At 35.2% G+C, this 144,179-nt stretch overlaps 1 protein-coding gene across 1 annotated transcript; it reads right to left on the bottom strand.

The window, feature by feature from the left end:
- Positions 1-5,958: 5,958 nt before the first annotated feature.
- Positions 5,959-110,046, bottom strand: Cdh19 (cadherin 19). The gene is made up of 11 exons (XM_038349897.1): positions 109,855-110,046; positions 105,449-105,740; positions 79,551-79,670; positions 77,505-77,669; positions 76,114-76,298; positions 75,408-75,661; positions 63,615-63,736; positions 23,366-23,487; positions 14,923-15,040; positions 12,781-13,032; positions 5,959-6,449 (listed from the first exon to the last, which is right to left on the bottom strand). Exons 1-11 carry the CDS (start codon positions 110,044-110,046, stop codon positions 5,959-5,961), a joined length of 2,313 nt encoding a protein of 770 aa, XP_038205825.1.
- Between the last annotated feature and the right edge of the window lie 34,133 nt (positions 110,047-144,179).

Consider the following 144,179-nt stretch of genomic DNA (forward strand, 5'->3'; position numbering starts at 1 on the left):
AGAGCTAAACAGAGAATTCTCAACAGAAGAACCTCAAATGGCTGAAAGTTAATTAAGGAAATGTTCGACATTCTTAGCCATTAGCAGAATGCAAATCAAAACATCTTTGCGATACCATCTTACACCTGTCAAAATGTCTCAGATCAAAAACACCGAAAACAACTTATGCTTGAGAGGTTACAGATTAAGGGGAACACTCATTCAATCCTCATGGGAATGCAAACTTGTACAACTACTTTCGATATGAGTATGGTGGTTTCTCAGAAATTTGGAAATTATCCTACCTAAGATTGAGCAATACCACTCTTGGGCATCTATCCAAAAGTTGCTCAACCATACTACAAGGACATTTGTTCAACTATGTTCATGGCAGCAGTATTTTACATAGCCACAACCTGGAAACAACCTAGATGTCCCTCAACTAAAGAATGTATAAAGAAAATGTGGCACTTTTACACATTAGAATACTTCTCACCTTTAAAAAATAATGACATCTTGAAATTTGGATGCAAATGAATGGGGCTAGAAGAAACCATCCTGAGTGAGGAAACCCAGACCAAGAAAGATGAACATGGTATGTACTTACTCAGAAGTGGATACTACCTGTAAAGCAAAGGATATTGGGAATATAGTTCATGATCCTAGAGAAGCTAAGTAACAAGGTGAACCCTAAGAAAATCCTACATAGATACACCTGGGAAAGGGAAACAGACAAGATTTCTTGACAATATTGGGAGCCTGGGGATGGGAGGAGTAGTGAGGGCAGAAGGGGAAGATAGGGGAGAAGGGGAGAGGACAACTTGAGGAAAGGAGATAGATGAGATGGAGGAAAGACAAAGATGAGAACAGAGAAAGTGATATTTTGATCGAGGGAGTTGTTATGGGGCTAGCAAGAAACATGGCTCTAGAGAAATTCCCAGGAATCCAAAAGGATGACCAAGTAATAGATGAGAGCATGCCTAAACAGGCCTTGCCCTGTAGTCAGACTGGTGAATCATAAATGTTACCATAGAATCTTCATCCAGCAACTGATGGAATCAGATGCAGAGACGCACTTCAGAGCACTGGACTGAGTTCCCAAGTCCAGTTGAAGTGTGGGAGGAATGAGAATATTAGCAAAGAAGTCGAGACCATGATAGGTACTCCAACTGAAACACTTTTTATGATCTAATGGGAGCTCTCCAACTCTAGCCAGACAGGGACGAAAACAGCATAGATCCAAACTAGTCCCTCTAAATGTGGGTGATGGTTGTACGGCTGGGGCAGACTATGCAGTCTCTGGCAGTTGCACCAGGATTTAGTTCTACTGCTTGTATTGACCATGTTGGAACCTATTCACTTTGAATGCATATGTTGCTCAGCCTAACTATAGTAGGGAGGGCTTTGGACCTTCTCCAAAGCAATGTTCCTTACCCTCTCTGAGGAGTGGATGGTAGGTAAACGTATGTAATGGGATGTGGGGAGTGAGTGAAAAGTAGGATTGGCATGTATAATGAAAAAAATTAGTTTGTTTTCTTTTCAAAAATATAAAGAAAAAATTAAGAAATTTGCATGGAAATGGATGAAATTAGGGAAAAAACTCTCCTGAGTCCTCAGAAAGATGAGCTTGGTATGTAATCACTCATCAGTGGATACCAGCTCTAAAACAAAGAATAATGAGCCTATTGTGTATGACACCAGAGATGCTAACTAACAAGGAGAATGCTACAAAAATATAATAATACAGCTGCAAAGGGGAAATATCCAAGGTTTCTTGTAAAATTGAGATCATGGTGATGGGGGTGGAAGGGAAGTTGAAGGGATGGGTAGAAAGAGGGAATAAGGGGAAGGGAGGAAATATTTGAATGAATAACATAGTAAGAATGGGGGAAGGACAGTGGAAGTCAAGTAAAGAGACATCTTGATTGATGCATCCATTATGGGGCTAGCAAGAAACCTGACACTAGAGAAATTCCCAGGTATCTGTTAGTATGGCCTCAGCTAAGACCCTAAGCAATAGTTGAGAGGTTGTTCTAGCTGTCCTTGCCCAGTAGTCAGATTAGAGACTATCTTAAATGTTTCCATATAACCTTGATCCAGCAACTGATGTAAAAAGAAGCAGAGAATCACAGTGTATAACGAAGCTGAGCTCCCTAAGTTTAGCTGAAGAGTGGGAGAAGTGAGAATAGCAAAGAAATCAAGACCATGATGGTGATACCAATTGAAACAGCTTACTTAAGTTAATGGGATCTCGCCAACTCTGTCTGTAAGGGAAGAAACCAGAATAGGGTCAAACTAGACCCTCAGAATGTGGGTGACAATTTTATGGCCAGGGATATCTGTAGCACCAATGACAATGGGGCCAGGATTTATCCCCACTACTTGTACTAGGTTTTTTGGTACCAATTCTCTTTGGGGGGAATATCTTGCTCAGCCTACATATAATAAAGAGGGCCTTGGTCTATCCTCAAAGCAATATGCCTTACCTTCTCTGATGAATAGATGAGGGTAGATAGGGAATGTGGAAGGAATGGGAGGAGGGGAAGGATTGGGAAGTGGGATTTGTATGTCAAATGAAAAAAGAGAGTTTTTAATAAAAAAATAGAAAAAAATGTTGCTCATTTCTATGTGCTGGAATCCATTAATAAAAACTATAAAACAATAAAGTTCAAGACTTTTTTCCCATATAGGTCTTAGAGAAAAAAGATACAGTACATATGTTTAAATTATTATTAATTTTAAACAGCTAAGTGGTGTAAATATTTAAAAATGGGAAAGCAAGCATTATTAAGAGTGAATTAGTAGTCAGGTGTATCTACAAGAGTAAGTAATACCTGAGAAGGGACCCAATGTGAGGAGAGAGAGATAAGAGAAATGCTTTGGAGAAGAGAGTGATTGGTAACATGAAACTGAGAAATTAAAATAATACAGCGAGAAAGAAATGAGATTATGAATAATTAAGTATAGAGTAACAAATTATGGATGGGCCATGATATGGATGATTATTGTCATAGACATCAGGAAGCTATGGTATCATCATTTGCCAAGAGAAGAAGGGTTGCAATCACAGCAACATAAATTGTATTCTAGCATGTTGCTCTATTGTTGACTGAGCTCTTATATTTTGTTAATATCACAAACTATAATATTTTTCATCTTATTATTTATTCTCCATTATAGTTATGTAAAATAGGAAAATTATCCTTGCTCTATAGATTATATAATGAGGTTTCAAAAGATTAGATATATCATAAGTATCAGACATAATGTTCATACAATAAGTCAAATTAAAGTGAATTGATTCATACTTTTAATAAGTGGAACAAATTATATTCTGAAAAGATCAGTAGTGTTTACATTCTTTCAATTCTTTAAGTAACTTTAAATATTGCTTATTTTAAAAAGTGGGAATTTGAAAATTATATACAAGATTTTGAGAAAATTCAAGGAATTGTTAATGAAAAGCATCAACTACCAGGAGTAAATAAAGTAATAAAGTGTAGCTTCCTGAGGAAGTCATATCTGAGAAGATACCAAATGTGAGAAGAGAGGAATAAGAGAAATGTTTTGGAGAAAACAATGAAAGGTTACATGAAATAAAAGACTAAAACAATATAGAGAGAATGAAGTGATGTTTTTACATCTACATAATTATATGTTAATTTATACTTTATTAAACCATTAAAATTCACGTAATGCATTAATATGGGTGATAGCTAAAATTTTGCAGCATTCATGATTAAACAAAAGATAAGCAAGTACAAATACTGCACAGTATTTTGTGAGGAGTTTTTTCATTCTCTAGTATTAGGAAAGTTTCCTGGGATGGCTAAAGAAGGAATGTATTTTACATACAACTATGAGTATAATTATTATTTTTTGCAATATATCCTGCATGTGACAGCCCTATAGTTATAATGAGCACAATGTGTTTTAAAAAATCTGAAAAGAGCCGGGCGGTGGTGGCGCACGCCTTTAATCCCAGCACTCGGGAGGCAGAGGCAGGCGGATCTCTGTGAGTTCGAGACCAGCCTGGTCTACAAGAGCTAGTTCCAGGACAGGCTCCAAAGCCACAGAGAAACCCTGTCTCGAAAAACCAAAAAAAAAAAAAAAAAAAAAAAAAAAAAAAAAAATCTGAAAAGAGTATCTGGTCATGAACAATAAACAAATTGTTATAAATTTTATATCATGTATATAAGTTGTTCATACAGATGGACAAAGAGGATAATGTATTACATCCCTACTATGATCCCCAAACATAATATCTTTCCTTGACTATATTTTCTTTGTATTTAATCAGTGTTCATCATACTTTTCAGTTCTTCAGCAAAGGTTCCCTAACAATCATTTTAAATTTTATGAAATATCCATTACTGGATTGATTTTATTCATTACATTTGTATAATATATAATTGGGCAGTTGGACAATATGATAGGACTAATAAACTCCAAATACATACATATCTATATGAATAAAACGTTTTGGGTATTTTGGTAAGAGTTTTGTTTTGTACATTTTTTAAGAGAGTGTTTCTCTGTGTAACTCTGGATTAACTATTATATTATATTGTGACAGTTTCATGATCTTACAAGTTAATAAATATCTGTTCCATGAACAAAATGATTCTAAATTCAAATTTATATACTTTTTATGCTATTTGATATAGATGTTTAAGTTTCAGAACACAAAGAAAAATAGAACTATTCAGCTAACTTAATAATGTAACATTATTTAATATATATTAGTTCAAAGTCATACATTATTAATACAAAGCATTATAAAAACATTTTGAAGTGCATTGTACTCACTGCATTAATTTATATTTAAATACCAATTTTGACTGCATTGTGATTTTGACATTATAAGAAACATTCTTGAAAAGTACATTAAATTATTACATTATTACCTTACGGTTTTATTTACTCTAAAGTCACATGTCTGACAGCTTATCATTTACTCCTCCATAATGCTATAAAAAGAAGACTCCATTGCATCTGAGGGTGCTGAGTGATCACTCACATGCTAATCTCCTAACAGTATAAAAATACAAAGACAGACATCATGTTTTATTTATATGAATAGTGAAATTCAGTATAGGCGATTGTAACATTTGTGGTAAATAGAAATTCAAATTTGAATTCAGTACTGCTATTCTCTGGCTATCACAGTTTCTAAATAAAAAAAAAATATACTTGAACTTTTTTATACCTTCTATCAGTTACAAAAGCAATAATTTAATGACAAATAAATGGTGACTTGCATTTGTTTATTTTAGTTTTACAATGAAAGAATAAGTATTTGTAGTTGCTAGGAAATTAATCTATGAAAAATCCCTAAGAATATCTTTTGTTTACATTTGTTATGCAAATTCATAATAAATCAACTAATGTGAGTTACTTTATAACTCTCATTATTTCATGTATTTAATAGATAGTCAAACTCAGAATACTAAAGGGTACACTTGACAAAAGTTTCAAAAAAAATGATTCATAGGATGTCAATCAGAAAACTTCTAACATCTAAAAAAATATTTTTAATTCTTTATACAATCACTCAGGTTTCTCCAGATCATAAATTTGATCTTTGCACAACATCAGGAATTTTATACTTATAGAGGCATCACTGCTTCATCACAAAGGAATGGTTAGATTAAAAACTATGCAGATGTCTTTATTTGATATGTTTCTCATTTTGCCCTTCTGAATTGTTGAGAGTCTGTGTTGGATTCCATCAAAAAATTCTAGTGATTCCTAGTGATTCAGCAGGGGTGGCTTGCAGTCATATGTGAAATATGATTGGTTTTACCCCTCTCAAACTCTGTGTTTTACTGAAAATAAACACAAGTGTATACTTGAAAATATCAATTCTACAGACACGGCTCCTCCTGGACAGAAAGTTAGAGACTGCAATTTTAACAAAGGCTTGTAATTTCATGTAAATATATTTTAATTCTTCTTGCATGTTGGTATAAGGAAGCCTTAGTTGTTAAGCTGCATAGCAGAGCCAAACATGCATGCCAATCTTTTAAAATGAGGTCCCAAATCATTTAGGTAGTCAATATTATCTTCTTGATCAGTGACTGTAGATTCCAAGGAGCTCAAAGAGCCAGCTGATGATCCTGTGCCCTCAAAAGCAAAAGTTTGCAGTGAGTCAAAGGGGGGAGCACATGGATCTGTATTAGCTTCTTCCAACTTCTCTAGAATGAATTGTTGGAATATAGCACTTTCTGGGCCCACCAGCAGGGACTGTCTATACAGGCTCCTGATCTCCATGCTCTTTCTTTTCTGTGGCTTTCTTTCTCTCATGATTATGCTGCTTCTCAACTCTGAAATATCAAAGGCTTCTGAGTCTTCTTCCCCACCCCCTTCATCATCATAGCAAAATATATTCTCTCCAAATTCTTCACTTTTCTTTGGAAATAGGATTAGATTTCTTCGTTGTTTCATAGCCAGCATCAAAAAGATAAACCCTGGTGAAAATGAGACATATGAATATAAATTACTTCATATAGCATAGTGTAAATTTTGAAGTTCTTTGCCTTAACAGAAGTTCAAGAAGTCACTGCAAACTTGATGACTCTAAGGAAACTAGTAGGTCATGGAAAATGTTATCTGAAGTTATGATGGTTTAGAGGAATGAGTAAAGAAAATAAAGTGCACTGTTTTGTCTCTTACTTCATTTAAAATTCAAAATGTAATTTAATTATTCTAATATTATACAGAACAAAGTACAGTAATGAAATATTTTGCAATCTGAATGTGTTTAGTCACCAATGATACATGATAATTGATGTTAGAAAGTAATCATTTGATATTATTTGAGGCACACTCATGATACAGATATTTTAAGTAGGTGTTTATAGACTATTATATATATTTTACTCATAGTATGAGTAGACTACAAAATATATGTATATATGTATATACTTAAAAAATTTTATATACCAGACCTTGTTATAAAAACTTAACCTTTAGAGCCTGTATTGGGGCTGGGATGGGGTGATGAGTGCAACTGGGAGGGAGTTCCTTTGTTTCACTAAGATTACAGGCACCAAGCTAGGCCATTTGTCTGCAAGGTTCCTGGCTAGCAAGAGGCCCTGAATTTGTACCAGAAGATCCATCTGAGAGCATATGAAGGAAGATATGGACAGGCACCTATGCAAGAATTCCTCCAACAATCTGAAAAACAACATGGTAACACCAGAACCCAGTGAATATACAACAGGAAGACTTGAACACCCTAATCCAGAAGAAGTAGAAAAAATTGACATTATGAAAGTGATAGAGTCCTTTAAACAGGATGTGAAAAACTCCCTTAAAGATATGAATGAGAGGAATAACAAAAAATTTGATGAAATGAGTAAATCCATAAAAGATACCCTAGGAAACCAAGAAAAAAAACAATCAAACAGATAATGGAAACAGTTCAAGACTTGAAAACTGAAATGGAGGCAAGGAAGAAAACACAAACCAAGAGCCAGCAGGATATGGAAAATCTAGGTAAACAAAGAGAGATGAAAGAGACAAGCAAAACCAACAGAATACAAGAGATAGAAGAAAGAAACTCAGATGCTGAAGACACCATAGAGAAAAATAAACACACTGATCAAAGAAAACAGTAAATCCAACAAATTCTCTTCACAAAACATTCAGGAGATCTGGGACACAATAAAAAGACCAAACCTAAGAATAATAGGGGTAGAAGAAGGAGAAGAATTACAGCTCAATGGCCCAGAAAATATATTCAACAAAATTATAGAAGACAACTTTCCCAACCTAAACAAAGATATTCCTATGAAGGTTCAAGGAGCATACAGAACACTGAATAGACTGGATGAAAAAAAGAAAAAAAACCTTCCCCTCACCATATAATAATCAAAACACAAAACATACAGAATAAAGAAAGATTATTAAGAGCTGCAAAGGAAAAAGGTCAAGTAACTTATAAAGGTAAACCAATCAGACTTACCCTAGACTTTATGGAAACCATGAAAGCCAGAAGGTCTTGGATAGATGTGCTACAGACACTAAGAGAACATGGAGGCAAGCCCAGACTGCTATACCCAGTCAAGTTTTCATTCACCATAAATGAAGAAAACAAAATATTCCAGGATAAAAACAAATTTAAACAATACATAGCAACAAATCCAGACTTACAGAAAGTACTAGAAGGAAAATCACAAACCAAGGAATCCAACAATGCCCACAATAACTCAGACATCTAGTGACCCTTCACCAGCACAATTCAAAGAGGGGAAACATATAAACTCTACCACGAAAAAAGAAAAAAAAACAGAGTTAACAACCACTGGTCATTAATATCACTTAATATCAATGGACTCAATTCACCTACAAAAGGTATAGGCTAAGAGATTGGATACAAAAACAGGATTCAAGATTCTGCTGTTTACAAGAAACACACCTCAACCATAAAGACAGACATCTACTCAGAGTAAAGGGCTGGGAAAAGGTTTATTAAGCAAATGGACCTAAGAAACAAGCAGGTGTGGCTATACTAATTTCTAACAAACTTGACTTCAAACTAAAATCAATCTGAAGAGATGGAAATGGACACTTTATGTTCATAACAGGAACAATCCATCAGGAAGAAGTCTCAATCCTGAATATCGATGACCCTAATATAGAAGTACCCACTTATATGAAAGAAACATTACTAGAAATCAAGGCAGATATCAAACCCACACACTAATAGTAGGAGACTTCAACACTCCTCTCTCACCAATGGACAGGTCAATCAGACAGAAACTTAACAGAGAAATAAGAGAATTAATGGAGGTAATGAACCAAATGGACTTAACAGACATCTATAGAACATTCCACCCAAAAAAGGAAAGAATATACCTACCTTCTTCTCAGCATCTCATGGAACCTTCTTGAAAATTGACCACATACTTGGTAACAAGGCAAACTTTCACAGATACAAAAAATATTAGTAACCACCTGTGTTTTATCGTATTACCATGGAATAAATTTAGAAATTAACAATAATTCTACCCCAAGAACGCCCACAAATTCATGGAAGCTGAACAGTCAACTACTGAACGACAACTGGGTCAGGGAAGAAATAAAGAAAGAAATTAAAGACTTGCTTGAATTCAATGAAAATAAAGATACATCATACCCAAACCTATGGAACAATATGAAAGCAGTGCTAAGAGGAAAGTTCATAGCTCTAAATACCCACATAAAAAAAAAAAAAAAAAAAAAAAAAAAAAAAAAAAAAAAAAAAAACAGAGAAAGCTCACACTGAAGACTTAACAGCACACCTGAAAGCTCTAGAAAAAAAGAAGCCAACTCAGCCAGAAGGAGTAGAAGACTGGAAATAATCAAACTGAGGGCTAAAATCAACAAAATAGAAACACAGAAAACAATCCAAAAAAATCAATCAAACAAAGAGCTGGTTCTTTCAGAAAGTCAACAAGATTGACAAACCCCTAGCCAAACTAATCAAAAGGCAGAGAGAGAACATGCAAATTAACAAGATCAGAAATGAAAAGGGGGACATAACAACAGACACTGAGGAAATTCATAGAATCATTAGGTCTTACTACAAAAGCTAATATGCAACAAAGTTGGAAAATTTAAAAGAAATAGACTTGTTTTTAGATAAGTACCATTTACCAAAATTAAATCAACACCAGGTGAACAATTTAAATAGACCTATAAGTCATGAGGAAATAGAAGCTGTCATAAAAACCTCCAAACCAAATAAAAGCACAGGACTTGATGGTTTTAATGCAGAATTTTATCAGAACTTCCAAGAAGAGCTGATACCTATACTCCTTAATGTGTTTCACATAATAGAATCAGAAGCATTATTGCCAAACTCTTTTTATGAAGCTATAGTAACCCTGATTCCAAAACCACAAAAGACCCAACCAAGAAAAAGAATTAAAGATTAGTGTCACTCATGAACATTGATGCAAAAATTCTCAATAAAATTCTGGCAAACAGAATCCAAGAACACATTTAAAAAAGAATCCATTATGATCAAGTAGGCTTCATCACAGAAATGCAGGTCTGGTTCAACATGAAAATCTATCAATGTAATCCATCACATAAATAAAATGAATCCTTTTTTGGATATTTGTTTGACCAATACCAGGACAGACACTTCCCTAGCCCTTTAGATAGTACACATACCCTATCTGGAGAACCCAACTACTAGGAAGAAATGACATGTTTTATGAGTTGAGTTTCATTGAAATCAGTCTTCCTTGGGCACTGATGATTCAATTATACTAGGAAACATTTATTCCAAATTGTACTTTTTAAATTTGCTGACAATAAAACATTTGGCAACCATACTCGTTAAAAGTTTTGATGCAGAAAGTCAATCTGGTATGAGTTTTCATTCTCATGTGTTTTCATTTTATTTTTCTCACTGAAACAAGCAATGACACCCTGAAACACTATTCTTTAGAAATTGGTGAAATCCCTCTAAAACATGAATGATCCTATAAGGCTTTATATTATGTAAACGTTGAGATAGTAAGAATAAGTTTTGAGCCGGGCAGTGGTGGCGCACGCCTTTAATCCCAGCACTCGGGAGGCAGAGGCAGGCGGATCTCTGTGAGTTCGAGACCAGCCTGGTCTACAAGAGTTAGTTCCAGGACAGGCTCCAAAGCTACAGAGAAACCCTGTCTCGAAAAACCAAAAAAAAAAAAAAAAGAATAAGTTTTGAACCCTTGTTGCATTTGAATGTGTATTTAGAAGTACTTTAAGTGTTTAAAATACTCATGTGCTTATGATCATATTAAATTATAAATGACGATCATAATCATGCTTTAAAATGAATATGTGTATCACATTAATATTGAAATTTTATATAGTCATATAATTTCAATTCTGATACTACAATAAGTCAAATAAAAATGGCCTCCAATAAATAATTTTCTTAATTTAATTAAAAATTCAAAAAATTTTGCCAAAAATTTCTGTTCACCCACATGTCCCATGAACACAATATATATTATGTCTTTGGACATGAAGCTCTCTGTGGTTGAGGTGGAGTCCAGGTTTGGGTTAGTAATATTGCTGAATTAAAGCTGAATACATCAAAAAGAATCTTAGGATTTTTCTTTTTATAAACATCTCTGAAAATAATACGCAAAATTAAACCTGGATCAAGAAATTTATACATTTGCCATATTTTAGAAAGTTATAGTGTTAGACTGTGATAAAGAAACAAAGAGTGTTGCACATCTATAAAAGACTCATTGGAAAATCACAGCTTTCCCAATAGTGTTTCATTTTTAGTAAACATTGTGGTTGGTATTCTAATTTTTCATCAGAAATGGTTAACCTTTACATTCATCTAAGTTTTATCATCTTGGAGTATACTTCTAATTGAAGAAAGAACAGTGTATAGAGGTTAGAAAAATTAAGAAATATATGCACAATAGTTAAATAAAATGTAGGTTTAAACTCCACTTAAGACATTGTACAACTCATTGTTCATCTTTAAAATGAGTGCAATATGTCTGCTCACCAAAGCAACAACAATAAACCAATACATAAAATTAGAGTGATTTGACTGAGATTTCTTTCTATTCCATGCTTTACATATAGACTTTACATTCCACATTATACTTTTTATTACCACAAATGATCCCCTTAGTTTTTAATTGGAAAAATACAACTTCTTTAAATTTATGATCTAGAGCTTGCCTTTTTTTAATGGAGTAAATATGTTTTTTTTTAAGACAGAGGATTACAAAAAGCAAGGAATATCTCCAAAAAACCAAACAAAGAGGTATACCTGAAAATATAAAAATAAGACAGGCATAACTTTGAAATATTGTTACACATATAATCATTGTGTAGTTATTAAATCAAATTAATTAATATATAATCTTAGTTATTTTTAAACTGAATAGTAATATTTATTCATTCTAAAGTCTAAGATCTACACCACTTGGTTATCAAATAACAACTAGTTTCCCATAAAAGCACACATGCATGTAAAATTATACAGATTGAGTTTATGTTTCTGATGATATATATGTATATAAATATATAAGAAAATTAATGTAAAAGAGGTCATAATTTTAAACAAAAGAAAGAAAGTGTAAATGGGAAGACATGAAGGGTGGAACAATATTCAATAAAATGTTTTATTTGTATTATCTTATAAAATGAAAAAATAGATTTTATTTCCTTGTTTTCACAAGTCATTCTGCCATTTGTAGTAAAATGAAAGATCCTGAAAATCATTAGGTCAATTGACAAAAGGCAGCTACTCAAAGACAAGTGAAGGATGACCACAGTATGATGAAGAACCACAAAAGCCTTGTAAATCAGCAGAAGTAAGACCTTGTGACTTATTATACAACAGTGACCATTAGAAATAGTAATGTAATACATGCTTGAAAATGGGATCTTCAGAGTACTGTTCATAGTGTCCTGTTCAGATGCAGTAGATTTAATTACTGGTATTCTTAAGTCACAGAATTTGAAGAAATTCTTAATTGCTACATGGCCCTTGTGAAAATAAGTATTTTTTACAGTGAGTTTAAATTTCTTCATTTTTCTGATTGATAATGACTTTTGGTTTATTCACTTATATCAGATAGAGATAATCATCCATTTTAATAAGTTCTAGTGAAATATAAAATTGCACAATAAATAAAAAACCAAAAACATATTCTATTTAGTTTTAAGCTTAGATATGTTTAGAAAATATAAACATATGTAGAGAATATTTTATAACTATCTCTTTAACAAATTCTTCTGTGTTCCTTTTACAAATGAAAGTTTTTACCATTCAATATTACTTACCAAATATTACCACAATGCATACCAGGATAGCAATTATTACTTCAGTTTTGAATTTCATGATTAGCAGATGTCCCTTTTTAATGCACACCTCTGTGCTTGCACTTTCTCCACAGTCACAGACTTGTATAGTGAGGGTGTTTGTGCTTGTAAGAGATGGGATTCCATTATCAGAAATTAAGATGATCATGGAGAGGACAGGCTCTTCTTTAAGGTTAAAACTCATTCTATTAGTCAGAATTACAGCTGTGTTATCTAAAACAGAAATTCAAGTTCACAATTTTTTCAACAATATAAACCAAATATGAACAATGTAAGTACTAAGGGCAAAAACATTTCAATATGATAATATCTGTCTAAATAAAAATATTATATTAAAATATCCAGCCTCAAATCATTTTAACATGTTCTAAAAATTAATTAAGTAATAAGAAGAATTATTTGAAACATATTTAAAAGGTCTTGAGAAATGTAAATGATAATCAGTGCATAGAGAAAAAAATGTTTCTGTACACTGCTTTCACTGGAAGGGCTATTCAGCAATAGATTAAAGCTTTATTTTCACAGGGCCCAGCACAACTTCAAAACAAAATAATTACCAAATTATTAGATATGTCTAAGATATTCAGTAACCTAACTACTACAGCTTGTGCTTTTAAATAATATACATTCTAATTAGAAAAGGGCATAATTCTATTTTGGAGAGAAATATGATTAGAATATTCTTTTACTTTGACATTACCAAATTTTATTTCATATAAAATTCCACACATACCTTCATTACTTGTAACTAAATTAATTCATCAAAATATTAATACAGCAAAAAATCACAGAATTGTTTCACAAATATTTCAAAGTATAATTGAAAAAGAATCATGAGTACTTCTATTTATGTGACTTCTGTTCCTAAATCCCAAACTATTAGAATTATATTTTTACCATTTTCTTCTCTCAAAATTTTATGAGAAGAAAAGGTAGCCTCAATCAAGAAATGCCTCAATTAGCCTCAATTATGGGCATGTCTGTGAGATACTTTCTTGATTTCAAGCACATGTAGGAGGGCCCAGACTTTAATGCCACACTCAGAGAAATGCGCCTAGGCTTTTATAAAAAGGGAGAAAACAGAACAAAAACAAAACACAATAAAAAACAAACAAAAAATAAGAAAAGGAGCGTTCAACAAGCCAGAGAAAAACATGACAGTATGCCTGTGTGGTTTCTGCTTCACGTTCTTGCTTCTAGCAAATGAATTGTAAGGCAAATAAGCCATTTCCTTACTAAGTTGGTTTTAGTTAGTGTTTTACCACAGCAACAGAAACAAACCAGAGCACATTTCAAATGATATTTGTATCCACAAATTCAATCTGAGAGTAACAAGACGGCAACATTAATTTCATTCTAAGTCTCTTTTTAAATCATACATTTTCAGTAAAAGACAAATGTAAATATGTATGTATATGATGGGCAAAAATATTTTTCAGATTAGTGAAAAAGCTGTACAAAATAATTTTAGAAGTTATTATCTTTACAGAGGAGGAAAAGAAAGTCTGTCTTTTGAAACATATCCTAACTTCAGAATAATTATTCTTCAATTAAAAAGTCTTTGTGTTCTAAGATAATGAACAGATTTAAACATTAGGTTTGTGTAAGTCAATTCGTGTTGTCAGATACTCATAATTAAGTCAAGGCACACTCATTGTAACTTTAAATAGAGGTTATTAGCTCTTCATCATTACACTGATAATAGAAAGAGTCTAGGATGGTTAAAGAACTGTGATGTCACCACCGTAGGATATTTGGTAGCCTGCAAGTCTTTATAGTATCCAATAACCAAAAATAGCTTTCTATTTTAAATTTAATATCAAGATGCTATAAAATAAACTCATGGACTTACATATATATAATACACAAAAATTAAATCTATAACCCCTCAACTAATGTCTTCTTAATGTGCTTCTAATTTGAAGAAATATGAGGAGTAACAGAATCAGTGGCCTTTAAACTTGAATTTGCATTATTTTCCATTTTAGCCATTGCTCTTCTTCCATTTTTCATATTGCAAAAATGTTAAATAAACAGTTCCTCAAATCCATTGGTGTAAAAGATACTAGGTTGCACTAAACACACTTATAGATGAGCAGTTACCTTGATTGTCTCTTAGTAGAAAACTTGAATTATTTCTGTCTTCCACAGAGGGATTGAAGTAAAAATGGTGATGTTCAATGGACTCATCTCTGTCTATTGCGCTTATGGTCTGAATTATCTAGAAAATTATTAAGAAATTTAATTGTGGTTATTGGGAATAATAAATTTGTCAATGCTGTTATTATACATAATATTTCTTAAAATTACTTTAGCAACATCATTAAAATATAGCAAAATCTCTGTATTTCTTCAATACTTCATTCTTTATCCCTGTTCTTCATCTGATACGCAGTCATAATTATTTGTAGTTATGATGATATTGACTTTCCAGTTATACACATATTTAGAGCAATTATCTTTTTTGCTAAAGTAATTAATTTTTTCCCACTTAAGTGTTTATCAGAGGGGGTGTGTACTGGCCTGGGGAATTGGTGTGCAGAGAGGGAGAGAGAGGGAAAGAGAGAGAGAGGGAGACAGAGAGACAGAGAGAGAAAGAGCTAAAGTAATTAATTTTCAGAATGACACATTTAAAGCTTTCAGGCAATGTATGATTGCTTTGACTCACAAAGATGATAGACAAAACTTTACCATCAAATAATGTCACTTTATCTCAAATCATAAAATTGTAAAGAAATGCAGATATAATTAAATCAGTTCTCAATTAATTCTTTTATGTCAAGTTATAAGTGTGTTCATTTTAATGAGGGAAAAGATAAACTAGACATTATCACACAGTAAGATCATGATTATTTATCAAAATTAAATTAAATTGATTGTAGTAGTTAATATTTTCTATTTTCTAAAATTGCAATGTCTTTAATAGTGTTTCAATTAAATCTTCACTTGACTCTAAGATGAACTCTCCAAATTGATAAGTTATACTTCAGTGAACAGTTATTTTCCCATATGAATGCAGAACAGACATAAAACAGAAGCAATCTGTACATTATATGTCCATATTGACTTACGTTTCCATAAAAATATTTGCTTTTAACTAAATCCTAAATTTTTAAAAGAAAATACAGAAAAAAGTTTTATTCAACTTATGATTGTAGTAATAAGGGAGTATCACATGATTTCAAGACAGTATTTTTATTTTAAAATAGATTATGATTTTTTATGTTGATGAGTGAAGGCAGGATTTTAAGATTATAGTATTCTTGATCCATATTATGCCACTTGCAAGTTATCTAAAGTCAGATACTAGGCTATGTTTGAACATAAAGTTTTTAAGGCTTTGTAGGCTCACCTGAACAAGTTTTTTAAAAGCTTTTATACATCACTACAGTTATGCTATGGCCTCACCAAGAAAACTTTTTCTGGTGAGGTTAGTTGTAGTGAGAGACTGTTTGTTGGTTCCTGGCCACCCAGCTAGCTTAGCCCAGAAATAAGCATACGGAAACTGTATTCATTAAATCACTGTTTGGCCCATTAGCTCTAGCTTCTTATTGGCTCACTCTTACATATTCATTTATCCCATCTCCATTAATCTGTGCATCATCACGAGGTTGGAGCCTACCAGAAAATTTCAGCATATCTGTCTCCAGCAGCAGCTCCATGACTTTTTTCTGACTTCACCCTTCTTTCTCTCAGCATTCAACCTAGCTTTCCTTGCCTACATAAGTTCTACCTTGATATGGGTCCAAAGAAGTTTCTTTCTTCATTAATGGTAATCACAGCACACAGAGGGGACTCCCACATCAGATAGTATAAGGTAATGTTTCAGATTGTTACTAATCACACAGTTTTAGATTTATTTGTCTAACTAAAGCAATATTTGTAACAAATCATAACTGTCACATTTACCTTGGTGACACGTATTTGTTAATCATTCCATTTGAAGTTGTGTGATAAATGTAAACTTTATTGAAAAAAAATTTCCTTTAGTAAAGGAATGCTTCAGAAGATGAAATTCTTTGGTTTTGTTTGTGTTTTCTAAAATGCTTTAATTAAAATTAGCCAAAATACAGTGTTTATATTAGCAACAAATAGAATAGATCAGTTTCAAACAATATAGATGCACTTCTATTTGCTTCATAGCTGGATTTGAAGTAAAACAAACTAATTCCATTAATTTTCATAAAGGAACTTATAGACATAATCAATTCTTAATCTATCAGAGAGGTACTATTAAAATAATGCATTCAACCTTAAGTAATATACATTTTAAATAAAAACAAATCTTTAAGAAATGGACATTAATATGCTCATATTCATTTCCTTAAAATTTAGCAATAGAAATCATGTATTTCATTGTGCAAATAAATCTAAATCTGTTTGACTTAGAGTTGATTACTTATCTAAGCTATTATATTTTGCTAACTCAGGCCTACTGAGCTCTTCAAATTTAGTGATATCATTGATGAATTAAAAGATTTAAAATGTAAAGATAAACTAATAATGAACTTAGGAAAAAGTAATAGAAATTTTTCAAGATTATAGCCAATTTTGATAGTTCTGTTTTTGGTATTTGTTTGCTCTATGGTTATGATTTTGTCTAAGTTCCCCTTACATGGTACATTGGATTTTCTATCTATAATTATCTGTGAATTCCATGATGAAAATTCATTCTGTCAACTTACACAATTTGAAAATAAATAACTTTAATACAAACTCACCTATAATTTATTCACTGATATATATTGTTTTAGTAATTATCAAAGTAATTTTTAAAATAAATTGTTATTGATTTAATTTTATATTAAATACTTATATTAAGATTCAAGTGAATGTTATAATCAATCAAAACAAGAATGCACTATACATTGTATTTGAATGTCTCTTAGATTAGAGCTATTCTGCTTATTATAGAAATGGGTATTCATTATTAATTATATAATTATTTTTTACATGAGTTTATATGTATATTAATATAGATATGCTGTACATAAAATTTAATATATATGTTTGAATGGCACACTTAGATGCAATTCAAAAAAAATTTAATGTGGCCTAATTTGATATTAAAAATGATTCTATTTTTATTGACTTTGAATCTAAAATATTCAAAGAGTGATATCATGTTTATATCCTTGATCTAGAAATATATTTGAACACATATGTGATTTCATTATCAAAATTCTTCCATAATTTCTCATTTTTAATGAGTCTGCAAAGCTTTTTTGTAATTCAAAACCCTCTATGATGAATGCTATAACAAGAAAAACATATCCAAGTTTGGGTCTTTTTAAAATTTTATTCAAAACAATCACTATTCCAATTTTCTAAGACAAAATAACCCCAGTGTAGTTTTTAATTCAAATTTATATGTATTTATCTGTTTTATACTTACAATGCCAGTAAAAAGAAATCTGACCATAAAAATCATTTCACAATGTTTAGAGCATTCAGATGATCAATATGAAATGCAGAAGAACATGTGACAGATTCAGGACTCTGGTAATATTTATCATATGTGTAAAGTTTGTGACTGAGCAGATCTAGGAGGTGTTTTAATTACTCTCCTACTGCTGTGAACAAACACCATGATCAAGGCAATACTTTAGAGGAAAAAGTTTCTGTGGGGCTTGCTTACAACTCCAGAAGTTTAGAACAGTCCCATCATTTCAGGGAGAATGGAAGCAGGTAGGCAAGCATGGTGCTGGAGAAGGAACAGAGAACTATATTCCAATCCACAGGCAGACAGAAAGCAAGATTAAGTTTTACTTGTTCTTACCTCTAGTGAGACACATTCTTCGAGAAGGATACACCTACTCAAAGTACACAATACCTCCTAATATTTTGCAAAAATTTAGCATATGGGAACAAAGCATTCAAATGATATCATTGTTCTTCAAACCCTCATCATTTAAATTTCCTGAAATCAAAAATGTTTGAACACTATAATCACACAAATAAGGTAAAAATTCTGGTGATCATCCTGCAAATCACTTATTACCAGTGAGTTTTGAAACTAGTTTATCACAAAATGCTAAGTTCCTGTTGTTCAAGAGTTTATACTTTGTAAATTTGGCCAACACATATGCAACTTTTAGAAATTTTAAAAAAAGAATGAAAATAAAATATAAAAAGGAAAGAAAAAGATATGACTGTTTATGGGAATGGTGGAGGAGACTGTTTATTGTAGATAACAAGAAGAGCATAGCCAGAGGCATGGACACCTGGTAGAACACAGAGAGGACTTAAACAAACTGAGCAGTGATATGTGGAAAGTGGGAGGAAAGAAAAAAACAGGTGAAAGAGTCAAGAAGCCAATGGTACAAAAAAGTTATAATATATACATATTTTTATCATTCCCCCCTCCAAACTCTCCTATATAACAACAAATTTATGGCTTTCATTTTCAACCTTTGCTGTTACAGACATATATTTTGATGTGTACTAATTTGGGAATACTTAAGTACAATGTCTTTTGATAACAACTACAGAATTAGGTAGTAGAGTGGAGTGCTCTTCACTGAAGGCAACTATTTTCTCACTCCCAGCATTTCTTTATTAACTGTAGTCCTTTGTGCAGTGTTCAGTCCTGAGAGACACTCCCCTCTCTGTGTCAGCTATTTTCCTTATCAGCTATTTTCCTTATCAGCTCACATTTATGCATTCGAGTTAGTGAGATGTATGGGTGTAAAAAACATAAGTGCCCCCAACAAATTATCTCACCTTCTCAGTTTTCTTTACAATGATTCCTTTATTTGATCAATAATGATGGCTGCTTTAAATCAAAATAATCTTCACAATATTATTTTTGTGGAGTATGCATGTGTCATGACATACATTTTGAAGTGAATATGTTTACACATATTTTTGTACACACATATGCTCATGTATTTTGTTTGTGTTTGATATAACTCTATTATACACTCATAAAAACCAATCACTACCACAATATCTAGCCAGCTCCATATTCTTCATTTCCATCTTAGACAGTGTCCACTGTTAATAACATATACACTACAATTCTGTAACATATTTTATTCAATATAATTTTTGAAATTTGTAAAATTTGAAATTTGAACTCAAAAGAAACTTTTCTACTCTTCCCTGATATGGTATGTCCTTCTCTAAATGTATTCCTTTTATTGCTCGATGATAAAAGCTGTTTTGGTCAATAGCTTAGGTATAATTGTAGCTAACTCTTTTTGTTTTTTTTTGTTTGTTTGTTTGTTTGTTTTTTGAGACAGGGTTTGTTTCTCCGTAGCTTTGGAGGCTGTCCTGGAACTAGCTCTTGTAGACCAGGCTGGCCTCAAACTTAAAGAGATGTGCCTGCCTCTGCCTCCCAAGTATTGGATTAAAGGTGTGTACCACCACCACCCTGCTCTTAGCTAACTTTTACATCCTAAATTAACCCATTTATATTAATCTGTGTATCACCATGAGCCTATGGCCTACCTCTAAATTTTTGGTGTCCTTTTCCTTCAGCAGTCACATGGCATCTCCTAGATCTTATTTTTTTTTTAAATATCTTTATTATGAGTATGGCAATAGGATCTGGGGGCATCTTCCTGGAATGTCCAGATCCTATTGCCATACTCATGAATATCTTGCATATCACCATAGAACCTTCACCTGGCATTGGATGGAGAAAATGACAGAGCCTCACATAGGAGCACCGGACTGAGCTCTCAAGATCCTGATGAGGAGCAAAAGGAGGGAGATCATGAGCAACGAAGCCAGGACCGCGAGGAGTGCTTTTACCCATTGACACGGTGGGACAGATCTAACGGGAGACCACCAAGTCCAGTCGGAATGGGACTAATGGAACAGGGAACCAAACCGGACTCTCTGAATGTGGCTGACGGTGGAGGAGGACTGAGAAACCAAGGACAATGGCAATGAACATGAACTCTACAGCATGGACGGGCTCACTGTGAGCCTTGTCAGTTTGGTTGCTCACCTTCCTGGACATAGGGAGAGCTGGGAGGACCTTGGACTTAACATAGTGAAGGGAACCCTGATGGCTCTTTGTCTTTGGAGAGGGGTGGAGTGGAGGTATGGGTGAAGGGAAGGGAGGGAAGGGGGAGGAGGAGGGGAGGAGATGGAAATCTTTAATAAAAAAATGAGAAAAAAATATCTTTATTAGGATTTCCCAACTGGCTTTTTTCTGCCCTGCTGTAGGTCAATAAAACTTTATTCATCAACCAATAAATACAACACACATACAGAAGGACATTCCACATCACTCTCCAACCTATGCGCAGGAAATTTAAATTATATTTCATTTCTAGATAATCATATTTTCTATTTACCTAAGGTTTTCAAATATTTTAATCTCTCAGTCACTAGATGACATTGCCTATCATATTTCACAGGTGACTGATATATTCAAGCTTATCTTGTCAATAAGGGGCTTTTACTTTTAAGGCTATATTGATGTCCATGAATCTACATAACAAATTTTAAAATTTACAGATGAAGTGTTCATTTCTTCACCTTTCTTCTCCCAAGTATTATTTTAACAAGGCAAAATATCTTTTTCCTTTCAGATATAATGACTGATCCATTGGAATTTATTCATAAGTCACCTTTTTTAGTTTTATCATGATTCCAATCTTTTACAACATCTGTACTCTCATGTTTTATGAAAGATATGGTGGTTTCCACCACTACCTTCAATACCTTCACATTGTGAGAACTCATTGTCTCTTGCTTTGTACTATAACTGGAGGGCATGTCTTCCTATAGAAGAGCTCCACTGTATGTCAATGTGTAAGTCCAGAAAGCTATATAAAATCTTTCCATTTATTCTTGTTTAAACTCTCCACTAAATTAAGTCTTTATTCTGAGAGAGAGAAAAAGTAAATCCTAGTCTTAAACTCATCAACTACCATGATGTGGACTGTACTATTACCCTGAAATCCATGAACCATTATATTCAGTATTGGCCCTTCTCTATACATATGGGGCAGTCACCTGCACTAACAGCTTATTTGCTCTAGCCACTACCAGTGTCAGATGAAGGGCACATACCCTACCAATCACCTCGATAATGTAAAGTTTAATACATTCACTCCTTTCTCTTTCCATTTCAGGATTTCATTAAAACTGTCACATTCTAATGGGATTTTTCCTAAATATTCTATTCACATCCTCCCTAATGTCATTGTCCACATTCCTTTGGTCTCTTTGTTTCTTCTTTCCTAGACAAAAACTTAATATTTTTGAAAATAATGTATGATTTACTTAACAATTGTTTTTCTCTTATTGTACTGCTAGTTTTATATCAGAAAGGGTTCTTAATTAAACATTCATAAAATATAAATTACAAAAAGTATGATTTATAATTAAATGACATAATCGTAGAATTTAATAATCCTGTATTAAATTTTAAACAGAAATTCATAAATCAAATTTCTGTGCATCTATGCTTTGCTTTTCTTCTTTCATGTAAAGCATAGTAAGTTATTTTCTTGGCTACAGCTTTTTCTCCATGGTTCCCATTCTCCATCTCCACTGGTTTCTATCATTCTCTGATAGCTTCTAGGCCATAATTTCTAACAAACTCGTTGTCTTTTAATACTTGTTGATGTTCATGCATCGTGTGTGTTAAGAGTATAAACCATATTCTTTTCTCCAGTTCAAGTCATGTATCACGTGCTACAAAAATTGTACTTTTATTCTGGCCATCACCATTCCTGTTTGCACTCATTATTTTCCTGACTTTTTTCACTAGAATTTAATTAAAATATTTAAATATTAAAATTTGCCATGCCAATGCATCCCTCCTTTCTTCTTTATATTCATCACACATTTTCTAGTATGGTATCCTGAGAGATAGAACTCTAGAAGGAAAGCAAAATAATATCTTTGCCTCCTAGTCTTCTCACTAGTAAGTTTGGGTGAAAACTATCAACTATCAACTATCCTATGTTGATGCATGTATTAAGATATTTATATTTACTAATCATGCATGATAAGTATATATACTAATGCATAATATTTAAGCATATGTCATATGTAGCATATAACTATATAGGTACATATAGTATAGCATATAATACATATATATATATATATATATAATTAAACCCATGTTTATAAACCAGTTTTTCTGTAACAATTATATTTGACATATTTCACTTTATTTACAATACTGTTAGGTTCTTTAAATAAAATATTTTAAGAAAATAGAATGAAACATTTTTAACTTGAAAATAAAGGATGACTAAGGACACTGATCAAACAGTTATAACTGCCTGTCTTAAAATAAATTGTTTGGTTCATGAAAATAATCTAAGGTTTTATGAAGTAAACTATCATAGGAGAGGTATAAAATGTAGTATTATATTCTATAATATTTCCAAAGAGGAAAATAAAATTGTATATATTATATGTACACTTATAATAATGTGAATATAACACAAATTATTTACTTTATGTAATAAATAGTATGGTACCTTATACTATTAATTAATATATATTTAGAGAATATAAAATATGTTCTGTTGCTCATTATTTGCTGATTTATTGTGATTTCTTATCTTACCTCACCAAATTCAGCATTTTCACAAACATAAGTCTCATAGTATTGATTGAATTCAGGAGCATGATCATTAATATTAAAAACTTGTACATACACAGGAATTGAAGAAATCTGTTGGACATTGTCTGCAGATAAACATAGAGAATAAAATTAATTACATCTCTATTAAAAGTCATGCAATAAATTGAATTAGAGGCTTTCTAAGTATGGGAACTATGCAATTCATACACTTATCAGAAATCAGTGCTCAGTTCTAGCACCACTTATTGTTTTATTCTACAGGTACTGGTTTTTGCCCTTGATAAGGGAAAGTAAATAAAAAAAAGTTCTATGATCACTAAGGAGCTAGAAGATTTGTTTGTATTAGTCCAGTGAATTTTACTAAAAATAGAAATTTTTACTTTTATAAATTTCTCTTATAGTCATACCGGCACTAGGAACCCACTCAAATTTAAATTATTTCCTGAGGTCCTTAAATAACTGAAAAGGCTTTATAAGATCATAGTGAAACAACTCTCTGAAACACTAAAATTGGGCCATAACTGATAAAATGTAATTGACTACTTCATACTTAATGAACTCACAAAGACACAAATCATCAAAAATAAATCTTTAAAATTACAAAGGTAAGGAATATTAAAGGATGATCTTTAAGATGTCTCTGTATGTTAAAAAAGAAGAGTTATTTTGAGTGGATATTTTTTGGGGATGGATTTATTTTCCTTATAGCTCCATATTGCACTTTATCATCAAAGACAGTCAAGGCAGAATCTCAAACAAGTAAAGGACCTCGAGGAAAGACTTGATTATGAATTCATGGAAGAATGCTGCTTATTGTTTTTCTCTTTATTGGATGCTCAGCCTATTTTCTTATTACACTAAGACCAGTAACCCAGAGGTTTCACTACCCACTGTTATCTTGGTGTTCCCACTTTAATAATGTATTAATAAAATGTGCCACAGGCTTGCCTCCACAATAATCTGGTTGGGCATTTTCTCAGTTTAGGTTTCATGTTTCCTGGTGACTCTAGTGTGTGTCATGTTGATGCAACCAAAACCAAAACATACAACAGTCAGCTATCCTGATTAACCCACAAATCATGTTTGTCTCATTTCTTTGTCAACTATAATCCACATCTCCTCTTTGGAACCTAAATCACACTGTAGCAGGACACCAACATTGTGGATGTTAGATTTCAAACACATTTCCGTTGGAAGACAAGACAGTGATAAAAACTGCTAAGTCATGTCTCCATTACCATGATTAAATGATCCCCACATTTATTGGTCACTGTCATCATTTAGTAATGATATATATATATATATATATATATATATATATATTTGTGATACATATTCCCTCATATTAATTTAGGGAATAATATTTAAAGAATCATTAAATTCAATACTATTTACTGAATAATTTATGTTCATGCACACACATGTGAACACATACATGTACATTATAAATAATGCTTCAAGCCATTGTCCTTATTAAATACCATAAATTTGTTGTTCATTGGTAAAGTGAAAGCAAGGATTACAAACTGAAGGCTTGTCTTTCTGCTCAAATTATGTTATTAAATAAATATTATGTAATTCCCATGATCAGAATAAATATAATAATATCATCATTATATGGCAAGGTATACAATTATTCTTTACTACAATACTTAAAAGTATGTGTTTTGGAGTATTTTAATTGCATTCTGATACTTCTGAGACTAAAAATAAAGTTTACTTTGAATAACAGGGAAGAATTAACTACTAGATGAACAAAATTAGCCATAGAAATTTTGGTGGACTGAGGACATACAGAGAGTTTCTGAAAAGGGATTATAGACAAGGTGTTCCTAGAAACAATATTTATTCTAGAGATAATACAAACAGAAATCCACAGCCTTCTGGAATAAGCATAAGGTGTGACAAAGAGTGACATTGAACTAATTAATGAACATACAAAAGAGACAGACAAGGTAACAGTTTGACATAGGGAAATGTCTTAGTGAGCCTCTTGCATGCTTCATTTTCAAATTTGGTTCAATAAGTTCCTATCAGCACTGGGGAATCCCTCCTCAGAACAATTAAAAAACTTAATGCCTCTTGTTAAAAGCCATATTGGTCTAGATAATATAACAGTTTTATTAGATAAAACAAAACTTTAAAGAAAGAATGGAAAAAATTATTTTGGCAAAATGTTATAAATAATCAGAGACTAATACAAATAAATTACATTGAAATTGAAGTTTAGTAGAAACAGTTTCAATTGTAAAAATAATATCATCTGTATCTCGGCAAAAAATTGGCCTCTTCAGGAGGTAAATATTTTGTTTCTGGGGAGTGAAAGTTTGTCTCAGGTAAAATAAAGTACAAAAAGGATTGACTTTATAAGTCTAGAAGAATAGTTAGAGAAATTAAGGAAATAGGTTGCTTAAATAGCAATAAATTTATGAAGACATGATTTGTTACATAAATGGAAAGCCCAAATTAACATTCCTTAAATCTCAAAAACAAACCATAAACTAATACATACTTCTGAGAAAAATATTAAAAGGTATTATTAAGAAAAATTACCAACATTTCAGGTTGTATATTATCAGGGCACAGCAGCTGCTGATTTTTTAAAATGGCTAACAGAGAAGCCTATCTGGTTGAGAAACAGGCTTTGACCACAGAAAAATTATAGGAAACATAAAAATTGACACAGGAGCAGATTTGAGGAATATACTAGTTCCTTGACTGGTCTATTTGTCATTTCAATAAAATCTGGAAAATTGAGATTGTAAACAGAACTAAGAACCACATAAATAAGGAGATGCAGAAAATGGTCTCATTACAGCCTGGAATTTCCTTGCAATCTTTATTAGCTAAAGTGTAATCTATTGTGTTGACTTAAAACAATGCTTTTTTTAACTTTACAAGAACAGCTTAGAAAAAAATTGACTTCAGAGTGCCTACTTATAGTAATTCCCAGCATATTAAGAGGTATCATTTGAAAGTTCTTCTTTAAGGGATGTTAACCAGGCCTAAGTTTTGTCATTATTTTGTACTATCATTGAAAATAATTTGCAAACAGTGTCTTCAATGTATAACTATATGATTTCTTTCTAGAGATCAAACTCATATACCTTACACATATGGTAGAAGAGTCAAAGAATTTTTTGATTTATTGGGGATTACAAATTGCTTCTAGAAATAGAATTAAGAGATTATATGAATTACCTAGGATATAAGATAGTTTTAAAAGGATTCAACCACAGAGAGTGGAAAGCTTGAGAGATCTATTTTGAAGTATTAATGACTTTAAAATTTTCTGGGAAATATTAACTATTACCTAAAATTTGTTAACTACTCAAGAATTAAGTAATTTATTTCAAACATTAAAATGAGAGAAGGGTCTAAATATTCCAATAAAATATTAAGTTGAATCTCAGAAATAATTATCTTTAGTAGAAAAGAAGTTACAGAATACACATCTATATCCTTTTGATCTAGAGTTTGTTTGTATTCTGGTTATTTTACCTTCTATACATTCCCCCACAGTAATTCATATGCAGAGAGTTGATAATATCTTTGAACAGTTATTTTTGTCATAAAAACATAGGAAGAAGTTTAAATAAAAAGTTTAAATAAAGGCTGCTGAATTGATTCTGAAAGTAAAATAAAGACTTCATCAATTGGCAGAAATAGACTCAGCAGAAAAAGTAGTGCCATTTACAGATGTTGAAATTGCCTTCAAGACAGAAAACAAATATTGTCAAAGAGCTTGCAGTAATTTCTTATTAAATATTAGCAACAAGTATGCAGAATTAAAAGACTTATATTTATATAAAAATGATTGGATTCTTCCCCACATACCACGAGGAACAATAATTTCTGGAACTCCCACATTCCATATTGATGCAAAGAGTTCAGGAAAGATAGGTCATAAGTCAGGAAATTTAGGAAAAAAGTGGCTCAAATCCCAGATAATTATTTTCAGAAGAATTATATTTCATTCTCATGGAATTACCAGATTTTACCCAACCTCTTAATATAGCATCTCTCAATATACATAAAGAATATTTTACATATTGAAACCAATAGAGTTATTCTGAAGTTGATTCAGAATTAATTTTACAATTTATTCAGTTATAAGAGACAATCATAAATGAAAATTACCTCATTTATGTAACACTTATAAGATTCTATACAGGTTCAATAGGCTGTCTAGCATAGCATAATGACAAAGTTGATCAGATATTTATAGAAAATGTGCTTCTAGCCTCAGAATTTCTTAAGAGACATAATATTATTTTAACATTATGTAGAAAAGATTTTTAACACTTAATAATAAGCCAAGGAAATGTGCAAATTACAGTTTGTATTAACAAACCTGCAGGGAGGAACTTAAAATGTTCTAATAGAAATGACATTGGGTAAACAGATGTGTTTCATTTTACAGAGTTTGGAAAATTAAAATATATGCATCTTACTAATAACTATCTTGAATATTACCATAGAATCTTAGTATGGTGACAGATGGAGATAGAAACAGAGACCCCCTTTGGAGCACTGGACTTTAGCTCCCAAGGTCAAGGTCCAGTTGAAGAGCAGAAGTAGGGAGAATAAGAGCAAAGAGCAAGGAAGTCAGGACCACAAGAGGTTGGTCAACCCACTGAGAGAGTGTGCCTGATTTAATGGGAGCTCACCAAATCCAGCTGGACTGGGACTGAATGAGCATGGGATCATACTGGACCCTCTAAATGTGGCTGACAATTGGGGCAGACCGAGAAGCCAATGATAATGGCACTGGGATTTGTCTTTTCTGCATGTACTGGATTTTTGGGATTCTAGTCTATTTGGTTGCATGTCTTCCTAGGCCTGGATGTAGGGAGGAGGGCCTTGGACTTCCCACAGAACAGGGTACCCTGCCCTCTCTTAGGACTGGAAGGGGAGGAGGGGAAGGTGAGTAGGAAAGTGGGAGGGAAATGGGAGGATGGAAGGAAGTGGAAATTTTGAATGGTAGTATTTATAAAGTAATAAAAATATCTAATTCTACTGTTATACAATTATGAGAAGTTATGGCCAACATGGGGATACTTGTACAAACTAAAACTGACAATGTTCCAGCATATGGATCTAGTAAAATGAAACATTCTTTTTTCATATTTTACTATAAAACATGTTTCAGGTATACTACACAATCCTACTTAATAAGAATTTATATAAAGATCTAATCATACTTTAAAATATGCTTGATAAACAGAAAATTATAATAATTTTCTCGAGATAGATTGCACAATGTATTACTAACATTAATTATTATAATTATAATGAGAAAGAATGACAGCTGAGGAGAGACATGGGATAGTAGGGAAAAAATTGCCAAATTAAATCACCATGTATACTTTAAACTTGTATTGATTTATTTTTGATTTCAGAATGAAAAGCTTGATATGTGTTACATTGAGGAAGAGGTTTTGATTTGTTTCTATAGGAAAAGAAAAGTTATGAATACCAGATTAAAGATTAGAGTAAAATAAGAGAGACCTTCTGATTAGAAGAGGTAGTAGTTTATCAAACCGTCTGGCCATTTACTCTAAATGTATAAAACTAACAAATGCCTTTCATTTAGTCAGATATAATGTGCCCAAATTGGAAACTCCCCATAATTAGGATTGAGGTGTGGTTTGTTTCTGTCTTGCTAAGAGAATAAAAGAATCCAAATATGTAATCTGAGAATGACTGGACAAATGAGACATCTGAAGACAAAGGATGAATGATCCAGAGAATATGTTCCAAGAAAAAGAAGAAATTGTCCTAATGATATATCACATTTCCAAAAGGATAAAATTTTATACATCTTCCCAGATGTTTGTTTCTGTTGTTCTCTAAATATATAATTAATTATCTTTCTGTAATTTCAATCTAACTAAGAATTATAGCTTGCTTTGAAGTTCAATTGTGTCTCTCTCCTTTACTAAATGGAAACATGATTAATAATGGAAAGTCTAAAATCTCTATCTCATGTAAGAAGAGTCAACTGAAATTGGACAAGATCAAAAGCAAAAAAAAGATTTTATTCTATTTACCCCAATCTATTAATCTTGGATTTATTTTGACTCCTTAAAACCTGTCTTAAGATGTAAAAATTTCAAAATTTATAACTTGTATATTTAAATTCTCTTTTGCAATATTAATGTTAATACAGAGTACTAACTAACTCTAGAAATAGGCTTTATCTAACTTCAGGTATATAATTTTATGTTTGAGTCTGAATTAGATAGCTCAGAATTAAACTTGCATATCAAGGATGCATTCAATAAATTTTAGTGTTCTAACTAAACTCTGAGTTCTGCCACATATTACACTCAAAATGTCAATGTCATTAACCTGAAAATGTCATTCAAAGATCATGTTCAGACTGCAAACTGCTCAAGACAATGTGAAGACAATTATCTGAGATGGTTCAGCCTCTCAGACTACTCCAGCCAGTATTTCAGATAAGCCCTGCACTTTCCCATCACACAGAAACAGGAGATGACCTATGTCTCCAAGGAATTGACCACTAACTCAAATTTTTAGGGTCTCCTTAAGAAATCTTCATGCCCAGACAACAGGAAGTAATTTTTAAAAGATGACATTCACATTTTTAAGATGTGGAAAGGTTGTTTTTTTTAATATTCTACTGACCTGGAGATTATGGATAATTATCATGGTTTGGGAGTTGTTTAAAAGTTGTTATTGGTCTTATCAGGATGGAAACTTTCAGAGTAGCTTAGACTCAGGGATATCATTCTGAAAAGAAATAGGGGAATATAGTGATGAAAGGATAAATAGGTAGATTATTAATCTGTATTTAAACTAATAAAGCAATGGCTAGTCTTGAATATTTTATATTGGTATGGACTTATATATAAATTAAAATTTTTGGTTATTTTTGTTATACTGTATATTTGCTTCTACTCTCATTTTTGGTATTTTATATGCTGATACAAATTTTAGTTTATTTTTATACTATAAATAGGTTTACATATGCTTCTACTTTTGATTATGGTATTTTTTATAATAAAAATTTTTGCTTATTTTTGTTTTAATATACTGTATATATGTTTCTACTCTTGCTTAAAGTATTGTATATATGCAGCTCATTTTAAAATGTCATGTAAAATTCTAGTCCTTAAAGGTTCTTATCACACAGTTTAAGTTGATCAAAAAAATGTATGTTAGCAGTTAGTCATCTATAATAACCAAATCTGTGGGCATTTTACACTTGCTTTTAAATACAAATATAGTTATATTTCAATAGACATATGGTTTGGAGGACTGAGAACATTTAGAAATACTAGGGAAGGGCTTAAATTTTCTCAGTCATTTTGAATAGAAAAAGGAGAAATTAGAATCACTGGTTGCTTCTCTACTATTTCACTATAAACCAAGTTCTTATTATCTGATTCCTGAGTTTTTATTGATAAAGAATAAATAGTAAATATTTCAAATATCTAAATTTTGTATTAATTATTTTAATGGGCAGTGGCTTTCTTACAAATTAATGAATTGTGTTAATGTTGATTGTAGTTTACTAAACTTACTTTTACATAACCACACAGAAATAGTATTAATTAAATCATTAAAATTTAATTTTAAATTGATCCAATTCTTAAATTAAAAAAAGACATGAAAAACAATTTGACTAGTCTTTTCCCCTCATTATCAACAACTTTAGATGAAAAAAATATTAAAATTGCTAATTCAATAATCTAGTATATTTTTATAAAATATGCTTTTGTTAGTTTTATTTTCTCTCAATTTATAAAGATTACAGCATTTTGAGACTTCAAATACTGATTATATGGCCTGTTACATTGCTTAGTAGATATATAATCATTCCACTGTGTTTGAAGACCTGATATCTCTCTTTGGACCTCACTTAGTAGTAAGAAAAAATCAGCACCCTCAAATTACCTTTGACCTTCAAATACACTACACTATATGAGTATGTATGAACCCACACTTACTTATATATGTATCACAAATAAACAAATATAAATAAAATACACACTACTTTTTAAAGTTTCTTCCTAATCACTTATTTTTTTGCACATTTTTTGGAAGAGGGCAAATTATTTATTTTATTCTCCTCAGGTGTGACAAAAGCTTGAACTAATTTATTTCTAGACTTTTGACAAATTTCAGTCCTTACAACCTGAAAGTATTTTACAGAGAATTTTTTAAATTATTTTTAATTTTTCTCTTTAGCTTAATTATTTTTCACAATAGCTTTTCAGACTGTTGTAGGAAGTCTTACAGCCAGTGGTTACCCAAACACTGTGGCATAGCCTCTTATACTATATATGCCAATGTAGAGCATGCATCTGAGGTGCTTTCCAGCTATAGGATTTTGTTTTTGATCTCGGTTTTAGCAGATGATTCTGATTTGTGAGTCTATCCCTAAATAAATAACCATCTATTTCTCAATTCTGAGCTAGTGTGGGGTTTCTTTTAAGTGTCCTTCTTCATTTGGCACCATGTGGATTTGGACTCCATGCTTAAACGGGTGGGTAGACTAAAGGACTAATAGCCTAGCTGGTCCACGGTCCAGACTGTGTCCCAACCCTGCCCACTGGGCTTGCTCTTATCTAAGCTGTTTTTTGTAGAACCCCCATCAGAGAGGAGTTTACTGTGTGTGGCAACTTAGAAATTTTCCAAGCGTACAATGACTGCTGCATTCCCTGGCATAGTTCCTTGCAAAGTGGTGAGTTGTGCAGCTCCTAATTTCTGCTCCCTGCCCATGAGTTCTGGTTTTCTTGCTCTGTGTATGGAATTAACTTAATTGCTTTTAATTTGTCAAGCAAAGCTTATTTCTTAGTATTTAACCAGTACCAAGGTGGAAAACTAAAGTGGCTCAGAAACCAAAGCAGCACAGGACCAATCCCATTGCCATCAGTTGCATTGCTTCTAGTCACAACTCTGCAACCACGACATCTGTTGGAAATAAGGATTTCAGTTTACCAGATCACATAACAGGTAATTAATAAATCAATATGGAAGACTACATTAATATGGAAACTTTTAGTAACATTTTTTCTAATACTATGGAATGTATTGTGCGAGGCTTATTTATTGGGGATTGGGACTCAGCTTTCTTCTCCATATTCTACCATTAAGAAATAATATGGCACTTTAGGAATCATATACTCTTTACAGACTAATAATGAACAGCTAGTAGACAGAACTAATACCATCAAAATGATAACATTAATTTGACCGACAAAATTGAATTCATATGTAAGGGTACTAAGAAGTTATCTGAAAATATTCATACTGTTGATTTTGACAATCAAAAGTTGATAAAAAGTTATGATAAGTTAGAAGATAGAGTATCTCTCAGTATGACAATCTTTATGCTATTCAAGTAATGTCCAAGGAAATATGTTATCTTTAAAAGAGAAATTTCAGAACTTAGAATCACATGTGCAGAATGAGAAAAAAAGGCTAGCTGCCTCAATGAAATCTTTACAAATATATACAGGCCGGGAGATTCAGGCTTACAGAAGACAATAGTGAAAAGATTTGAAATAACTAAGGAAATTATTGGAGCTGATGAACAGGGAAAGAAGGCACAAATTCAGAATTCAACATCATCAGTAACTGCCAGAGATGTCTTACCCAAGGTTTTAGCTTTTTACCCTGTAATCTACTCTGAAAAAGCATCAAGTTTTACAGGCCCAAAAGGATCCAAAGAAGGTATATGGATACCTATAGGAAAGAATGCTCTAAAAGAAATTAAGCATGCTGTTGTAACTTATGGTTTGCATTCCATATCTGTTAGGGAGATGATAAAAACATGATCTAGCATTAATGCCTCACCACACGATTGGATTCAGTTAGTTTCAACAGTCCTGTATGAATGGCCTCAATTAATGTTTAGAATTTATTTCTGAGAAGAGGCAAAATCTTTGGAAGAACAGGAAAAAGCAAAAGGCCTTGAGACTTCCCAAGATCAAATTCTTGTTGAAGGTCCTTATTCTGACCCATAGGTTCAAGCTTTTTACTATGAACAAATCTTGTCCCTATGCCACAAAGTAGCCTTCAATGCTTGGGACAGGATTCAAGAATAGATAAAAGAATTGAATCATATACCAGCAATAAAGAGGGCCAGAGAGAACACTTTATTGACTTTTTACATAGATTAACTAAGGCTGTACAAATAGGAATAACAGACCCAAATGCTAGATGAGTACTTATTGAATATCTGGCTTTTGAAAATGCCAATTTAGAATATACAAAGATAGTTGGGCCTGTAAAGGTTAGATCAGCACCTATGGATGAATGGATCCTGCATACAATGAACACTGAGAAACTTGACTATAATACTGATTCTTGTAGAAGAAGCAATTTCCAAAGGAATGAGGAGACATCAAAATGCCAAATGTTTAAATTGTGGTAGAATAGGACATCTGAGAAGAGATTGTAGACAAGTAATTCCTAGGAATAATATCTCCTCTGGGAATGGCAAAAATAGGAGGACTCAGCCTTCAGGTATATGGAGAAGGTGTGTCAAAGGCCAACAGTGGACCAATGAATTCAGATCAATCAAAGACAGACAAGGCAACCCAATACCATTGGGAAACTCCTTGAGGGGCCTCTCGCAGGCCTCCAAGCCAAAAGTGGCCCAGTCATTCCCAGTAACTATGGAGGCTAGGTCTAACCATGAAAATTAAAAAAAAAATATCCAGAGCCTTCTGTAAAGACCTTATTGTTCTAGATGATGGCATAAACATGGAGGAGAAGTCAAAAATTTCAATAGGAAACAAGAAACATATATTCTGGCAGACTTTTATAAATGATTAAAGACCAACGCTAAGAGTGCATATAAATGGCTTTGTAATTGTAGGTTTGATGGACACAGGTGCAGATGTGAGTGTCATTACTCCAGAATCTTGGCATCCAAATTGGCCTCTTCAAGAGGCAGATGTTTAATTACTAGAAATGGAACCATATCTCAAGTTAAACAACTCATGAAATGGTTTGACTTTATTGGGACAGAAGTTTAAAGAAGAAATCTGAGGCCATATGTGGCTAATATTGCAGTAAATTTATGGGGTTCTGACCTGCTGCAGCAATAGAATACCCAGATTAACATTCCTGCAGTCACAGGAACTCATAATTCTGGGAAGGACATATAAGTTACTATTTATAAAGGTCACCAGACATTCAGGCTGTATACGAACATAAAGCAGCTAGTAAGCCTTTAGAGGCATCAACACCCCTACATTTAAAATGGTTAACTGAGAAGCTGTGGGTGTGATTCTCATGGGATGAGGACCACACCTCCCAGAAGGATCAGTTTCACCCTGCTGGACTGGAAGACTACATTTCCCAGGAACACCACAACAGACAACCACGCCTACGCAGATTCTTTTATATACCAGTGTTAAATCCATCTCCTTCCCTTTTTTCTCCTTCCCTTGACACATCCCTCCCACACTGTGGAGCACCCCTTCCCTTAATAAACAATCCTCCCACGCACGTGGTCGCATCCTGGGTCTCCCTTCCTCCGACTCCGCGATACACACCAAGCCAAAAGAACAGCATTGGTGCCGAAACCCGACGACTGCGTCCCCTGTATTTCGGGACTGGGGCTCCGGGCTTGGCACGAGACTGATTCCCCCGGACTGTGCTGGGACCGGCTGAGGACCTAGAGATCTAAGACCTGAGGACCGGAGACCCTATGGACTAAGCCACTTGCTCAACATCTCAACTTCTGCCTGTACGCGGCTCTGTGACCAACACCGGCTTCAACCGTGAGTTCATTCCCTTCCAGCTGGTCGAACGACCCTGGCCCACCCACTGGTCATCACTGAGCGCTTGACAGCCTGTTGGTTGTTTCTAGGGTCGGGGGGACTTCTCTGGTCCCCTTCTCCAGCCTTCAATCCAGCTTGCGTTCCCAGCTCTGACCGTGCCTGAGACGGCAAAAAAAGCCTCTCACTCCACCCGCACCTGGAGCCTGGGGCTCCCGGCTTTCTTTTCTTCTCTTTTCTCCCTCCCCTGCTTCTGACTCTCCATGTGATCACTATGGTGTGATTCCCCCGTCCAGGACGGAAGCTTGGCCTTGCTGCACCCCTCCTGTCTGAGGAACATTCCTCTTGTAGACTTGAGGCTTCAGCCAGCCAAGCATAACATTCCGCGCATGGCACCAGGACGCTGGGTCACGCGCCTGAATGTTCATTCCATCTTCACACACTTCACCTACCAGGTACAGTCCTTGTAAGGTTTGAAGTGTTACGTTTTTTTTTGTGGGCATGTTCACGGTCTAGCTATGGGAGTCAAGCCGTCCAAACAGATTCCCCCTTCATCCCCACTGGGGCAGCTCTTAGAAACACTCAAGCCCCACGCTCTAATGCCAAGCGTTCGCCAAACGAAGTTAATACGTCTATGCTCAAAGAAATGGCCCACATATTCCTTAGATGGAAATTGCAAATGGCCACCTAACGGCACCTGTGACCCCCATATTTTACGGGAGTTAGCCAATCACTGCTATCATACAGGCAGATGTAAGGAACTAATATACATCTGTGCTTTCTTTTACCTAGCTCTCAAGACAGATTCTTCTGCCCTTTCTTGTTGTTCGTCTGCCCACATGTTTCTAGCTATGCCACCTGCTGCTAATTCAAGACCAGCCACTCCCGCAATGGATCCAGCAGATGAACCCCCACGTTCCAGCCCCAGGAGAACAGCCTCCCTTTGCTCCACCCAAGCGGACGACACTCCACCTAAATCCCCCAAGGTCTCCTTCAGGTCCAAGGAACGACCTCCCGAGGCTAAAAAAATCTTCACCTAACCTTGCTTCCTCCAGGTCCAGATGTAACAAAACTCCACCTAATCATTCTTCTTCCCGCCCCTCTCCTCCCAGCAGGTCCTCATCCGGCTCCACCAGCTCCTCCTCATCCTCCTCCCCTCCCCCTTTGCTCAGACGGTCCCGGTCTTGGTCTCGGCGAAGATCACGTGGGACTTCAGGTGCTTCATCCTCCCCATCACCTGCGCAACGCCTTCCACCATCGCCCACCCACCCGACTCCACCTCCTCGGTCTTCTAGGGTATCGGTGCTGTCTGCATTCCTGTGCTCTAGCACCTTCATTCACCCCTCCCCTTACACGCACGTGGGCGGTCATCGGGCCAGATCCTGATCCGGATCAAATTAAGCCTGCGGCCATCCTGCCGCTGCGAGAGGTTGCTGGCGTAGACGGTCTAGTAAAGGTTCATGTTCCGTTCTCATTGTCTGAGCTCTCTCACGTGGCTAACTTACTTGGGTCTTACACATGTAACCCTACCACTTTTATTAAGGAATTTCAGTATATAACACAGTCTTATAATATGACATTCCACGACGTGTACACCATATTAGCCAATAATCTCCTGCCCGAGGAACGCAAACGGGATTGGGAACAGGCAAGACAATACGCAGACGAGGTTCACCAAACTCTAGCATCCCATCCCCTTGGAGCAGAGGCGGTTCTGGAACAGGACCCCCATTGGGATTATAACAGCCCAGGGGGTATCCTGGCCAGAGACCAATTCATAACATGTCTCCTGGCGGGCCTACGTAAGGCTGCCCTCAAACCGGTAAATTATTCTAAACTCTCAGAGGTCATTCAGGATACGAAGGAAAATCCTTCTTCATTTCTGGACCGTCTCACAAAGGCCCTGTTACAGTTCACAAACCTAGACCCGGAGAGTACGGAAGGCAGAAACATACTAATGACTCATTTTTTAAATCAGTGCTATCCAGATATCAAAGCCAAACTCAGGCGTTTGGAGAATGGCCCTTTAACCCCGCAGGCGGAAGTCCTAGAGGTAGCCTTTAAGGTATATCACTTGAGAAATGACAAGGCCCACGGTCACTGCCACGTGGTAACTGCAGCTGCTCAACCTACCGACATGATGGGCTATTCGTCCCGCCCCAACCAGGCACCACCCCCGCCTCCTGGAAGGGGTGATCCACCGGGTCCATGCTTCAAATGTGGTAAGATGGGCCACTAGGCCCGAGCATGCCCCAATCCCCAACGCAGCCCCAAGGGACCTTGCCCAAGGTGTCACAGGGAAGGTCACTGGTCTGTAGATTGTCCTCGTGTGCTCGGTGATGCAGACACGGAAAATGCCCAAGTGGACCTCTTGGGCCTGGCCTTGGATGACTGAAGGTGCCCGAGCTCCGCCCCGACTGCCACGTCATCTGCAGCCAGGAGCCATGGGTACTTCTCACTGTATCAGGAAGGCTTATCTCATTCCTCTTGGATACTGGAGCTACATATTCGGTTCTGAGGGAATTCTGGGGTCCAACCTCTCCTTCAAATTCCCCTATTGTCGGGGTAGGGGGACAGCCCTATTTGCCCCAGCGGACTCTGCCACTCAATTGCATGTTTAGAGGTATTTTTCTCACTCACTCATTTTTAGTCATGCCAACCTGCCCTGTGCCCTTAATGGGAAGAGATCTTTTAGCTAAACTGGGAGCCTCCATTTCTTTTGCTCCCCCCACTCGCTTTGTTCCAGACTCGCCAACGACACAGTTACTGCTGCTCTTGGCTCCCCAGCCTTCTGACACTAACGCCTCTCTTCCTCTTCCAACCTCCCTGGTGGATCTTCTGGTATGGGACACTCAAAATCCTGCCGTTGCTAAACACCATTCCCCTGTGGTCATTCAATTACAGGACCCCACCAGATACATTACTCAAGCTCAGTTCCCTCTCTCTTCCCAGAGCCATAGAGGACTTAAACCGATTATCTCTGACCTTTTGAGGAAAAGACTGCTCCGCACCACCTCCTCCCCTTTCAACACCCCTATACTGGCTGTTAAGAAACCTAACGGGACTTATCGCTTGGTCCAGGATCTCTGGCTTATTAACTCAGCTGTTGTTCCTCTTCACCCAGTGGTTGCTAATCCCTTTACACTTTTATCCAATATCCCTCCAGGAACCTCCCACTTTTCAGTTCTAGACCTTAAGGATGCCTTTTTCTCCATTCCCCTTAGCCCTCAATCTCAAAACATCTTTGCCTTCACCTGGACTGACCCGGACACTAATTTCTCCACACAGCTCACCTGGACCGTCCTTCCCCAGGGATTCCGGGACAGCCCACTACTCTTTGGCCAGGCTTTGGCCTCTGATCTGCTTTCACTGTCCCTCCATAAATCAAAAATAATTCAATATGTAGATGACATTCTCCTATGCAGCCTGTCTTTGGAGATCAGCAAGATGGACACCGCCGCCCTATTAAATTTCCTGTCCAAAAGGGGCTATAGAGTCTCATCCTCTAAGGCCCAGCTGTCCACTACTGAGGTAACGTATTTGGGTTTAACCATAACCCCAACACAAAAGGCTATTACTCTAGACAAAAAAAAAAAAAAAAAAAAAAAAAAAAAAAAAAAAAAAAAAAAAAAAAAAAAAAAACTAATTCAATCCCTTACAGTTCCTTCGAATAAAGAGGAGGTCTTATCATTCCTGGGAGTGGCCAGTTTCCTGCGTTCCTGGATCCCTTCTTTTCCCTTTTAGCTCGTCCCCTGTACGAAGCAGCTCTGGGCTCCCTGCGTGAGCCCTTACCCCATTCGATTATAAAGCTCTTCCAGAGACTCCAATGGGCTCTCATTCAAGCCCCAGCTCTTCATCTTCCGGATTTAACTCGTCCCTTTTCTCTTTATGTAGCAGAGAAGGAGGGATACACCCTCGGGGTCTTAGGATATCAACTGGGACCTTCTTTTGCGCCTGTAGCATACCTGTCAAAGAAGATGGACCTCACCACTCGGGGCTGGGCACCCTGCATACATGCACTGGCAGCTTCTGAGCTTCTGATTCATGAGTCAAAAAAACTGATCTTTGGAGCACATACCACAGTCTTCTCTCACCATAACTTGTCCAATCTCCTAACTTACAAAGGCTTACAAACCCTACCCCCTTCTCGAGTTCTATCCCTACAGGTGGCGCTGGTGGAAGATGCCAGTCTCACGTTTCAATGCTGCCCACCTCTTAATATCTCAAACCTTCTACCTCACCCTAAGGTTGATGACTCCCCATCCCACTCCTGCATTGAAATCCTAGAGGATCTACTACCTCACCCCTCACATATACAGGAGGGCAAACTGTCCCAGGCCACTTACACTTGGTACACAGATGGCAGCTCCTTTTTATGTGATGGGACTCGTAAAGCAGATTATGCTATAGTATCAGATACAGAGATAATTGAGGCAAAGGCACTCCCTGCTCATACTACCAACCAGCAGGCTGAACTAATAGGTCTCACCCGTGCCTTTCAGCTAGCGGAAGGACAAATTTTAAATGTTTACACAGACTCTAAATATGCATTTCATATCCTCTTATCCCACGCAGCTATCTGGAAGGAGCGTGGGCTTCTTACTACAAAAGGTGGATCCATAACTAACTCAGATCATATCATGGACCTATTAAAAGCCTCTCATCTCCCTAAAGCTATAGGAATTATTCACTGCCGGTCTCATCAGTCCGACAGTTCTACTGTTTCCAAGGGAAACAATCGGGCTGACAGGGCAGCTAAGTCAGCAGCACTCCAGAGCCCGGATCTACCTCAGTCTCCCCAGGGAGTCCTTACAGTACAGCCCACACTCCCACAGACACCCGACACCCAGCAGATCCTGTCCTACCTACACTGACTCTTTTACCCTAATAATAAGGCCCTGCTCCACTTTGTTAAGGCCCATCTCCAACCTACTCCTGAGGATATAAGATTTCTAAAGGCCATGACTACCTCCTGTCAGATCTGTCAAAAGTCAGATCCTAAGACTAAATACCATAGCTTCCCTTTTCCTACCCATCAGGCTAGGGGCTCTCTTCCAGGAACTGACTGGCAGCTGGACTTTACTCATATGCCTACAGTCAAAAGCGTTAAATATCTTCTGGTTTTGGTGGATCCAATGTCCGGGTGGGTTGAAGCCTTCCCCACTACTAACAAGAGAGCCCAGACAGTCTCCGATATTCTTCTCTGAGAAATCATCCCCCGGTTTGGGATTCCAACCTCTCTCCAATCAGACAACGGTCCTGAATTCACCTCCCAGATTTCTCAAAACCTGTCCAAGGCTCTCAACATTCCTTGGCATTTTCATATCCCGTACCATCCTCAGTCTTCAGGTAAGGTAGAGCATGCCAACCGCTCTCTAAAGGACATCCTTCTTAAGTTGTCACAGGAACTGCATCTCGACTGGGTAAAGCTCTTACCTTTGGCCCTTCTTAGACTCAGGGCCCTACCAAAGAGCCCGCTGTTTATTTCACCCTTTGAACTCATGTATGGACGGCCGGTTCTAACCCCTGGCCTTCCACCTGAAACCTCTCCTCTACCTGATCACCTGCTCACGCCATTACTAACCCACTTATGCTCGCTACTGTGGGATTTCACTGATCACTCATTACCTCGACCATGTGCTAATCCATGTCCACCACCAATTAAGATTGGAGAACAGGTACTATTTTCTCCCCCAGGTCAACGTCCCTCACCCCTTTCCCCTAAATGGCAGGGTCCCCTCAGAGTAATTCTTCTAACTCCCACAGCTGCCAAGCTTGAAGGACTTCCTCACTGGATTCACCTGTCACACCTTAAACCGTTTCCTCCTCCAACTCAAGAAGATTCCTCATTCACAGTAACTCAGACAGGACCTTGCTCTCTCAAGTTCCAGAGGACACCAACTTCAGCCCAAGAAAAATAATGGTTCCATCTACACTTAACTCTCTCTTACACTAACACACCCTCTTCCTTTTCCTTTTCCTATGTATGACCTCTAAATTCTAAATAACTACTTAGTTGTCATTACAGGAATCATCACCACTCACGGAGACAAGGGATTCAGGTGATAAATGTGGTAAAAAAAAACTTATTTCTCTTTTAGGCATTTTCTTTAAGTTCTAGGAAGTCAGATTGACACACCTGAATGGACTGGACATGAACAAAATAAGTATTCAAATGGAATAAGTATTATTTAATTTTTTTATCACTCTTGGCCTCAAAAAAACCCTAAAGCCTCCCACTACCTCGAATCCTTAAGCCTCCACCTCATATTCCCCCCCTTAATCTTTCCTTTCCTAATGCAATTCTTGTTTTCCAGCACCTAACAGACAACCCAGATCCTCAAGACACCAACGGATGCGGTTTCAATCAGCCATCCCCGGGACACGGACCACCAGGACATCCCAGGACGTCAGTAAACAGGACATCATTACCAGGACACACCGGAACGATCCCAGGACGCCAGCAAATGGGACCAGGACACCAGGACATCGAACACCCCCCCCCCAAAAAAATCCCTCGACGCCCACAATGTCAGCAGGAAGTAGCTATGAGACCGGGCTACACCCCCATTCCCTACCCACTAAGACTCCCCCCATTTTTTTTTAATAAACCAAAATGGGTGGAGATGTGATTCTCATGGGATGAGGACCACACCTCCCAGAAGCATCAGTTTCACCCCGCCGGACTGGAAGACTACATTTCCCAGGAACACCACAACAGACAACCACGCCTACGAGGATTCTTATATATACTAGTGTTAAATCCATCTCCTTCCCTTTTTCCTCCTTCCCTCGACCCGTCCCTCCCGCACTGTGGAGCACCCCCTTCCCTTAATAAACAATCCTCCCTCGGGCACGTGGTTGCGTCCCCTTCCTCCGACTCTGCGATACACACCACGCAGAAAGAACAGCAGTGGGCCCATACTTTATACAAGATATTTGCAGCCAGGTTCTCTGGCCATGCTTAATTTCCAAGGCAGGTGCAATCCTGTCAAACAAATGAGCCATCTGACAAAGACTCAGGACATATGGCTCCTTCTCTTTTGTTATTATGTAGATTGCCTGGGGAGAGGTGTTGATTCCAAAGCTGGTGACATAAGGTGTAGTTGTTTTCGGTAGTCCTGTGGTCCCCTGGGAAGAGAATATTAATGAGTATCCACCTTGGTTTTTCTGGGGGATAAAAGGTGTTTTGAATAATACAGGCAGGTAGATCTTCAGGAATGGATGAAGCCTGAGAGGCCCTTCCAAGATTGCCTTGTGAATTGTGTCTCATTATTTCCCGTGCTTCTGTACTGGTCTAGTTAGGGGAAAATAGTTTCTATGTTGGGGCCATGGACCCTGACAAGAAGCCTATATTGGGTAAGCAGTGTCCTCTAGCTGAAGATAAGTAGCAAGCTTTAGAACAGCTGGTACAAGAGCAACTAGATGTTTATCACATTCAAGAATAAACCAGCTGGTCATTCTGGAGGGGTTTCTCCCTGTGCCCTCTGCCCTTCTCTTCCTATCCCATACCAGAGTCCCTAAGGCACCGCTCCACTCCTTAAGGGCAACAAACCGCCCTGCTTGGCCCATATTGGGGCTGGGACCCGGTGGTGAGTGGCGGCGATCCTTTGTTTCACTCAGCTTGCCAGTGGCGAATTGGGCCTTTTGTCTGAGATACCTGCCCAGCAAGGAGCCAATAGTCTGAAACAGAAGACCCAGCAGAGGGGTGTGTTTCTGAACAGCAGGCTGCAGAAGCCCAGATCACAGAGCACAGATATTCCTGGACCCACTAATTTTTCTGGACATTCTGCAGGGGTTTCTCCCTGAGCCTTCTGCCCTTCTCTTCCTATCCCATCCCAGCATCCCTAAGGCACCACTCCACTCCTTAAGGACCATAAAACCACCCTGCTCTGCCCATATTGGGGCTGGGACCTGGTGGTGAGTGGCAGGATATCCTTTGTTTCACTCAGCTTGCATGTGGCGAATTGGGCCTTCTGTGAGATATCTGCCCAGCAAGGAGCCAATATCCAGTAACAAAAGACCCATCGGAGGGGTACCTAACTAACAAGGAGCCCTTATCCTGTAACAAAAGATCCATCAGAGGGATCCTGTACCAAAAGAACTATTGGAGAGCGTTTGAAGGAAGAGATGGGCAGGCGCCAAGGCAAGAATCCCTCCAACAATCTGAAAAACAACATGAAAACACCAGAACATAGTGATCTTACAACAGAAGGACTGGAACACCCTAATCTTGAAGAAATGGAAAAAATTGACATTATGAAAGTGGTAGAGACCCTTAAACTGGATATGAAAAACTCCCCTAAAGAAATGGATGAGAAGAATAACAAAAAGTTAGAAGAAATGAGTAAATCCGTAAATGATACCCTGGAAAACCAAGAAAAAACAATCAAACAGGTAAGGGAAACAGTTCAACATTTGAAAACTGAAATGGAGGCAATGAAGAAAACAGAAATCAAGGGCCGACTGAATAAGGAAAATCTAGGTAAACAAAAAGAGACTACAGAAACAAGCATAACCAATAGAATACAAGAGGTAAAAAAAAAAAAAGAATCTCAGATTCTGAAGAAACCATAGAGAAAATAAACGCACTGATCAAAGAAAAATCAAATCCAACAAATTCTCATAACAAAACATTCAGAAAATCTGGGACACAATAAAAAGACCAAACCTAAGAATATTGGGAATACATGAAGGAGAAGAATTACAGATCAAAGGACCAGAAAATATATTCAACAAAATTGTAGAAGAAAACTTTCCCAACCTAAAGAAAGATATTCCTATGAAGGTTCAAGAAGCATACAGAACACCGAATAGACTAGATCAAAAAAAAAAAAAAAACTTCCCCTCGCCACATAATAATCAAAACACAGAACGTATAAGTCAAAGAAAGAATATTAAGAGATGCAAAGGAAAAAGATCAAGTAACCTATAAAGGTAAACCTATCAGACTTATCCCAGACTTTTCTATAGAAACCATGAAAGCATGAAGATCCTGGATAGATGTACTACGGAAACTAAGAGACCATTAATGCAAGCCCAGACTACTATATCCAGGCAAGCTATCATTCACTATAAATGTAGAAAACAAAATATTTCAGGATAAAAACAAATTTTAACAATATGTAACCACAAACCCAACCTTACAGAAAGTAATAGAAGGAAAATCACAAACCAAGGAACCCAACAATGCTAACACTGCCTAAAATAACTCAGTCATCTAGCAAACCCTCACCAGTACAACTCAAAGAAAGGTAATACACAAACTCTACTACCAAAAAAATGCCTGGATTTAACAACCACTGGTCATTAATATCACTGAATATCAATGGACTTAATTCACCTATAAAAAGTCACAGGCTAAGATTGGATACAAAAACAGTATCCAACATTCTGCTATTTAAAAGAAACACACAACAACCACAAAGACAGACATCTACTCAGAGTAAAGGGTTGAGAAAAGGTTTTTCAAGCAAATGGACCTAAGAAACAAGTGGGTATGGCCATATTAATTTCTAATAAAGTTGACTTGAAACTAAAATCAATCAGAAGAGATGGAAAGGGACACCTTATATTCATAACAGTAATAATTCATCAGGAGGAAGTTTCAATCCTGAATATCTATGCCACTAATATGAAGGCACCCACTTATGTACAAGAAACACTTCTAAAAGTCAAGGCAGTCATCAAACTACACACACTAATAGTAGGAGACTTCAACACGCCTCTATCACCAATGGACAGGTCAATCAGACAGAGACCGAACAAAAAATAAGAGATTTAATAGAGGTAATGAAACAAATGGGCTTAACAGACATCTATAGATCATTCCACCCAAACAGGAATATACCTTCTTCTCTGCAGCTCATAGAACCTTCTCGAAAATTGACCATATACTCAGTAACAAAGCAAAATTTCACAGATACAAAAAAAAAATAGTAACCACCTCTGTCTTGTCAGATCACCATGGATTAAAGCTAGAATTCAACAACAATGCTACCTCAGAAAGCGTACAAACTCATGGAAACTGAACAGTCAACTACTGAATCACTCCTGGGTCTAGGGAGAAATAAAGAAAGAAATTAAAGTCTTTCTAGAATTTAATGAAAATAAAGACACAACATACTCAAACTTATGGGACACTATGAAAGCAGTGCTAAGAGGACAGTTCATAGCACTAAGTACCCACTTAAAGAAAACAGAGAAAGCACACATTGGAGACTTAACAGTACACCTGAAAGCTCTAGAAAAAAGAAGAAGCAGACTCATCCAGGAGGAGTAGAAAACTGGAAATAATCAAAAAGGGCTGAAATCAACAAAATAGAAACACAGAAAACAATCCAAAGAATCAATGAAATCAAAAGCTGGTTCTTGGAGAAAATCAACAAGATTGACAAACCCCTAGCCAAACTAATTAAATGGCAGAGAGAGAACAAGTAAATTAATAGGATCACAAATGAAAAGGGGACATAACCACAGACACAGAGGAAATTCAGAGAATCATTAGATTTTACTTCAAAGGCCTTTATGCCACAAAATTGGAAATGTAAAAGAAATGGAGGTTGTTTTAGATAAGTACTATACATCAAAGTTGAACCAAGATCAGGTGAACAATCTAAATAGACCTGTTAGCCACGAAGAATTAGAAGCTGTTATCAAAAACCTCCCTACCAAAAAAAAAAAAAAAAAAAAAAAAAAAAAAAAAAAAAAAAAAAAGCCTAGGACCAGATGGTTTCAATGCAGAATTCTACCAGAACTTCCATGAAGACCTAATACCTATACTCCTTAAGGTAATGCATTTTATAATATAGAAACAGAACAGTCATTGCCAAATTCCTCTCATGAAGCCACAGTTACCCTGATACCTAAATCACACAAAGATTCAACCAAGAAAGAGAATTAAAGGCCAATATCACTCATGTACATTGATGCAAAAAAATCTCAATAATATTGGCAAACCGAATCCAAGAACACATTAGAAAAATTTTGCACTACACTCAAGTAGGCTTCATCCCAGAGATGCAGGGCTGGTTCAACATATGAATATCTATCAATGTAATCCATCATATAAATAAACTGAAGGAAAAAAAAAACATATGATCATCTCATTAGTTGCTAAAAAAGAATTTGACAAAATTCAACACCCCTTTATGATAAAGGTCTTGGGGAGATTAGGGATAAAAGGGTCATTCCTAAATATGATAAAGGCTATTTACAGCAAGCCGACAGCTAACATCAAATTAAAAGGAGTGAAACTCAAGGCCATCCCACTAAATTCAGGAAAACGACAAGGCTGTCCACTCTCTCCCTATCTCTTCAATATTGTGCTCAAGGTTCTAGTAATAGCAAAAAACAACATAAGGGGACCAAGGTGATTCGAATTGGAAAGGAAGAAGTTGAACTTTCGTTATTTGCAGATGATATGATAGTGTATATAAATGCCCCGAAAAACTCCACCAAAGGACCCCTAGAGCTGATAAACTCCTTCAGTAACATGACAGGATTCAAGATCAACTCCAAAAAGTCAGTTAGCCTCCTATCCACAAAGAATAAGGAAGCAGAGAGGGAAATCAGAGAAGTATCACCTTTTACGATAGCCACAAATGGCATAAAATATCTTGGGGTAACTCTAACCAAGGAAGTGAAGGATCTATTTGACAAAAACTTAAATTCTGTAAAGAAAGAAATTGAAGAGGATACCAGAAAATGGAAGGATCTCCCTTGGATTGGGAGGATCAACATAGTAAAAATAGCAATTTTACCAAAAGCAATCTGTAGATTCAATGCAATTCCCATCAAGGTCCCAACAAAATTCTTCACAGACGTTGAGAGGACAATAATCAACTTTATATGGAAAAACAAGAAACCCAGGATAGCCAAAACAATCTTATACAATAAAGGAACTTCTGGAGACATTGCCATCCCTTACTTCAAACTCTAATACGGAGCTACAGTACTGAAAACAGCTTGGTATTGGCATAAAAACAGAGAAGTTTACCAAAGGAATCGAACAGGAGACCCAGATCTTAACCCACAAACACATGAACACCCGATTTTTGATAAAGCAGCCATAAGTACACAATGGAAGAAAGAGAGCATCTTCAACAAATGGTGCTGGCATAACTGGATGTCAACTTGTAGAAAAATGAAAGTAGATCCATATCTATCACCATGCAAAAAACTCAAGTCCAAATGGATTAAAGATCTCAGTATTAAACAGAACACACTGAGCATGATAGAGGAGAAAGTGGGAAGTACTCTACAACATATAGGCAAAGGAGACTGTTTCCTACACATAACCACAGCAGCACAGACATTAAGAGCACCATTGAATAAATGGGACCTCCTGAAACTGAGAAGCTTCTATAAAGCAAAGGACACTGTCATTAAGACAAAAGGGCTACCTACTGACTGGGAAAAGATCTTCACCAACCCTGCAACTGGCAAAGGTCTGATCTCCAAAATATATAAAGAACTCAAGAAACTAGACTTTAAAATGCTAATTAACCTAATTTAAAAATGGGGCACTGAACTGAACAGAGAATTCTCAACCAAAGAAGTTCAAATTGCCAAAAGACACTTTAGGTCGTGCTCAACCTCCTTAGTGAACAGGGAAATGCAAATCAAAACAACTTTGAGATATTATCTTACACCTGTCAGAATGGCTAAATTAAAAAAACACTAATGATAGCCTTTGCTGAAGAGGATGTGGAGTAAGGGGTACCCTCATCCACTGCTGGTGGGAATGCAAACTTGTGCAATCACTTTGGAAATCAGTGTGGTGGTTTCTCAGGAAATTCGGGATCAACCTACCCCAGGATCCAGCATTACAACTCTTGTGAATATACCCAAGAGATGCCCTATCATACTACAAAAGCATTTGTTCAACTATGTTCATAGCAGCATTATTTGTAATAGACAGAATCTGGAAACAACCTAGATGTCCTTCAGTGGAAGAATGGATACTGAAAGTGTGGAATATATACATAGTAGAGTACTACTCAGCAGTAAATAACAATGACATCTTGAACTTTGCATGCAAATGGATGGAAATAGAAAACATTATTCTTAGCGACGTAACCCAGACATAAAAGGATTAATTTGGTATGTACTCACTCATCAGTGTATTCTAGACATAAATAAAGGTCAGTTAGCCTATAATTCCAGATCCTAGAGAAGCTAAATAAGAACGTGTATCCAAAGGAAAACATATAATTATCCTCCTGGATATTGGAATTAGACTAGATTGCCAGTCAAAAATTGGGATCTTGGGGGTGGGGATGAGGTGGCGGTAAGGGGTGATGGGGAGATGTGGATAGAAAAGTGAGGAGGGGAGGATGGGGAGACCCTGGCGGAATGGGGTAGTTGGGAAGATGGTAGGGTGGATAGGGGTGCAGGGAAGAAGATATCTTAATTAAGGAAGCTGTTTAAGGGTTAGCAAGAGACTTCACTCAAGAGGGTGTCCCAGGTATCCATGGAGATGTCCACATCTAGTTCTATTGGCAGCTGAGGAGAGGGAGCCAGAAATGGCCCTTTCCTATAGCCATACTGATGTATAGCTTGCATATCACCATAGAAGCTTCATCTGGCGATGGAGGGAGATAGAGACAGAGACCCACACTGGAGTGCAGGATTGAGGTCCCAAGGCCCAAATGAAGAACGGAAGGAGGGAGAACATGAGCAAGGAAGTCAGGACTGCGAGGAGTGCACCCACCCACTGAGACTCTGGGGCTGGTCTAAGGGGAACTCACCAAGGCCAGCGAGACCTGGACTAAAAAACCATGGGATCAAACTGGACTCTCTGAACGTGTGGGACAATGAAGGCTGACTGAGAAGCCAAGAACAATGGCACTGGGTTTTGATCCTACTGCATGTCCTGGCTTTTGGGGAGCCTAGTCTGTTTAGACCTTCCTGGACCCAGATGGAGTGGGTTGGTCCTTGGACTTCCCACAGGGCAGGGAACCCTGACTGCTCCTTGGACTGGCAAGGGAGGGGGAGGGGAGTTAAGGGAGAGGGAGAGAAATGGGAGGTGGGGAGGAGGTGGAAATTTTAATAATAAAAATATAAAAAAGAATTAACCAGCTCTTGTAATTCTCCTGTATTTTTTGTGAAGAGTAAATCTGGTAAATGGAGAAGAAAGGAGACAGGTTTAAGAGTTGTCTTTAAAGTAATTCAACTTATTGGACCTTACAATCTGGAATTCCTCTTTGTTCTCTATTACCAAAAGGATGGCCTCTTATACTTAAAGATTTGAAAGATTGTTTCATCAATATACCTTTACAAGGAAAGGATAGAGAAAAATTGCCTTCACAGTGCCTTTTTATAATAATTCTCAGCCTACTAGGAGATATGAATGGGCTATCCTTCCACAAGGAATGCTCAAAAACCCCAAACTGTGCCAATACTTTGTAAGTCAGCCATTGGAAATAATATGTAAGCAATTTCCTAAGTGTATAATTTACCATTACATGGATGACACTTTGCTATCTAATTCAAACATTTAGAAAGAATGTTTGAAAGAGTAAAGAAAGTTTTGCCAAAATGGGGATTACAAATTGCTCTTGAAAAAATACAGAGGGGAGATTCTGTCACTTATCTAGGTTGCAAAATAGGATTGCAGAAAATTAGGAAACAAAAGGCACTAATTAGTAGAAATCAGTTGTGGAACCTTAATGATTTTTCAAAAATTGTTAGGAGACATTTCCAGTCTATGACTGGCTTTTGGGAGAATACCTGATGTAATAATTCATTGAAACAAAACCTTATATGGTGATAAAGTCTTGAATAGTCCCAGAGAAATAACAGTTGAAGCAGAAAAGTAATTGATAATTGTTGAGGAGTAATTATAGGAGGAATTTGTGGATAGGATGAAATCGTGTCTTAATTGTATTCTAGTCATATTGCCTTCCAGATTTTCTCCTACAGGAATTTAATGCAGAGGGATGATTTTATCTTAGAATAGATCTTACCACATGAACCATGTAAAAATTAAAAACTTATGTGGAAAAATCTCTGAATTAATTATAAAAGGAAAATTGAGGCTTTGTCAATTAGCAGATATAGACTCAGTGGAGATGATAGTGCCTTTCACTACTGATGAAATAAAAAGTTATGTAATGATAATGAACCATGTCAAAGTGCTTGTGTTAATTTTTTGGGAGAAATTAATAGCAATTATTCCCAAAGTGATAGATTTATCCTTATAAAGAGAACTTCTTGTATTCTTCCTGAAATTTTATGTGATGCTCCAATAACTGGAACCCATATATTTTATACTGATGGAAATAAATCAGGGAAGGCAATTACAAATCAGAAGAATTAAATAAGGTGGATCAAAACCCTTTTAATTCTGTTCAGAAGACAGAATTATATGCTATCCTCATAGTGCTAAGGAAGGGATTGTAAAGAACCTTTTAAAATAGTTACTGATTCAAAATATGCATAAAGAGTTATCCTACATTTTGAAACACTGAAGTTATACCAGATGATACAGAATTAACTTCATTATTTATCCAGGTACAAGACATAATCAGGAATAGGTTTTTTCCTATATACATAACACACATCCAATCCCATATAGGTCTACCAGGTCCTCTAGCACAAGGTAATGCAGAAAATGATCAATTATTGATTGGAAGCATGTTACAGGCTTTAGAGTTTCATAAAAAATCATATCAAAAACAAAATTTTAAAGAAAGAGTTTTCTACTACATGAAAACAAGCTAAGGTAATTAGAAACAGATGCTTTCCTTCTTTTTCTAAAGCCAAACTCTGATATATGCAGGAACTAACCCAAAGGTTGCTCAAAGGAATGAAATCTGGCAGATGAATGTGCTCCACTTTACAGAACTTGGAATATTAAAATATGTATGCCACACTATTGACACTTACTTAGGTTTTCAGTGGGCAACTGCTTTAATCTTAGAAAATGATGATTCAGTAATCACATATTTATCATTACGGGTATAACTGAACAAATAAAGACAGACAGACAATGGTCCAGCATATGTCTCTAGGAAAATGAAACTGCTTTTTCCTTACTATAATGGTAATCATATTACATGTGAGTCACACAATCCTACAGGTCAGGCAGGTATAAAAACATCAAATCAAATTATAAAGGACATGTTAAACAAACAGAAAGGGGTGGAAAATACCCCAGAAATAGACTGCATAATGCTTTATTAACCTTGAATTTTTTAAAGCATTTGAGAAAGGGACAACAGCAGCATAGAGACATTGGATAGTAGAAAAGTCTTCTGAACCAAATCAGCTGATTTATTTCAAGGATGTGATGACCTAACAATGGAAGCCAGGAGATGTGATACACTGGGGAAAAAGTTTTGCTCTTGCTTCCACAGGAAAAGAAAAACTATGGATACCATAAAAATTAATGAATATTCAGTTTGAAAAGTTGAAACCTCTTGAAAAAGAGAAATGACAATTCAATCGCAATTATGACAGCCACACAGGTGGTAAGGAAAGCATATAGAATTGGGGCAGTGTTCTATTCTTGTCTTTGCAGGAAAATACTCCTCTTCAAAAATTCAAGAGACCCTGGATGTTTGGATGTTGACAGAAGGAAAAATAACTATCAAATAAGAATCATCAGCTGGGTGGTGGTGGTGCACACCTTTAATCCCAGCACTCAGGAGGCAGAGGCAGGCAGATCTCTGAGTTTGAGGCCAGCCTGGTTTACAAGAGCTAGTTCCAGGACAGGCTCTAGAAACCCTGTCTCGAAAAACAAAAAACAAACAAACAAAAAAAGAATCATCAAGAAAAACAAATATGATTCGTAAGTTCAGGTGATAAAATATATACATTTATATATATTTATGTTTATATTTATCTTTATATATATATATATATATATATGAATATAAAGTGCTAATTTTGGAATTGGACAATGGCTCTCTCCTTCTCTAAATCCAAGCATGGTGGTAAAAGAAAAGTTAAAGCCGGGCGGTGGTGGCGCACGCCTTTAATCCCAGCACTCGGGAGGCAGAGACAGGTGGATCTCTGTGAGTTCGAGACCAGCCTGGTCTACAAGAGCTAGTTCCAGGACAGGCTACAAAGTTACAGAGAAACCCTGTCTCGAAAAACCAAAAAAAAAAAAAAAAAAAAAAAAAAAGAAAAGAAAATTTAAGTGTTTCTGTCTCAAGGTAAGAGCCATTTGGTTTGAGGCAGAAAGAAAAAAGAATTTAGAAAAAAATTTACTTCTCTTTATATATTTTTATCACTATTGTATTTTTCATTGAATATATGTCTGTATTTACCTATATAAATAATGTTTAAATTTTCCCTAATGAAAAATATATTTTCCTACAGTAATCTTTGAAGTTTCCAGGAAGAATATGTGGCCCCACAATAACATCTCCACCTGGTTTATATGATGTCATTATGCTAATAGTACTACTATAAGACCTGTCCTGGGTACCAACTGCACAATATGGTTTCACCTTGGTTAGCTGAAATGGTGCATTTTTAAAACATTCTGACCAGATCTCCAAATAGGAAGTTCAGGAAAAAATATTACCAAATACTCAGAGACTATTTGAAATTATATCAGACAGTAATATTTAAAATTAACCATCATTTTACTTTCACAGGATCCCATAGAAAGAACAATGCCCCCATTACACCTGGATATAATTCTAAAGACGACATTCCCTCTCCCAACAAACTTTGTTCTCAGAGTTATGGCCATCATTTAGGGGTTGATTATAATTAGTATAGGGTTTGGAGTTGGGGGAAATTTTTATAGGCTCAGGGAATTCTTTGAAAAAAGTGGGGAAAATTGGGTGGGATAATAGATTAGTATGAAATACACAAATAGTAATAGTGAGTAATAGAGTGAATACTTGTGAGTTATCATTTATAGGCAATTACATTGATATAGATTCTTATATATTGATACAAAGTAAAGTCAGATTGAATATTGTATGCATACATGCTTCTACCTCTGCTTAAAATATTTTTACATATTGATATATATTTATCATATTGCAATTTACATTTCTACCTCTCATCAAGATACTTATACATTGTTTACATTTTGAGATCATTGTCCTCTTTTGTTGCACAGTTGTTTATTGTATAATATTCCAATATGAATTCATAGTCTTTAAGTTATTCAGGTATTAAGAATTATAGATCAATATTTGTCATACTTATACTTAGATTAATCAGGTTCTTTAGATACATAGAGATTATATTCTGCATAGATAGGTAATCTTCAACAACTTCAAAAAGCTTAGAATATGCCATTAAAAAATTAGGGTTTTGCTTCCTGTCCCTTCCCAGCTTGCACCCAGAATCCTCCCCCCCCTCCCCCTGCCTCATCCTCCCGTCTTTGGGGCCACAAAATCCCACAGCTCACTCTGTTTGGGCTCTGGGGACCTGGAATTGAGTGCACCCAGGCCGGTGGGAGGTCCCCTCCTTCATTTGACTGCCTGCGGCAAGGTAGGCCTTTGTCTGAGAGCCGCTTGGCCTGCAAGGGGACCTGACAGTCTGCCAGAGGATCCATCATTCTTTGGGGTGAGTGAGGAGTGAGTGCCCGAACCGCAGCAGCTGCCCGGAGAGGGACCACCGACACTCCACAACTCCCCCTGCCACCAGCACACTTCCTGTTCTTCCTGCAGGGGTTATTCTCCCCGGATACTGCCTCTCTCTTCCTGTCCCTTCCCAGCTTGCACCCAGAATCCTCCCCCCCTCCACCTGCCTCATCCTCCCGTCTTTGGGGCCACAAAATCCCACAGCTCAGCCTGTTTGGGCTCTGGGGACCTGGAATTGAGTGCACCCAGGCCGGTGGGAGGTCCCCTCCTTCATTTGACTGCCCGGGGCAAGGTAGGCCTTTGTCTGAGAGCTGCTTGGCCTGCAAGGGGACCTGACATCTTCCAGAGGATCCATCATTCTTTGGGGTGAGTGAGGAGTGAGTGCCCGAACCATGGCAGCTGCCCGGAGAGGGACCACTGACATTCCACAACTGCCCCTGCCACCAGCACACTTCCTGCTCTTCCTGCAGGGGTTATTCTCCCCGATTCTGCCTCTCTCTTCCTGTCCCCTCCCAGCTTGCACCCAGAATGCTCCCCCCCTCCCCCTGCCTCATCCTCCCGTCTTTGGGGCCACAAAATCCCACAGCTCAGCCTGTTTGGGCTCTGGGGACCTGGAATTGAGTGCACCCAGGCCCGTGGGAGGTCCCCTCCTACATTGGCCTGCCTGGGGCAGGGTAGGCCTTTGTCTGAGAGCTGCTTGGCCTGTAAGGGGACCTGACAGTCTGCCAGAGGATCCATCATTCTTTGGGACACTGCAGTCCTGATGACGACTTCTGGAGATGCACTTTCATACCTCGCTGACCTCTCAACACAGTAGCACCAGTGATATTTTCTTAGTTGTTCTCAGGTGTCCTGCTCCAGTTCTAAGGCTATCCACCCAACGGGGTCAGACTCTGGCCTCCAGGCAGGTCTGAGGATTCCTGCGGAGGGGTGCGGGCTCTTTCAGATTGTGCTGCCAGTTTCACTGTGTGGTATTCCATCCCGCCCTGCCCCCACCTTGGCACTTTTTTCTGGGCTGCGACCCTGGGCTGCCTGGAATCCCTGATCCTGTGCACTGACATTCCATCTGAACTGGTGAGTGAATGCGGACCCTGGGGCAACCTGCCCTGGAAGAGAGCACAGACCCCCTACCCCCACTTCCCTTTGCAGGCTTGTGTCTGTTTCTCCCGTCTCTGTGTCTCCCAAGATTTCCCTAGTGTTCTCAGGTGTCCTGCTCCTGTTCTAAGGCCATCCACCAAAAGGGGTCAGATTCTGGCCTCCAGGCAGGTCTGAGGATTCCTGCGGAGGGGTGCAGGCTCCTTCAGATTGTGCTGCCAGGTTCGCTGTGTGGTATTCCACCAGTTCAGTTCCACCTGAACTGGTGTCCTGCTCCTGTTCTAAGGCCATCCAACCAGAGGAATCAGACTCTGGCCTCCAGGCAGGTCTGGGGATTCCTGCAAGGGAGTGCAGGCTTCTTCAGATTGTGACGCAAGGAATAGGTCCTCCTCTGACATAGGGGAGATCCAACCAGTTTCAGTCACAGCAAAGATTAGTCTAGGACACCAAACGCCTCCGGGCTCCTTTTGAAGGAAGAGATGGGCAGGCACCAATGCAGGAGCTCCTCCAACAACATGAAAGGCAACATGACATCACCACAATCCAGACATCCCGAAACAACAAGAATTGAACACCCTACCCCAGAAGATATAGAAGAAACCGACCTTAAACAGTACTTTATGAAAATAATAGAGGACCTTAAACAGGAGGTAAAAAACTGCCATAAAGAAATGGAGATGACAAACAAAAAGGTAGACGAAATAAATAAATCTCTCAAAGATACCCAAGAAAAACAAGAAAAACAAGAAAAAGCAATCAAACAGGTAAGGGAAACAGTACAAGACCTGATAAATGAAATGGAGGTATTGAAGAAAACACAATCTGAGGGACGACTGGAAATGGAAACTCTGAGTAAACAAACAGAAACTTCAGAGACAAGTATTTCCAACCGAATACAAGAGATGGAAGAAAGAATCTCGGACTCTGAAGATACTATAGAGGAAATAAACTCACAGATTAAAGAACTAAACAAATCTAACAAATTCTTAACACAAAACATTCAGGAAATCTGGGACACCATGAAAAGACCAAACCTAAGAATAATTGGGGTAGAAGAAGGAGAAGAATTACAACTCAAAGGCCCAGAAAACATATTCAACAAAATTATAGAAGAAAACTTCCCCAACCTAAAGAAGGATATTCCTATGAAGGTACAAGAAGCCTACAGAACACCAAATAGACTGGATCAAAAGAAAGCATCCCCACGCCATATAATAATCAAAACACAAAACATACAGAATAAAGAACAGATATTAAGAGCTGCAAAGGAAAAAGGTCAAATAACATATAAAGGGAAACCTATCCGAATTACACCTGATTTCTCAATGGAAACCATGAAAGCCAGAAGAGCTTGGATAGATGTGCTACAGACACTAAGGGAACATGGATACAAGCCTAGACTACTATACCCAGCAAAGCTTGCATTCACCATTGATGGAGAAAACAAAATATTCCAGGACAAAAACAGATTTAAACAATACGCAGCCACAAATCCAGCCTTGCAGAAAGTAATAGAAGGAAAATCACAAACCAAGGAGTCCAACAATGCCCACAATAACTCAGGCATCTAGCGACCCTTCACCAGCACAACTAGAAGAAGGGAAACACACAAACTCTACTACTAAAAATGACTGAAGTTAACAACCACTGGTCATTAATATCACTTAATATCAATGGACTCAATTCACCTATAAAAAGGCACAGGCTAAGAGACTGGATACGAAAACAGATACCAACATTTTGCTGTTTACAAGAAACACACCTCAACCACAAAGACAGACACCAGCGCGTGTGGCCATACTAATTTCCAACAAAGTTGACATCAAACTAAAATCAATCAGAAGAGATGGAAAGGGACACTTTATACTCATAACAGGAAAAATACATCAGAATGAAGTCTCAATCCTGAATATCTATGCCCCTAATATAAAAGCTCCCACTTATGTAAAAGAAACACTTCTAGAACTCAAGGCAGCCATCAAACCACATACACTAATAGTTGGAGACTTCAACACTCTTCTCTCACCAATGGACAGGTCAATCAGATAGAAACCTAACAGAGAATTGAAAGACTTAATGGAGGTAATGAACCAAATGGACTTAACAGACATCTATAGAACATTCCACCAAAATAGGAAAGAATATACCTTCTTCTCTGCGGCTCATGGAACCTTTTCGAAAATTGACCATATACTTGGTAAAAAAGCAAACTTCCACAGTTACAAAAAAATATTAGTAACCACCTGTGTCTTATCGGATCACCATGGATTAAAATTAGAATTCAACAACAATGCTACCCCCAGAAAGCCCAAAAACTCATGGAAACTGAACAGTCAACTACTGACCCACACCTGGGTCAAGGAAGAAATAAAGAAAGAAATTAAAGTCTTTCTTGAATTTAATGAAAACAAAGACACAACATACTCAAACCTATGGGACACAATGAAAGCAGTGCTAAGAGGAAAGTTCATAGCACTAAGTGCCCACTTTAAGAAAACGAAGAAAGCACTCATTGGTGACTTAACAGCACACCTGAAAGCTCTGTAAAAAAAAGAAGCAGACTCACCTAGGAGAAGTAGAAGACTGGAAATAATCAAACTGAGGGCAGAAATCAACAAAATAGAAACACAGAAAACAATCCAAAGAATCAATGAAACAAGAAGCTGGTTCTTGGAGAAAATCAACAAGATTGACATACCCCTAGCCAAACTAATCAAACGGCAGAGGGAGAACACGCAAATTATTAAGATCAGAAATGAAAAGGGGGACATAACCACAGACACAGAGGAAATTCAGAGAATCATTAGATCTTACTACAAAAGCCTGTATGCCATGAAATTGGAAAATGTAAATGAAATGGACAATTTTTTAGATAAATACCATATACCAAAGTTAAACCAGGACCAGGTAAATGCTCTAAATCATCCTGTTAGTCGCGAAGAATTAGAAACTGTTATCAGAAACCTCCCCACCAAAAAGAGCCCAGGACCAGATGGTTTCAATGCGGAATTCTACCAGAACTTCCAAGAAGACCTAATACCTATACTCCTTAAGGTATTTCATAATATAGAAACACAAGAGTCACTGCCAAATTCCTTCTATGAAGCTACAGTTACACTGATACCTAAACCACACAAAGACTCAACCAAGGAAGAGAATTACAGGCCAATCTCACTCATGAACATTGATGCAAAAATTCTCAATAAAATACTGGCAAACCGAATCCAAGAACACATTAGAAAAATTATCCATTACGATCAAGTAGGCTTCATCCCAGAGATGCAGGGCTGGTTCAACATACGAAAATCTATTAATGTAATCCATCATATAAATAAACTGAAGGAAAAAAAACCATATGGTCATCTCATTAGATGCTGAAAAAGCATTTGACAAAATTCAGCACCCTTTTATGATAAAAGTTTTGGAGAGATTAGGGATACAAGGGTCATTCCTAAATATAATAAAAGCTATTTACAGCAAGCCGACAGCTAACATCAAATTAAATGGAGAGAAACTCAAGGCTATCCTACTAAATTCAGGAACACGACAAGGCCGTCCACTCTCTCCTTATCTCTTCAATATAGTGCTTGAAGTTCTAGCAATAGCAATAAGACAACATAAGGGAATCAAGGGGATTCAATTTGGAAAGGAAGAAGTTAAACTTTCATTATTTGCAGATGATATGATAGTATACATAAGCGACCCCAAAAACTCCACCAAAGAACTCCTACAGCTGATAAACTCCTTCAGTAACGTGGCAGGTTACAAGATCAACTCCAAAAAATCAGTCGCCCTCCTATACACAAAGGATAAGGAAGCAGACCGGGAAATCAGAGAAGTATCACCTTTCACAATAGCCACAAATAGCATAAGATAACTGGGAGTATCTCTAACCAAGGAAGTGAAGGATTTATTTGACAAGAACTTTTAGTCTTTGAAGAAAGAAATTGAAGAGGATACCAGAAAATGGAAGGATCTCTCCTGCTCGTGGATTGGGAGGATCAACATAGTAAAAATGGCAATTCTACCAAAAGCAATCTATAGATTCAATGCAATCCCAATCAAGGTCCCATTAAAATTCTTCACAGAGATTGAGCGGACAATAATCAACTTTATATGGAAAAACAAGAAACCCAGGATAGCCAAAAAAATCTTATACAATAAAGGTACTTCTGGAGGCATTAGCATCCCTGACTTCAAACTCTATTACAAAGCTACAGTATTGAAAACAGCTTGGTATTGGCATAAAAACAGAGAAGTTGACCAATGGAATCGTATAGAAGACCCGGATCTTAACCACAAACCTACGAACACCTGATTTTTGATAAAGGAGCTAAAAGCACACAATGGAAAAAAGAAAGCATCTTCAACAAATGGTGCTGGCATAACTGGATGTCAACCTGTAGAAGAATGAAAGTAGATCCGTGTCTATCACCATGCACAAAACTCAAGTCCAAATGGATTAATGACCTCAATATTAATCTGAACACATTGAGCTTGATAGAGGAGAAAGTGGGAAGTACTCTACAACAAATGGGCACAGGGAACCGTTTCCTGCGCATAACCCCAGCTGCACAGACATTAAGGGCAACATTGAATAAATGGGACCTCCTGAAGTTGAGCAGCTTCTGTAAAGCAAAGGATATTGTCACTAAGACACAAAGGCAGCCTACTGACTGGGAAAAGATCTTCACCAACCCTGCAACTGACAAAGGTCTGATCTCTAAAATATATAAGGAACTCAAGAGACTAGATGGTCAAATGCCAATTAACCCAATTAAAAATTGGGGCGCTGAACTGAACAGAGAATTCTCAACAGAAGAAGTTCGAATGGCCAAAAGACACTTAAGGTCATGCTCAACCTCCCTAGCTATCAGGGAAATGCAAATCAAAACAACTTTGAGATATCATCTTACACCTGTCAGATTGGCTAAAATCCAAAACACCAATAATAACCTTTGCTGGAGAGGTTGTGGGGTAAGGGGTACACTCATCCATTGCTGGTGGGAATGCACACTTGTACAACCACTTTGGAAAACAGTGTGGCGGTTTCTCAGGAAATTCGGGATCAACCTACCCCAGGACCCAGCAATTCCACTATTGGGAATCTACCCAAGAGATGCCCAATCATACAACAAAAGCATATGCTCATCTATGTTCATAACAGCATTATTTGTAATAGCCAGATCCTGGAAACAACCTAGATGCCCTTCAGTGGAAGAATGGATAAAGAAACTGTGGAATATATACATGCTAGAATACTACTCAGCGGTAAAAAACAATGACATCTTGAATTTTGCAGGCAAATGGATGGAAATAGAAAACACTATTCTGAGTGAGGTATCCCAGACCCAAAAAGATGAACATGGGATGTACTCACTCATAATCAGTTTCTAGCCATAATTAAAGGACATCGAGCCTATAAATTTGGGATCCTTGAGAAGATAATAAGAAGGTGAACTCCCACAAAAGATATAGTAATCCTCCTGGATATTGGAAGTAGACACGATCGCCAGGCAAAATTGGGAACTTGAGGGTTGGGCGAGACTGGGCCAAGGGAAGATGGGGAGAGAAAAATGTGAAGGGGAGAATGGGGGAAGCTCGGAGGAATGGGGTGCTTGGGATATAGGAAGGGTGGATATGGGAGCAGGGAAGCATATATCTTAATTTAAGGAGCTACCTGAGGGTTGTCAAGAGACTTGACCCTAGAGGGGTTCCCAGGTTTCCAGGGAGACGCCCCCATTTAGTTCCTTGGGCAGCTGAGGAGAGGGAGCCTGAAAAGGCCAGTTCCTATAGCCATACTGATGAATTTCTTGCATATCACCATAGAACCTCCACCTGACGATAGATGAAGAAAATGATAGAGCCCCACATTGGAGCACCGGACTGAGCTCCCAAGGTCCTGATGAGGAGCAGAAGGAGGGAGAACATGAGAAAGAAAGTCAGGACCGTGAGGGAACCTCCAGCTGGCGACAGATGGGGAAGGTGACTGAGCCCCACATTGGATCACTGGACTGAGCTCCCAAGGTCCTGATGAGGAGCAGAAGGAGAGAGAACATGAGGGAGAAAGTCAGGAACGTGAGGGGTGCGTTCACTCATGGAGAAGGTGGGACAGAACTAAAGGGAGATCACCAACTCCAGTTGGAATGGGACTGATGGATCATGCGACCAAACCTGTCTGTCTGAATGTGGCCAACAGCGGGGGCTGACTGAGAAGCAAAGGACATTGGCGCTGGGCTCTGATTCTTCTGCATGGACGGGCTCTGTGGGAGCCTTCTCAGCTTGGTTGATCACCTTCCTGGACCTGGGGGGAGTTGGGAGGACCTTGGACTTAGCATAGAGTGTGGAACCCTGATGGCTCCTTGGCCTTGAGAGGGAGGGAGGGGAGGTATGGGTGGAGGGAAGGGGAGGGAAAGGGGAGAAGGAGGGGCGGGAAGGGGGAGGAGGAGCGGAGGGAGGGGGAGGAGGAGGGAAGGAGATGGAAATTTTTAAATAAAATAAAAATAAACCATGAGAAAGAAAAAAAATTTAGGGTTTTGTTGAAGTGAGAGACAATTGCTGCTGACAGAAGTGGTGCTGAGAGAATGTTGAGCACCAAAAACACTCCACTTGGAGCTTGTTTTCTTCTTGGCAAAGCTGGCCTGTGGGCAAGGAACTCCCATGCTTTAACCACTGGCAAGGTACATGGTATTTAGAAATGGATAAGCAGGATACAAGGAAAAAGACAAAGTAAGATGGTTTTGAAAAATTTCATACCTCTGAAACTGATCTGTCAGTTATTCTAGGCTTTAGCCAAAGTTGTTACTTCAATGTTGCAAATGAGACTTTGGATGATTGCCCAGGTAGCCAGTTGTCTCTGTCATTTGCTGCACATTTTAGAAGTTGCTTGATTGCATTTCCTGCTTACTCAAGTAATATTATTTCCCTTCTTGGATCATTGATGGGGTTGAAGACTAGATAGTTGTAATTATTTTCCTCTCATGACTTTGGCAAGTCAATTATTATACAAGACTTAAACTAGTTAGGATAGGATAATTATTTAATATGTTTGTTCTTACTGTATATAATTTTGCATTAAGGTTAGAATTATCTTATATAAACAAAAGGAGAGGTGCTGTAGAAAGTCTTATAGCCAGTGGTTACCTGGCTCTTATACTATACATGCTGATGTAGTGCATGCATCCAGCATCACTCTTTTTCAGCTGTGGGAATTGGTTTCTGATCTACATTCAAACAGAGGATTCTGATTTGTGAGTTTATCCGTAAATAAATAACTTTCGGATTCTCAATTCTGAGCTAGTATGGATTTCTTTTAAGCATCCATCTTCAGCAGAGTGTCACCAAATCTCCATGTCTAACATTAAAAAGTTTACATATTCTGTCTGTTACAAAGGGTCATTATAACCATCATTTACTATTTAATTAGTCAGAAAATTTAAAATCTAAGACCAAGGTCATCTGTCCTATTTCAATGTAAATAAACATAATCATAAGAACTTGAACAAAAAGGATAAAATAATACTCTAATCTAAATGGTCTCATAGTTACAGTATATAATGAGTTATAAGACAAACATGCTTTGAACCTCAGAAAATGCTAAGAAAGTCACATTTTATAATTCTCTATAAAATCAATGATAAGGAAGATACAATATTTTCTATGCTTAATTTTATTATTTTACTGTGATACTCTATGTTCAATGACAAAATAGAATCTTTTGACAATTTTTACATATATATCACTTAACTTTAATTAATATAACTGATCAAATAGTGATTAATTCACAATTTAAATGACAATAACAAACAATATATAGTTATGATTAGGTTTATTTTTTATAATTTGAAAAGACATTCTGATATGTCTAAACAATAAGAAAAGCAAGTGCACAAATAAGCGGTCACTGCTAATATTTAAAATTTGACAGTCTGAAACAGGAACTGTAAACACTATTTCAAAATGACTTCATGATTTTGTGATGATGTATGGGTGCTAAAATGATAACCAATAAAGATTCACTGAATCTGTCATATTTTACAAAATATCAGAATGAAGTATGCTTTACATTATATGTGATTTAGTACTAATATACAAAATTAGTTCAAATATTTCATTCTAAAAATAGGAAAAGGTAGAGGCATTCATGTTCAGTTTCTTCATTTTATCTACAAAAGAATAAATAGTCTAACCTGTGAAGGTTATAAGTTAATAACCTAAAACTCCACTCATTGCCTTAACTATCAGCACAATAGTGAAGCAAAGTTAAGATACCATTTTAGTAAATGGAGAATTTAGGAGGCAATACCTAGTCAGTAGCATTTCAATGGTGTTTTCAAATGTACCTGATTTTTAGATTTCCATAGATTTCTATTAAACGTTCCATTTAAGAATATACATGGACATATTCATATATATATTCATATATTCATTTAGACATATATTCATATGCTAAAAGCTATGAAACATCCATTCATTTTATTGTCAGCCATCAAAAAGCAGAATGACACATTGCTGTATATTAAATACATTTTAATTAAAAGAGCATTTTTATTATATTTGATTTTATTGTATCTTTATTTTATATAGAGCCCATTATCACTAATTAAGAAAAACTCAAAAATTAGTAATGATATCATAGGAAGCATGGGTTATAGTGAGAAAGTTAATAACTTAAAGTAAAATGTGCTATATATATTAAGTTACATATAAATTCTTTAATTTATGTAATTTCTAAAACATTTAACATATATCAATCTGTTTTCAAATTTACTTAGTTGTTTTGAAAATATACTAAATAAGTGTTCAGTCAGGACTTACATGTTTCTGTAGCTATAACACTCAGGTTGAACCAAGCACTGACCTCCCTGTCAAGCACGTTATTGGTAATTATTGTTCCATTGTCATTGATATGAAATATTTTGCTTCCAGTGAGTGTATATCTGCACCAAAAGGAAAAGAGATAAACATATAATATAATTTATTTTAAATCAATTATATAGGGAGCAACAAATTACAAAGTTGTAAGACAAATTATTAAGTTCAGGTTTTACTTAGCAAAGATGATGCTGAATAATTCCAATAAACTATATTCACATAATTACGATTTTGGGCAGAATAGATGTCTTTGCACATCAGTCACAAAATAACAATTATTGAAAAATAAACAGTCCTTTAATTTGAAAGAAAGCAAGAAGCTTATATAGGAAGATTTGTAGGAAGGAGAAGAAACAAATGATGTAATTATATTATACTATCCAAAATTAATATAAATAACTTTTGAAAAGTTGAAATTAAAATGAGTTTAGAATAAAATGGAGATATTTAAAATACAAATACCTGACTTTCCTATGCATATCTGTGACAAAGTTTTGTTGAAGGATTTTTTGAAACCAATTGCAAGATAGATGTTTGTTTTATATTTTTTGTTCCTGTTTTTGCTTTTTTTCTAAGACATGGTTTCTTTGGCATCTTTGGAGGCGGTCCTGGGAATAGCTCTTGTAGATGAGTTTGGCCTCAAATTCTCAAAGATCAATCTGCCTGCCTCTGCCTCCCAAAGGCTGGATTAATGGTGTGTACCACCACTACCTGACTAATACACATGCTTGTCATAAACCATACTTCAACTTGATCATGAATGAAATTTCTGCAACCTCCTATTTTTCCTTTTATGAAGAAGTAAGCACTTTTATTTGTTCAGTCTGATCCTATTAGTCTCCATCTTATACCATGGATAGTGTCTAAATCAGTAAGTTCTATCACATATGAAATTATGCTTATCTGCAAATGTTTAAAACAAATATTTTAATATTTTTCATGAAAATAAATTTTCTTTACACATGATATCAATATGATTTTTTGGTAAGTATGAGAAATTCTTCTAATCTATTTTCTTGAGGTAAACATTGGTTATTAGTTTAGTATTATTTTTGGAAAATAAAGCCAGCAAAATCTTTCATTAAAAAGTTTGAACAAAATTGTCTCCAGTTTACAACAAAAGAAGGTGTTGAAGCAATCACTATGTTTTACCTGCCTGAGATTGATTAATAATAATAATTAGAGAAGAATAATACTTGGGGCTTAGGTGGCATTTTATTACAAACATATTCCTAAAGACTTTCTAGAAACATGCATAAAATTTGCTATAATTATGTCAGGGGTGAGATTACTTTAAGCTTTAGTTTACAAGTTTCTTAAAATAGTATACTAATATGAGAATGGTATTCAAGAGAGTCTTAAAAGAAAAATTAGAATGAGACTTTAGAAGAGTTTATTTTTATATCCAATGATTACAAAATATTACAAAATATTTTTTGTAACTATTTACAAGTGGTGCATTTTTGAATAAATTTTTGCTGGCAAAAATAACAGCTCTTTAATGGCTCTATTTTTTATTTAACATCTAATCCTGTTTCTGTATAATTCCATTTCATATAAAGAATGAGAAACTATTTTTACATAATTTTTAATATATATGCTAGAAATTAGGGACTATAGCAAAGATAAAATAATTTAATAAGATTCCATAAAAAATATAACTGGAAATAAAAACAGATGTACGGATTATCTTATTTTAGTGAATTGATTGTTATAGGTAGGTTCTTCTCCATGATTCATGACTTAACTAGCCCATAGCAATTGGTTATCTTTCAAAGATCAGTCATAATTTTCCTCTTGTAAGGTGAGCCTTAGAGAGCTTTCAGTTTCCACCACAATATGTGCTCCACTCCTGCAAATTATGATTATTCTGCCATGTTTTTTGTTGTTGTGGTAACCACAGATACGTATAGTTCTTAGCCCTTATTAAAGAATCTTCAGATATAGACCATTACAGAAAATTACAACTACTCAAATCACAGAGCTCTGTAGCCCTGTCCCAGTGTCCATTATTACAAATATTTCTCACACCTACTCATGGAATATTGCTAAAGAAAGGTCAGACAGACAAACGACCTTGCATTACCCAAGCCTGTCCTATTGTCTGCAAGGTCCTTGGCCCAGGAACAGTTCCTGCTCTTGCACTAAGGCTATCCACCCAGAGGGGTGAGTGTCTGCCAGCCCAGCAGGCCAGAAGGTCCCCACAAGGGAGTGCAGGGCACCGTCAGCTTCTGCTGTAGTGTTTTCTTTATTCCACATGACTCTGCCTTCCCCCAAGTTTGCCCTTTTATCTGCCGGCATCCTTGAAATACATGTAGTCCCTGTTCCTGTGCTGAAGAGATCCATCCAGACTGGTCCTTGGCCCAGATCAGTTCCTGCTCTTGCACTAAGGAGATCCAGCCAGAGAGTCAGTCACAGCAAATATTGGACCAAAATGACAGGACTCTCTTGGCTGCATTTGAAGAAAGAGTTGGGCAGGTGCCAATGCAAGAATTCCTCCAACAAGCTAAAAGACAACATGACATCACCAGAATCCAGGTATCACACAACAAGAAGAATTGAACACCCTATTTCAGAAGAAGCCTTTAAATGGAACATTATGAAAATAATATAGGACTTTAAACAGGATATGAAAAATGCTGTAAAGAAATGGAGATGACAAACAAAAAGGTAAAAAAAAATGAATAAATCTCTCAAAGATACCCAAGAAAGCAAAAAAAAAAAAAAAAAAAAAAAAAAAAGCAATCAAACAGGTAATGGAAAAAGTTCAAGACTTGAAAAATGAAATGGAGGTAATGAAAAAAACACAAACCGAGGGAAGGCTGGATATGAAAAATCTGGGCAAATGAACAGGAACTAAAGAGACAAGTGTTACCAACAGAATACAAGAGATAGAAAGAATCTCAGACACTGAAGATACTATAAAGGAAATAAACTCATTGATTGAAGAACAAAACAAATCCAACAAATACTTAACACAAAACATCCAGGAAATCTGGGACACCGTGAAAAGATCAAATCTAAGAATAATAGGGTAGAAGAAGGAGAATCATTACAGCTCAAAGGCCCAGAAAATATATTCAACAAAATTAAAGAAGAAAACTTTTCCAACATAAAGAAGGATATTTCTATGAAAGTATAAGAAGCTTAGAGAACACTGAATAGACTGGATCAAAAAAGCATTTCCTTGCCATATAATAATCAAAACACAAAACATACAGAATAAAGAACAAATATTAAGAGCTGCAAAGGAAAAAGGTCAAGTAACGTATAAAGGGAAACCTATCAATGGAAACCATGAAAGCCAGAAGGTCTTGGATAGATATCCTGCAGACACTAAGAGACCACGGATGCAAGCCCAGACAACTATACCCAGCAAATCTTGCATTCACCATTGATGGAGAAAACAAGATATTCCAGGACAAAAACAGATTTAAACAATACATAGCCATGAACCCAGAATTACAGAAAATACTAGAAAGGAAATAACAAACCAAGGAAGCCAACAACATTTATAATAACACAAGCATCTGACAACCCTCCACCAGCACAACTCAAAGAAGAGAAACACAAACACTGCCACCAGAAAAAATAACCGGAGTAAACAACCACTGGTAATTTATTAACATCACTTAATACAAATGGACTCAATTCACCTATAAAAAGGCACAGGTTAAGAGAATTGATATGAAAACAGGATTCAACATTCTGCTGTTTACAAGAAATACACCTCAACCTCAAAGACAGACATTACCTCGAGTAAAAGGTTGGGAAAAGGTTTTCCAATCAAATGGACCAAAGAAACAAGTGGGTGTGGCTATAGTGTCTAACAAAATTGATTTCAAACTAAAATCAATCAGAAAAGATGGATATGGACACTTTATACTCATAACAGTAAAAATTTATCAGAGGGACGTCTCAGTCCTAAATATATATGCCCCTAATAAAAATGCATCCACATGTATAAAGAAAACATTACTAGAACACAAACCATACATCAAACCCCACAATCTAATAGTAGGAGATTTCAACACACCTCTCTCAGCAATGGGTAGGTCAACCAGCTAGAAACTTAACAGAGAAATAAGAGAACTAACAGATGTAATGAACCAAATGGACTTAACAAACATTATAGAACATTCCACCCAAACAGAATGGAATATAACTTCTTCTCAGCATCTCATGGAGCCTTCTCAAAAAATGATCACAAAATTGGTAACCAAGCAAACATCCATAAATACAAAGAAATTATAGTAACCACCTGTGTACTATTGGATCACCAGAGAATAAAGTTAGAATTCAACAATTCTAACCCCAGAAAGCCTACAAACTCATGGAAACTGAACAGTCAACTACTGAACCACACCTGGGTGAAGGAAGAAATAAGAAAGAAATGAAAATCTTCCTTGAATTCAATGAAAATAAAGGCACAACATACCCAAACCTATGGGACACTATGAAAGCAGTGGTAAGAGGAAAGTTCATAGCATTAAGTCCCCACAAAAAGAAAACAGAGAAAGCACACATTAGAAACTTAACAGCACACCTGAAAAAAAAGAAGCACACTCTAGAAAAAAGAGAAGCAGATTCACCCAGGAGGAGTAGAATACTGCAAATAATCAAGCTGAGGGCTGAATCAATGAAAGAGAAACACAGAAAACAATCCAAAGAATCAATGAAACAAAAAGCTGGTTCCTGGAGAAAATCAACAAGATTAACAAACCCCTATCTAAACTAATCAAAAGGTAGAGAGAAAACACAAATTAATAAGATCAGAAATGAAAAGAGGGACACAATCACAGCCATAGAGGAAATTCGTAGAATCATTAGATCTTACTACAAAACCTGTATGCCACAAAATTGGAAAATGTGAAAGAAATGAACTTTTTTTTAGACAAGTGCCATATACCAAAATTAAATCAAGACCAGGTGAACAATTTAAATAGACCTGTAAATCTCAAGGAATTAGAAGCTGTCATCAGACCTCCCTACAAAAACAGCCCATGACCAGAAGGTTTCAATGAAGAATTCTACCAGAACTTCCAAGAAGACCTAATACCTATACTCTTTAATGTCTTTCAGAAAATAGAAACAGAAGAGTCATTGCCAAATTCCTTTTATGAAGCTACAGTTACCTTGATTCCAGAACCACACAAATACTTAACCAAGAAAGAGAATTACAGACCAATCTCATTCATGAACATTAATGCAAAAATTCTCAATAAAATACTGGCAAACACACATCCAAAAAGTTATATATCATGATCAAGTAGGCTTTATTCCAGAGATGCAGGACTGGTTCAACATATGAAAATCTATCAAATGTAATTCATCATATAAATAAACTGAAGGAAAATACATGATCATTTCATTAGATGGTGAACAATCATTTGACAAAATTAAACACCCTTTTATGATAAAGGTCTCAGAGAGATTATGGATGCAAGATTCATTCCTAAATATAGTAAAAGCAATATACAGCAAGATGGCAGTTAACATTAAATTAAATGGATAGAAACTCAAAGTCATTTCACTAAAATCAGGAACAAGACAAGGCTGTCCACTCTCTCCACACCTCTTCGTTATAGTGTTTGAAATTCTAACAATAGCAATAAGACAGCATAAGTAGATTAAGTGGATTTTATTTGGAATGGAAGAAGTCAAACTTTTGTTATTTGCAGGTGATATGATAGTGTACATAAGTGACTCCAAAAACTCTACCAAAAAACCCCTTCAGCTGATAAACACCTTTAGTAATGTGGCAGGATAGAAGATCAACTCAAAAAAAAAAAAATCAGTTGCCCTCATATACATAAAGAACAAAGAAGCAGAGAGGGAAATCAGAAAAACATCACTTTTCATGATAGCCACAAATAGCATAAAATATCTTGGGGTAGCTCTAACCAAGGAAGTGAAAGATATATTTGATAAGAACTTTAAGTCTTTGAAGAAAGAAATTGAAGAGGATACCAGAAAACATAAGGATCTCCCTTGCTCTTGTATTGAGAGGATCAACGTAGTAAAAATGTCAATTCTACCAAAAGCATTCTATAAATTCAATGCAATCACAGTCAAAATCCCAAAAAATTCTTCATAGACCTTGAGAGAACAATAATAAACTTTATATGGAAAAACAAAAAGAAAAACTCAGGATAGCCAAAACCATCCTATACACTAAAAGTACTTCTGGAGGCATTACCATCCTTGACTTCAAATTCTATTACAGAGTTACAATAATGAAAACAGCTTGGTATTGGCACAAAAACAGAGATGTTGACCAATGGAATCGAATAGAAGACCCAGATATTAATCCACAAACCTATGAACACCTGATTTTTTGACAAAGGAGCTAAAATTGTACAATGGAAGAAAGAAAGCATCTTTAACAAATGGTGCTTGCATAATTGTATGTCAACCTGTAGAAGAATGAATGTAGATCCATATCAATCACCATGCACAAAACTCAAGTACAAATGAATTAAAGACTTCAATATTAATCTGACCACACTAAACCTGATAGAAGAGAAAGTGGGAAGTAGTCTGCAACACATGGGCAAAGGAGATCACTTCCTAAATATAACTCCAGTAGCACAGACAAAAAGAGCATCAATGAATAAGTGGGACCTCCCCTCCTGAAACTGAGAAGCTTCTGTAATTCAAAGGAAACTGTCATTAAGACAAAGACGGATCCTACTGAATGGGAGAAGATCTTAACTAACCCCACATCAGAGAAAGGTCTGATCTCCAAATATATAAAGAACTTAAGAAACTAGACTTTAAAACTCTAATTAACCAAATTAAAAAATGGGGTACTGAACTGAACAGAGAATTCTCAACAGAACAAGTTTGAATGGCCAAAAGACACTTAAGATCATGCTCAACCTCCTTAGTGATCAGGGAAATGCAAATCAAAACAACTTTGAGATACCATCTTACAGCTGTCAGATTAGCTAAAATCAAAAACACCAATGATTACCTATGCTTGAGAGGATGTGGAGTAAGAGGAACACTCATCAATTGTTGGTGGGAATGCAAACTTGTCCAACCACTGTTGAAATCAGTGTGGAGTTTTCTCAGGAAACTGGGAGTCAATCTACTTCAGGACCCAGCAATTACACTCTTGGGAATATACCCAAGAGATGCCCAATCATACTACAAAAGCATTTGTTCAACTATGTTCATAGAAACACTTGGTAATAGCCAGAACCTGGAATCAACCTAAGTGTCCCTCAATAGAAGAATGGATAAAGAAGGTTTGGCACATATACACTTTAGTGTTTTACTCAGCGGTAGAAAACAATCGCATCTTGAATTTTGTATGCACATGGATGGAAATAGAAAACACTTTACTGAGTGAGATAACCCAGACTAACAAGATGATTATGGTATGTACTCACTCATAACTAGATTCTAGCCATAAATAAAGGACATTGAGCCTATAATTCCTGATCCTAGAGAAGCTAATTATGAAGGTGAACCCAAAGAAAAACATATAGTTATCCTCCTGGATAATGGAAGTAGACAAGATTGCCAGGCAAAACTTGGGAGCAAGGGGGTGGGGGTGGTATGGTGTTTAGGGGAAATGGGGAGAGAGAAGGGAGAAGGGGAGTATTGGGGAGAGCTTGGGGGAATGGGATGGTTGAGATGGAGGAAGGGTGGATATGGGAGCAGGGAAGTAGATACCTTAATTAAGGGAGCCATTTTAAGGTTGGCAAGATCCTTGACACTAGAGGGGTTCCCAGGTGTCCACGGAGATGTCCCCAGCTTGTTCCTTGGGCAGCAGAGAAGAGGGTGCCTGAACTGGCCTTATCCCATAGCCACACTGATGAATATCTTGCATATCATTATAGACCCTTCATCTCGTGATGGATGAAGATAGAGACAGAGACACACATTGGAGCCCTGGACTGAGCTCCCCATGTCCAAATGAAGACCAGAAAAAGAGAGAACATGAGCAAGGAAGTCAGGACCGCGAGGGTTGCAACCACCCACTGAGAAGGTGGGAATGAACTAATGGGAGCTCACCAAGGCCTGCTGGACAGGGACTAAATGAGCATGTGATCAAACCAGACTTTCTGAATGTGGCTGACAATGAGTGCTGACTGAGAATCCAAGGACAATGGCACTGGGTTTTGATTCTACTGCATGGACTGGCTTTGTGGGAGCCTAAGCTATTTGGAAGCTCACCTTCCTATACCTGGATGGGGGGGATCTTGGACTTTCCACAGGGCGGGGAACCCTGACTACTCTTAGAACTAGAGAGTAAAGGGGAGTGGGGGGGAGTGGGAGGTAAATGGGAGGAGAGGAGGAGGTAGAAATTTTTAATAAATAAAAAAAGAAAATAAAGAAGGGTCAGACATATTTTAGGATTCAAAGATCATGAAGATTTTTTTTGAGACAAGGCTTCTCTGTAGCTTTTGGAGGCTGTCCTAGAACTAGTTCTTATAGACCAGTCTGGCCTTGAACTCACAGATATCTGCCTGCCTCTGCCTCCCAAATCCTGGGATTAAAAATGTGCATCACCACTGTCCGGCAAGATTGTTTTTTCTAGTAAATTGTAGAAGCTACAACCAGGAAATCTTATTTTTGACTGTGCAAACATGAGTTAAACAAGGACAGCACCAACAGACATGCCAAAGTAGATGTGAAAATCTCAAGGACGCTTCAATCCTATACAAAAAAATGAGAGCAATTTAAGAACCCTCTACATGAGAGAAATAATCTTCCATAGGGAAGTCCATACCAAGTGATATCAAATGCCAAATGGTCAATTCTGAAAATATGCATATAAGCATATGTGTACACAATATGTATGTATGTAGATATATATACACACACACACACACACACACACACACATATATATATATATATATATGAACAATTAATAAAAACAGAGGTAATTGATTTGAAAGACAGAAAAAAAGAGTTTATATATAAATGAAGAAATTCTTAATTATAATAATTTTTTAAAAATATTATTAAAATACAACTATCCAAACTAAACTAGCATAGATAGTAAACATTTACTCTTTCTCTTGTTTTATTAAAGAAACCCCTGTCTTCATGTATCTGTGCCATTTATTTTCTAGTCCATACTCAGAAGATTGTTTTATTCTTGGCCTTGATTTCAGTTGAAAATTAATATGTGTATTTCCTTTATGTTATCTTACAGATTTTCTTTCTTTCCTTTTTTTGAGACGGGATTTTTTTGTAGCTTGGAGCCTGTCCTAGAACTAGCTCTTGTAAACCAGGCTGGCCTCAAACTCACAAAGATTCACCTGCCTCTACCTCCTGAGTGCTGGTATTAAAGGCGTGCACCTCACCACCAGGCCAGATTTTTTTTTTTTTTTTTTTTTGGAAACAATCACACTCTGAAAGTCTTGATAGGCTAGATCTGTGGTTTTCAACATGTAGTTCATGACCCTTCTGGTAGTCACCATTTCATAGGGATCATACATCAGATATTCTGTATTCTTATATTTACATTTTGATTCATATGTTTGTAAAATTGTTACCCATGTTGATTGCATGAATACTTGATCACTTGACTAGGTCAGTATATGCTAGTTTCTTCCTTAAAGAATTCTTTTTCTTCATTTTAAAAAAAGCTCTTGAAAATATTTTGAAACTATCCTATATTTTCTTAATCATTCATCTATTAGTGTTTTCAGCAAGTTAATAAATGGAAAAGTATTGGACATGCAGGTGCAGTTAATGATGTTTTCTATTCTTTAATTATGTATTTCAAAACCACTTTATTGCTATAAAAATGCCAAAACATTTTTACATGTATTGGTTTTAATTTAAAAACAAATTTTCCAATGATCACCATGGATTTTGATATCTATGAGTACAGAACAACAGTTCATTATGAATATTGAAAGATAATCACAAAAAAAGGCTTTGAAGTTTTTTAATTATTATAATTTAAGTACTATAATTATAAAAAATATGCTAAATAATCCCATAGGCCTCCTTTGAGACTCCTCATTACTTTTTTACTCTCCTCTTTAGCTTTTAACATTTGCTTACATAAACTTGAGTGTGCCACAACTGAAGAGGTCAAAGGACAACTTGCATGAATTAGTACTGATAATCATAAACATGTGTTTTGTTTTGTTTTGTTTTTTGAAACATCACTTTAATATCTAAGTATAGCGGAACATGACAGTCTTCTTGTGTTTTCCTCATTGTTTTTATGTGACACCAGGCATATCAGATTAAGGTACACATTTGTCTTTGCCTTGCTGATACCAATATTCTATTCTACACAAATGGGCTGTCAACCAACATTTCTTTGTAGACATTTCTCAGCACATAATACATTTTCACTACTCTTGGACAATTGCCTTCTGAGGAAAATGCCTAATGGTTGGATTAGAGAAGGATCTTCTGCTAATTCTATATGGTAAGCTTCATTACTATTAGAAGTTATTTTGTTAATCTTGAAATTAGATGTTTAGTGTAGAAATGCATTTCTTGCCTTTGAATTTTAATGCATTTATGTCTCTTGATTATTGTGCAGGCCAGCATTTCTCACACTGTGTTTCTTGGAGTAGTTCAAGAAAACATCCTCACCTTGTTCCTATTTAATGGACAATCAGAACAATGTCACTAAATCTACATTTTTAAAGGCAACATCCTAAGGAAAGAGATTTTAAAAAAAGAAAATAATAACTTAGTATAAATGCAACACAGGAACCTTTGGTAGTGCCTCCAAAGAGCAAAAGAGTTCTCAGCTTTCATGTCAATGTGGAATATTATGAAGTATTCTGGATAAAAGCTAGGAGAGTTAATAGGCCAGGGAAATTACTAAAAATAAGTACATAAAATATTAGTTTTATATTTATTGAAAATATGTCTCATATTTTGGAAAAATTAATTGGAAGAGTAACTAAAACTATGATTTTTTTAAATAGGACATTTTCCTTTACTAAAGACATAAATTTATCTCACCCATTATTAATAACCCTTCAGTCCTTCTATCTTTTCACAAGTTAAGGAAGTAGAGTGGACAGCAAGTTTACACATTTAGTATAAGCTTTTATTCAAAAAATTGAAAATCTGAGTTCAAGCTCTAGGACAAAAATGGAAAAAGAAAAAAAAAACAGCTCTCAAAATTTTATTTCTGACTTGAACACATACCTAACAAGAACAACTAAAAATGTATACACACAGAGTTGCACACACACACACACACACACACACACACACCAGCAAGCATATTTCATTCTCAGAGGCAGGGATATGTATTAGAGGATTAAAGCACAAACTGTTCAACCATCATGACCTAGATTTTCAAATATAGGGTTTTCATTGTATGAGCCTGTAATTCTAGTACTGCAGATTATGGATGACATAAGTACTTATAATGCTACTGGCTTCCAATTTAGTCTAATGTTCAGTGAAAGAATATGTTCCACAGAAATAATTCAGAGGATAGTAAAGCAGGACACATGCAACACACACCCCAGATATATAAATAGTGTATTGTGATGAATTTTAGGTGAGGATTTTTCTATTCATGAATATTTTCACCTTGAATGTTTCAATATATTTGGAACAACACAGGGTATTTAAACTTCCTTTTCATATTTTTTACAAGTCTCTTATCTTATATATAAAGATCTAGTTAGAAAAATTTTGTTTTGCATTTTCAATAGACATTAGTTGATACAAACCTGTGTAGTCATTTATTTATACAATGCTAATGTGAGTAAATCTAAAATCTACCTTATAGGAGATTGTTTTCGATCTGTGTCTATAGCAGATACTGTTCCAACAATTGATCCATATGGCTTTTCTTCAGGAATTCCAAATATATAATATGGTAAGAGAAAAACTGGAGGTTCATCTTCATCTTCCACTTGAACTTTAATGTACGTCGAAGAGGAATTTACATGGGCTGATGCAAGTTCCTCATCCACATGGCAATTTTTAACTTTAACTCTAATGCCATAGTGGCTCTGGTGCTCAAAATCAACTTTCTACAAATAAATAAAGGATGTTTAGAAGAAATAACTTCAGTTAACCAAATTTTTACTTTGAACATTAACATATCTCATTTATTTTCATTTAGGTTTGATTTTAATGTTTGAAAATTCATTAGTTATGATCATTAAGCATATTTGAAATAACTATTGTTTAAAATAGAACTAAAATTCTATAATTAAGAACTTAAAAAGTTTGAAAAACTGAGAATTACTCTCTTGTTAGTTAAATGTTCTTTTCTTAAATTTCTTCTAAAATAATTTTAAGAAAAAAATAAAATTAAGAAGGTCTTTAAGCATCTACATTGCTCATCTCTAAATTAGTTAAATTTCCAAGCTACATTTCATGGTCCCTGAGTTCAATTATCAGTGAAACAAGCAATAATCAACACCTCAAAATAATTATATGTATTTTATGAGATTTTGTATTATTATTTAAATATATGTACCTTTTTTAGTATAATTATACCTTCTTGGGTCTCGTTATCAGTGATGATGTCAAATGTTTGTGAATCATCCTCTTCAATGATATATTCCATTTCTGCATTCTCTCCTATGTCATCATCATATGCCATAATTTTTCCAATAGATGTTCCACTGGGTGCAGATTCCAATACAGTGAAGCGATAGAAACCTTTAAAACAAAATTCCAGTTATTTAGGATAAGTTTTTAATCATATGAATATCCCAACTTTATCATATTACTTCTACTACTAGGAAAACTCATGCCTTTCCTGAAAGCTATATGCTTTAGGTTTTAATATTTCTTTCTCTCTCTCTTAGATTTGTGCATATATGCATATTATTTTCTCTCTTATTGGAAATTGGAGATTTTTTGTAGCATCTACTTTAATTATCAGAATTTTCTCAAAAATGCATTCTACAAATATATCTGCTACTCTCTTCATTCTTTGTTTTGTTCTTGCCAAATGTCATTTTATTATGATAATTGACAATTGTCCATTCTTTTAAAAATGTTTTTAAATGAATTTTTGTTACTAAGGAGAGACTTCCTGAGAAAAGAAAAGTAAAGAAACTTTAAATGATTGAGCATTTTCAATAAAAAATCAGAGAAAATGTAACCTTCTCTTTCTAAAGAATAAAGTCTAAAATTTCAAATTAAATTCTCATTTCGATGTGCAGAAAAACAGTTCCAAAGGTGTATTCATGTCAATTTTCTATGATGCCAAGAATGGTTGTTTGAAACTGTCACAGGGAGCAGGCTTACAGAAAGAGTTAACTTGCTAATAAGGTAATATTGACAAATATAATTTACTCACTTTGTGGCCTATTCTAATCATGTGAACCTACTGAAGTGGAAGTAGAGGCAAAAATATTGTGCTTAGATATGCTAGTGTGAGAAATATTTGCTTTAATACATGCTCTGAGATATTTGGTCAATTGAGAATTAGCAGAATACCTAGGTTAGTCTGTCAGCTATCAGCCATCAAGGGAAGAGAGTCTAGTACTAGATAGACAGACAACTGAACAATGTCAACATCACTGACATGAACACAGTAAAGATCATGCCCAAAACCTATAGGAAGATGTTCTGTGGTGTTTGATTATAGCCTAGTGAGACCTAGCCAAAATGTATAAAAATGATCGATAAGTTGTCAGTTTGTGGCATTTTGTAAGTACAACAGTAGAATACAGACTCAATACTCTTTATTTTGTGTTCTTATATTAAATTAGAAAAATTCTACTGTATACAATTAGCACATTTATTTTATGTAAATTTTATACTGCTTCAATGTTCTATATAGAGAGCCAATTTTAGCATCTGTGCATATTACAATGATTTAAATTACAATGGAAATCCAAGAAACTTTCTACTTACTTTCTTTGAATATTGGTTTGTTGTCATTAATATCAGACAGTATTATTGATACAGTCGTTGTTCCAGACAAGGCTCCAGGCTGACCAAGCATGTCTCTGGCTTGGATAATTACACAGTATGCATCTTGTAATTCTCTATCCATTTTAGAAGATATTCTTATGACTCCTTTAAAATAGTAATAAGATTTTTATTGTTATTGTCCATGACCTCTTCATATCTGATTTTGTAAGCATTCCATGCTGTAACTGTCATTTTGCTATATGTTAGCTGCTAATGAAAAGAATTGCAATAATGGTAAAAGTAAACACAAATCTTGTTTATGATTCTTATTATAAACACAACTCTATTCTATGTAAAATGATATTGATACTGACTTCAGTTGTTCTCAGTGACACGGCTTGTGTTCCTTCTTCTGATTTGTGTGGTCTAAAGCTGAGAAGTGAGTATTTATGAGTGCTGATGTCAAGGGCGGGATCCAGAGGTCCATTTGTCAAAAAGGGGTAACAGCAGGTTGGGTTTTTGGGTTTGTAACCTTAAGGAGAGATAGGTGTTCCTCTTACCACCATTCCTCTTACTGGCAAGGGCTGTCCCTGAGCCTACTAATGTATTTCCATTTCCATGTATTTTGTTTGTTTGTTTTTGTTTTCTTAGTTTTTACTTTTATTTTTGTTTTGAATACATACACACACGAGAGAGAGAGAGAGAGAGAGAGAGAGAGAGAGAGAGAGAGAGAGAGAGAGAGAGAGAAAGAGAGAATAAAGCTAGGGGTTAGGATAGCAATGAAATGGGGATTTTCTAGAACTGGTTGAGAGAGAAGAAACATGATCAAAATACATAGCAGGAAAATATTGCTAAAATAGAAATGTCTTTCAAAAAGAGGTACTATACAAAATAAATCAGCATTTCTTTTCAGTAATCCATATAATAAGATATAAAAATAATATTTTAGAGAAGACTATTACCACCACAATACAAAAAACATCATATTTGATACTTTTTTAGTATCAAGAATCCAGGGCAGAGAGTACTATCAACATATTCCAAATAAATTCATAAAACTAATTATTTAATTGGTTAGCAAAATACACTATTTTTTTAAACTTAAGTCTTTTTTTATTTTAATAATAACCAGAAGTTTGTTCATTTGTTTACTTTGAAAATTTTGGAACAATTAGGTAGGATATTGAGTCTTTAAAGCCTGTAATTTCTGAAGAGGAAAATTTTAAAGTTGGTTTTGCTTTGAATTGCTAGGTAATAGTTAATACTCATTGAACAAACGGAGTCATATAAACATTTGGAAGCCAGTGGATATGTTTACAATTGATAATAGAATTTTGGGTAAAGTTTCTGTTCAGCATGTGTAAGGACCATTTACAATCCATATAAAATAACTACTAATTGTTTTTAATACATACTTTAAAAAGAAACATATGAACTCAACTTCGATTTTAAGGATATTCAAATACTTAATATAATCAGGAAATGCAATGATCATCTTTGTTTAATAAAATGTAAAAGAGCTTGTCCCAAAGACAAAAATGTGCCAAATACAGAGTTGTGTCTTAAGTAATTTCTTTATCATGTGATACCACATATTTAATATTATACAGTGATTCATAAATATCTGGTTAGTCATATAAATGTGTCTTTCAGGATTTATCTCCAATATCCTAAAGTTTATTACAGTTGGAAAATTTTAAGTTGTTGTCAGACTTTTGGCAAATGACATCTGGTTAATTATCTGAAATGTCTAATTCTCATATTTTTAAATTGTTTTGCCCCTTTTCTCTGATACATTATAAGAATCATTACAAATAATTTATATCAAACATGCAAATATCCATATCTATGATATAGATAGCTCAATCTCTGAATCATGGAAACACAGTTTATGTGTCAGTAAAATTAAACATTAGGGAATGGCATCATAACTAATGCTGAAATATGGCATCTTATATAGAACATGTTTGTACCTAGGTGATATGTGCTCTCATTTTCTTCTTAGGAGACAGAGAGGGTTACACTTTTTTTAAAATTCACAAATACCTGTTGTAGGTTCAACAGAAAAATATGGTTGGCCTTGTACTAAGTTGTAGACGATTCGAGCATGATAGCCAGTTGTAGGGTCATCAGCATCATTGGCTGTTACCTTAATGACAAATGTTCCTAAAGAGAAAAGATATATTAAGAGTAAATTTAGATTTGAGTTTTACTCAATAAAGAATTCCATTCAGTAAGAAAAGCAAAATGGCCACATTAAAGAAAATTATACTGTTCTTCATTTTTCAAATCACAAATTTTGTTATGAACAAATAAACAAAATATAGCTTTATAAATATGTCTCAGTCCCAAAAGGACTGAGAACTAAAAGCTTTCAGTCTCTAATTAATGAAATGAACTGTTACATAATACATTGACAATACTGTTTATGATATTTTCAGGATGCATGTTCACTCTAGGAACTTGAAAAATATCAAATATGTAAAAATGGCCTACAGATCAAAAAAGTAAATAATGTTGAAAAATTTGTAATCATTATTGAAATGAGCTTCAAAGACTATAATTTGAAGAAAAAAGTATGGATTAAAGTCTCTTTACTATGCCCAGTAATATTTTTAGTAAACATAGATGAAAAAACAGTATATTTCATGACAAATTCAAATTTAAACAATTAGTCATCCAAAAGGAACTCAAAGGAAAACTATAACCCAAGAAAATTAGCAACACATGAAAACATATGCAATAAATAATCTCACATAAGCAAAATAAGAGAAGGAAAACACACAAACAAACACACATGGGCATGCATGCACATGCGCGCATGTGCGCGTGCGCACACACACACACACACACACACACACACACACACACACACTATTTCCCCTACTAACAACAAAATAATGGGCAATTACTCATCATTATAATCTCTCAGTATCAATGGGCTCAATTCACAAATAAAAAGTAATGGGTTAATAGAATAGATATGAAAACAGCATCCATCCTGCTATATACAAGAAGCAAACCTCAAAATTAAAGATAAATGTTGTTTCAGAGTAAATTGATGAGAAAGACTTTTCAATCAAATGAACCTAAGAACCAAGCTGGTTTGACTAAGGTAATATCTAATAAAATAGATGTCAAATTTAATCAAAAGACAAGGAGAAAGATATTTAATACTTAATAAAGTAAAAATTGACCAGAATGATACCCCAATTCTTCACATTTATACCCAATAATATGCAAGTTAACAAAATCAGAAATAAAAACAAGTACATAGAAGAGACATCAAGGATATACAAAGAATCATTTTGTTATTCTTTAAAAATATATTATCCACAAAATTGGAAAATCTAAAAGAAATAAACATTTATCTCACCAGATAGCATCTACCATAGTTAATAGAAAATTAAAAATACAATTTCAATAAATCTATAATTTCCAAGGAAATAGAAGCACTCATTGAAATTCTCAAAACCAAAAAAGCCCAGGGTCAGATGCTTTTAGTGCAGAATTCTATCAAAATTTCAAAGAAAAGTTAATACCTATACTCCTTTAATTCTTAACAAAATAGACAAAGAAGCAACTTTGTTAAATTTATTTTATAAGGTGATAGTCACGCTGATACCCAAACCACACATAGAATCATCAAAGAGAATTATAGAACCATTTATATTATGAATATAGATGCAGAAATATTCAATAAAATACTCTTGAATGGAATCCAAAAAGATATTAAAAAGATCTTTTATGAACAAGTACATTTCATCATAGAGATGTAGGTATGATTCAAAACATAAAAACTTTCCAATGGCCGGGCGGTGGTGGCGCACGCCTTTAATCCCAGCACTCGGGAGGCAAAGGCAGGCGGATCTCTGTGAGTTCAAGACCAGCCTGGTCTACAAGAGCTAGTTCCAGGACAGGCTCTAGAAACTACAGGGAAACCCTGTCTCAAAAAACCAAAAAAAAAAAAAAAAAAAAAAAAAAAAAAAAAAAAAAAAAAAAAAAACCCTTCCAATGTATTTTACCACATAAACAAACTGAAAGACAAAAAAGATTATCTCATTTTATATACTGGAAAAAGCCTTTGACAAAATCAAAGATTCCTTCATGATAAAAGAATTAGAGAAATCTGGGATACATGGAACATATCTAAATATAATAAAGGCAAGATACAGCAAACCAATAGTCAACATCAAATTATATAGAGAAACTCAAAGTAACTCCAGTAAAATCAGGTACAAAACAAGTTGTCACCTTATTCCTTATCTATTAAATATAGTACTAGAAGTTGTGGATAGATCAATAGGATGACTTAAGGAGATCAAAAGGATAGAAATTAGAAAGGGATATGCCAAAGGAACTTGATTCACAAATGATATCGTAGTTTACAAAACCAACACCCCAAATGTTACTAGGGAACTCCTATAGTTTATAAATGCCTTCAGTGATGTAACTGAAAATAAAATGAACTAAAATATTCAGTTGTTCTCCTATATCTAAGAAAGAAATTTGAGAGACAACAGCCTTTATAATATCCACAAATATTACAAAATATTGTGGATTAAATTTATTCAAACAAGTAAAAAACCTGTATGAAAAGGATGCTAAGCCATTGAAAAAAGAAAAAGAATAAAATATAGCAAAATTAAAAGATATCCCATGCTCTTGGAGAGGTAGAAGTAACAGAGTAAAAATGACAGTCTTACCAAAAGCAATTGATACATTCAATGTAACACCACCAAAATCCCAACACAATTTTTCACAGACCTCAAAACACCAATACTCAAATTCATGGGGGAAAAGGACAGCTAAAAAGAATCCCGTACAACAGAGGAACTTCCAGAGGCATAACTATCTGTGATTTCAAACACTATTATAGACCTATAATAATATAAACAGCATGAAATTGGCATAAAAACAAAAGTATGAATCGATCGAATTGAATCAAAGATCCTGCCATAAATCCACTCTCATATGAACATCTGAATTTTGACAAAGAAATCAAAATTATTCAAAGAATAAATACTCAACTAATGTCATAACTGAAAGTTCTATATAGAATAGATCTGTATCTGCTACCATGCACAAAATTCAAGTCCAAGGGGATTAAAAACCTCAATATAAATCCTATTATACTTAACCTGATAGAAGAGAAAGTGTAAAGTGGCACAGAGGACTAATTCCTGATTATAACAGCAGTAGCACAGACAGTGAGACTAACAACTAATAAATTGTATCTTCTAAAATAGAAAAGCTTCTGTAAAGCAAAGGACATGATAGATAAGTCAAAGAATGGAAAAAGGGCTTCACCAACCCTACATCTGACAGATGGCTGATCTCAAAAATATAAAAAGAATTAAAAAAAACTAGACATCAAAATACCAAATATTTCAATTGAAAAATTGATATAGATCTAAAAAGAATTCTCAGCAGAAGAATCTCAAATAGCAAAAAGACATTTGAGGATTTGCTCAACATCCTTAGTCATCAAGGAATAGACAAACCATAACATCTCTGAGATACCATATTATACCTGTCTGAATGGGGCAGATCAAAAACACTGATTGTAGCTTTTGTTGTAGAAGATATGGAATAAGGTGAGTAAGGTAAACACTCCTCTAATGCTGGTGCAAGTGAAAAACCTGCACAGCCACTTCTAAAATAAGTTAGACACTTCCTTAGAAAATTAAGAACTAGTCTACCTCAAGACCCAGAGATACCACTCTTGGGCATATATGGAAAGGATGCTAAATCCCACCAAAAGGACACTTTCTCAAGTACTAATAAAAACCCAGAGTCAGATATTAGGAATTGAATGCTAAAAAATCTGAGAGGCAGAGCAACATGGCACTAGTGTATATCTCTGCAAAATCTTCACAACCAAGGTGGCAAGATCTTGTCTCTACCAATCCTCAGACTGAATGCTTTAAGCTCCTTTCTCTTTCTGCTTTATATTTCTCTATCCATCCATCCATATCCCTTCCTGTTTCCACCTCCCTAGCACTGGTATTCAAGGCATGTGACACCCAGATTCAGGGATTAAAGGTGTAAGCTACCATTGCATGGTTATGTTTTTTTCTTGGTGATGAGTGAGTCTGGATCAATCTTGTGTAGACCAGAGTGGCCATAAATTTGCAGAGAGTTGTCTGCCTCTGCCTCCTGATTTCTGGGATTAAAGGTATGTCTTAGCACTGCCTGGTCTCTATGGCTAATTCTTGTCTAGCTCTGCACTCTGATGTCTAGGCTAACTTTAGTTGTTAGAGCACAAAAAACATACCATCACATTTCTATTTTTGTCCAAAATAGAAATGGTTATAAGTAATATAAGAAAACTATGTAAAACAAATACAATAAATATGGAGCAATTCATAAAGCCCAAAATACATCAACAATGTCAAGCCCATAAATATTTGAGAATTTCAATGAAAGTACTCATTATCTGTCTTATTTTGTTGAGTCTTAAACGTCATAACTAATTCACTTTCTATTCCATATTGCATTACCAAAACTATCCTTTTATGTCTCTCAACCTCATACACTTTACGTTTCATTAGTAAATATCATTTTGGATCTGATGAAAAGAAAAACTATAAATGTAACTATAATTATAAAGTATTCAACTCCATCAGAGACCTGAGAAGGAAATAATATTTCCTAGGAAAGCAGGAAGTGCAAGCAAGCTACTTCCAAATAAATGTGAGAAATTACAACTGATGACCTGGAGGAATCTCAAGTCACATAAGACTGGAGCATCCATATTACATCTACTATCCTACCATATCTACTTTTCTATTTTGTTAAACTTGGCAAAGTTTGACAGTCATTTTCTTTTGGGTCCTGTTCATGCAATTTGGAGAACATACTGTCATCAGTCAAGGCAAGAGCGCTTTCTTGCCTAGTGGCTAGCTTTTGTCAAAAAGAAAGCAAACTGCCGGGCGGTGGTGGCGCACGCCTTTAATCCCAGCACTCGGGAGGCAGAGACAGGCGGATCTCTGTGAGTTCGAGGCCAGCCTGGTCTACAAGAGCAAGTTCCAGGCCAGGCTCTAAAAAAGCTGCAGAGAAACCCTGTCTCGAAAAACCAAAAAAAAAAAAAAAAAAAAAGAAAAGAAAAAAAGCAAACTTCATATGGAGTTTGTTTGATGCCATCATCTTCTCCAAAGTAGATTGTCATTGTCAGTAGCAGACAAGTCTTATTTTCATAAAAATACCTTATGTTATTAAAACACGTTGAGTGCCAAAATCTGTACATCTCTGAAGTGTTTGAAGGTGATCTGTCTATCTAAACTATAATTCTGTTTGACCTTTTAAGGATATCTAATATGACTACATGTTTGAATGTAATGGGTGACTAATTACTAAGCTGCATTCCATTATTTCCCTAAAGAGTTTATAATAATAGCTTTCAATAACTAGTAATTTGTATTACATTGTTAAATGAGCTGCATAGTTGCAATAGTTTGAACAAAAGTAGAAATGTATACAGAGTATTTTCTATCAAAATAACCTTAAATTTATATCAATATACAAAAATCCATGTTAATACAAAATACTTTCAATTAGTATCTGATTTTTTTGGTTTAAAGGTAGATTCAATTAACTACCTTTTATCCTATTTCTATATGTACCCTTTTTGTTTTCAGAGTAGATTCAATAACATACTCTTTTAAACTATTATGTCAATATCCCATTTTGGTTTACAAATCAAGAATCCTAATTCCAAAGTTCTCTGTTCAGCCTTTTTCCTGATCATTACCAGGAAACAATTGTTAACAAGCCACCCTAAACTATGATGAATACCCATAATCCAATGAACCCCAAACCATCCTCCTCACTTCTTGGAAAATTAGGTATCCTGTACTCAAATATAAAGAATAATTTTGGTAAATTGTCAAGTCCTGGGAGAGGTAGCTGTATGATTTGTTATCCAGTCTCTGTGTACTGTGAAAGTGCAGCACTTGTCTCAAGTTCTGGCTAGAGTAGTCTGTGAGGCTTAATCATTTTAGCTAGCCACCTCAAAATTGTCCTGAGCAGGTTTTAGTCCAAAGCAGGTAATTAGGTGGTATTTTTCAGCTCAGTGATATTATCACTCTTATGGGGGAATTCACTGTTATTGGTTTACTTCATCATATCAGAGCCTTCAAAGGTTACTGTTAGGCATGGTCATGATTTACTGCATAAAACTGATAGAGGCTCAAATCCAAAATCATGTACAGGAAGGTAGAAAAAGGCTGTTTCCAGAAGTATAGATAGAAAGATAGATAGATAGATGATATATATATATATATATATATATATATATAGAGAGAGAGAGAGAGAGAGAGAGAGAGAGAGAGCTTTGAGATAATATTTATACCTTAGGAAAAGGTTTAAAGGTCAAAATAAAACCAAAGATTTTATGACATTTGTGACAATAAAATAGTCCCTAAATTTTGTTTTTTATTCTGTTCCATATCAGGTGGCTTTTCTGACATGAGACAGAGATTTCAAATTTTACTTTAATAAGTATGCTTGGATTCAGAGCATAGGAGAGCCACACTCCAAATCCAAAGCTAGCTTTAATTTTTATTTACAAAAGACCATTTGCAATATTTGTCTGTAAAGAAAATCAGAAATAAACATTTGGGAAGATTTATGAAATTTTATCCTGTTTGTAATATGATATACCAATAGGCCAAACTACTCTTTTTCTTGGTATTTTTTTCTTGATGATTTGTGCTTTTTCTTCAGATTGCTTATTTGTCCAGTGGACTTCTGATTCATTAGCTGGATGACCATAATTTACTGAAAAGTCAGAAACAAAAACCTTCCCCAAACCAAAATTTGGTGAGGTTCATTTTGGCAACTTACATACAATCAAATGAAAATCATTTGCTGGTTTCATAGGTTTTATGTTTAGACCATGCTCTTGGATGAACTTTCATCTTTTCTTAATAAGAAATCTCTCTTGTTCAAATCTAGTAATTATAATTGGTGTAGGAGCCCTTCTGAATTTGTGTTGCTTTCATTGGTTGAATAAAGAAACTGCCTGGGCCTTTTGATAGGGCAGAACTTAGATAGGTGGGAAAGACAGCACTGAATGCTAGGAAGAAGGGTAGTATGGCAGGATGCCATGGTTCTCCTGCCTGAGTCAGATGCTGGTTAGAATCTTTCTCAGTAAGCCACAACCTCGGGGTATTTTACAGTTTATTATAAATGGGTTGAATCAAGATGTGAGAGTTAGCCAATAAGAGACTAGAGATATTGGCCAGGCAGTGATTTAATTAACACAATATCTGTGTGGTTTTGGAGGGTGTAAGCTAGGAGCATGGTGGGATGCAGCCTGATCATCTTACTACATATTATTTGCTTCATGTTTTTTCTTTTTATATTTATTTTTATTATTAAAAATTTCTACCTCCTCCCCTCCTCCCATATATCTCCTCCTCCCTTAACTCCCCTCCCCTTCCCTTGCCAGTCCAAGGAGCAGTCATGGTTCCCTGCCCTGTGGGAAGTCCAAGGACCAACCCACTCCATCTGGGTCCAGGAAGGTGCTCATCTAAACAGACTAGGCTCCCCAAAAGCCAGGACATGTGGTAGGATCAAAACCCAGTGCCATTGTTCTTGGCTTCTCAGTCAGCCTTCATTGTCCCACACGTTCAGAGAGTCTGGTTTGATCCCATTTTTTTAGTCCAGATCATGCTAGCCTTGGTGAGCTCCCATTAGACCAGCCCCAGAGTCTCAGTGGGTGGGTGGATTCCTCACAGTCCTGACTTCCTGGCTCATGTTCTCCCACCTTCAGCTCTTCATTTTGGCCTCGAGAGCTCAATCCTGCACTCCAGTGTGGGTCTCTGTCTCTTATCTCCCTCCATTGCCAGATGAAGCTTCTATGGTGATATGCAAGCTATTCATCAGTATGACTATAGGAAAGGGCCATTTCCAGCTCCCTCTCCTCAGCTGCCCAAGGAACTAGTTGTGAACATCTCCATGGATACCTGGGACACCATCTTGAGTGAAGTCTCTTGCTAACCCTAAAATGGCTTCCTTAAATAAGATATCTTCTTCCCTGCACGCCTATCCACCCTTCCTCAATCCCAAACATCCCATTCCTCCAGGGTCTTCCCATCCTCCCCTCCTCACTTTTCTATCCACATCTCCCCATCACCCCTTACCACCACCCCACACCCACCCCCAAGATCCCAATTTTTGCCTGACAATCTAGTCTACTTCCAATATCCAGGGGGATAACTACATGTTTTCCTTTGGATTCACCTTCTTATTTTAAGCTTCACTAGGATCTGGAATTATAGGCTAACTGACCTTTATTTATATCTAGAATACACTGATGAGTGAGTACATACCAAATTATCCTTTTGGATCTGCGTTACCTCACTCAGAATAGTGTTTTCTATTTCCATCCATTTGCATGCAAAGTTCAAGATGTCATTGTTTTTTACCACTGAGTAGTACTCTAATATGTATATATTCCGCACTTCTCCATCCATTCTTCCATTGAAGGACATGTAGGTTGTTTCCAGGATGTGGCTATTACAAATCATGCTGCTATGAACATAGTTGAACAAATGCTTTTGTAGTATGATAGGGCATCTCTTGGGTATATTCACAAGAGTTGTAATGCTGGATCTTGGGGTAGGTTGATCCCGAATTTACTGAGAAACAACCACACTAATTTCCAAAGTGGTTGCACAAGTTTTCATTCCCACCAACAGTGGATGAGTGTACCCCTTACACCACATCCTCTCCAGCAAAGGCTATCATTGATGATTTTGATTTTAGCCAATCTGAGAGGTGTAAGATGGTTATTGCAAAGTTGTTTTGATTTGCATTTCCCTGATTGCTAAGGATATTGAGCATGACCTTAAGTGTCTTTTGGCCATTTGAACTTCTTCTATTAAGAATTCTCTGTTCAGTTCAATGCCCCATTTTTAAATTAGGTTAATTAGCATTTTAAAGTCTAGTTTCTTGAGTTCTTTATATATTTTGGAGATCAGACCTTTGTCTTTTGTGGGGTTGGTGAAGATCTTCTCCCAGTCAGTAGGTAGCCCTTTTGTCTTGATGACAGTGTCCTTTGCTTTACAGAAGCTTCTCAGTTTCAGGAGGTCCCATTTATTCAATGTTGCCATCAAGGTCTGTGCTTCTGGGGTGGTACACAGGAAGTGGTCTCCTGTGCCCATGTGTTGTAGAGTACTTCCCACTTTCTCTTCTATAAGGTTCAGTGTGTTCAGATTAATATTGAGGTCTTTAACCCATTTGGACTTGAGTTTTATGCATGGTGATAGATATGGACCTATTTCCATTCTTCTACAGGTTGACATCCAGTTATGCCAGCACCATTTGTTGAAGATGCTTTCTTTCTTCCATTGCATTCTTTTAGCTCCTTTGTCAAAAATCAGGTGTTCATAGGTTTGTGGGTTAATATCCGGGTCTTCTATTCAATTCCATTGGTTGACTTCTCCGTTTTTATGCCAATACAAAGCTGTTTTCAATACTGTAGCTCTCTAATAGAGTTTGAAGTCAGGGATGGTAATGCCTCCAGAAGTTCCTTTATTGTATAAGATTGTTTTGGCTATCCTGTTTTTTTTTTTTGTTGTTTTTGTTTTCCATATAGACTTGATTATTGTTCTCTCAAGATCTGTGAAGAATTTTGATGTGATTTTACTGGGGATTGCATTGAATCTATAGATTGCTTTTGGTAGAATTGCCATTTTTACTATGTTGATCTTCCCAATCCAGAAGCAAGGGAGAGTTTCCCATTTTCTGATATCCTCATCATTTTTTTTTTCTTCAAAGTCTTAAAGTTCTTGTCAAATAGATCTTTCTCTTGTTTGGTTAGAGTTACTCCAAGATAATTTATGCTATTTGTGGCTATCGTGAAAGGTGATGCTTCTCTGATTTCCCTCTCTGCTTCCTTATCCTTTGTGTATAGGAGGGCAACTGACATTTTGGAGTTGATCTTGTATCCTGCCATGTTACTAAAGGTGTTTTTCAGCTGTAGGAGTTCTTTGGTGGAGTTTTGGGGGTCACTTATGTACACTATCATATCATCTGCAAATAACAAAAGTTTAACATCTTCCTATCGAATTCGAATCTCCTTGATCTCCTTATGCTGTCTTATTGTTATTCCAAGAACTTCAAGCACTATATTGAAGAGATATGGAGAGAGTGGAAAGCCTTTTCTTGTTCCTGATTTTAGTGGAATGGCTTTGAGTTTCTCTCCATTTAATTTGATGTTAGCTGTTGGCTTGCTGTAAATAGCTTTTAGGATATTTAGGTATGAACCTTGTATACCTATCCTCTCCAAGACCTTTATCATCAAAGGGTGTTGAATTTGGTCAAATGCTTTTTCAGCATCTAATAAAATAATCATATGGTTTTTCTTTCAGTTTATTTATATGATGGATTACATAGATAGATTTGAGTATGTTGAACCAGCCCTGCATTTGTGCAATGAAGCCTACATGATCATAATGGACAATTTCTCTAATATGTTCTTGGATTCTATTTGCCAGTATTTTATTGAGAATTTTTGCATTGATGTTCATGAGTGAGACTGGACTGTAATTCTCTTTCTTGGTTGAGTCTTTGTATGGTTTTGGTATCAGTGTAACTGTGGCTCCATAAAAGGAATTTGGCAATGACTCTTCTGTTTCTATATTGTGAAATACATTAAGGAGTATAGGTGTTAGCTCTTCTTTGAAGTTCTGGTAGAATTCTTCATTGAAACCATCTGGTCCTACGCTTTTTTTGATAGGGAGGTTTTTAATAACAGCTTCTAATTCTTCGCGGCTAACAGTTCTATTTAAATTGTTCACCTAATCTTGCTTCAACTTTGGTATATGGTACTTATCTAAAAAAAATCTCCATTTCTTTTACATTTTACAATTTTATCTAAAAAAAATCTCCATTTCTTTTACATTTTACAATTTTGTGGCATACACTCTTTGTAGTAAGATCTATTGATTCTCAGAATTTCCTCTGTGTCTGTGGTTATGTCCCCCTTTTCATTTCTGATCTTATTAATTTGTGTGTTCTTTCACTGCTGTTTGATTAGTTTGGATAGGCTTTTGTCAATCTTGTTGATTTTCTCCAAGAACGATCTTTTTGTTTTGCTGATTCTTTGGATTGTTTTCTGTGTTTCTGTTTTGTTGATTTTAGGCCTCAGTTTGATTATTTCCAGTTTTCTACTCATCCTAGTTGTGTCTGCTTCTTTTTTTACAGAGCTTTCAGGTGTGCTGCTAAGTCTCCAATGTGTGCTTTCTTCATTTTCTTTAAGTGGGTTCTTAGTGCTATGAACTTTACTCTTAGCCCTGCTTTTATAGTGTCCAATAAGTTTGAGTATGTTGTGTCTTTGTTTTCATTAAGTTCAAGGAAGACTTTGATTTCTTTCTTTACTTCTTCCTTGACCCAGGAGTGATTCAGTAGTTGACTGTTAAGTTTTCATGAGTTTGTAGGCTTTCTGGGGGTTGCATTGTTGTTGAAATCTAGCTTTAATCCATGGTGATCCAACAAGACACAGGTGGTTATTAATATTTTTTTGTATCTGTGAAAGTTTGCTTTGTTATTGAGTATATGCTCAATTTTCGAGAAGGTTCCATGAGCTGCAGAGAAGAAGGTATATTCTTTCCTATTTGGGTATAATGATATATAGATTTCCGTTAAGTTTATTTGGTTCATTACCTCCATTCTTTTATTTCTTTTAATTCTCTGTTAGGTTTCTGTCTGATTAACCTGTCCATTGGTGATAGAGGAGTGTTGAAGTCTCCTATTAGTGTGTTTGGTTTGATGGCTGCCTTTAGTTCTAGTAATGTTTCTTTTACATAAGTGGGTGCTTTTATATCAGGGGCATAGATATTCAGGCACTAGATATAACCCCATATAAGAAAATTGTAACTCTGTCATTATGGATTGTATAAAACTATTATCACCCATGATTTTTATGGAACTCTTTTTATCCAACAATTAATTTTATATCTGCAATAGAACCTTATATGCTTGTGGTATCTCATTACACAAAGAGTATTTTATGCTCTAATAATAATAAGAAAAATCCAGCAGGCAGGAGCTTCTTTGGTTTATTAGCCTGACTGCGGCAAGTTAGGCCCTCTCCGGAACTCCCTGGCCATCAAAGACACTGGATATTAGGACCAGAAAACACATCTGGGAGCTTGCACTCAGAAAAACTGTCCCTTCTACCTCCCCTCTTTGGGTTCATAACATCTCCAGCCTAGACCAAGCAGGGTGCTGGGACTGCTTAGGGAGTGCAATCAGCGGGCAGGAACTTCTTTGTTTCATTAGCCTGCCTGCGGCAAGGTAGGCCCTCTCCAGAACTCCCTGGCCAGCAAAGACACTGGACATTAAGACCAGAAGACAAATCTGGGAGGACCACAAGACACATCTAGGAGGACCAGAAGACACATCTGGGAGCAAAGACACCGGACACTAGCACCAGAAGACACGTCTGGGAGCAAAGACATAGGATTTTAAAACCGGAAGACACATCTGGGAGATGTCCCTTAGCTACAAGGAATCCCTGATTCAGTGATATGGAGTCCCATCTAGACGGCCTTCCCTAGTGTATTCAACTGTCCTAACCCTGTCCCAAGGCCACCTAACCAGAAGGGGGAGAGGTTGCCCTCAATGCAGGTCTGAGGAGCCCTTCAAGGGAGTGCGGTCTCCTTCAGATTGTGCTGCAAGGAATAGCTCCTGCCCTGGCACTGAGGAGATCCACCCAGATTCAGTCAGAGCAAGGATTGGAACAAGTCACCAAGTCTCTCCTAGCTCCATTTGAAGGAAGAGATGGGCAGGCACCAATGCAAGAACTCCTCCAACAACCCGAAAGGCAACATGACATCACCACAAGCCAGACATGAATTTCTTGCATATCACCATAGAACCTCCACCTGGCGATAGATGAAGAAAATGACTGAGCCCCATATTGGAGCACTGAACTGAGCTCCCAAAGTCCTGATGAGGAACAGGAGAGAGAACATGAGAAAGTCAGGACCGTGAGGGGTGTGTTCGCCCATGGATATGGTGGGACAGAACTAATGGGAGATCACCAACTCCAGTTGGAATGAGACTGATGGAACATGCTACCAAAGCGGACTCTGAATGTGGCCGACACTGGGGCCTGACTGAGAAGCCAAGGACAATGGCACTGGGCTTTGATTTTTCTGCATGGACAAGCTCTGTGGGAGCCTTCTCAGCTTGGTTGATCACCTTCCTGGACCTGGGGGGAGTTGGGATGACCTTGGTCTTAACATAGAGTAGGGAACCCTGATGGTTCCTTGGCCTGGAGAGGGAGGGAGGGGGAGAATGGGTGGAGGGGAGGAGAGGGAAGGGGGAGGAGGAGGGGAGGAGATGGAAATTTTTAAATATAAAAAAGTAAACAATGACAAAAATAAGAAAAATCAAAACACAAAAATATAAAAGAGTTATAAATTTTTTAAATGCACACCAATCATAAGAAGTTTAGCAACCTGTTACTAGGTCAGCATATATTTAAATTGTGTATTTATTTTTGAACCCTTAATTAAACACATGTGCTACAGTTTATTTCAGAATGATGACTGAGAGTCAAATCATGGGTTTCAATGTGACACCTTTATATTAATATGTAAGTATTATCTTGGTTTGAAATTTTTCAATATGCAATTAAAATATTTTCTGTATATTGTCGATATAAATTTTGTTCAGAGACAATTTTTTTTATTTTGATATAAGGCCTACTTTATAAAGGCTTGTCTGAAACTCTTGGTGTAGATGATCCTGTCCTTGAACTCATAGAGTTCTACCTGCTTTTGGCTACTTAGAGCTGGAACTAAAGTTTGGAACACAATATTCATCTGTGAGATTGCTATTTTAACAAACAGTTTTATTCACCTTGAATATATTGAGATATTTATTTCTGTGGTTTTTAACTCTAAACTAGCACATAAATATAAAACATTGGCTGTACCTAACATTAGTTATTTTTCTAAAAATGAAATAAGAAGAAATGAAAGAAGAGATTTTATAAATGATTAAATAATGAGACTCATTAGAGAAGCAATTATTTCACCAGAGGTCTGTTTATATATTAATATTGGGAAAAATTCATTAAAAGTGAGAATTTCACCTATTAGTAAGGATTAATGGGCATAATGATATTGTATGTTTACTTGAGAGACAATTCCTTAACATCTCAGAAATTGCAAGTAGCAATGGGAAACAGTTCCTTTTTGCACTTTCCACCTTTATTGTGTAAAGTATTTTCCAAACACTTTGTTTTTCTAACCACACCTATCTAAAAACAGGTCAGTGCTTGCATTTATTTGTTACCACTTTGATACATGTACCTTTAAAATTTGTAGACAATATCAGTAATGTGTGTCAAGTTTTGTGTAACAAAGTTAAATAGGAACAGAATAAAGCTCATTAAAACCCATAAATTTTAATTTATGTATAATTTTAAAATTCTGAGAATAAACATTTCAAATTTACCAAATTTAAAAAGAAAATATTTTCTGATAAATATTGTAATTATTAATATTTGTATATATTTTCAGTTCAATATATCAATTTTATCACAAATATGCTTGTATATTATTATATACTTTATAATATTAATAGTATTATTGAGCACTATTTTATGTACTTATCCAAAAACAGTAAACACAAAATATAAGATATTCAATTAACTATAATAGAATTCAGTATGACCATTTTATTTACATTTCAAAGTTGAAATGCTATTTTAGTCACTATTAATAAGTAAAGTCAACAGAGTCTCATTCATAAGTCACATTATACTTTGATAATAAAATCATCATGATAATATTGTAAGTAACAACAGGTGCTTACACATTTGTATACTGAAGGACTGGAATCTGCCTTTCTATAAAAGATTTGAAGAATTCTATTTATTTCATTAAGAACCTAGAAATAGGGATAAATAAGACTTTACTACTAGCCATTTGTATTTCATCTGTAATAGGAAACACATAAAATCAAATTTTAAAGGGTTTGCCTTTACAATATTCTTTTTGTTTGTACACATACATAATGTTTATGGAGTTTCAATAAGTTTTATTCAGAGTATAAAAACTATGTTTATTCATTATTTTGTTGATCATATAGTGTACCTAATTTGTTGAAAAAATATTTTAAAATAATATACAGAAAATTAATTTTCTGAATTTATATTATAAGTGGGAGTAAGGTCAATAGGGGTTTGCAAATGCTTCTTTGTAGAACTATGACTTACCTAGCTAAAAATAGTTTCCTGACAAATTATTATTTTAAATAATATTGTATTTTATGTGAGTGAGGTGTTAGCTATTTGGCTTGCACGTATACCTGTGTACTAATTGTGTACTTGGTACCTTTAGTAACCTGAAGAGTCTATGAGAGTCACTAGAATTGGATTTGCAAAGTGGGCTTATGGAAACAACAATGGTCTTGAAAAAGAGCAGTAAGTTCTTTCTACTGCTGAGCTATCCCTCTAGCTCTACATAATCTATTTTTATTTCTCTCTCTCTCTCTGCATTACATTTCGGATAAAAACTTACAGCAATCTTAAAAAGTGAAGATAGTCAAAATAAGTTGTTATTCAGGTCAATTCCAAAGTTAAACAAATAAATACAACTTCATAAACAAAATATTCCAGAAGTGTTGACTAATTAATAGCAATTTGCAATCTCTTGAGTCACTGTTTATCTTCATAGACAGTCATGGAGTCTCACTTACATATAAATTGATCACCTTTCAAATAAATCTCATGGGTAGTGTTGCACTTAATGTCCAGTTATTTATCATTTTGAACCTCAATTACTCTGCATTTGTGAATCTTATGAAATTTATTTATAGAAAGAAGAAAAATACATTGAAGTACAGCTGAAGATATGAGAACACGTGCGTGCACACACACACACAGACACAAACACACACACACACACACACACACACAATTTTAGCTCAATTCCATTTGAGAGTCCAAGCTTGAAAGAATTCATTTTATGTGTAGATGCAATCAATAATATACAACATTGTATAAAAAGAAGTGAGTGATTAATAAACACATTGTGTCTTAGAATTATTTACAATTTTTTTATAATAAGGAATACTAAGTATTATTACTAAGTTGCTATGTAACTAAATAACCAACTAGAAATTAATTTGCAATTTGTTTACACTTTTTGATAATGTATATAATGGTAATTTGCTATAGCAATCTAAGTCAAACTTTAGTTAAAAGTACCAAAAAAAGTAGTTGGCAATTGATTCTAATACAACAGATGTATTTAAGAAACGTGAACTAAAGCTTTGACAGTAACTGATGTCTAAATTAATGAAAAGTGAATATAGAAGCACTCCTCCTTGTAAAATGGCAACACAAAAACTGGGAGCAAGAACTATCTTCTAATAATGAATATAAAGATGAGTTAAAGGATAATTTAGCAATGTATTTACAAAAATAATTCACAACATGTAATAACTATATAGTTAGAAAAACAAATTAAAACTTGTATTTTCTTGATTGGGATTTCTTTCTGAATGCTATGAGTGTGTTTTCTTATGGAGGCTTAATAAAGAAGCTGCTTTGGGTCTATGGCAGGGAAGAATAAAGCCATGCAGGAATTCTGAACAGATTTATATAGAATAGGAGCAGTCAGAGAGATGCTGTGTAGCTCCCAAAGGAGACAGATGCCCTGGAGCTTTACGCATAGACACGAGCCTCTTGGTAAAATATAAAATAATAGGAATGGGTTAATTTAAGATGTACTAGTTAGTTAAAAAAGAAGCCTAAACTATTGGCCAGGCAATATTATAAGTAACATAGTTTTGGGTGATTATTCAGGACTGGATGGCCGAGAACGAATGAACAACCCCTTGCTACGAAAAGGCACCCATTCTGGGGTGACTACAATGACATAAAACCTGAGAGAGTTTGGGAACTCACACATACACATATGCATGCATAGCTTCATGGCTGCAGAATTTTCCCAGTTTGACTCTATTTGCTAGAAGCAATCAGAGGTATGATTCCTTTAAGAGAAGACTTCCTGACACATTGGTAGCAGTAAAAGCTGAGCAATATCTTTAAGAAAGCTTCCTGGCCGGGCGGTGGTGGCACACGCCTTTAATCCCAGCACTCGGGAGGCAGAGGCAGGCGGATCTCTGTGAGTTCGAGACCAGCCTGGTCTACAAGAGCTAGTTCCAGGACAGGCTCCAAAGCCACAGAGAAACCCTGTCTTGAAAAACCAAAAAAAAAAAAAAAAAAGAAGGCTTCCTGGTTCATGCTAGTTGCACACACAGCTCTACCTCTATCAGGAGGCAAAGCACTTGAAGTGGGTTTTTGGGCACCATGCTGCAAGTACTTGGTGGCAGCATGGGCCAATTATTACCAAGAGTTGAGGTGATGAATAAGGCTCCCACCCCTCAGTCCTAGAGCTGGTAGAAAAAGGTACCTCAGCCATATAGAAAGGCTAAGAGAGGCAGAGTCAGCTCCATAGACAGTGCAACCAAGGTGTTTAACATTTTAATAGTGCTCCTGGTTAAAAAATGATAACAGATATGCAATAAAAATATATTCAGAAATAAATAAACCCCTCAGTATGCCACAGGTGTTTTGAAAAATGTACATAGACTTGAGAGAGGAAAGAAAAAAGTATAGACTTTTATAAAAAGAAATAATTAGTTTTACAAAATAAAACAAAGTCTTTAAAGAGACAGATTACAGGCAGTCATAGATTAAAGGAATAAAAAACATAAAAATGTGGAAAACACACAGAGAATCTAGATTATGTATATTCTTGTGTTTTCTTTAAGTTTTTGTTTTGTTTTGTTTTATTAAAAATTTCTGCTTCCTCCCTGCCTCCCATTTACCTCCACATCCCCTTCCACTCTCCCACCCTTTCCTGTCCAGAGAGCACTAAGGGTTCCTTGCCCTGTGGGAAGTCCAAGGCCCTCCCCCCTCCATCCAGGTCTAGGAAGGGGAGCATCCAAACAGGCTAGGCACCCCCAAAGCCAGTATATGTAGTAGGATCAAAATCCAGTGCCATTGTCCTTAGCTTCTCAGCAGCCCTCATTGTCCACCATGCTCAGGGAGTCTGGTTTTATCCCATGTTTTTCCGTCCCAGTCCAGCTGGCCTTGGTGAGCTCTGATTAGATCAGCCCCACCATCTCGGTGGGTGGGTGCACCCCTCGTGGTCCTGACTTCCTTGCTAATGATTTCCCTCCTTTTGCTCCTCATTTGGACCTTGGGAGCTCAGTCCGGTACTCCAATGTGGGGCTCTGTCTCTACCTCCATCCATCGCCAGATGAAGGTTGTATGGTGATATGCAAGATATTCATCAGTATGACTATAGGATCTGGCCATTTCTGACTCCCTCTCCTCAGCTGCCCAAGGAACAGTTGGGGGCATCTCCCTGGACACCTGGGCACCTCTCTAGAGTCAAATCTCTGCCAAACCTAAAATGGTTCCCTTAATTAAGATATATACTTCCCTGTTCTGTTCCATCCTTCCTATATCCCAAGCATGTCATTCCCCGAAGCTCTCCCATCCACCCCTTCAACTTTTCTCTCCCCATCTCCCCTTCCCCCCATCTCACCCTACCCGCAAGTTCCCAATTATTGCCCAGCAATCTTATCTACTTCCAATATCCAGGAGGATAACTATATGTTTTTCTTTGGGTTCACCTTCTTATTTAGCTTCTCTAGGATCACAAATTATAGGGTCCATGTCCTTTAAATATGGCTAGAAACCAATTATGAGTGAGTACATCCCATGTTCATCTTTTTGGGCCAGGGTTACCTCACTCAGAATGGTGTTTCCTATTTCCATCCATTTGCATGCAAAATTCAAGATGTCATTGTTTTTTTACCACTGAGTAGTACTCTAATATGTATATATTCCACACTTTCTTCATCCATTCTTCCACTGAAGGGCATCTAGCTTGTTTCCAGGATCTGGTTATTACAAATAATGCTGCTATGAACATAGTTGAACAAATGCTTTTGTAATATGATAGGGCATCTCTTGGGTAAATTCCCAAGAGTGGAATTACTGGGTCCTGAGGTAGGTTGATCCCAAATTTCCTGAGAAATCGCCATATTGATTGCACAAGTTTGCATTCCCACCAGGAATGGATGAGTGTACCCCTTACCCCACAACCTCTCCAGCAAAGGCTATCATTGGTGTTTTTTATTTTAACCAATCTGACAGGTATAAGATGGTATCTCAAAGTTGTTTTGCTTTGCATTTCCCTGATAGCTAAGGAGGTTGAGCATGACCTTAAGTGTCTTTTGGCCATTTGAACTTCTTCTGTTAAGAATTCTCTGTTCAGTTCAGTGCCCCATTTTTTAATTGGGATAATTAGCATTTAAAGTCTAGTCTCTTGAGTTCCTTATATATTTTGGAGATCAGACCTTTGTCTGTTGTGGGGTTGGTGAAGATCTTCTCCCAGTCAGTAGGTAGCCCTTTTGTCTTAATGACAGTGTCCTTTGCTTTACAGAAGCTACTCAGTTTCAGGAGGTTCCATTTATTCAATGTTGTCCTTAATGTTTGTGCTGCTGGGCTTATATGTAGGAAGTGGTTTCCTGTTCCAATATGTTGTAGAGTACTTCCTACTTTCTCCTCTGTCAGATTCAGTGTGTTCAGATAGATATTGAGGTCTTTAATCCATTTGGACTTGAGTTTTGTGCATGGTGATAGATATGGACCTATTTCCATTCTTCTACAGGTTGACATCCAGTTATGCCAGCACCATTTGTTGAAGATGCTTTCTTTCTTCCATTGTGAGCTTTTAGCTGCTTTTATCGAAAATCAGGTGTTCATAGGCTTGTGGGTTAAGATCCGGGTCTTCTATTTGATTCCATTGGTCGACTTCTTTGTTTTTATGCCAGTACCAAGCTGTTTTCAATACTGTAACTCTGTAATAAAGTTTGAAGTCAGGGATGGTAATGCCTCCAGAAGTTCCTTTATTGTATAAGTTTGTTTTGGCTATCCTGGGTTTCTTGTTTTTCCATATAAAGTTGATTATTGTCCTCTCAAGATCTGTGAAGAATTTTGATAGGACCTTGATGGGGATTGCATTACCATATACCAAAGTTAAACCAATACCAGGTGAACAATCTAAATAGTCTCGTTAGTCGGGAAGAATTAGAAACTGTTATCAAAAACCTCCCTACCAAAAAAAGCCCAGGACCAGATGGTTTCAATTTAGAATACTACCAGATCTTCCAAGAAGACCTAATACCTATACTCCTTAATGCATTTCATATTATAGAAATAGAACAGTCATTGCCAAATTCTTTTTATGAAGCTACAGTTACCCTGATACCTAAATCACACAAAGACTCAACCATGAAAGAGAATTACAGGCCAATCTTACTCATGAACATCGACGCAAAAATTCTAAATAAAATACTGGCAAACCTAATCCAAGAACACATTAGAAAAATTATCCACTACGATCAAGTAGGCTTCATCCCAGAAATGCAGGGCTGATTCAACATAGACAAATCTATCAATGTAATCCATCATATAAATAAACTGAAGGAAAAAAAATATGATCATCTCATTAGATGCATAAAAAGCATTTTACAAAATTCAACACCCCTTTATGATAAAGGTCTTGGAAAGATTAGGGATACAATGGTCATTCCTAAACATAATAAAGGCTATTTACAGCAAGCCGAAAGCTAACATCAAATTAAACTGAGAGAAACTCAAGGCCATCCCACTAAATTCCGGAACATGACCAGGCTGTCCACTCTCTCCTTATCTCTTCAATATAGTGCTTGAAGTTCTAGCAATAGCAATAAGACACCATAAGGGGATCAAGGGGATTTGAATTGGAGAGGAAGAAGTTAAAGTTTTATTTGCAGATGTTATGATAGTGTACATTAGTGACCCCAAAAACTCCACCAAAGAACTCCTACAGCTGATAAACTCCTTTAGTAACATGGCAGGATCCAAGATCAACTCCAAAAAGTCAGTTGCCCTCCTATACACAAAGGATAAGGAAGCAGAGAAGGAAATCAGAGAAGCATCACCTTTCATGATAGCCACAAATACACAAAATATCTTGGGGTAACTCTAACCAAGGAAGTGAAAGATCTATTTTACAAAAACTTTATGTCTTTGAGGAAAAAAATTGAAGAGGATACCAGAAAATGGAAGGATCTCCCTTGCTCTTGGATTGGGAGGATCAACATAGTAAAAATGGCAATTATACCAAAGGCAATCTATAGATTCTTTAAATTTTTGACTGTAAATGAGCTCAGTATAGTGAGACATTTTATTGTATGGGCTGCAAAACTAAACTGACATATATATTTTAAAGGTATCTTGACTACAAATTTGGGTCTAATGATATGTTGCTTTGGAAGAGAGGATCTTCTTCTTCTTCTTCTTCTTCTTCTTCTTCTTCTTCTTCTTCTTCTTCTTCTTCTTCTTCTTCTTCTTCTTCTTCTTCTTTTTCATCTAATATGGTTTTATCAAACAAGGCTGCCTGAAGCAATGACCCAAATGTTCAAATGTTCCAAACAGCCACAACAACTTCAAGACTGCTGGCAGAGGAGGATCTAACACAAAGAAACCGTGTGAAAAACCTGATTAACATTTCCCCAAATCAGCAGGAAATATTCTAGGGAGCAATGCCCTAATTCCCTAAATGATTGTCTATAAATGTTTTCTTATATTTAAAGGGGAATATGCTATAGAAGTGAAGATGTATTGGTATAGATCTTTTTTTGTTAATACAAATTAAAGGTCAACTTTGTTATATGTATTTTTCTGTCTTGATTAATGTTTTTGTGCAACTTATTTTAAAATATAATGTATAATTAAGAAATGCAGGTTAGAGCCAGGCGGTGGTGGGGCACGCCTTTAATCCCAGCACTCGGAGGCCGAGGCAGGCGGATCTCTGAGTTCAAGGCCAGTCTAGTCTACAAGAGCTAGTTCCAGGACAGGCTCTAGAAACTACAGGGAAACCCTGTCTCGAAAAAAACAAAAAAAAATGAAATGCAGGTTAATAGATAGTTATCTATAATAGTCAACTTTGTAATCATGTTAGTTAGATTTTCTAGATGTACAGAGATATATTTTAGATGGATAGGAATTTTTCAAACTTTTCAAAGACTAATAGAATATGGTATGTAAAATGGTTTAAGAACTTAGGACTCTTCATGACAATTAGACACACCTGTTCCTGGCAGCACCAATCTACTTCAAGAGAATGATGGACAGCAAAGAGGCTTCGTATGGAGTTTTTAGCCATTTGGGCAAGAAACTGCTATTGCCTTGATGGCTTGGTGGTATACTATATAAAATGGATATGATGCACCCACAGCAAAGTGACTGCTCAACTTGCCTAAAGGTGAGGCCAGTCCTTCAGGGTTCCTGCTTCATGAAAGAGTCTGCCAAACATTCTTCAGGATAAAGAAGAGAGTGACTGACAAACTGCCAAAAGAGACAAAACAGTCTTACAAGTCTCCTGCTTCATGGCAAAATCTGCTTTATACTATAGGCCTGTAGGTTAAATATGGATGCCATGATATTACAGAAGAGGTTTGGGTGACAATCCAGGCAGTGGATGTTTCTGTTAATGGTAGACTTTTGGAAGTTCTTTACAATGCACTTCCTGTTAACTTAGGTATTATGTCCTTCTGACTTCTTTGAAATAGTTGAAGAATAGATAGTTATAGTTTTTATTTGGCGTAATAAAAGATAAAGTACATATAAATAGTATAACAGTAATTCTTAATTGATAACTGTTTTTATATGTAATTTTATTCTGATAAAGTTGAAACTTGCCTTTTGAATTAGAAAGAAAATGGGAGGTGATGTGGGATTTCCCTCTTTATTCTGTGAATATTTTTTATTACCGTTGGTTAATAAAGAAATTGCTTTTGGCCTGTGGAAGAGCAGAAAATAGCCAGGCATGAAATCTTAACTGAGATATATAGAGAGTGTAGGCAGAATCAGAGAGATGGCATGTAGTGGCCAAAGCAGACAGATGCCCCAGAACCTTACCAGTAACCACGAGACTCGCAGTAAAATATAAAATAGTAGGAATGTTTTAAGATGTAAGAGTTAACTAATAAGGAGCCCAAACAGTATTGTAATTAATATAGTTTTTGTGTGATTATTCAGGTCTGCGTGGCTGGGAACGAATGAGTAGCCTCTACCTACATTATTTCACTAGTTGACTTCTTTATATAATGTGTAATATTATACCTATGCACTACTGCTTCAAAAGGAAATTATTGTTAAAAGAACAAAACAATCTTAAAATCCCTGACTTCAACAGTAACTAGCTTAATAAAAAATTTTGTTCATTCCATGGTGCTCTCTCCAAAAAATGTAAATTTCTAGTTGTTAATATTTAGACTCCACATAAAATTTAACTCTGTTTGATACCCTAAAAGATCTACTGTATCTCACAGATTAACTAAATAGTTTGTAAATTAACTTTAAAATATGACGAACAAAGATATGCAGTCACCAAATGTGTTGTCTTTTTTTTTTGTCAGTTTGACACAAGCACAGACATATCTGAGAAGAGGGTATATACATTGATTAAATGCCTCTATAATAGTGCCATTTAGGAAAGTGGTGCCTCCCCTCAGGAGGTTCTCCTGGGTAATAAGATAGAATGAAGAGTAAGACATAAGAAAGAAACCAGAAGCAAGCAAGCATGGCTCCATGACTCCTGCTTGAATTCATACCCTCAAGTTTCAGCTGTACTTTGTGTTTCTACTATGACTTCACTCACTGATGAAATTATAAAGTGAAATAATCCTTTCATCCCCACATTATTGTTATATTTTGTCATGATGATTATCATAAAAATAGAAAATTTAGGACAACAAAAAATAGCATGAAAAAAACTGTGTTATTACTTATGCAGTAAAACTATTAACAAAGCACATTTATTCCCTATATGCTTTCTAATTCTGTAAGTAACTGTTCATTTTATTTCTCCTCATCTCCATATAAAGTATTAGACCATTTTCCAAATTCTACTCTGTGTGTTAAGTATTACAGAAAAATCAAAGGTAAACAACGACACATTATTTGATTTATAAGGAATCCATTAGCTTTTATGTATTTTCTAAACATATCCAGAGAAAAACCTTTTTTCTAGAATAGTTTGGTAACAGTTACATTGTTTCTCTGGTGCTCCTTAAATATGGATTATATTAGATTCTAGTTACTTATATTTAAAACATTTCACATACTATCTTTGTGTATGTGCTTATGTATACATCTATGATGCATGTGTTTTGCATGTTATAAAATTACTCACATATGTGGTTATTGTCACTTTTCTATGGAGGTCTTCACCCAGAACACATGATTGGCATCTCTTTATCATTTCCTTCACTTTTTCCCTCTCAAAAATCTACTCAACTTCTCCAGATGCATAATGACTGTCATACTTCACCCATACTTACCATTTTTATCACATACTATTTGTAAGTCATTCTTATTTAAAATAAGATATTTCATTGATGTGTGTTTAACTGGCATAAATGTCATTCTATAAATTAACTAATAAAATTTCTTTATGATTCTATTTTTTACTTTTAAACAAAATATTCTCAGTACATGATAATACTATAAATTTTATTAGATAAGAGAAAAGAAGAAAGAGATTAAAGAAATTAGAACATAGGAAGGAAGATTGGAAGAGGAAACCCAAATAAAAAGTACAAGGAATTTGCTTGTTGAGCTATCATTTTAACAAAATTAAAACAGTTTTAAAAATATTTTAATAAAATTTGTTTTTGAGACATATTATATAATTTGTCATTTATGTTGTAATTATGTTCATCCAAATTAAAATAGTATCTTAAATCAATTCAAGATGACACCATTAAATTACAACTGGTAAGTTTAAAGTAAAAAAAAGAAAAAAGAAAAATGCAATGAGATTATAAAAAATGGATAATTATGCAAATTTTCCATAAATAAGCTTCAAAATAAGTTAGCTTATTTTAACATGATGATGGCTAAAGCATTTGTATATCATTCTTAGCAAAATTTTGAATTAAATTCTGTGGTATATTGTGATATTTATATGTTGGCTAACTTAAGACAAATTTTTTTCATAACCGTAAATTTCCTTGGTTCAGTTATTTTGATTTGTAAAGTAGATGACAACTTTGTCCCTTTGAAACCATCTCTTACTAATTTTCTCATTGACCATAAATTTCCTTGTCTTCAGTTATTTTGATTTGTAAAGTAGATGACAACTTTGTCCCTTTGAAGCCATCTCTTACTAATTTTTCTCAATTTAAACTTTAATGTAAATAATGTTGGAAAATAACTTGAAATGAGCAAAGCCACATGTAAATGTTTAAACACTCTTTTATCTTTGTGTTCCTTGTTTTTGATGATTGTACTAGCTTTAGTTGTGTGGATTATTTTCTTTAAGTTGTCATGCATATCTTATAGATTTGTAAATGTATTAAATATATATCTAAACCTTTTAAACATGCTTTGAAGAATTATAGGAAAATTGTTTTGTAATATGGAGTTGCAAATGATAAAAATATAAATTTTCGCTCACTTCTACTTGAATGTTCAACTTGAAATCAAATTCACTTCAGATATAAATAAAACTAATAAAGAGTAGCATTACATGTAAGGAAGTTTGTATTTTATAGAGTGTATAGAGAAATAAATCCATCACATTATCCCATAGAGCAAAAGCCATTTTGAAGCAATAATAAAGTACTAACTAAATTGAGCTCACTAGAAATTTTGTAATTTTTCTTCTAAATTTACCTTATACAATGTTATTATATTTTATGATTCTGTATATATTTTAATTAAAATTTTGTCACAGGAAAAGTTAGTAAGGAAAGTAAAACAATGTTTTGTCAATCATATACTCAAAATTTTTTAAATCTATTGTCATGTTATTAAAGCTCTGATGTAAATTAATATACAATACCTTCTGGAGACATCTCTGGTACAATGGCCTCATAAGGTTCATCTAGGAATTTGGGTTCATTATCATTGATATCCGAAACTCTGATGACAAACTCAGACTCGGGTTCCACAGCCTTTCCAGTGGTGGTGTCTATTACTTGGGCTCTTAGGATGTAGAGAGATTGCTCCTCTCTATTGAGCTTCCGTATGGCAAATATGTCACCTGTTCTTTCATCAATGCTGAAGCTTCCAGCTCCAGTTTCCAGTAGTTTATACTGGAAAGTGTGATTTCCATTGTCTAATTCAGATATTAGCTGCAAGTAAAAATAGACAAGTGAGTATTCTGACATAAAGAAAATTTTACTTAGTGTTCACTGTTTTGTGTATTTTTAATCACTATCAATTAAACTATCTTATATAATTATTTATTATTATTATTATTATTATTATCATCATCATCATCATCATCATCATTATCATCATTATTATATTTTGTGTCTTGAGACAGGGTTTCTCTGTGTAGTCCTGGCTGTCCTTCAACTCATTCTGTAGGCAATGCTGGCTTTGAACTTAAAGAACCACCTGCCTCTACTTTCTAAGTGCTGGGATTACATGCTTGAACCACCACATTTTATAATTCTTCATCATATCAACTGAGAAAAAATACTAATGTGAGATTTACATCCATGTCAAGCACTGGAGTGGTTCCAAATTTCCAATATAATGACGTACCAAAATTTTATTATTTTAAACAAATAAGTCTAATTAGTTTAGAATTATTTATAATTTGACTATTTATAGTCTATTTATAATTAGAATAAATATAACTTGACTAATTATAATTATACTTTTGTAGCAAGTTTAATTATAACTTAGTATAATTTATAATTAAGCTAATTATACTTATAAATACTTTTAATTAGTTTAGAACAATAAACTTAGGCTTTTTAGGCTGAAGAGAAGGCTTAGTGTTTGTGAGCACCAAACTGCTCTTATAGGGGATCAGGATCAAATCAGGACCAACAATGTAGCTTACAATTGTCTTTCACTACTGTTATAAAGGATCGAACAGCATCATGCACACATAAATGGGGTAAATAACCAAAGCACATGAAATTAAAACAAATTAAGAAATAGCAAAAAGGTAATAAGATTGCTGTAAAATTATTCATTGAGTTAACTAAGTCAAACTTAGTTCAATTATTTATATTGTAGTCTTATTAAAAAAGATTATCTCAAATATTTTGTATATATATGCATATATATATATAATTAAGGAGCAAAAGACAGAATAATTATATCAAAACATTTATTGCTTATATTGAAATATAGAGCCTCATTATACTTTCATAAAAAAATCATTATAACCATTATAAATGTTATCTCTGTGATCATTGCATCTTTTAATATTTTTCTATTCTTCGCATATGTATATGTGTTTGTGTTATTGTTTGTGTGTGGAGATTTTTCATAGTGCTGTGTGTAGCCCATCAAATGACAACAGGTGAAAGTCAGTTCTCTCCTTTCACTATTTAGGTATCCGTGATCAAACTTAGGTTTTTAGGCTTCTGTTCTTTGACCTTTATCCACTGCATACCCTCACCTGCTTTATAAAGAAGGAAATAGTGAAACAATTTACACTTTCTTGGTGCTGCATGGATTTTTGTATACTTAAAACTAGACAAAAAAATCTGTATGGGCGCATGTCTTCTCCTGAGGACCGCTATATTACAAATATTTAAACCTCAAGGGGCTGGGGACTATACTTAGACCACAGAATGCTTGAGTAGCAAACACACTTCCCTGAGTTTAATCACTAGCATCACTTAAATTAAAGGCCAGCAACGGAGGCCTTCTAACTACAGCACAGGAGCAACAGGATATCAGAAATTTAAGATCACCCTCTTTTCTATATTCTTCCAAGAATAGCCTATCTCTAGATAATATGTCAAAGAGAAAATTGAGAAATAAGTTAAAACCTAAAAAAATAGAAATTCAGCTAAGAATTAAAAATTATTTCACTGCACTACATACTAAATTCTCATATGCACAATTCCTTCTTATGGTTATTCTGCCATTATGTTTAAATCTCAATTGTCAAAATCTATACAGTTAAGGAATTAATCTGAATTTCAAATTTCTATGCAAAAAATACAAGTGTTATTTTTATACAAGTAAATTGGCTACAGGAATAATGAAGATGTAACTGCTTTGTAACTCAAAGATATTATTATTATTGAGCAATTATCTGTACACAGATCATCATTTTTGTGTATTCTCTTCCTCTGAGTAAAACTTCCATGTAATTACATTCAACCATGAAGCACATTACACAGTGATTCTGACATTACAAGCTGTAAATTATTGTTCTGTGTTAACTAATCTTATATGTAACTATGAGAAAAATCATTGCATTACTTAAACAATCAGTATATTGTTTTAATAATAAAATTCATATCACCTTTATGTAATGTAATGAAATCGAGAAACTACCAAACAGATTTTATTTCTGGCTATATCACTTAGGAGTAAAAATTATTTATAAATGAATGGAGTTTTCTATTTCATAGGGTAGTAAATTAATAGAAATAAATTTATATAATAATCAATGTGTCAAGTGATAAAAATAATAAAAATGTTTCATTTTGATAACTTGAGACTTTATTCAATAACTAATAGAAGATAAATTAAATTTAGAAATGAATGAATGTATTCCACATCCATTTGTGAAATAATTTCCAAATACCTTTGAACAGAGTGTTTAAGTACACATCCAAAGGTTTGGTTGGATCTTTCACCTCATAATAGTCCCCAAATCAAGTTAACCAAAGTCTTGCCTTTAGGCAAACTGGTATGTTGTGAAATATAGTTTATTTGGGCAAAAATATTGTGTCTAGGAGGTGGATTTTGTCATTTGGGTAATCCAATATCAATGAAAATATTTACCTAATTGAACTGAATGATTTACTATATTTTAATATCTATCAAATGTGAGGCAACCTCACTACATCTTATCTTTACCAGTTCTTACAAATAAACTTACTTATTTATTTACAAATAAATACCTTACAAGCATTTGGAATGAGTATAGTATTCTACTAAAAGAATTTTGCATGTTTCAGGAACTATGTAAAATTATTTTAAAAGAAATCATGTTAAAATGCTTTTGAAATTTTTTAAATGTTTTGTAATTATATAGGATTAAAATAATAAGGTCTACATTCATAGCTCAAGATTTAAAGAGCTTTTTGCTCATTGGGAGGATCTGTTTTCAGTTTACAGAAACCACAATGTGTCTTAGAGTAGTCTTTAACATCAGTTCCAGGGGTTTTGATGGCTTATAGCATGTAAAACCATCATGCATGCATGTTTTACAAGCATATTCATGCAAACATTTGTACATACCACTAAAAATGAACTAAGAATATAACAGGAAGAATCTGTTATTTTGTGCCATAGCCATATATGTGATTTGCCTGCAGACATCTTAGAAAACAAAATGACAAAAAATTATCCTTTGTGGCCAGAATACACATGGGCACACATGGGAAGACTTTTAAAATATATGGTTGAATATACATACATATATATATATATACACACACATATATGTATATATGTATATGTGTGTGTACATATATATGTATATCCATAGATGGATGGATAGATAGATTATAGATAAATTGTTTGTAGATTTTGAGGACCAGGTTAGCAGTTCACTCTCCTGAATGGACTAAACAAAATAAATAAGAGAGTGAATTCTAAGGTCTTCACTCTTTGGACCTAATCAAATTTCACCGCCACCTAATTAGCAGACAATGCATTTCAGTACATTTAGAGCAAGAGAGTTAGAAATAAGGACATTCTACTTAATTACCTTTGTTTAAAACAAATCAAATAATAAAAATCAGATAGAATAGGTTCTGTCTCACTAGGAATTTTTTTACATATAGTTTTCTGATAAAGTGAAAATAATCATTCCATGGACATGAACTTCACTAGTTACAAGTCATGTGTAAGCTCCTTAAGTTCCCAAGTCTGTAAAAGGGATGGAGTTAATATGCATAATTAAAAATAAATGAAGGTAAGCCATGAGTTACTTAACACAGCAGTGTACCAAGTTGAGTACTGCTGATAAATGAAAATTGACTCTGACTGCTTTGATCCATTTCTAAAATAACATCATTACATTCCTAAAGGCTGGTAAAAGGCCATAACAATTTCTTGAAAAGAGAGAAAGAAAAATTTAAAAACTGGAGTTACTTCTTCATGTTTAGAGTGGTTGTTGCAAACTCAATTAATAATTATTCCTGTGTTTAATATTTTCTACTGGCTCCCTTAAACATATGAATGTCATTAGACTTTAATACATATTCATATTACATCTTTATAAAATCATCTACTATAATCCTTTCAGAAAATAAGTACCCTTCCAACATGTTGTCTAGTATCCATTTCCTCTGATACAACAAATTGGTTCCACACCCAGCCACGCTTAGCTCTCCCAGTAGATGATGCTGATCTTTGATTCCTCCTAGCTTGGAAGTTCTCTGTAACTTTAAGGAAAGGCCAGAGGAGAAGAATCACCAATATCCAGTGTTCCAGGAACCAGCTATTCATTTTGGTGTTTATTTGAATTTCACCTGTAATTCTAAAGAAGAATAGGAATGATGTAAACAAATTGTGCTGCTTCTTAGTACTCCTTTTCAATCTTAAGTATCCTGCATATTCCTAAAACATAAAAAAGAACAAAAACCGACATTTAAAAAATTTTTCTCATATAATTAATAAAGACTGATTATAACATTTGTAGCTGGGAGTAAGGAAATAAAACAGACATTTAATTTATCTTTAAATTAAATTAGTTATTTGTATTTTGTGGCTTAGCAATGATCTGATGGTAATGCTAAAGATTTTAGCTTAAATGTCATTTGCTTTAAACTGCAATCATAAATCAGCCCGAAGGTTTCAGGATTTTTTTTAAGAATCTCTTTGACTGACAGCTGACATTGAAATATATCCAATTTTATTATCATTTAACTGCCTTACTTCCTTCTTTATTTCTATCTCAGGAAAACTCAAGTCAAGATATTAAAAAAATTTCCTCCTTTTGCTTGCTAGAAATAAGTTTTACCTTAAAATTTCTCTTTATAATAATATATAAAATATATGTAGTAGAAATTAATTTTTACCTAGAAACTGAGAAACTTAATAATTAGTGAAACTGATGTTACAGATAACCTCAAATAAAAATCAATGAAAAATTATTTATTGTTAAAAATTAAATAATTATAGTTTATAAAGACAGCTATGGTTCAAAATGAAATAATGAGGGAAATTTTCATTTTATAATATTAAATAAATGATATTTTAAAACAAAAATGCAAACAGATGGAACCGAGAAGTATATAAATTGAAAATTGGATATGAATGTTATTGCCCATTAACTAACAGAACAAACTCAGGCCTACTTCCTCTATTCAGAACCCCATAGGTCTCAGGGTACTCTCCTTAACTCTGAGACAGCAGCCACTCTCACCTTCCCAATCTATGTACAATATCTGCACAGTACATTGAGGAATCAAAATCAGATTTAATCACTTGGTTTTCTTGAAGAAAAATAGTCTGGTAAATTCTTATAAGAGTTTAGCATGATAATAATCAGAAAATCACAGTGTCTCAGGTTACAATGTTTTTTTTATGATTTTGCTGTGATTACTCAAAATTTATTTTTGAACCGCTTTAGAGAGAATAGTTTTGTTTTTGACTTTAGTTAAGAAAGGTTGTACAAAACATTTAATTAAGAAATTAAGAAATTCTTTGATTTTTCTGTAGTTCTTCCAAGCAGCTGTATTTTTGCTACATATTTACTTAATGAAGATAAGCAGATATTTAGCCTGAGTAAAAATAGGATGAATTTCACCCTTAGATTGAAGTTTCAAAATTTGTGTTCCATTTTGTTGAAAAGTGCATGACTATGTATGTGTGTGAGTATGTATATGTGTGTGTGTGTGAAAGAGTGAGAGAGAAGCAGAGATAGAGATTCAATAAGCATTTATTTTTATTTTTTTAATTTATTTTTTATTTTTAATTTTCTAAAAAGAAAACGATCCTTTTTCAATATACATACCAATTTAACTTCCCACTCTATCCCCTCCTCTCATTCCCTCTACATACCCTCCATCCCCACCATCATCCAATCCTCAAAGAAGGTAAGGCACATTGCTTTGGGAAAGATTCAATACCCTCCCTACTATATATAGGCAGAGCAAGGTAGCATCCAAAGAGACTAGGTTCCCAAAATGCCACTACATGCAGTAGGGATAAATTCTGGTGCCACAACCAGTGGCCTCCAGTCTACCCCAGCCATGCAACTGTCAACCACATTCAGAGGGACTAGTTTGGTCCTATGCTTGTTACTTCCCAGTCCAAATGGAGTTGGTGAATTCCCATCAGATCAGATAAACTGTTTCAGTGGGTGTTCTTGATCCCTTTGTTCATATTCTCATTTCTCCCACTCTTCAACTGGACTTTAGGAGCTAAGTCCAGTGTTCCAATGCAGGTCTCTGCCTCTGTTTCCATCAGTTGCTGGATGAAAGTTCTTTGGTGATACTAAGATATTCATCAGTCTGACTACAGGGCAAGTCAAGATTAGGCCTCCTCTCCTCCATTGCTTATGGTCTTAGCTGAGGTCATCCTTTGGATTCCTGCGAATTTCTCTAGAGCCAGGTTTATTGCTAACTCTCTAATGACTACCTCAGTCAAGATATCTCTTTCCTTGCTCTCATCTCTGTCCTTCCTCCTTCTTGAATGTCCCATTCCCTCAAGTTCTACTCTCAACCCTCCCCATTTCCCCTACCCCCATACTCCCATTTTTGTCAGGCAATCTTGTCTGTTTCCACTTTTCAGGTGAGTCTATATATTTTTTCTTAGGTTATACCTTATTACTTAGCTTTCCTAGGATAATGAACTATAGGCTCAATATCCTCTGGATATGGAATGTCTGTGTAAATGAACAGAAACTACAGAGACAAGTATAAACAACCGAATACAAGAGAGAGAAGAAAGAATCTTAGGTGTTGAAGATACTATAGAGGAAATAAACTCAATGGTCAAAGCAAATATTAAATCCAACCAATTTTTAAAACAAAATATCCAGGAAATCTGGGACAACATGAAAAGACCAAACCTGACATTAATAGGGGTAGAAGAAGGAAAAGAACTCCAGCTTAAAGGCACAGAAAATATATTCAACAAAATCATACAATAAAGCTTTCTCAACCTAATGAAAGATATCCCTATGAAGGTACAAGAAACTTACAAAACACCAAGTAGACTGGATCAAAAAAAAAAGTCTCCTAGCCATATAATAGTCAAAACTCAAAACACACCGCATAAAGAAAGAATTTTAAGAGCTGCAAAGGAGACAGAACAAGTAACATATAAAGGTAGACCTATCAGAATTACACCTGAATTATCAGTGGAAATAATGAAATCCGGGAGGTCCTGGGCTGATGTGCTGCAGACACTAAGAGACCACAAATGCAAGCCCAGATGACTATCCCCAGCAAAGCTTTCAATTACATTGATGGAGAAAACAAGCTATTTTATGACAAAAACAGACTTAAACAATATGTATCACAAACCCAGCCCTATAAAAAAGTACTAGAAGAAAAACCCCAACCCAAGGAAGCTAACTAAACCCACAAAAACACAGGCCACAGATAACACCCCACCAACAAAACCCAAAGAAGAGAAACACATAAACACTACTACCAAAAATTATCAATAAGAAATGTTTTGCTTCATAAACAATTGAATTGCTACTACTGAGGTACAATCCAGTCCCTAGCTGAATGAACAATACATAGACAGAGAGATAAATAGATGCTAAATACAATAGATCTGATAGAAAGAATAATTATAGGTAAGTGGTGGATATGATTTAAACACAAGAATTATATTTTATTTAATTTGGAAAAGTATCCTAAGAGTTAACATAAAAACTAAATTATAATATTTGAGTAAACTTTTTTCTTAAGTCTATAGTTTGATGTATTTGTGTTAATTGAACTTTTACTTTTTGTTATTTATAGTATTTCATGTGGTTGTTTGTTTCTGTCGGGGGGTAGGTGGGTGGGTGGGTGGGTGTGCATGTCAGTGCAGGAAAGCAAAAACCACAATATACAAAGGAACTAATTGTAACATTTTGAGTTAATTCTCTTCTTCAATAATGAGTTTAGCAATCAACTCTTGAAGTCATGCTTCATATTAAATGCTTCTGCCTGCTAAACCATTTTGCTACCATCTATTTATTATTAATTACAACGAACAATTTATAAAAATTAAGCTAATTTCTGTATCATAATATAAATTTTTTAAGAGTAAAACAAGAATTAAAAATCACTAAAAACTTGCTTTTCAGTCATAGTGTTTCATCACAGCTATAGAAATGCTTGATAATACAGAGTGATAGAGAAATACTAGGTATTGGGTTAAATGAAACAGCCTTTTCTTCATAAGCATTTTGGATAAATTTGTTTTTTGTGAAACAACATTTTTCTGGAACATATAGAAAATAAAAGGTCAGAGTTTGTAGAGATACTGACAGAAAGGAAGACAAGAAAATGTGAAATATTTGCCTGTTAAGTTCTTTTACTGCAGATAAATGGACATAAGGACAATTGAAGCACTGCCAGTTGTGTCAGAATTACTACTTCAGCAAAAGATCAATGCACAGAAGGCACGTGGTTAAAGAGGTAAATGATGTTTATATGAAAATATAGATTTTTATATATCCTAGTAGAATTTATATTAGATATTGGTACAAAACTACCTGTAAGTTATATTTATTTGACCAGGAAGAGCACAGACACTGCTGTAAGAAAAAAGGACTTATGTTAACAATTATTATCATAATATTTGCAGACTTCTAAATGGCTCTTACCTTCATAGCCTCCTAACTGTGCCTTGATTACAAAAGAATTTAATGGGAAAAAATTAAAAACAAGCACAAAGGCTTAGAGTATCTATATGGATATATACATATGCAACTAAGGGTTCTGCATTTGTTTGTTTTTGTTTTTTCTTGCTTTCATTTGTTTTATGTAACAGCTTTGATATGTAAACCAGGTTGACGCTGAACTTGACATTCTCCAGTCCCAGTTTCTAGCATGGTAGGATTATAAGAATATGCAACTAACAATTGACTTATAGCAGACATCCAATAGCCAATTGATTAATGATAGGGATTAAAAAGGTAACTAATTTATAACAGTGATTTAAAAAGCAATAAATCAGCAAAGGGAATGTGAAGTTGGAGGCAAAAGCCCTGAGTTCACTCAAAACCAAATCAAAACAAAACCAAAAAAATATGCTGTAGCAAACTCCTTATCGATCAATGAGAGGAATACATATATACAGTGTACAGAATGATTGTATCTCAGCACTCTGACACATATTTTGTCACATATAAAATGATCAATAGTGACAAATTTAATAAAAACATCTTTATTATGCTATTGAACTACTTTTTTTTCTAGATAGGGTTTCTCTGTCTGTCCTGGAACTCCCTCTGTAGACCATGATGCCTTCAAACTCAGAGATTTCTGCCTCCACCACCAGCCAGCTGAGTAATTCTTATAAACATAATAACAGATAGATTAAATATGTCAAAATTGAAATTTTATTTTCTAATGATACATTTTTTCACAATAGATGTACAACAGCCTGCTTGAAAGTTAGCATATTAAAATAACACAGTTTATTATCTGCCACTTCTGTGGGTCAGAATTTCAAACTGGACTTTACTGGACCAAAACTGAAAACTCAGCAGGACTGCATTAACCCCACAAAATTCTGGAAAGAAACTCCTTCCTTAAATCTTCCAATTCCCAAGCTATCTTCACTGACTGCCTTCTGTGACTCATGTGCATCTTCAAGCCCCCAGCATGGCACCATCAGAATGCATTAGAACTCTCTTTGATCTATTGGCCCATTGTCTTCTCACATTATGTGAATTTTTTCTGCCTTCATCTTTCAGTGAAATATTGCATTTAAGTCCCTATTGAAGTATTCTGAGCAAAATCTTTTCTTGTACCATAATGCAATATTCATAGAATTCAGGAATTTTGATCACCATTATAGAGTCTATAAGAAACTAATAAGAAAACAGAAAGACAAGACACAGACTTAGAGTAAATGATGTTGATTATATCTATTAAAAGGACTGTAAAGAGATATTAAAGAATGTTGAAAATGCAATAATAATTGTCATTAAAAATGCAGTATGGATGAGTATTGGAATGAATTTTCATGAAAATACTGAAAGTCTGTATGTTATACAATAGCAAGAATTTTGTCTTGCAATAATATTGCAAATTTAGTAGCATTTCATACTATTGCAGTTAGAATAGTAACAATTAAAAGAGTAACTATTCTGAAGTTAAAAGCATGTAATGAGCATTACAGTGTTTTTTGATCTTGTAATACTATTCAGTATTATAGAAGGAACGATTTTTTAACTGAAATCTCTTCTTTTCTCACACATTATATTCCAACCATATTTTCCATCCCTCCAGTCCTCCTAACTTTCCCTATATACCTCACCTTTCCCAAAAATCCACTCACCTGCTTCCTTTTCAGAAAGGAGCAGGCCTCAAAGAGACAATCACCAAACACTGCAAAAGAAAATAGAGATAAAAAAGACAAGGCAAAAGCCCTCATATCGAGGTTGGACAGTGCATATAAATACGATAAAAAAAAAAAAGACTTTCAAAAGCATGCAAAAAATCAAAGATACACTCACTCCTTCTGTTAGGAGTCCCATTAAAAAAAACAAGCTAGACAACCACAATATATTCACAAAGGTCCGGGGGCAGACTCATGCCAGCCTCATGATTGCCTCTGCAGTCACTTTGAGCACATATGAGCCTGCTTAACCTCCATTTCCTCTAACTCCTTGCCCTCTTCCTAGGTATTCCTATATGGACAAATGGAAGGACTCAGTGCAGACCGCCACTTTAGACTCTGTCTGCATGAAGTCTGTATATTAGTCTCTGTACCTGCTCCCCCATATTTCAGGAAGAAATACCTCTAATTGTTATTGGACCAGTGGACAAGACATCGATATACAAGCATAGTAGGATATAATTTCCTTTTTTCTTCTTTTGCCAGTAATGTTGTGTTTACTTCTACATTTTTTTCAGGCTATTCAACGCTCTAGTTTCTTGAATTCCAGAGTATATGTGGTGTGGAATTCTCTATTAGCAGTGTCCTCAGGTTAAACCAACCTTTGTTTATTAATTCCCACAAGGTCTGTATCGTCATTGTCATAACTGCACACAGAGCATCTTGCAGCCAGGTCAGATTGTAAATCTAGAGTTTCATAACTAGGTTGGTGTACTAATTTGTATTTAAAAATTATTTTGTTGTGTGTGAGAGAGAGAATGTGTGGTTCATGTGTGTAGTGTGTATGCACACTTTGTATGCTAGAACAGAAGTTAGAATATGACTATTAGTGCCCTGCCTTTTCACTCTCCATATATTCTCTTTAGATAGATATCTCAATGAACCTGAGCCAAGTCTGATGGGCAGAAATCCTTAGGATTCTTCCTGTCTCTACCTCCTATTACACCCCAATCTTTTTCACAGGTGGTTGGATTTTAAATCAAGTACTTATGCTTTGATAGCAAGCATTTTATCTAGTGTGCTGTCACTCCATTCTTAAATAAATTAATTTATGATGCAAACATTATTTCAAAATTTTTATACTGAGCATATAAAACTTGATGAAAGTAATGTAGATTGTATATGTACATTTACATGTAAATTTTGAATGTTTAAAAAATATATATTAGATATTGTCAATTTTATAGTAACAGATACTTAAAATATTACCACTTTAGAATTCAAAATATAGCAATGCAGATCTCAACAATTGTTTATTATTAGTATGTAGTGTAGAAAGTTTATGATGGTAGTATATGAATTGTGAAATGTTTCTCTGTATACTCTCTGCTATGTTTAAAGTTTCCTAGAGTTTCAATGTTTTTCAGGAGAATGGTAAAAACTTTTCAAATAATGGTTCACTTGTGACTGAAGATGATGGCATCTGTCACTAGTGCTAGACTGAAAAGCACTCCAGGCAGAATCCAGGCAAAGAAAAAAAAAGAAAACTTATAACAATTAGTTACACCAATAATGTACCAGCTAAGAGGAGCATCTCTGCTCTGCATTCGCAATCCTGCTTATATTTTACATTCTGGTGAATATATTAAAATAAACCCCAGAATATGTTATGTGAGTAAAATATGAGAATCTTGTATTTCAATGTGTTTAAGTTTATCTCCAAATGTATATAGTCCTATTTGTATTTATTAATTAGGTTCCAGAATATAATATACATTTCATGATATTTATGCTTATAAATAAGATGGGATTTAGATTTTTAAAATATTATGCATAATATTAAATAATATTAAAACACTATAAATGTTAAATACTAAAAACTATAAAAGCATCATAAAACATTATATAAAAACCACATTTTATCCAACATTATACCATGCAGAAAAAACTATGTGCAGAAATTTTGGATATCTGATCAATTATTATTTATTTGTAGTCACACATGTGTAAAAGCCATTCCTATGTTTTCCTAGATGGAAAAATGAAAAAGACAGTATTTAATAATTTGACACTTACAGCTGATGTTTTGTGTTGTTTAGACTGAATAAAGTTCTATAAGTTTTTATTTTATCCTCTAGACCATTCTTAAAGAAGACATGGTAAAGTATTTCCTGTTACCTCGCATAGGACAGTTTTCAATACTGAGAATGAAGTCTTGAGGGAAAAGAAAAGTCAGAATAATGGATGCGGTGGCAATATGAATTAAAAAAAGCCGAAACTGGTGAAAGTAGGAGGGATAAATATAGAAACTCAATCCTACTTGTGATCTCATAAAATTAAGAGAAACTTGGCAGTATCACAGAATGGCACTGTAATACAGCCCTTAAAGGGCCATAGAAGAAAATGGGAAAAATGTGTTGGAATGAGATTTCATGCATAAGAGGGAAACAGTGTCTCTGGACTCTGGATTGTCATTGCTCACACATCATCTTAAGATCCTAAAATACCTATTAAACAGCATAAGAGGGTAAATGAGCTATCTATGTCCTATTTTAACTATTCATGGGTATAATAAGCCATGCAGGGTCATAATTGCTTTATTAGGGTTGTGATGCCTTTTTTGACATTGCATCCCATCCATTAACTGTATGTGTGATGTCATAGAACATAACAGGACTCATAGTGCCATTCCATTATTAGTGTGTAATTTACTCCCTCAATGCTTGATTAGTGAGGATGAACGCTGGAAGAATGAGCAGTGCATTTGAATCACTATGCATGGTCGATTTTGATGGTGAAAAATATGTCTAAAATTTCAACACAGAATCAAGTGGATAAAACATATAATGAAAGAGTTTAATTTTCTTAAATCTATATCTCATTTTTCTTTCCTTCCACAAGCTCTCAAAACATACATATCTCCCTTAATATATCACATTTACCCATCTGTAAGGATAAATAAGATTGGTGTAGCATTTGAGCAGAAAGCAAGCATATAAAACATTTAAAGATAAAATTAATATCATTCATCTATTAAGTCTGGTCCATGGAAATACTTTGTAAGATGAATGAAAGAGCAAAATAAGAAGAAATAATATATTTATTTTAAAGGAGAAATGTTATTTACATTCTGAAAGGAATTGTTGGAATACTATGACTTTTTATGATATAGGAAATTATGTCTGAATTAGGAAAATGAATTTAATTAGGGACATATAAAATTTACAGCTGCATGTATGAGGCATGAACATACAAAACCACACACAGAGACACACAGACACATACACACTAATGAGGAGGACACTATCTTGCTAGTTGGGAATAGAATAAGACAGGGTAACTGGGGTGAATATGATCAGAACACACACATATGTATATATATATATATATATATATATATATATATGCATATTCAGAAATTTTAAAATGAAAGAATGTTTACCCATGATATTTTTATATTTTAATATCTATTTCCATAATGCATATATGCAAAACTTAAAACAAGAAATATCAAATGACTTTATGTAACTTCTATTGATGATAGGATTTTTATTCAACCTTGTCAAAGTAAAAATGTTCTCTCAAATGCAGATCTGGAAATGTTCAAGTGCCACAAACTACTTTCTGGGGAGCAAAGACAAGCTAGGGTTCATTATGTGAGCTGTTATACTGGCCTATTTACATTTTATAAGTGTGGGTAGGTATTGATTTGTACATTTGTATATTTAAACAAATACTTAACTACAGCAAATCACAGATAAATAGTAAATTTCTAGCAATTTCCATGTTCTCAATTTTGAATTAGCCACCATTATTTTCTGCAACACACACACCCCTTAATAAATGCCATCAGCAAATATAGTTTATGATAGTTGAATGTCATTCTTTTGTGCTAAGCATGCTTAAGTATGACAAATGATGCAATCATGGTTAAAGCAATACATGATATTGCATGGACATATATAAGTAGAAAATGATTGCAACTTGACTCTGAAAAGTAAAAATAGAAATATTTTCAAAAAAGATTAATCATGAGTTTTAGGAATGAAAAATATTTTTATATATTCACTTATACAGTTTCAAACTGAATTTTATTAGTAATTTTAATTTCTTTGACCCATTTTTGATTACCTAAATATAGTTATTCCATCTGTGACATATAAAATTATGACTTTCTGAAAGGCTTGTGAAACATGAAATTCTAAGTCCACTAAACCCAGTTTCTGCTGAAGAAAATCAGATGGTGTTTAAAGCAAAGCATCTATTCCTGGAAAACTATTGAGAAGGCTTGACAAAAATGATCTGTTATAAGACTTATAATATGATATGACCCAGGAATTTCTAAAGCTTAAAATATTAAGAGTATTCTTCAAAATATGTTTAGAAAAGATCATGAAAAGTTTCTCTAAAATTTAAAGGCATTATATTAAAATCTAAGTGTGTAGAGTAAAAATATTGCAAGGTTTTGCAGGATTCTCTCTCTCTCTTCTTCTCTCTCTCTCTCTCTTTCTCTCTCTCTCTCTCTCTCTCTCTCTCTCACACACACACACACACACACACACAGAGATCTCTTAATATAAATTGCTCAGAGTGTATAATGTTACTTGTATGTGTGCATTCAAGGCTGACCATTTGGCCCTGGATTGCCAATTGATGTGCTCTTTCCTAGGGAAGGCAAATTCTCCAACTCTCTGCTATCATCAGTTTCCAATAGTTCTTTGGGTAGGGTTGTAGCCACATGTGCTTTTCCCTCTACATTTTGCATGTGAGCTTTCTTTTTTATTGTATTTACGGCTGACTTCGTGAGATGGACCCCATAACTAACATTAATAAAGTGGCCAACCACCTTAAGCTAGATATGTCCTGGGCCTAAAGGAAAACTTAGCATCTGTCAAAAAACTTAATCTGTCAAAGGAATATACAGGAAATAATGGATGACTTGACCTCTCAGAAACTATGGCAGCATACAGCAACAAATAGGTACATGCAAGGAGTGCATACCATTACCAAGAAAATCTCAACTATAACAAAGAAGCTATTCATGATTGATAGCTGATGGCAAAGTGAAAACCAGTTATCTTAAATAAGTTTTTGCTGGGTACAGATCAACTGCATTCCAAGTCCAATGCAATATTAATTCCATAATTTTATGTACTTTTTAATTATTTTATCTTCTTTATATTTTGCTTTTTATTTTTATTTTATAATATTTTGTTTTATTACATTTATTTTGTTGAATCAACATTTCTCTGTAGCTTTGGGGAAATAGCTCTTGTAACCCAGGCTGGCCCCATACTCACAGACATACACATGCCTCTGCTTCCTAAATGTTGGGAATAAAGTCATGGATCACCACCATCAGACATAGCATATTTTTTAAGAATTGAAGAATATATAGTTGGGATTGTTGGAAAGTGAGGCCAATTAAAACTATCGTTTAAATAAAAAAATTAAGGAAAGCAGTCCATTCATCACTGATACCATGGCATAGTAACATTATTACTATTATTACTATTATTATTAATAATAACATTGTTGTTATTCTGAAAGTGTGCAAAAGTGGCATGCTGAATTCAAATAATTTGAATTAGTCATTAACTAGTGATTGGCATTTAAGTCAAGTAAAGTAGACGTTTTTAATCAGAGGAGGTAACTAACAATCAAGAACTATTTATGATGTTTTTTTTTTTATTTAAGCATGCCTTTTGGTCCATTGTTTGCCAGTATCTTCATACTATTATGAGGATTATAATTTGATCTCAGGAAATATGATATCTTAAGTAAGTCTTATTTTGCTTATGAGTACATTGACTATGTTATGCTTTTTCCTACTCTGTGTTCATTTCCAAACCCCATAAGTGACAAAAAAGACTTAAGAAAAACAATGAGATATTTCTCATTATTTATGTTTTATCTCATTCTTTTCCATTTATATTTTGAGTACAATACATTAATAACATTTTATAAAAGTTTAAACTTTTAGAGAACTATTACTGGTTTGCTAAGATTTATATATCCATGCAAACATTAGCATTAGAATATAACTTCAGGTTTGTTTTCAATATTCAATGATATAAATTGTACATTTCATCATTTATTTTAACTTATATCCTCTTACTTTTGAATCAATGACTATAATAATATCATTCTCAGAAAAGTGGGTAAAAATGGAGGTCATCATATAAAGTGAAATAAACCAGAGACAAAAAGACAGTTGGGAGATATTTTCTGTCATATGGGAAGTTCAGAAAAAGAGAATACATGGGTGTAATAGCAGGATCAAACATAATGGAAATAAAAGAATAAGAGTGTGATTAGACAGGTGTATATTATCATTTTCTATTAGAAGTATATGTAAAAAATATAACAATAAGACAGACTACTTTTTTTTATTTTTTACGGCAATGATTGTGAACTCTACAGCATGGACGGGCTCACTGTGAGCCTTAACCTTCACCTGGCGATGGATGGAGATAGAGACAGAGCCCCACATTGGAGCACCGGACTGAGCTCCCAAAGTTCTGATGAGGAGCAGATGGAGAGAGATCATGAGAAAGAAAGTCAGAACCATGAGGGATGCGTTCACCCACTGAGACAGACTACTTTTTGCAACCAATACATGGATAATAGTGTCATGACATCTCACAAACTGTATGATAAAGGTTAAATATTATTTGTACTAGAGTCTAACTTGAAAAAAGTGTCCTAGAAACATACATAAACAGGCACACTCATGTTCTTTGTAATAATAACAGCCTTGATTAATATTTATTTATATAATTTAAACAGTATTTACCATAATTAATGCTAAAGTATGCATTCTATGAAATAGTATTTCAGTAATAACAATAACCATAAAATTGAACTTATAAAAGTATTATGAATATAACTTAAAATAATCATTCTTAGACATATATTTAGATATATGTTTTTATGTTTCTTTATTATTAGATAATAAACCTGTTATGCCTCTATAGTTGATGTAATCTATAAGCACTTAAAAGTGAAAATATATAAAGTAATGCTCATGTCTAACATTTTCCACAGGGAGCATTATTTAGAAAGGATTATTTGTATGGAACTAAAAGATTATTGTAACCTGGCTCCATTTCTTTCAAACACTGTACAAAAAGGGAAGCATTATCTTTACCAGTTCAAAAATTATTTCAGTACTGTCAGTGAGTGTTTTCTTAGGGATAATCAACAATGCTCTACTTCAGTTTTACAGTTAATGTTTGAATGGTTTAGTCACATTTCATTTTTTATTTGTCTATTTTGAGAGTGTTAACATTTTATTAAGGGAGTTTACATACTTTTAAGTACATATTTTAATGATAAAATAGATAATAGAATTTTTGAGACTGTTTAACTACAATATGACAAAAGCAAAAACATTTACATTCCTGTAACTTATGTATAGTTTGTTCATTCCCAAAGAACTATGATTTTTATTTAATTCATAGAAAAACTTTAACTTTCTCATTTTAAGGCAAAAATGATGAGTTAAAAGTATTCTGAGTTTAATATACCACATTGTAAAGCACACAACTCATTCATAATATAAGGTGCAATTAAAGCACAGATCAAGTATTGATATTTCATGGTGATAATTTACTATACTCAATAACACTTTAAATTTCATTTTCCATATCAAAGTAGAGCATTTGAACATGAACATCTTATTTTTCTTTCACTATTAAGTTATTTATTACTGCTTTTGTATATACCTCAATAATTAGTTTGGGAATTTCAGTAAGAATTTGAGTGCTTTACAATTGTAAACCCTGTCTAAGATGAGACAAACACCTTCTTAAAGGACCATGCCAACATATTCAACAGAATATGTGTATTTGAAAAAAAGAATTAATTGGTTAATGATTTTTAAATTTATTATTATTAGTAAGCCACATTTGCTCTCTTGAGTGCTACTGCAGTTAATAAATCTCCTCTTATGTCTGATTTTGCTTTGATTTCTCAGGTCAAACATCTTTCCAGCCAGTTTGGAAATATCATCTCTCATTTCTGTGAGCTGTTGTTGGAGTCATAAGAATGATTCCTTTAAAGATATTAGGAGGTTCCTTGCAGCTTTATTCCAGTCTTAATCTGTTATACAAAAGTGAGTAAACAAGCTGGAAGATCATAATCTTAAAAGAATATCACTAGAACATTTAAAAGTTGTATTATTCTTTCTTGTATTTATTCGTATGTTTGATTCTCAATATTAACAGCCTGGGAGCAATAAATCCAAAGGAAGTTGTATGAAAAGACAACCAACATACTCTTTTTTAAGCACTAAGCAAACTGTTATCAATTTCTTCAGACTCAGTGAAGTGTTCATTACTAACCATAACTTGTAATGTGTAAGATCTTTAATAGGTGCATTATAAAATGATAAAAGGCAAAACAAGTTTCAGTTAATATTTACATATAGAATATAATAAAAATAATTTTTGAAAAATACATGGAGACTTTTATGTATGCTTTAAATTTTATGTAAGTTAATATTATTTTCTCTTATGTGAAACATAAAATTGTACATAAGAACAAGGTAATATAAACACAATGTAATATTTAAATCAAGTTACAATTAAATATTGACTCCAAATGTCTTCTGATATTGGATACCTTAAAAAGATACATCATCTTAAGTCATTGTCAAATCAATTCATAAAATTTCTTTGGATAACCATTCTAAAGATTCCAACATAAGAAAAAAACAAACCAACAACACCAACACTGTAAACAGAAGGACTATTTTAACAGCTGTAGAAATTGAAAAAAAAGAAATGTTTATAGGAGGTGTATGTGTGTATGCGTGTGCATGAGAGTGAGTGCTTATAGGTAGAAAAAATATACGGAGGTAATAAAGAACAAAGCTTACCCAAATATTAAGCTAAAAATGTAGATGTTATTCATACAATAAAAGATACACTACATTAAGTGTTAAAGAAGTCTTGATAAAGAAGTAAACTCATCTAAAGAACAAAGAATTGTGTAATTATTGAAATACAAATAGAATACTTAACTTTTGAAATAATTCTACATATGTAATTTAGAATCATTTTTGTATTTAAAAACTTATTTCACTGGTTATTAAATTCAAGCCTAGTATATATTCATATTATGTGTGTCAAATTTCAAAATAAAACACAATATTGTTCTTCAAAGTTGAATCTATTAATTAAGCTTATATTAATAATAACACATCTATCATATAAGTTACATAAACTTTTATTAATCATAAATACATTCAAAATAGAATATGTTATGAAACTTACATCAATGTTTCTTATCTTAACTATAATATGTTTATAAAGTTAACATGTAAATTTATATACAGAAAATATTTTTGGTACCAAGCATTTAATTTACATGTAATTTTCTAGATTTTATAAATAACTTTTGCAATTTATTTTAGAATTTTTTAAAATTAATAATTCAATCATAATTAAAATTGATTCAGAAGATGTTGGATAACATTCATTATTTTCTGAATTTTTACTTTTTAATTTTCTGTTGGATTCATTATCTTTTGTCTAACATTTAATTTGAGATATATAAATGGCTTTGAAAATATGTGCATTCAAAAATGTATCTACTTGCCTCACTCAATATCTTTAATTTTAATATAAACATAATAATATTTACTGCTTAATTTCTTTTGATAATACATTTTTTAAAAAATTGGAAAATATAGAGTAACAAATCATATAATTATTCCTTGATTTTCATAATTCTTAATCTTCTAATAAACAATGCTGTAGAAATATGTGAAAAATTCAATCTGAAAGTATTAATCAAGAATAAATTGCTATATTAAATATTTATTTTGAAATGAAGCTTATTTTTCATGATTTAAAGAAACACAACTTCATTATCCATATTTCATAATGTTAAAAAGCAGATGATGACAATTTAAAAGAAAGTCCAGTCTTACCTATTTATGGAGAAAACCTAGCTTTCTAATTTTTTAATATATAAGATTTTTTCTGAATTTGTACTAAGATAATAGAAGTTTGATTATGTGGAATAGTTTTAGGAAATATCCAACACATTTATTCACTTCAATATTTCTAGACTGAATTTCTTTAGCAAATGCCGACTAGCCATCATTTTTCAACTACTACTTGCCTACTTGATTATATATATATATTCATTCTATAACAGATGTTCAGAGTCTCACCTGCTCAGATGCAAACCCCAAGGCACCTGAAGAAATGGGTTTTACAACTTGGTAGCAGTTACAGGAGAAAGAACAGAAAGATCTTCTATCTTAGATTTTCAGGCTTCACAAAAAAATCTTCATTTTTCAATGTGCTCTGAGTTAGGGTTGCTGCTCTTTTAGTAGCACAACACTCTCAGTATGTTACTGCAAATTCAATGCTATTTATGCTTCTCCAAGTAGAGGAATGAACACTGAGTCTTTTGTGCAAAATACCATAAGGCCATTCTGATGTCATTTCTTAATCTGAGGCTAAAATGGATACAACAAAACAAGTAGTCTGAGGCAACATTTTCCCCCCGCCCCCATCTCTTTATATCTTTCCAGTTTTGAATCTTTGCTAAAAACAAGCAAAAGAAAAGGTGACACGAGGGAACTTTTGAAACAAAATTCTACAGATGGAGAAGACATGCCCTCTGCTTTAGGATCACCCCAGCAAACAAATGATCATTTTAAAGCCATGAAAAAAAATTATGAAAAGAAGAAGAATCCTGAACTCTATGTCTAGGGTTCTAGACTTTTTTTAATTAAACTATTTTTACTTAGGAATCATATATATTGCATAAGGAGAAGACATCCTTTAAATTATAATAATTTTATTTCCATTGGCTCATTTATTGAACAAATATTTTCATAAGTAATTTAATTATAATTAAAATTAGTGATAAAACCCATATTATTAATCATGAAATTAGCATTCCCTTACAATTTGCTTGTGAAAATTATTTAAATTTATTTCTGAACCAAATGTGAGTAGAGCTAAAATAACTTAAGCATTGTCTAGAAAGTAAATAATTTCAATAAAATAATTTTGAACTTTGAATAAGTGATTGCTCATATACTTGTGAGGAAACAACCTTTAATTTCAGGATCAACATTTAAGACATGAAAATTTGTGTTGCATGCAGGTTCATTTTTATCATAACCATGAAACTACAGCAGCAAATGTAGTAGAAGATAGCTTATAGTTTATTAATGTAAGAAAGTATACGCTTATCAATTTATACTTTCATATTGCAAATATGAAAAACAAAGTTCATTAGTTTTGATTAGGCAAAAATGTTACGTACTTATTAACATTAAGCAAAGCTAAGTTCTGAGCATTTATGTGCATAGTAATACTCATGTACTTACTCATTACCTTATATTTTTATGACAAGTACATTTGATATATTGCAGACATTATTGAAAAATATACAATCACAACTGAATGATGAATTATTAATTCCTTATGGTTAACAGAATAAATTTACAAAGCAACAGCAGTCTGAAATGTTTATATGCATTTATGTAAATACACATAAAAACACTTGGTTTTTAATACATATAATAATAAATACCCAACAACTCAGGAGTCCTTACTTTTACTGAACACAATTTTTGAAATCTTTACTGAGGTATCACCCTAAAAATCAAATATTCTCATTTTTTTCTGCCTAGGGATTTTCAGAGTATTTGTGGACATTTCAGTTTTACCCTGCCACACTAGAATCCAAAGTGCCAACATCTAATGGTGGTGATGGATCTTCTCTGTGCAGAAACTGTTCTTTTTGTGTGCTGTGCCCTTGACAGTGTTTCCTGTGAATAGTGCTGTGATGAAAGAGACAGTTGCTGGAATAAACAGTTTTCTTCCTCAGTTCTGGCTAGCCTGCAGTCACAAATGTGCTTTTTGTCAGTTTTAAATGCTAGGATTTAAAAAAAAAAATGCTAGGATTTAGAGTGTCGGTAGATTTTAAGCTGGTTATCCCAGACAATACAGTCATGAATCTATTCACCAATGCCCCTAAATAATCTTTTTACTCAGAATTAGTAGTTATAATGCCCACAAGGATTCTTTTGAAGCCTCGGTGTATTTCCTGACTCTATGACTCTGGCAATATTTCTGGCTTTCTGAACATGCTAACCAAACCCAAAATAATTTTCATAATTGAACACAGTTAAGACTGACTAAGAGAGTTTAGGAGAAAGAAAATGCCACTTTTCATCTGAGTACCATTCACACATTACTTCACACTTTATTCAGTCTACCTAACAATGTCATGTGGGTTCTAGTGTTGGTATCACCAAATATCACAGTTTTAATCCCTGCACTCATTCATGCTTTACTTTTCTCCTTAATGTAAAATGTGATCTGCATATAACTGTAAATTCCACACTTCATATCTTTCATAGATAGAAGCAAAGCCAACAAATATTATATGAGTATAACTTGTATTATGTCTCTTGAAGCTGAATGATGGTAAATCAAAATCATTGGCTTAAAGACAGACAAGCAAAACCACTGATTTTGATATTCATATCAAACAACATCCAATTTTGCCACAAGTGTTTTGTTTTGATTGAATTCACCTGCCTCTTTAGAAAGAAATGTCACAGAGGATGTAGATGATATCCATTAAAAAAAATTAAATAAAATTTCAAATATACTCCAGATTAGACAGTGTGTATTACAATCTTAAAAAAATTCAACTTTTGTTAAAGGAACTGTTGAACATTCTATACTAATGTTGTAATGGATCTTGGCTCATGAGTCATATTTTTCAAGTCTCTCGGCCTGTTTTCTCTTTTCTGATAACTCTGTTGCTTGCTTTTCTGTGGTTCTTAGCTTGGAAATTTGCTCAGGTGTTTATGTTTTTTGTTAGCCATCTGCTAATTCATGAATATGCAACATATATCCCAGTCTATTGCTTGCATTAGACACAGTGTAGGTGTTTACATAGGGATGATATTTTCACTTTAATTTTAGTGATTATTGCTATTTAATCTTTATTTAGGACTTTTTCAGACCTGTCTACCCCTCTTCCTCTTCATGTCTTTGCTGTTTGATCTGGTCATTTCTAAACATATTCCAAACAGCACTTAGAAATTACCCAATAGCCAGATTCTCATTATTAGCAATTTGTTAGGTGCTAATATTATTCTAATTCTAAGGGAGCATTTTCTGTAATATTTTATTAAATTTCAAATGTGGCATATAAACCTCAAAATTATATTTATATTTAACTGTATTAAAATTATCTCACAGAAAGCAAAGACAAGCTTTCAATGTTGTACTATATAAAGTATGTAACCAAACATTATTCAAATATCTAGAAACATATTTCTAACCTTTAGAATGTTCAAAATAGCATTTAAGTGGAAATTCACTAATGGCATAAAGTAATTAGGACTATTAACTGTCTTTCTAAAAAATAAGTTATCATAATACTAATGGATTTAATTACAGTGCTTTCATACATATATCATTATAGTTACTCTTTTTTAACATTTCAACACTGACCTTCCACCATTCATGTTAACTCTTACTAGCCCATTTTCTCCCATCCTTTCTTCAATATTTCCCTTTTACTGACACATGACATATATTTCACCACCTTTGTTCTCAATCACCTCAATCATTCTTTAGTTAAATCTCATTCCCCCATTCATGAGGCTCTTTTAAGGTCATGAACTGCACAGTCACACAAACACACACATACACACACACTACACCACACCAAAGCACACACACACATATATCCTGCACACATATTTAACTTCAAGCTCTGATGAGAGAGAAACTAGTGGATTTTGATTTTCTGAGTCTTATTTAATTTGATATATGTAGACATTTTTTGCAAAAGATTTTATTGTTTAGAATGAATAAAATTGTATTTTGTATATAATATGTGTACTTATAAATTAATGTTTGTATATTCATCTATTGATGGGTTTCAAAGTTGGTTATATTGTTTGGTTTTGTATTTGAACAAGGAACAGCATTTTAAGGAAAATTACAGGAAGATTTCAAAGTTACTGAGTAACAGTCAACATTCTAATAGCTAGGTCTTATGATAATTGTATCTTCAGTCATTTGAGAAAACTCACTGATGTCATTAGTGGCTTTATTGTTTATTTCCTCACTAGCAGTGACTAAAGGCTCCTTTTATTCACACATTTTTACAGGCACTGTTAAATTGTCTTGAAATCCATTCTTATGGGGTGACATGGAAACTCAAAACAGTTTTAAACTGCTAAAAATGCTGGCATTTTATCACATATTAATTGGCCAATTTAAGTTCTTCGTTAAAGAATTGCCTAGTACATCATGGTAGACTTATTGTTTAAAAGATTTGCTTACATTACTGTGTGGTTTTTTGAAATATTTTTATATTCTAAATATTAATCCTTTGTGTAAGGGATTAATATTTAGAATATGAAATAATTTCAAAAATATTGCTTACCTATTGCTTGGAAATATTTTATTTCATTAGTTAGGCTGTCTGATAATGCTGTCTATAGGTTAATTTATATATTAATATGCTTTTAAATTTAATATGAATATTTTTGTCATTTCACCAGATTATTCAGTGAACTACTGGAGTAATGTTCAAAAAGCCCTTGCCCATGACTATAACTTTCTTCTTTTTTAAAAAATTTATTAAAAATTTTATTAAAAATTTCCACCTCTACAACTCCTCCCATTTTCCACCCCTCTTCCCATCCCTCTCCCCCTCCTTCTCCAGTCTGAAGAGCAGTAAGGGTTCCCTGCCCTGTGGGAAGTCCAAGGACCTCTCCCCCTCCATCCAGGTCTAGGAAGGTAAGCATCCAAACAGGCTAGACCACCCCCCCCAACGTCAGTACATACAGTAGAATCAAAACCCAGTGCCATTGTCCTTGGCTACTCAGCAGTCCTCATTGTCCGCCATGTTCAGAGAGTCTGGTTTGATCCCATGATTTTTCAGGCCAAGTACAGCTGGCCTTGGTGAGCTCTGATTAGATCAGCCCCACCATCTCAGTGGGTTGGTGAACCCCTCGAGGTCCTGACTTGCTTGCTCACGTTCTCCCTCCTTCTGCTCCACATTTGGATCTTGGGAGCTCAGTCTGATGCTCCAATGTGGGACTCTGTCTCAATCTCTCTCCATCACCAGATGAAGGTTCTATGGTGATATGCAAGATATTCATCAGTATGGCTATAGGACAGGGCCATTTCAGGTTCCCTTTCCTCAGCTGCCCAAGGAACTAGTTGGGGACATCTTCCTGGACACTTGGGAACCCCTCTAGAGTCAAGTCTCTTGCCAACCCTAAAATGGCTTCCTTAATTAAGATACATAATTCCTTGCTCCCATATCCACCCTTCCTTTATCCCAAACATCCCATTCTCCGAAGTTCTCCCCATCCTCCACTTCAAAAATTTCTCTCCCCATCTCCCCTTCCCCCCATCTCACCCTGCCCCCAAGTTCCCAATTTTTGCCTGGCAATCTTGTCTACTTCCAATATCCAAGAGGATAACTATATGTTTTTCTTTGGGTTCACCTTCTTATTTAGCTTCTCTAGGATCACGAATTATGGGTTCAATGTCCTTTATATATGGCTAAAAACCAATTATGAGTGAGTACATCCCATGTTCATCATTTAGGGTCTGGGTTACCTCACTCAGCATAGTGCTTTCTATTTCCATCCATTTGAATGCAAAAATTCAAGATGTCATTGTTTTTTACCACTGAGTAGTACTCTAATATGTATATATTCCACAGTTTCTTCATCCATTCTTCCACTGAAGGGCATCTAGGTTGTTTCCAGGATCTGGCTATTACAAATAATGCTGCTATGAACATAGTTGAACAAATGCTTTTTTAATATGATAGGGCATCTCTTGAGTATATTCCCAAGAGTGTTATGGCTGGGTCCTGGGGTAGGTGGATCCCAACTTTACTGAGAAACCGCCACAGTGATTTCCAAAGTGTTTCACAAGTTTGCATTCCCACCAGCAATGGATGAGTGTACCCATTATTCCACAACCTCTCCAGCAGAGGCTATCATTGGTGTTTTTGATTTTAGCCAATCTGAGATGTGTAAGATAGTATCTCAAAGTTGTTTTGATTTGCATTTCCCTGATCGCTAAGGAGGTTGACATGGCCTTAAGTGTCTTTTAGCCATTTGAACTTCTTCTGTTGAGAATTCTCTGTTAAGCTTAGTGCCCAATTTTGTAATTGGGTTAATTAGGATTTTTTAAAGTCTACTTTCTTGAGTTCCTTATATATTTTGGAGATCAGACCTTTCTCTGTTGCAGGGATGGTGAAGATCTTCTCCCAGTCAGTATGTTACATTTGTGTCTTAGTGACAGTGTCCTTTGCTTTACAGAAGTTTCTCAGTTTCAGGAGGTCCCATTTATTCAATGTTGCCCTTAATGTCTGTGCTGCTGGGCTTATATATAGGAAGTGGTTTCTTATACCCATATGTTGTAGAGTACTTCGTACTTTCTGCTCTATCAGGTTCAGTGTGTTCAAATTGATATTGAGATCTTTAATCAATTTGGACTTGAGTTTTGTGCATGGTGATAGATATGGATCTATTTCCATTCTTCTACAGGTTGACATACAGTAATGCCAGCACCATTTGTTGAAGATGCTTTCTTTCTTCCATTGTCTACTTTTAGCTCCATTATCGAAAATCAGGTGTTCATAGGTTTGTAGGTTAAGATCCAGGTCTTCTATTCGATTCTATTGGTCAACTTCTCTCTTTTTATTCCAGTACCAAGATGTTTTCAATACTGTAGCTCTGTAATAAAGTTTGAAGTCAGAGATGGTAATGACTCCAGAAGTTCCTTTATTGTATAAGGTTGTTTTGGCTATCCTGGGTTTATTGTTTTTCCATATAAAGTTGACCTCTCAAGATCTGTGAAAAATTTGGATGGGACCTTGTTGGGGATTGCATTGAATCTATAGATTGCTTTTGGTAGAATTGCCATTTTTACTATATTGATCTTCCCAATCCAAGAGCAAGGGAGATCTTTCCATTTTCTGGTATCCTCTTCAATTTCTTTCTTCAAAGACTTAAAGTTTTTGTCAAATAGGTCTTTCACATCATTTGTTAGTGTTACCCCAAGATATTTTATGCTATTTGTGGCTATTGTGAAAGGTGATTTCCCTTTCTGCTTCCTTATCCTTTGTGTATAGGAGGGCAACTGACTTTTTGGAGTTGATTTTGTGTATCCTGCTTCATGACTAAAGGTGTTTATCAGCTGTAGGAGTTCTTTGGTGGAGTTTTTGGGACGCTTATGTATACTATCATATCATCTGCAAATAACAAAAGTTTAACTTCTTCCTTTCCAATTTGAATCCCCTTGATCTCCTTATGTTGTCTTATTGCTATTGCTTGAACTCCAAGCACTACCTTGAAGAGATATGGAGAGAGAGGACAGCCTTGTTGTGTTCCTGAATTTAGTGGGATGGCTTTGAGTTTCTCTTCATTTATTGATGTTAGCTATAGGCTTGTTGTAAATAGCTTTTATTATATTTAGGTATGACTCTTGTATCCCTAATCTCTCCAAGACCTGTATCATAAAGGAGTGTTGAATTTTGTCAAATGCTTTTTCAGCATCTAATGAAATGATCATGTTTTTTTTTCTTTCAGTTTATTTATATGATGGATTCCACTGAAAGATTATCATATTTTAAATCAGCCCTGCATCTCTGGGATGAAGCCTACTTGAATGTAATGGATAATTTCTCTTGGATTCGGCTTGCCAGTTATTTATTGAGAATTATTGTGTCGATGTTCATGAGTGAGATTGGCCTGTAATTCTCTTTCTTGGTTGAGTCTTTGTGTGGTTTTGGTATCAGGGTAACTGTGGCTTCATAAAAGGAATTTGACAATGACTCTTCTGTTTCTATATTGCGAAATACATTAAGGAGTATAGGTATTAGGTCTTCTTGGAAGTTCTCGTAGAATTCTTCATTGAAACCATCTTGTCCTGGGTTCTTTTTGGTAGGGAGGTTTTTGGTAACAGTTTCTAATTCTTAACGACTAACAGGTCTATTTAGATTGTTCACCTGGTCCTGGTTTATCTTTGGTATATGGTACTTATCTAAAAAAACTGTCAGTTCATTTATATTTTCCAATTTTGTGGCATAAAGGCTTTTGTAGTAAGATCTAATGCTTCTCTGAATTTCCTCTGTGTCTGTGGTTATGTCCCACTTTTCATTTCTGATCTTATTAATTTGCTTGTTCTCTCTCTGTCGTTTGATTAGTTTGGATAGGGGTTTTTCAAGCTTATTGATTTTCTCCAAGAATCAGCTTTTTTGTTTCATTGATTCTTTGGATTTTTTTCTGTGTTTCTGTTTTGTTGATTTCAGCCCTCAGTTTGATTATTTCCAGTCTTCTACTCCTCCTGGACAAGTCTGCTTCTTTTTTTTCTAGAGCTTTCAGGTGTGCTGTTAAGTCTCCAATGTGTGCTTTCTCTGTTTTCTTTAAGTGGGCACTTAGTGCCATGAATTTTCCTCTTAGGACAGTTTTCATAGTGTTCTAAATGTTTGAGTATGTTGTGCCTTTATTTTCATTGAATTCAAGGAAGACTTTAATTTCTTTCTTTATTTCTTCTTTGACCCAGGTATGGTTCAGTAGTTGACTTTACAGTTTCCATGAGTTAGTAGACTTTCTGGGGGTAGCATTGTTGTTGAATTCTAACTTTAATCCATAGTGATCCGATAAGACACAGGTGGTTACTAATTTTTTTCTTGTTGTTTTAGCACCAAAACCATTTTTTTCTCATTTTTTTATTAAAAATTTCCATCTCCTCCCCTCCTCCTCCCCCTTCCCTCCCCCTTCTTTCCACCCATACCCCCACTCTGCCCCTCTCCAAGCCAAAGAGCCATCAGGGTTCCCTTCACTATGTTAAGTCCAAGGTCCTCCCAGCTCCCCCTAAGTATCATGCAAGATTCCCGAAACCATTTTTTTTACTAAAAATTTCGGCCTACTCACCACCTCCTATTTACCTCCCCCTCCCCCCTTATTCCCTCTCCCTTTCCTGTCTGAAGAGCCATAAGGGTTACTTGCCCTGTGGGAAGTCCAAGTTCCCCCACTCCATCCAGGTCTATGAATGTCAGCATCCAAACAGGCTAGACCCCCCCCCCCCAAAGCCAGTATATGTAGTAGGATCAAAATCCAGTGCCATTGTCCTTGGCTTCTCATCTGCCCTCATTGTCTGCCATGTTCAGGGAGTCCGGTTTTATCCCATTTTTTTTTCCGTCCCAGTCCAGCTGGCCTTGGTAAGCTTCGATTAGATCAGCCTCAACCTTTCGGTAGGTGGGTGCACCCCTCGTGGTCCTGACTTCCTTGCTCATGATCTCCCTTCTTTTGCTCCTCATTTGGACCTTGGGAGCTCAGTCTGATGCTCCAATGTGGGGCTCTGTCTCTATCTCCATCCGTTGCCAGGTGAAGGTTCTATGGTGATATGCAATTTATTCATCAGTATGGCTATAAGATCGGGCCATTTCAGGCTCCCTTTCCTCAGCTGCCCAAGGAACTAGCTGGGAGCATTTCCCTGGACACCTGGGAACCCCTCTAGAGTCAAGTATCTGCCAACCCTAAAATGGTTCCCTTAATTAAGATATATACTTCCCTGTTCCCACATCCACCTTTCCTATATCCCAACTATCTCATTCGCCCAAGCTCTCTCCATCCTCACCTTCATGCTTTTTTTCTCCCAGTCTCCCCTTTACCCCATCACAACCCACCTCCAAGTTCCCCAGTATTGCCCAGCAATCTTGTCTACTTCCAATAACCAGAAGGATAACTATAAGTTTTTCTTTGTGTTCACCTTCTTATTTAGCTTCTCTAGGATCACGAATTATAGGCTCCATGTCTTTTATTTATGGCTAGAAACCAATTATGAGTAAGTACATCACATGTTCATCCTTTTAAGCCTGGGTTACCTCACTCAGCATAGTGCTTTCTATTTCTATCCATTTGCATGCAAAATTCAAGATGTCATTGTTTTTTACCACTGAGTAGTACTCTAATATGTATATATTCCAGTTTCTTCATCCATTCTTCAACTGAAGTGCATCTAGGTTGTTTCCAAGATCTGACTATTACAAATAATGCTGCTATGAACATAGTTGAACAAATGCTTTTGTAATATGATAGGGCATCTCTTGGGTATATTCCCAAGAGTGTTATTGCTGGGTCCTGGGGTAGGTTGATCCCAAATTTACTGAGAAACCGCCACAGTGATTTCCAAAGTGTTTCACAAGTTTGCATTCCCACCAGCAATGGATGAGTGTACCCATTATTCTACAACCTCTCCAGCAAAGGCTATCTATCATTGATGTATTTGATTTTAGCCAATCTGAGAGGTGTAAGATGGTATCTCAAAATTGTTTTGATTTGCATTTCCCTGATCGCTAAGGATGTTGAGCATGACCTTAAGTGTCTTTTGGCCATTTGGACTTCTTTTGTTAAGAATTCTCTGTTCAGTTCAGTGCCACATTTTGTAATTGTGTTAATTAGCATTTTGAAGTCTAGTCTCTTGAGTTCCTTATATATTTTAGAGATCAGACCTTTGTCTGTTGCGAGGATGCTGAAGATCTTTTCCCAGTCAGTAGGCTTGCATTTTGTCTTAGTGAGAGTGTCTTTTTCTCTACAGAAGCTGCTCAGCTTCAGGAGGTCCCATTTATTCAATGTTGCCCTTAATGTCTGTGCTGCTCATGTTATACATAGGAAGCAGTCTCCTGTGCCCATTTGTTGTAGAGTACTTCCTACATTCTCTTCTATCAGGTTCAGTGTGTTCAATTGATATTGAGATCTTTAATCCATCTGGACTTGAGTTTTGTGCATGGTGATAGGTATGGATCTACTTTTATTCTTCTACAAGTTGACATCCAGTTATGCCAGCACCATTTGTTGAAGATGCTTTCTTACTTCCATTTTATACTTTTAGCTCATTTATCGAAAATCCGGTGTTTACAGGTTTGTGGGTTAAGATCCGGGTCTTCTATTTGATTCCATTGGTCGACTTCTCTGTTTTTATGCCAATACCAAGCTGTTATTGAAACTTTAGCTCTGTAACAATACTTTAGCTCTGTAATAGAGTTTGAAGTCAGAAATGGTAATGCCTCCAGAAGTTCTTTTATTGTAGAGGATTGTTGAAGTCTTCTACTATTAGTGTGCATGGTTTGATCTCTTTCTTAAGTTCTAGTAATGTTCCTTTTACATAAGTGGGTGCTTTTTTATTAGGGGCATAGTTATTCAGGACTGACACCTCATCCTGATGTATTGTTCCTGTTATGAGTATAAAATGTCCCTCTCTGTCTCTGCTGATTGATTTTAGTTTGAAGTCAACTTTGTTAGAAATTAGTATGGCCACACCCGCTTGTTTCTTAAGTCCATTTGCTTGATAATCCTTTTCCCAACCCTTTACTCTGAGTAGGTGTCTGTCTTTGTGGTTGAGGTATATTTCTTGTAAACAGCAGAATGTTGGATCCTGTTTTCCTATGCAATCTCAGCCTGTGCCTATTTATAGGTGAATTGAGTGCATTGATATTAAGTGATATTAATGACCATTGGTTGTTAACTCCAGTTATTGTTTCTGGTGGTAGAGTTTGTGTGTTACCCTTCTTTGAGTTGTGCTGGTGGAGAGTTTTCAGATGCTGGTGTTATTATGGGTTTTGTTGGCTTTCTTGGTTTGTGTTTTTCCTTCTAGTATTTTCTGTAAGGCTGGGTTTGTGGCAATGTATTGTTTAAATCTGTTTTTGTCCTAGAACATCTTGTTTTCTCCATTGATGGTGAATGCAAACTTTGCTGGGTATCATAGTCTGGGCTTGCATCCATGTTCTCTTAGTGTCTGTAGCACATCTATCCAAGACCTGCTGGCTTTCATAGTTTCCATTGAAAATTCAGGTGTAATTCTGATAGGATTCCCTTTATATGTTACTTGACCTTTTTCTTTTGCAGCTCTTAATAAGTGTTCTTTATTCTGTATGTTTTGTGTTTTGATTATTATATAGTGCAGGGATGCTTTCTTTGATCCAGTCTATTTGGTGCTCTGTATGCTTCTTGTACCTTCATAGGAATATCCTTCTTTAGTTTGGGGAAGTTTTCTTCTATAATTTTGTTAAATATATTTTCTGGGCATTTGAGCTGTAATTCTTCTCCTTCTTCTACCCCAATTATTCTTAGGTTTGGTCTTTTCAAGGTGTCCCAGATTTCCTGAATGTTTTGTGTTAAGAATTTGTTAGATTTGTTTTGTTCTTTAATCAGTGAGTTTACTTCCTCTATAGTATCTTCACAGTCTGAGATTCTTTCTTCTATTTGTTTTATTTTGTTGGTAATACTTGTCTCTGTCATTTCTATTCATTTACCCACAAGTTCCATTTCCAGCCTTCCCTCAGATTGTGTTTTCTTCATTGCCTCCATTTCATTTTTCAAGTCTTGAACTGTTTCCCCTTACCTGTTTGATTGCTTTTTCTTGTTTTTCTTGGGTATCTTTGAGCGATTTATTTATTTCATCTACCTTTTTGTTTATCATCTCCATTTCTTTATAGCAGTTTTTCACATCCTGTTTAAGGTCCTCTATTATTTTCATAAAATACTGTTTAAAGTTGATTTCTTCTATTTCTTCTGTAGTAGGGTGTTCAATTCTTTTTGTTTTGTGATCGCTGGATTCTGGTGATGTCATGTTGCCTTTCAGGTTGTTGGAGGAATTCTTGCATTGGTGCCTGCCCATCTCTTCCTTCAAATGGAGCCAGAGAGATTTGGTGTCATGTTCCAAACTTTGCTGTGACTGACTCTGGGTGGATCTCCTCAGTGCAGGAGCAGGAACTGTTCCTGACTGGATGGAACTCCTAAGCACTAAAACAGGGGTGCCTGGTAGAACAAGGACACCACGGACAAAAGGGCAAATATGGGGGCAGGGCAGGGTCGAGTAGAACAAAGCAGACACTGCAGCACAAGCTGAAGGTCCCTGCACTCCCTTGCAGGGATCTTCAGGCCTGCCTGGCAGGCAGCCTTTCACCCCTCAGGGTGGATGGCCTTGGTGTAGGAGCTGGAAACTCTTCCTGAGCCAGGACCTTGCAGACCCTAGTGCAGGCTTGGAGGAGGCAGGGACGTGTGTAACAAAGACACCCCTGCATCAGGAGCTGGGGGAGGCGGCTGTGCTCTCTTCCTGGATGGGTCGCCCCGGGATAGCACACACTTACCTTACTGGATGGAACTCCTAAGCACTGAATCAGGTCTTCCTGGTAGCCCAAGGACACCGTGGACAAAAGGGCAAATGTGGGGGCAGGGTGGGGTCAAGTGGAACACAGCAGACACTGCAGCACAAGCGGAGGGTGCCCACACTCCCTTGCGGGGATCTTCAGGACTAACTGGCAGGCAGCCTCTCACCCCTCTGGGTAGGTGGCCTTGGTGCAGGAGCAGGAACCTGTTCCTGAGCCAAGGACCTTGCAGACACTAGCTATAATCCTAGTTTTGAGGAGTTAGAACATGTAAACTTCTAAGGTTTGCTAGACCAGTAGCCCAAGTGGCTAATTTAAGGGAAAATAAAATCCCTTATCTCAAAAGCATAGCAAACAAACACACAGCTAGACAAAAGCCAAGTGTATAGTATCTCTTAGGACAGCACCCAATTTTTATTTTGACTTACACAGATACAGACACACACACACACACACACACACACACACACACACATACACCACTTATACACAAATATAAGGTCAATGTAACTGTGAGTAGATATGTCAACAGGAGGGGGTCTTGCTTTCCATTTGTCTTCATGTTTGTTTCTGTGACAGATATGGGATTTCTGTGTGTGTTTTGTTATTGTTACTGTTTTTCACTATATCTCTGAAATATATTTTGGCACCAGGTATTTAGAGTCACCATCTTTGTTCTTGTACTAAAATCTTTCTATGACTAGTCATATTTATTTATGCTTTAATATCTATGTTTGAATTTTTTTACCTTGTTCTGTGAAGAAATGCATTGAGATTTAGATGGAGATTCTATTGAGTATATAGAGTGCTTTCAACAATATAACCATTTTCAAAGCAGTCTGAATGTGTGTGAACTTTTCCATCTCCTGGTATTTTATTCATTATCTTAAAGTTCCCTTTGATGTCTTGTATTTTTTTGGTTAGCCTCAATAGAAGGAAAGAATATCATAAACTTATGTGAGATGTTAGCTAAATTAATACAGGCAAACAATTGAGACATCAAAATTTAACAACTGTGAGATATAAATTAATAAAGTATGAGAAAGCTAAGGGAAATAGTATTGTTTCTAGTTTTATGAGTATGTCTTCAAAGAAATGGTTAGGACACTGTTGATTTGAGTAATTTGAAAAATGTCAAAGTATATGCCCTGTTGAGGCATATATGACTCCACCTCCTATTAAAATCTTAATCTATGTCTTGCTACCAACCCTTTCTGCCTGTCTGATTTTGTGCCTGGTGTGCTTGGATCACCACTTCTATGAGATAACTTTCCCCTTCTTCACATGGGCACAGTGACAATTGTGAGATAGGAGAAACTGATCAGACCAACTTGGTGTCAAATAGATCTGGGTATGATGGAGAAAGATGGACAGAGCAGTGCTGGTTTTGGAAACTGCTAAAAAGTGTGGTGATGTAGTCCAGCACCTTCTATGAACCATCCGTAAAGATGTGTCTCTGAGAATACAGAAATAAAGAGAGCAACACAGTGGAATATAAAAATTGCTACTTTAAAGACTATTAAATATTTCAACATTATTTAGAACATTTGTTGGTAGGAAAAAGACAATAAACATTACTAAGAATATCAGCAAGTTTTAGATATTTTCTTCATTATTTGCTGATTTTCAATAAACAAACATTAAAATGTCTGCTGAGAAAATTTCACTGTAATTATTTTACTGGTGTATTATATTCTGATATTTATTTTAGGAATAATGTTTTATGAAATGTCATTTTGTCCTTTATAGTTATATAATATCATACTGACCTTTAATTGAACCTATGTCTTTCCTGTGCACAATTCAGTACATTACTATGTGTCTCAAGATGTTTAGGAGCAGATGGGGTTAATTTTGTCACTGATTACTAAATCACTGATCCATGAAGAATTTGGACTGTAGAAGACACAGCAAGACCCAGGTTAGATGTAAAGTATATGTGAATTGTGAATTGTAACTAACTATGCCTATATATATATATAGAGAGAGATCTATTAGGACACAACTATGAAATGATGAAAAGAAAACAATTTGAATTCTTCTAACCACACAGTTATATGTCTTTCCCAAAGTAAGTGGAGAATTCGTAATGGCGGGTGGACTAACACGTACTGTTTTTTGTTTTTTTTTGTTTTTGTTTTTTTTTTATAGTGGTCAACAACCAAGAATTTAGACTCCATAGGTTGGATGGAAGAAATTTTTCAATTAGTTTAATGATTATAGCTAAATTATTTAGCACATATCAAGTTGAAAAATAAAAAAAAAAAATCACTATCCCAGTATGGGAGAGAACAAAAAAACTGAGTAGTAGAATATGTCTCTCAGAATGGAAAGGCTTGTTTCCACTATTATTATTAATTATTAGCCGGGCGGTGGTGGTGCATGCCTTTAATCCCAGCACTTGGGAGGCAGAGGCAGGCGGATCTCTAAGTTCGAGGCCAGCCTGGTCTACAAGAGCTAGTTCCAGGACAGGCTCTAGAAACTACAGGGAATACCTGTCTCGAAAAACCCAAAAAAAATATTATTATTATTAATATGAATTGACTATGAAAGTTGGGTAGCCTGAATTTTGAAATAATATCAATTAGAAAAATAAAACATTAGAATTAATAAATATCCCAAAAGCACTACATTTTCTTAAGTTGTAATGCAAACTAGAAACATATATAACTACTGAGGTCCTGAACTATTTTGGTCAACAATATAAAGTCTGCCTTCCTGAAAACAGGCCTTTAATTCAGCAAGGTATTATCTGTTTTTGTTCCTTCATAAGCAGACCAAATGTCCTTAATAATAAATTGGGACTTACACTTCTTGGTGTTAGTCAAGACAATATAATTCAAGATTTGTGTTACAAAATGAATTATTGTAAGATCCATTTTTAAGTGTACTAACCACATGGTGTCACTATAACAAGAATTTTTTGACTACCAACCTGATTAAAAATGCCAAGAAAAATAAAATAAAAGTTTTTTTTAAAAAAGTATTTGGAATGGTATACATAAACATGAAATTAAAGAGAATAAGTGGTGTCACCTGATTAACTAGGTTCAAATACCATTCATTGTCCACTATCAACTCCTTTCTTTGTTCTCTTAAAAGTAAGCATGCTAAAACTTCAAACAATAGTGAAGACAATGCCTCAACTGGCCTTCTCCTATAAAAAGATTGATAACTAGTCTAATTGTCATCAGAGAACATTCACCCACTATCTATTGCAAGCATATGCAGAGATCCACAGCCAAGTACTGAGCTGAGCTCCCAGAGACCTGTCAAAAAGGGGGATGAGTGATAATATGAGCAAAGGGGTCAAGTCCATGATGGGGAAATTCATGGAGTCAGCTGACCCATACTAGTGAGAGCTCACTGACTCTGGAAGGGTAGCTGAGGATCCTGAACAGGACTGAGCTATGTCTTTGAATATGGGTGACAGTTGTGTGAAATGGGAGGTTTCTGGAGCTACTGGCACTAGGACCTGAAATTATCCCCAGTGCATGGACTGTATCTTTGTAGCCCATTCCCCTTTGAGGGATGCTTTGCTCAGCCTAATACAGGGGGAAAAATCCTTGATCCTGCCTCAACTTGATGTGCCAGACTGGACTTCTCAATGCCTCACCTTCACCTTCTCTGAAGTACTTAGTGGAGAAAGCACATATAGACATTCAAATAAGAATGCACTAGTAACTCTGTGACTTTAATTCAAAGTGATACATACAGACACTAATAAAATAGTTACTGAAAAAATAAAAATAACAATGACTGTTCTCTATGGATTACCATTTCTATGATTTTTCTAGTAGTCAAATTTTCTACATTGTCTTATCTGTTTCTAAGCTTTAAATATGTATTATAATAACAAATAAAAATTTAATTAAAATTTATCATAAAAAACCTTAAATGATCTATAATTCACAGAATGGTAAGAGTTTATTGTCAAATTCAGGAAAACTCAGCTCATTGTAGTTAAAATCTTAAATGCAGCAATATCTTTTGGAAATTTATGCTATAAATTTCAATAATAGCAGATATTTTTTAAAAATGATGAAAATGTACATGTATACACATATATTTATTACACACATATATTCATTGTTTGCTTCCTGTCTTTATATTTGTTCTTTCATGTGAGAAAGCATTGCAACAAGATATAACATCTGCAGAATAATTTGTTTGACAAAACTGCAAAATAATGCTCATAACAAAAGAAATCTAAAGTTGTAAATGGCAATAAACAAATCTATGTGCCTATAACATAAACATACATTTTAGTGGTTGGCAACACACATTTTAAAATTAAAAAATTCAATTTTTACTGGGTAGAATATGTAATCATTAACCCATGCTTGCTTTCTGCAGAGTGTATTAAAAAACTTAATTTTAGAAGTACAGATGAATGTTTATTTTATTTATTTAAAAGAACAAACTATTGTTTTTTACATTATACATACCTAATCCAAGTTCCCACTACCTTTCCTCCTCCACTTACTGCACCTCACCCCTATCCACTTCTCAGAGAGGTTAAGGAACATTGCTTTGGGGAAGGTCCCAGGTCCTCCCTACTATAACTAGGCTGAGCAAGGTATCCATCCAAAACAAACAGGTTTCCATAAAGTCAGTACAAACAGTAGGTATAAATCTAGGAGCCACTGCCAGTAACTCCTCAGACTTCCACAGCCATACAATTGTTAACCATATTCAGATGGACTAGTTTAGTAATATTCTTGTTCTTTGACAGTCTGGCTGGTGTTGGTGAGCTCCTATTAGCTCAGGTAGACTGCTTAAGTGGGTATACCCATCATGGTCTTGACTACTTTGCTCGTATTCTCAGTACTCCCACTCTTCAACTGGATTTTGGGAGCTCAATACAGTGCTCTGATGTGAGTCTCTGCCTCTATTTCTATCAGTTGCTAGATGACCCTTAACCA

Source organism: Arvicola amphibius, chromosome 12 (genome assembly GCF_903992535.2).
Source record: "Arvicola amphibius chromosome 12, mArvAmp1.2, whole genome shotgun sequence".
NCBI classification, from domain to species: Eukaryota; Metazoa; Chordata; class Mammalia; order Rodentia; family Cricetidae; genus Arvicola; species Arvicola amphibius.

Coding starts and splice junctions, on each gene's coding strand:
- Cdh19 (XM_038349897.1), bottom strand. CDS start 110,046: ATGAATAGCTGGTTCCTGGAACACTGGATATTGGTGATTCTTCTCCTC. Junction 77,670..79,550: donor TTCTGTTGAACCTACAACAG/GTATTTGTGAAT, acceptor ACTATTTTAAAG/GAGTCATAAGAATATCTTCT. Junction 23,488..63,614: donor TGTTATAGCTACAGAAACAT/GTAAGTCCTGAC, acceptor GTTTATCTGCAG/ACAATGTCCAACAGATTTCT.